This window comes from Homarus americanus, unplaced genomic scaffold, assembly GCF_018991925.1.
Source record: "Homarus americanus isolate GMGI-L3 unplaced genomic scaffold, GMGI_Hamer_2.0 scaffold46197, whole genome shotgun sequence".
Classification (NCBI taxonomy): Eukaryota; Metazoa; Arthropoda; class Malacostraca; order Decapoda; family Nephropidae; genus Homarus; species Homarus americanus.
The window spans coordinates 277,501-387,500 of record NW_024723050.1 but is presented as its reverse complement, the minus strand read 5'-3'; the positions used below and the strand labels follow the sequence as shown (position 1 = coordinate 387,500).

Here is a 110,000-nt window from a genome sequence, read left to right as displayed (position 1 = left end):
ATTCGTTGATAATAGGATTCACTTACTCACTCACACACAGATAAAGAGAGAGACAGACACACACACACACACACACACACACACACACACTCATAGATAAAGAGACGAACCCACCTACACACACACACACACACACACACACACACACTCATAGATAAAGAGACAGACACCTACACACACACACACACACACACACACACACACACACACACACACACACTCATAGATAAAGAGAGAGACAGACACTACACACACACACACACACACACACACACACACACACACTCATAGATAAAGAGAGACAGAACCACTACACACACACACACACACACACACACACACACACACACAGATAAAGAGAGAGACCAGACACCTACACACACACACACACACACACACACACACACACACACACACACACACACACACACACACAGATAAAGAGACAGACACCTACACACACACACACACACACACACACACACACACACACACACACACTCATAGATAAAGAGAGAACCAGACACCTACACACACACACACACACACACACACACACACACACACTCATAGATAAAGAGAAGAGAGAGACAGACACCTACACACACACACACACACACACACACACACACACACAGATAAAGAGAGAGAGACAGACACCTACACACACACACACACACACACACACACACACACACACACACACACACACAGATAAAAGAGAAGACAGACACACACACACACACACACACACACACACACTCACACACAGATAAAGAGAGAGACAGACACCTACACACACACACAAACACACAGAAATAAAATGAGAGACAAACACACACGCAGTAAAAGCAGTCAACTTACCTCTCACTCAAACTTAACTCCTTCTCCTCATCCTTCAAGTTGTCAACAAAATAGCCTCTCCTCTCGACCTTTCACCTTCGATCAACTCGGGGAACTTTCCTCACAAACATCCAAATGACGTGACAGTATTAGTTTTTTAATGACGTTAAGAGTCTACTGGAGAGATACTGGGCAGTCTCTGTTCATGACCGTGTGGCCTAATGGATAAGGCGTCGGACTTCGGATCCGAAGATTGCAGGTTCGAGTCCTGTCACGGTCGATCCTTATGTAAGTATTAAGCAGCTATCGAACAGGGAGGTACTACTGCCTGGGAACATATTGGAAGCATAATGTGTAGTCTAATAGTAGACCCTGCTGCTATATGGCATTACGAAAATTGTACCAGGTTGCTGATCTGACTTTCTGCCACATTTACACACAATTGCAGGGTCTCAATTGTTTCTCTTACTTTGACAACACAACATACATATATCGTTTTTCACTATTGATCTTTTTCCATTTTTTTATGGATTATTATTATTATTATTATTATTATTATTATTATTATTATTATTATTATTATTATTATTATTATTATTATTATTATTATTATTATTATTATTATTATTATTATTATTATTATTATTATTATTATTATTATTATTATTATTATTATTATTATTATTATTATTATTATTATTGACTATTATTATTATTATTATTATTATTATTATTATTATTATTATTATTATTAGTATTATTTTATTATTATTTTTATTTTTGATTTTGTATATTTTATTATAAATTTTATTTACATAAGACTAATTATTATTATTATTATTATTATTATTATTATTATTATTATTATTATTATTATTATTGTATGTATTATTATTATTATTATTATTATTATTATTATTATTATTATTATTATTATTATTATTATTATTATTATTATTATTATTATTACATTTTCGCCCCCCAGGCCCCGATGTGGGTCAGTGACCTGTGCCCGGGTGGGCACTAACCTAATCTAGCCTAACCTGATGGAATGTATACCTTGATTAGGGAATATATTTTAGAATGATACCCGTGACTAATGTACACGTATTAATAGATTCGTTTGACCCGGATTGTAACTTTAGTGAAGTGCTGTTAAGTTAGCATGACTGAAATATGGGTTAGTGGGACCCACGAACCCGCATTTCAGTATGTGTTGGACTCTCTCTCTCTCTCTCTCTCTCTCTCTCTCTCTCTCTCTCTCTCTCTCTCTCTCTCTCTCTCTCTCCCCCTCCACACCTACAGACAACCATACAGACCCTCTACACTACCCCTAAGAGCCGTGGGTGTATTAGAGTCCCTCGTTAGCACAACAGAAAATCCACCTTTATCGGACTTACTAACACAGATCCCCACCTTGTCTTGAAGCACTGTGAACATGAGTGCGTGTGTGTCTATGTGTGTGTGTGTGTAGTTGCTTGTTATTATTACCCATTATTAATTCAACAAACCAAAGACAAACGGAGAGAACGCTACGACAGGACATCTTACCTACAGCGGGGTAACAATAAACCCCACTAGACTGTCAAAGTCCCGTAACAATATTCCTTCCCTTAAGTGGACGATAAGAGGAGTATTGAATTATCGGAAGGAGAATTTCGAAGCAACAAACATATGTGCTTATAACTCGGGTAGATTCTCTTTATAACTCAGGTAGAATCTCTCTATAACTCAGGTAGAATCTCTCTATAACTCGGGTAGAATCTCTTTATAACTCAGGTAGAATATCTCTATAAATCAGGATGAATATCTCTATAACTCAGGTAGAATATCTCTATAACTCAGGTAGAATATCTCTATAACTCGGGTAAAATCTCTCTATAACTCGGGTGGAATCTCTCTATAACTCAGGTAGAATATCTCTATAACTCAGGTAGAATATCTCTATAAATCAGGATGAATATCTCTATAACTCAGGTAGAATATCTCTATAACTCAGGTAGAATCTCTCTATAACTCAGGTAGATTCTCTCTATAACTCAGGTAGAATCTCTCTATAACTCAGGTAGAATATCTCTATAACTCAGGTAGAATCTCTCTATAACTCAGGTAGAATCTCTCTATAACTCGGGTAGAATCTCTTTATAACTCAGGTAGAATCTCTCTATAACTCAGGTAGAATCTCTCTATAACTCGGGTAGAATCTCTTTATAACTCAGGTAGAATATCTCTATAACTCAGGTAGAATCTCTCTATAACTCAGGTAGAATATCTTTATAACTCAGGTAGAATATCTTTATAACTCAGGTAGAATATCTTCATAACTCGGGTAGAATCTCTCTATAACTCAGGTAGAATATATATATATAACTCAGCTTGACCACTCCCTCCTTTCCAGCCCAAGAAAAATATCCTTTGGGTTAAATTCATGGAAATAAACTTACGAGATGAATTTATTTCACTTTGCTATCCAGAATTCCTGAAGCTTCGTATATAATGAAGGCTAGAAATGGTTGCGGTGTGTGGAAGCGAATATATGTGTGGAGGTTTTACACACATGTTGATACTGAGGATATAGATGTGCGGACGGTGACCATATACTAAACACACAGCCATGCATAGGGTATGGTGGGTGAATGGCTCTCTCTCTCTCTCTCTCTCTCTCTCTCTCTCTCGACCATTTCTGGTAATTTTTCCTTTCCCTTAAAAAATAAAACAAAGTTACACACACACACACACACACACACACACACAAACAACAACATTAACATTAACAGTAACACACACACACACACACACACACACACACACACACTGGCTCAATAGTATCGTGTCTCGGGTTTATCGCTCTCCCCGATACTGAGGCGGAACTTGCAAGTGAGAGAAAAAACAGACAGAGTCCATTAAGGTAGGTAAAAATAAGAGAGACGGACAGTCATACAGACAAATACACAAGCAAAGAAAGGGAAAGAAATGCGACAAGAGACGTGTGTGAGAAAGAGAAACAGAAGGAAAGAAAGGGAGAGAAGGAAAGAGAGAGAGACAGAAAGAGAGAAAGAGAGAGGTTGTAAACACTGGTAAATTATTCCCTGCAGGTAGTCGTAAGTCCATCAAAGAGAAGTGATCGTCTTCTCGCTTACCTGAAGCCTCACCTGGTACAAATTTTTCTTCGTCAGACAGAATTCACTACGCAAAAATAAATAAACAGACGGAAGAACGAGAGGGAAATTAAATATTTATTTTTATTTTAATCAATCACTAAATATCTACCATTAGTTCTTCGTGTCGTCGGGATGTTACCGTTAAAGGGAAAATGATCGTACCGCACGCACGCCCCACACACACACACACACACACACACACACACTCGCATCTATCATTGTAATAATTCAGGAAAGGAATGTTTTGTAGGTATCAATTAGTGTATGGGAGAAACAGTCTAAACAACAATCGTGTCAGATTTTGGTGAATACATCGCGGAAAAGTTGAGGAAGGGAAAGAGGGAGGGAGAGAGGGAAGGGTGAGGCGTGGTTGAGCATTTCCGTATTTAACACACACACGTCTTACACATTAAGAGAGTAAACTTGAGGTGAAAACATTACTCTCAGCGCATGACTCCTACTCCACTCAGTACCCCTAACACCCACTTTTCCACCAGAGGAATTCACTGAGCAATAAAATTCTAGACTGATGTTGAGGAGCGTCTAGCATTCTCGTGAGGCGCCTAGACGGGCATACGCGGCGGAGGCTTGGAAGGGAAACTATGCCGTCTGAACACTTTCTCTTCAGGCGAGAGTTTGGGATCTTATACAAGGGCTATAGGTACACCTGGCCGCTGCGATGCCACGGTGCCACATGAACCTTCCTACCTCCTCAACCTACCTAATAGTGCAAGGAAATAAAATAACACATTTGTCTGGTTGTGTTTGGGAGACCCTCGCCTCACGAAAGAGAAGAAGAATCACTCACGGAAATTGGGAAGATTTTTCCTGAATCGAAAGTAGTTATTATACCTCTACCGCTCAAGTGTTTATCCAGTTTTCTTATTTTTGTTTATTTGATTATTTTTACGCTTATGCTTGTATTGTATGGTAAGAGTTACTCCCTCGATGTCTTTAGGTAAAAGACGAGAGCCTAGTGCAACAGATATTATCTCTTTAGATCACTATGCTGAAGCGCTGGAACAAGTAACCTGGTGCTCTTGAGTCTCCTGTGGCTTTAATTAACTCTGGAGCCTAACTCATTCAGGATCTCAGGAAAATAACTACTCCAGGCTCCCAGAATCATGGACCCTATTTAGAAAAAAGCGATATTCGTGGCTCAGGTCCTGTACTTTATCGTCTTCTGGTTTTCCCTCGAGCTTGTTGGCCCTTCCTCACCCCAGCTACACCTTGGGGGAGATAGCTAGGCACCTGTTACAAGTGCTCGTGTAAACCCACAATAGCTGTTCACCATCCTTACAGAACATTCAGAGTTACAATATATAAAGTATAAAATTAAGTGTGAGAATAGTGATATAGAATGATAATTTGTGACATGTTATTTCATGTCTCTATGTAGAAAGTAAATAAAATATGTATTAGTACCTCTCATAGGAAACATTAATTAGTGAAACAAATTTAATGAGGTGATATTGAATGTTAACTTATGCTAATTGCCTGAGCTACATTAAGGTGTTATCGTCAATCCTAAGAGAAAGGGACTAATTAATTATCGCAGGTGGAGGTGTGGGGCTGGCTGATAGACGAGGGGCTGTTTAGGATACCTACCTTGCCCCCTTGTGTACCTCTCTATCTTCTCTTCCTCTTGGATACCTCTCACTCTCTCCTCCTCTGGCTAACTTCACTCCTCCACAACTGATTATCCCTATTCCTCTTCCCCCTTAGGACATATTCAATCCCCTTCTCCCCACCCCTCCCATATATCCATCCTCCTCCTCCTCCCCTCAAAAAAAAGTACTCTCCCTCCCCCTGATACCACTAATCCCCTACACCCCTGGATATTTTCACGCGTTCCTTTCATTGGATGGATATATCGCTACCTTCACCTCCCCAGTTATCTTCATTTCCTTCTCGTCTCCCCCTTTATCACATCTCCTCCAAGTGTTGCTTTGGTCGTGGGAGAGTAACTCACCTACCCATCTCAGCACATGTTAATTAACTCAGGTGATTTGGCGTTATTCTTCAGCTGATTAAGGTGGCTCATTCACCAACCAAGGACACTGCCCCCTCCTTCCCTCCCTCCATCCCCTACCTTAACTACTGTCTCAACCCCTCTTCTCTCCCCTCTCTTCACTCTGTACCTCACCGTCTCAACTCTACTCTCTCCCTCCACTCCGAGACACACTTCTCCTCTCCTCTCCCCCTCCCCCTTTCCATCCCCTCTCCTACCCTCTTCTCTCCCCTCCCTTTCCTTCTCCTCCCCCTCCTTCCCCGCCCTTACCCTTCCTTCTCCTACCCCCTCCACTCCCCCTCCCCCCTCTCCCCTACACTCCTACCCGCCTCATCTTCCTCATTAGCTCTGCCATATAATCATGAATAGGTAAACTGAACAAGGAGAAGAGCGAGATAGGGAGGAGAGAGAGGGAGATAGGGAAGAGAAGAGGGGGTAGGGGAGAGGGTAAATGTGGAGGAGAAGGGGGATAAGGAAGAGGAGAAGATAAATATGAAGGAGGAGAGAGGAAATATAGAGAGGGGGAGATAAGGAGGAGAAAAGGGGGTGAAAGACGAGGAAGGAAAGATAACAAGGAAGAATAAAGGAAAGAGAAAAGAGGAAGAAGTAATATGAAAAAAGATAATTACAAGGTCACAAGAGTAAGAGGAGATGTATAGATGAATAGAAGGAGAAGGAGACGACAAAGAGAAAGGAGAAATGAGATAATCCGAGAATAGAGACTTTGGAAGATAAGTAGAAGAGGAGGGAGGGTATATAATACCTTGAGAGAAATTGATGAAAGTGGACATAAGAGATAATGATTTAATGAGATAGAAGTTTCTTTGATGGAGTGGTGGCGGCGGCGGCTGTAGTGAACGAAGAAAAAGCCGACAGTAAAATAACAATGATACGAATATGAAGATAAGAGAGAAAAATGAAGAAGGAAGGAAAGACAGAAGGAAGGAAAGAAGGAAGGAAGGAGGGAGTGGGTGACTTTAAAGGCGGTAGGATCAGACGAGAAAGGATCACAGGACCGTAGATGACGTTAGCGGATCACCAAGGACCAATTCAGATTACTGCCACCACGCAATACTGCTTTGGGAGGGACCTGAAAGCCACTAGAAACCACCCCACCCCCCCCCCATAAACCATCATCTCTGGAGGCCGTCGAGTTCATTGCTTCACTTCCCCCCCCCATAAATCACCATCTTTGGGAGTTGTGGAAGCCGCTAGTTTACCTCCCCCATAAACTACCATCTCTGGGGGTTCTGGACTCCACTTGTTTACCTTCCCCATAACTATTATCTCTCTGGGGTTCTGCAGTCGATTTATCTTACCACTAACAGGGTGCTATTTCTCTGGGGGGTTTCGAGTCGTCAAGATACACAATTTACATTTATAACAAACGAATGGAGGCAGACAGACAGACAGACAGAGAATAAAGAGAAACTAACAGCCAGGTATATAAACGGGAGGTTAAAACTCAAGACCTATTAACTTCACCAGGTTATCCCAAACACACACACACACACACACACACACACACACACACAAAACAACAAAATCCCTAGTGGAAAACATAAAACGTAGAGTTACTTGAAGCGTCCCAGAAATAAGACAACTCTAATACTCACATAAACTGACTGTAACCTAGCCCAGACAAGCACTCAGACAACACGTGGATAAATCATCTTGAACATGCAGTATTAAATTTCTACCGTGGCGTCGAGTTGTTACGTCACTCATATTAAAGGTGTGTGGATTCATGGTGGGCTCTCTTCATGGTTGTTTGTCTTCATGGTGGGCTGTTTTCATGGTGGACTGTCTTCATGGTGGGCTGTCTTCATGGTTGTTTGTCTTCATGGTGGGCTGTTTTCATGGTGGACTGTCCTCATGGTGGGCTGTCTTCATGGTTGTTTATTTTCATGGTGGGCTGTTTTCGTGGTGGACTGTCTTCATGGTGGGCTGTTTTTATGGTGGGCTGTTTTCATGGTGGGCTGTTTTCATGGTTGTTTGTCTTCATGGTGGGCTGTTTTCATGGTGGACTGTCTTCATGGTGGGCTGTTTTTATGGTGGGCTGTCTTCATGGTGGGCTGTTTTCATGATGGGCTGTCTTCATGGCATGGTGTGCTGTCTTCATACAAAATAGGTAGATCATCAGAAATAATAAGTGAACTCTTAGAGACAACGAGTTAGTTTATCACCTAGCAAGATAAGTTACCCATACCTATAACAGTAAGGTGTTTGTCTGTGTGTCTGTCTGTCTGTTTGTCTGTCTCATAAAATTTTTGGAGTAATGAGAAACGAAGAAGAGAGGAAGCAGACCACTCAATGCTGATTAGAACCTTCAGTCTTGTCAAGCATTAACATGTTACCAGTCCTTCTTTTGTATCCATATATCAATTAATATTATGAAACTCAGTATCATAATGACGTTCAACTTATATTTTCTTCCTCAGTTCCGTTTCTCAGTGTTAAAGCGTCACACAAGGGATTACGTAAGATTGCATTCTCCTTATTATATAGTTTCATCAGAAATCCGAAAACAATTTACGAATTTCTGGTGTAAAAGAAAATATTGTCTAGGTCTTCGTCAGTGGATGTGAACCATAATATTATTCTTTCCTTAAAACCTTAAAAATAGTGTCGAAAATAATGAGAACTGAGTAGTGCCACAATGTTTCGTCCTTATTATCTCCTGAAAACACTTAGTCTTGAGCAGCTAGCTATTGTGAAACGTCAGAAAAGACCAGGCAACGTGGCTCTTATACCTGTTGGTGGTGTCGTCGTCAGTCGCTGGTTGGGGGGAGGGGGGAGGGGAGGATTCTGTAAGAGGGTGATGACGTTGGAAAGAAAATAGTGTCTAGGTCTTCGTCAGTGGATGTGCCCCATAATATTATTCTTTCCTTAAAACCTTAAAGTTAAAAAAAAAAAAATGAGAACTGAGAAAAAGTGCCACAATGTTTCGTCCTTATTATCTCCTGAAAACACTTAGTCTTGAGCAGCTAGCTATTGTGAAACGTCAGAAAACACCAGGCAACGTGGCTTTTTACCTGTTGGTGGTGTCGTCATCAGTGCTATTAAAAGATTTCCAGTATACATTATTATCAACTCATTTCTATTACACAATATATAAAAGTATATCCACTTCACATATATGAATAAATATATATCAACGTTGTAACATCCCAAGTCTATAAAAAAATAAATCAATATAAAAAGAAACTTGAATTTACTTAATGAATGAGGAGAGGAGGGGGCACATCTGATATCTTGTACCAGTATACGTGTCACGAATCGAGAACCCGACAGAATCCTTGTCTCAGAACAGGATTCAAGGCTTCGAGGAACACGATCCCCTACTTTAACAGCATCACATCTGAAGGATCCTCAAGCTTCCCTTCTTTTTTTTTAGTTTTGTTAATTATTAAAAAAAGAATTATACTTATTACTTTGGAGATGGGAAGAGTGAAATATAATAAGTGAAACCTCCATGTAACGGACTTTCATATCTACAAAGTTCATTAGCTGGAGGTTTCACATTTAACGGAACTTCAATATAACGGATTTTCCTCTCCATATAGTCCGTTAAATAGAGGTTTCATTGTAGTAAATATTAAAACTAAATTGCAGGCCAATCATTGCTTAAATACAAGAAATACATTAAAAATAATATATAAATTCCTGTAAATTTGTTTATACAAATAAGTCGTAAAATTTGAATATATTATTGAGTAATGAAGACTAATAAAGGTAACTGTAACAGGTAAAGGTTATATAATAGAGTATATTACATTTATCTATATGGAGAGAAGCACCTGAGTCAGTCTCAATTACTGTAGGAGTGGTTTATATCTTAATGTATAAAGTGACTCTAGTGTCTTTAAGTCTTAAAGGTTATTGTAGTGGTTTAATGTAGGTTATTATAGAGAGCCACTCTTAATGCCGCTCAGAGTTTCGCTCAGAGCATCACTTGATGCCGCTGAGAGAGAACTGTAAGAAGAGCGAAGCAGTAATTATGGAGTGTTTACAGTAAAAATAGAACCAATTAGGACTGTAAAGACGAAGTGTGGAGGTTGCTGGGGCGTAGACACACACACACAGACAGTCGCTCTCTCTCTCTCTCTCTCTCTCTCTCTCTCTTAGAAGTATACAAATAAAACTAGGCATCAAGAAGCTGAGTTTTAAATATTACCGTTACAAATACTAATAAAAATATTAATCAGAACATAACAAAACAACAACAAAAACAACAAATAAGATTATTTCACAATAACAATATTATATTCTCTATTCACAGTAAACAGAACCTTTACGTAAAGAAATAATTTGTCAATTCCAGCACCTTTTCCACTTTCATAACTCACTAAACATCTAACTATTTTGCTGAGAGAACTTCATCAAAAAGACCAATAAAATTTGTTTTAAGGTTTTTCCTTAACACAAAACGAAATAATTTGATTATTGATGTGTGTGTGTGTGTGTGTGTAATAATAGACTAATAATTAAAGGTTTATTGAAAAAGTCGGCAGCCCGAAGGCTGAAAATATACATTAGACAAAAATGACTTATTACATACAGAGACATGGGGTGGATGGGTCGTTTAGCAAAAGGTTTCGTTAATGAAAGAAGGAGGAACAATGATTGAACATACAAATTATTATAGTTAGTGTTGTTGGCCCGGGCGTGGGCTGGTCATGGAGACACCAGGTGGTGTGGTGTTCACGTGGTGTAGTAACTCGTCTTCGGGTGTTGATATGAGGGACCTCACGTGGTCATGGAGACATCGGGTGGTGTGGTGTTCACGTGGTGTGGTAACTCGTTCTCGCGTGTGCGTGTGTTTGATTACAGGTGTTAGTGTTTTTTTTAACTACAGTACAGTGTTGGTATTTTTCATTACAGGTTAGTGTTTTTGTTTACAGGTGTTAGTGTTTTTATTACAGGTGTTGGTGTTTTTTTTATTAAAGGTGTTGGTTTTTTATTACAGGTGTTAGTGTTTTTGATTACAGGTATTAGTGTTTTTTTATTACAGGTGTTGACGTTTTTTCATTACAGGTGTTGGCGTTTTTTCTTTACAGGTGTCGTATTTTTCATTACAGGTGTTGGTGTTTTTCATTACAGGTGTTGGTGTTTTTCATTACAGGTGCTGTTTATGGTTACTTGTGTTGTTTTTTACTCTCCTCGAGGCCAAGTTTACTTTATTATGCTAATGGAGGACTGTCACAATCAGTTTGCCAAGTTTGGTATTTCCCAGATACAGGTTGGTCACGAAATTTTTTTAACGGCTATTGTCCAAACTAACCTATTCAGTGTGTGAGTGATTGACTTACTGACTGACTGATGAACATCTTATAGTTAGTATAAAAGGTATGCTGGAGGAAACAAATAAATGTTTATGGGTTAAGTTTTCAATCCCGAATTGTCTTTTCTCCATTTATTAAAAAAAATAAACTATTGCACAAATAGTTATGGTATCACCATAATTAACGCTATGAGCTGTGAGCGTTAATAAAGGATAAAGCTTATGTGTAGTGAGTTTCGTGAACACACTTTTAACGTGGTTGAGAGACTGAGTAGGACTGACCATATGAGCAGTAGGGAGTGACAGTTTGGCAAAAGTTTTCAAAATCTAATTGCTTGGGTTGGATTATTTGTCTATCGGCCACGCTAATTCCGAATATGTTTGAGTTTTTTACATCATTGCATTAGAAGGTTTGTGGATACTTTTGGGTTTGGCATGAAAAACGCGAAAAAACTGTAAATAATAAAGGGACTGGCAATGTGGCACAACCTGTTAAAATCAAGTTATTGAATTGGATTATTCGACTACTGTGTACACTGGTTCATAATATGCTATTGTTTTACAACTCAATGCCCTACAAATTATGCCGATATTTTTGCTGCAAGTCACCACATACGTATATTTCGAAAACCAGGGCCCAATATTACCAACGGCGTGGATAGATTCCGTGGAATGAATTCAGGACATTCCCGCTCATGGAACATTACCAAACTCCGTATATGTGCCAATGGCAGGCCAATGGCAATATTTACAGAGTTTGTTGAGGCTCCCTGGACGGGAATGCCCTGAATTTATTCCACGGAATCTATTCACGCCGTTGGTAATATTCGTCCCAGGACTGATCAACGAATTCAGCCCAAGTAGCTTGACTTGGACAGTTAAGGACAAAATCTCAGTCCGTACTTTTGAATAAAATATTGTTCAATAGGTGGTGATATTGAAGTGCTGAAAGTTGTTTTTTCTGTGTTGTTTTGCAGTTAGTTCAAAGGGCCGCCACCAAGATGGGTCGTCCTAAGATTAGCAACACTCAGCTGCGCCAGGGTAACGATAAGGTGTTCGGGGTTCGGATGCCTCTGCCATCTAACAAGTTGCCTCTGAACAAGGAAGTTGGAAGTGCCCTGGCTTATGAAGCAGAAAACGAGAGGTTAAGGAGAAGAACAAATGCTTTTGATTATATGGATGCCACCAACAAGGTGACTGAGAAGGTACTGGATGTGTATAGGAAGGCCACTGATTTCAGAGAGAATAAACTAAACACTTGCTTATAGTTGAATTGCCGTTGGTGATGTAATTATATAAACATAAAGTAGCCCACATTTATATAAGTATTACTGTTTGCTAGACGGGCTAATACATCTCTCGGCCCCACCTACCGAGTTCTACGAGGTGTAGTCTAACCACGTAGTTTATAATACCTATGGATGCCTGTCCATTTTATATAAGATAAAATGTACTGCAGCTAAACTGAGGAATCTACAACCGAGGGTTGAGTGTCTGAATTCCTAGCCTATGTGTGAGGGCCTTAAAACATACTTTCGAAGAAATATGTCTGTAATATCAAAACATACATAAAATTGTTAAAATGAGAATAAAAGTTGGTACCCAAAAATTGGAATTTACAAAACCCGAAGAAAAATAAAATGGCAAAATAACTTCAATTGAAGGAATTTGTGTTTCATTGATATAAACAAATATTATTAAACTGTCAGAAACTAGATTGGGTTTGCTGAGAGCAATATTAACATTAAAGAAAGTATCAGATCTGAAGTTACATTTAAATTCAAAACAAAAATGATGATGGGCTGACAAGGCTATGAAGGCACTACTGGTGAGTTCACAATACGCTGAAGCCAAATAAAAATATAATAACCTTGAACTATGAAGTGCTTATCACCATCCTGGCATAGTAAAATGACAATGGGATGGCCAGGAAAAAAATATCTCACGTTATGAAGATATACATGAATCACATTTTCGTGGAACTGCTGTAGGTGAATAAGTACACTGTGTCAGCACTGCGCGAGCGGTCGTTTGTATGAGTGTCAGATCGCATATTTCTTCTGCAGCTGGAATAAACGCGAATGTGTAGGCTGGGCATGCATACAAATGTAGATATGACGATTTACACTGTGACATCACCTTAGGATCATCCACTGTTAAAATAATGAGAAGTTATCAGGCACTACTAAAGATCAGTTTGTTTATCCTGGGTCACAAGTGTGTCATTAAATGTATTGGGGAAGGTTCCATATGCCATACGGTGAGAACGCATTGGAATGTGAATTAAAACAGAAGTATGCCGTAGCAGTGCTTCGAGTAAAAGGAAAACAATTCAGAATTGCAGCATGCGGCAGTATTGATTTTGGGACAAGAGAAAAACAAAAATACAACCTCCTGTGTTTTGAAAAGTAAGGGTTAAATGAAGAGTGTGTACAGGCAAGAGATGAACATCCAAGCATATTAAACCTGCGTTAATTGAAACAGCAATGAGCTTATCATTGGTTTCGTAACCATCTGTATCTAGTAAATACCAATCTTGGACACCTGGTTGTGAGTCATACATTAGCATAAAAGTTAATGTGGCTTCGAGTAGAACAGTGGTTCTCAACCTTGTTTGCCCCATGCACCCCTTTCACCATATGTCAGAATGTCATTCCCCCCCCCCTCCTTTCCAAGATTGTCTGCCTCAAAAAGTGCATTCCAAATAATATGCATATAATACTGAAAAACCTTTATTTTTTCCATATTAGTACATATACATTTACAATTTTACATGGATTATTTTTATAGTGGAGTTTTACAAATTAAATGCCAATTGAAAATGTTGATGGATTTATAAAACTTGAATAAAAGTAAAATAGTTTTTTATATTTATAAGGAATTACTTAACAGACCAAACTGAAGCATAATGCAATAAACAAAAGTTCAATAGAATACCAGGATATTGTAAATTTGTAATTAATTTTATTCAGATGAAGATTACAGTCAATGAGAAACCTGTGATTGTTTTTTCTTTGCCAATTCTGGGATACGCGGAGGAGTGCTTGAAAGGGCACAACGCAGGTCATTTTCTACCTCTAATCTACTACGTTGCTTCGTTTTAATTTGCAACAGAGTTGAAAAGCCTGACTCACAAAGATATGTCGACACAAACGGAAGCAATGCACGGATAGCTCTTTCTGCCACTTTTGGGTAGGAATCGCACATCAAGGGCCAAAATTCTGTGATTGATTTCTCATCGAACATATCTCTTGCTCCGAATCAGTTTCCCCTGAAAACCTGAATTCCCCCCCTGGGGAGAATTCCCCCCTGGTTGAGAACCACTGGCGTAGAATAAAAACCAGCACGCTTAATCCTAAACAACATCTGTATTAAAAAATACTAACATGTGTAATAAAAAACACCAACATCTGTAATCCAAACACCAACACCTGTAATAAAAATAACTAATAGCTGTAATAAAAAACACCAACACCTGTAATCAAACCACCAACACCTGCAATGAAAACCCAACACCTCTAATAAAACCCCAACACCTCTAATAAAAATCATCAACACCTGTAATAAAAATAAACGTCTGTAATAAAAATATAATATCTGTAATAAAAAGTACCAACATCTGCAATGAAAAGTACCAACACCTGTGATAAAAAAATCCAACATCTGTTATAAAAACACCAACACCTGCAATCAAAACTACCAACATCTGTAATAAAAATCACAAACACCTGTAATTAAAAAATTCCAACACCTGTAATGAAAACACCAACACCTGTAATCAAAAACACCAATACCAAGAGTCCCTTCTGGTCCCGCGAGGCATCCAGTTATCGTGTGTTGCCACGAGGAGGCACAGCAGGCTGTGTACTGGCAGGGGAAGACTTACGCAACGCTGGTTCCTTGTTCACCACGAGGGCGGGAGCTGAAAACTAGAGGAAGCAAGCGGTGCCTGCACTTTAACACATACATAATGCTGCCACACTAGACGCATTACACCACCCTGTGTGTCCAGAACACACACACATACACACTTCACTCACTGCCTCGGTTACCTTAGTAAAGATGCCAGCGAGAATGTGTTCTCTCTCTCTCTCTCTCTCTCTCTCTCTCTCTCTCTCTCTCTCTCTCTGGAGATAGACACAAAGAGCGAAAATCAGAGACGAGATTCCATTTCTGGCGAAGTATTAGTTGTTCGAGTCAACACCCCTTGTTTACCGACCACAAGAAAGACGTATCTGTGTGTGTGTGTGTGTGTGTGTGTAGGAGTAAAAATTAGGTACTTGACGTCAATAAAACATAACTATATATCTCTTCAGTACCAGCTGCCTCAAGCTATCTATAAAGGAATTCATGTATAATCTTCATCTTTCTTTCTTTCTTTCTTTCTTTCTCCCCCTTCTTTTCCTCCTCCTCCTCCTCCAAGGTCGGTTTCTCCGTCACCAACCACCTCCTCCACTCACAGCTCTCATCTTCACATCCCCATTACCCACCATCATTATCCTCTACCTTTGTCTCTCCCCTGATCTCTCCCTTCTGAGAACCTCCCCTCCTCTCGTTATACCACAGGATAAAACCATCTTAGTCTTGCCTCTCTCGCGTCCTATCCTAGGCTAACAGATGTCTGTCTTGTATGCTATTCTCAGATGGATGGTTTATGATTTAGTGAATGAATTGTATTTTTATTGATTCACAGGTTATTGATTTTTTAACTTTCAGGTGAATAATTTTCAGGTAATCTAATTCTTTACTGCTTCTTCTTCCCCCCTGTGTTCTCCTCGCTCTACGGTGTTAGTTGATGTTCCTCCTATTCCCCTTATTCCTTCTCCTCCTCCGCCTCATCTTACGCCTCCTATTCCTCCTTCCCCTCCTTGTCCCGTTCCTCCTCCTCCTGCCCTCCGTGCTCTGCCACTTTTCTTCTGCTGATAGGAAATCCAGCACCTCTTCACAGCTCTCCTTTGTCTTCCACCCCTGTAACAAACTTTAGATTTAGATTTTTTTTAGATTGCCCCTGAAGAGGCTAGTTTCTTGGGCACCCCCTTACATCCTGTGCAAGGTGAAGCGCAGGAGCGTTTACAGTGCCCATCTGGGAAGCATGCTAAGTTCATGCTTGCCTTTATGACTTATGCATTAAGGGCGTAAAAGCCTCTGACCTAACCTAACCTAACCTAACCTAAACTCAAGTTAAACCAAACTTGTGGAGGGGATAATCGCCATATAATTAATCCGGTATATGTCTCGTTTAAGCGTCTCATGTTGTCATTTAGGAGCCCTAAATCATTTCACTTATTTCCTATCATAAATCTCTACCTGAAGTTTCTGAGAGGTTAATTATGTTTATCTGTCTTTACATGTCTTTACCTGTCGTCACCTGTCTTTCATCTGTCTTCACCTGTTGTCACCTGTCTTTCATCTGTCTTCACCTGTTTTTCATCTTTCTTGATCTGTCTTAACCTGTCATCACCCGTTTTCACCTGTCGTCAGCTGTTTTTACCTGTCTTAACCTGTCTTCACTTGTCGCCACCTGTCTTCACCTGTCTTTACCTGTCGTCACCTGTCTTCACCTGTATCAATAAATAAAACTATACGACTTTTTAAAATATCATAATTCATTAGATGTGAACTGTAGGTAAGTCTGTTTGACCTTCAATTAAAGAGAAATTAATTATGCTCATTAATAATTACACAGAACTTTATTTTTATTTATTATTTATTTTATTGAACTTAATGTCTTGCTTGTGAACAAAAACACTGTAGACAACAACGAGGAATTAAATATGGTTTATGATGTTGTGTTAAGAGTGAGTTGAAATTTATCATAAGCTGCTTCAGTGTGGCTAACCAGTCAGTCAACCAGTCAGTCAGTCAACCAATCAGTCAGTCACCCAGTCAGTCAGTCACCCAATCAGTCAGCCAACCAATCAGTCAGTCACCCAATCAGTCAGCCAACCAATCAGTCAATCAACCATCAGTCAGTCAGTCAGTCAGCCAATCAGTCAGTTTACCAATCAGTCAATGGTCGGGTTCAATCGATCAAACGGGGGAAAATTATAATCTCTTGTGTCTGAAATAGTATCCTGACGAGAAAGGGTTCACTTAGTTGTGTAAGTTGATCCTTACTTCTCCATGTTTACTGTATGTATGGGGTGGGTGTGGGGATTTGTGGGTGTGGTGGGGTGGGATGGTGTGTGTATGTGTGTGAGGGAAGGGGGTGTAGGGTGAGGTGTGTGCGTGTACAATATCTACACATCTATGTTAGTTCGTCCAGTGTTTCTATTAGTTCGTTAGGATCATATCTATACAAAATGCCTTCTACGTTTTGGTCATATTATCATTAAACTTGATATATAAAGTGACAGTCAATTTGAGTGGTTTTAAGATGAGTGATAAATAAGAATAAGAACCATTTAAGGTGGTTATATAGTTAATCGTACGTCTGACAGTACTAACCAGCACACAAGGTCCTTACTGCTCGAGAGACCTTTGAGACCTGCCAGTCATACCTTCCTAAACTATCGTACTGCACTGAAACTCGTAATAGAATGGATAATAAAAAGTACCCAAGAGTCAAGCTTTACCATCCATATCTTCAGAATTCTTTATATTCTTCCCCTCCGCCTTGTAACTAGAGAAGTGAGACGGTACCTAGCTAGTTCAATTAAGTTACAACACAAAGATGAAGGACAAAAATCAAAGCGAAATTGCATTGAGACTGACGGTGCCTCGAACCATCTTCATATCTCCAAGTAAGAGGAAAATAAAGTGAGATACGAATCCTTTGAGATCGTGTTTCAGGTAAGGAAGGAGAAGCTTGGTAATTAGTGATTATATGTTACATACTCACCTGGCGTTTAGTTATACTCACCTTTAATTAAACCTTTGTATCTGTTGTAACTTAATTCCTTATTAAAGATAAAGAACGTTCAAGGCATCTATTTCCCTTTTCTTTTATTTAATTCTGCCTTTTCTGTTTTCTTTATATATATCTTTTTTTAACTGTGTGTGTGTGTGTGTTTGTGTGTGTGTGTGTGTGTGTGTGTGTGTGTGTGTGTGTGTGTGTAACAAAGGAGAACTTAACTTTTTTATGTGAAATATGTAGGTGTATTAATAGTGAGTGTAAAACAATAGAAACTGACAATTTCTCAATTTCGGGGTTTGAAAACTCTTCCTTCTTTTATTTCACTTCCTCAAGGATTAATTAACACCTGTGGCATGAAGCTGCTCACCCACCTGTAGTCTGACCTCTTTCTTTCTTTCTTTCTTTAATCACGTTCTGACGCTCACATATTAATTAATTTCTCTATGTTCTTCTTTCTTCTATTGTGCTGGCTTAACGACCCACTCACACTATTGATCACCAAGGGAAGATTACAAGGTCATTAGAGGTGGTAAGGGCAGACGAACGACGACATTGTTATGGTTTTGTGTCTAGAAGCGAGAAACAAATATGAAGTACTTTGTATTTGTATTTTTTCTGGCTAATTAAATTTTTTCAATATGAACATTTTTACCTAATTTTTTTAAGAGGATATTTGAATGACTACAATATAGTGGCGTTATATACCATAGCCTCACTATATTGATGGGATATTTACTATAGTCATCATACACGTTGTCGATGACTTCACTATACAGAGTCATCTCCCTACACACCACATATACTTTACACATGCTCACTATACCTTACATATATACTACATGTTCACTATACCTCTCTTATACACTATATATAATCCCTACACCACACATACACACTACATATGCTCACTACACCTAACGTACACTACTTATGCTCACTACACCTAACGTACTCTACTTATGCTCACTTCACCACACATACACACTACTTATGCTCACTACACCTAACGTACACTACATATGCTCACTACACCTAACGTACACTACATATGCTCACTACACATTACTCACACAGAAAGTTCACTGTACCTTTACTGTGCACTATATATTTTCACCATACCCTCAACTATCTGGCAGTTAACAGATAAAGTAGACAAATGGATATATTCCCCTGAAGAAAGTAGACAGATGGATATATTCCCCTGAAGAAAGTAGACAGATGGCTATATTCCCCTGAATAAAGTAGACAGATGGATACATTCCCCTGAAGAAAGTAGACAGATGGATATATTCCCCTGAATAAAGTAGACAAATGGATATATTCCCCTGAAGAAAGTAGACAGATGGCTATATTCCCCTGAAGAAAGTAGACAGATGGCTATATTCCCCTGAATAAAGTAGACAGATGGATACATTCCCCTGAAGAAAGTAGACAGATGGATATATTCCCCTGAATAAAGTAGACAAATGGATATATTCCCCTGAAGAAAGTAGACAGATGGCTATAGTAGACAGATGGATGGCCCTGAAGAAAGTAGACAGATGGATATATTCCCCTGAAGAGTAGACAGATGGCTATATTCCCTGAAGAAAGTAGACAGATGGCTATATTCCCTGAGAAAGTAGACAGATGGATATATTCCCCTGAAGAATAAAGTAGACAGATGGATGGATATATTCCCCTGAAGAAAGTAGACAGATGGCTATATTCCCCTGAATAAAGTAGACAGATGGATATATTCCCCTGAAGAAAGTAGACAGATGGCTATATTCCCCTGAAGAAAGTAGACAGATGGCTATATTCCCCTGAAGAAAGTAGACAGATGGCTATATTCCCCTGAAGAAAGTAGACAGATGGCTATATTCCCCTGAAGAAAGTAGACAGATGGCTATATTCCCCTGAAGAAAGTAGACAGATGGATATAGGTACAAAAATATACCCCAAACTCAAGACTATTCACCGTCCCAATTTACATGCTAAGATACAGTCACCCTTTAGTTTTACACTCCAGTTAAAGACAATTTTACAGTTAGTTACAGTCTGTTACAGTTAGTTACAGTTAGTTACAGTCTTAGTTACAGTGAGTTACATTTAGTTGCAGTTAATTACAGTCTTAGTTACAGTCTTAGTTACAGTCTTAGTTACAGTTAGTTACAGTCTTAGTTCCACACCCAAGTTAGAGTCTAATTTTATGCTTAGGATGTCTTAGTTGTATGTGTGTCTGTGTTGTATTATTGAGAGAGAGAGAGAGAGAGAGAGAGAGAGAGAGAGAGAGAGAGAGAGAGAGAGAGAGAGAGAGAGAGAGACCCCTGCCAATCTTCTCGTGGGATATTGCGCCTCTGAGCCTTAGCGGAAAGAGATATAATTCAAGGTCTTCTTTCTTCCTTTTAACTTCCTTCTTCCTCTTCACCTCTTTCGTCTTGCCTTTTGTTTATTTTCTTTTCTTGTCGTTTTTATATAATTGTTTGTTTGTTTGTTTTTTCTATTTATCCTTTACCCAAATTTCTTTATGTTCTTTCTTCTATTTTCGTCTGTATTTCTATTTCCCTTTTCTCTGTTTTATCATTACTTTCTTTGTTAATATTTTTTTGTATTTCTTCTAATCTTATTTTCTTTTATTTGGTTTTTCCATCTTTAATTATTTTTTCCTCTTCCTTTTCTCTCACTATTCCTCTCTTGATATTGAATTATTTCCTCTTTCATTTCCTCCGTCGCTCATTCTTTTTCTTCTAAAATTTAACCATTTCTCCCCCTTTCTCTTTCTCTATATATTTTCATTCTTCTTTTAAAATGTAGTTATCTCTCTCTCTCTCTCTCTTTCTCTCTCTCTTTCATTCTAATTTTAAAATGTAAATATTTCTCGCTCTCTCTCTCTCTGGAATGTTTATATATAACTAATGTTTATGATGTATATCGAAGTCCCCATTAAACGAAAGACTTATATATAAACGTTGCTTATAGAGACATTCATATATTAAGAACATTCGTATGTAGGTTAAGTAGTATGAACTGAGAGCTTATACCGTGTGTGTGTGTGTGTGTGTGTGTGTGTGTGTGTGTGTGTGTGTGTGTGTGTGTGTGACAAAGGAAGGCGTAATTCTAAAAAAATCCAGTATAGAATTTTACATGGGGAAAGTGTTGAATATTATGTTAACAACATAAAATAAGGTTCTTTCACTTCTTTTTTTAATCATACACAAGATTTCAACACGAATAAAAACAATAGTAAAAGTGTATGTACAAAAAATTTCATAGTTAACACAGATTAGAAAAAAAATCATTAGAATATTGAAATAAATTATCAAAATATCTCCAGTTTTCTGAAAAGAGGATTATTATTCTGTTTAATTTTGTTTAAGTTGGAAATTTTGTTTTGTGGAGGAGATTAACTAAAGAACGAGAGAATTATGAGAAAGATATGAGTTATGTGTTAAGTCTCATGTTCAGTGACTTATTCCAGGATTGAGAAATTGTCTATATTTTTACACTCGGGTCTTTTGTCTTCTGGAAAATAGCTACGATTTATTTTACTCTCTTCATTGCTTAAAAATAACTTACGAATAATTATACTCTTTCTAACACTTGGAGAGAGTCACCTAATGTGTAAATAATACAAATAGGAATTATCACCTGTGGCTAATTAAGCCCAGGTAAAGGTGGAATATATAACCTCGAGAGAAGATAATTATTTCTATTTTATGGATAATTGAGATAATTTATTTAACTACAGTACATAAGATGATTTTATACTTCTGTCAATATCTGATTATTTTTATTTATTTTTATTTTACGAGCATCGACTCACGAGGCTAAGTAAAGATAAGCAGCCCATCCCGAGTCACTGTGTTTACCCTAAGTTCCATAAGACGTCAAATAATAGTGTGACACGTTCTTCATTTCCTCTTCCTCCTTTTCTTCTCATTCTTCTCCTCGTCCTTCTCCCCCCCCCCCTCCTCCTCCTCCTCAAGAAACGTTCAACTCGACCTTAAGGTGAAGGACAAGAGCCAGAATGGAAGCATATTATCGGAAGAATATAATCACGGCGGCTGAGCTAAAGTTATTAAATAAGAAATATGTTTACGACCATGCAGTTCAGGGCGGTGAGGTAGATATTGAATTTCTGAACTATTAGCTGTGACTCTTTCTTTCTTTCTTTCTTTCTTTCTTTCTTTCTTAATTCCCTCATTCAGAAGCGGCAGTAGTATTAAACCCTATAAAACCTCGCTCACAGACCCCACACCAAGATAAGATAACGCTAACCCACACCAAACACTAAAGCCTCATTTTCCTCGAGCTTATCCCAACATAATGACCCCTATGTCTCTTTTACGTTGAATCCGTAGGTCTGTAATTTTGTTTGTTTTTAACCAGGTAATGGATATTTACACGGGGGAGGCGGATTAAAGGGTCAGGTAGGAGTGTGTTCCTCTTTCTCCTCTTGTTGTTAGTCTTGTTGCTTGTGCTTCTTTTCTCTTCTCCCTATCTTTTATCTCCGTTTTATTCTGTAGTCATTCTCTCCTCCTCTGTTTCTTCCTCCTTTCTCTTCTACTTTCTTCCTTCTCTCTCTCTCTCTCTCGTATGTTTCTTCTTATTCTTCCCCTCCCACCTACGTCCCCATCCTCTTTTCCATCTCCTTATTTGATCTCGTTTCTCATTCTTCTCTTCCCCATCTTCCCATTTTCTATCTCTCTCCTCCCAAACCTCTCCTTCACATCATCACCACCATTTACCTCCTTCTTAATTTCCCTCTCCCTCCCATCATCTTCTTTTCCTTTCTTCCACCTTCTCTTCCACCCTTTCACCCATTCATCTCTTCCCCCACTCCACCAAGACTCTCATCCCTCTCCTCTAACTCCTTCACTCTCTTCCTCACTCCCTCACTTCCCACTCCCCATCTCCTCTCCCCTCCTCTCCCTCCCCACCTTCCTGCAAGATTGAGTAGCTGGCAACGCATGGGAGGATACGTTAATTGGACTGGATTGCAAGTGAACGGCAGCACAGACGGAAACTATCAACTGCCTCTTGGAATAATTTCTTATATATTTAACGAAAGAGAGATCAGGTTAGGTTAGGTTAGGTCAGGTCAGGTCAGGTTAGGTCAGGTCAGGTCAGGTCAGGTCAGGTCAGGTCAGGTCAGGTCAGGTCAGGTTAGGTTATAATAAATGTTCGTGGTTGCAACAGAAACACAAAGAATAGAGTATCATTACGGAATAGATATCACTGTTAGTAGAATGTCATATTGATCTATTAATCCTTTGCCCATAATGCAGGGTCATATTATCATCAATATAGAGCATTTTTCCTCGTGTATCCGGAACAGTAACAAGAAGCCGTTATTGTTCCGGTAGATTAAAAGAGACAAATCAGGTATTGTTTTTGTCCTGTGCCGGTAACTAAGACCTTTCATACTGTATGAGTTACAGTAGAGAAGAAAAGTTAGCGGGATTTTGGTGTGTTTTGTGTATTTGGTGCCTGTAGAAACATTGGATTACGCGATAATTAGGCGCCTCTTATTTACCTGATGATTAAACACCCAAATGATTACCTGGGGGGGGGGTAAGGTTTTGTTTGGTTTGGTTAGGTTAGATTAGTTTGGGTTAGGTTAGTTTGGGTTAGATTTGGTTAGGTTAGGTTAGTTTGGGTTAGATATGGTTAGGCTAGCATTAGAGTATTTAATCATCCGGTAAAATAAAATAGGGTGTTTAATCTTCATCTGATTCCACTAAATATTCAAAAGAAGAAAAGTCAGCGAGTGTGTAGATGATGAACTGTGTGTCAACTATAAATAGGTAAACCAAACCATTTATGTCACAGTGTATCATAATAACTAATACCCTTCTCTGTGATGGCGGCTTTAATGACGGGTATTAGTTATATTCTACCTGTTTATATTACTAATTAATAACTTATTTGGGTTTTTAGTTGTTTTTTTTTGGAGGGGGGGGGTAATTATCTATTATCTATGTCCTGATGTTTAGTTCACAGTTTTGTCCTGACGTGTAGCGATGGATCATACAGAACACATCACAGACAAGCATAATAACCTAACTATTTATACAAAAGCTCGTTCCTACATACACAAGGACAAGCCATGCCAATAATCTAGGTTCGGGTACTTGATAATTAGTCTCAAGAAGTCCAAGAAAGTAAAATGAATTTCTACCCAAATTTTCTTTATATTGGAAAACAAAATTCTCCTAAGTGGTGCTAAGTGATTGTATCTAGTTAACCCGTTAAACCCCGGAGGAAGATGATTTAACCCCTTGAGGATGATTGAATCCGTCCGTTAATCCCCCAATTAACCGGGTTGTTCACATAAAATAAATATTGGGGTTTTAGTAATGAGACCCAATGAAGTTCCTTTGATTTATTATAGAAGGATTATGTCTATCATTCCTGAGTGTAGATCAACCGCAAGTTCCACTGTATATGAGTGAACGAGAAAGAGGACGGCGTTTATGTAAATATAAACATTGATCACTTCCGTTCGATATTAGATGATCTGAGTGCCTGATGAGTAGTGACCCACCGAGGGAGAACGGTATGGGTACATCGTCCCCCCTCGAGGGAAGATGGAGCCATCCACTGCGGCTCTCAAATAACGTCTTCCTCTAGTCAAGGATATCAAACTACTGCTCTCTTCAGGTGGCCAGAGAGCCGGCTACGTATGCCTTTACTCAGCATAGTATGACGCAGCTTCCCGTGGGCACACCTTATCACGTGCATTGAACATGTCACCTCATAGCCAGTGGAAAGTTACAGGGTGGTGAATCTGAATCTAATATCAGATGTATTGACCCATTTATATAATATGTTCTGTTGATGAGACAGGGGCCGTTACATGATAGTTTAACCCATTGTGGATGATAATTTAACCCTTTGTTGATGTTACTATAATTAGATGTTAGATTTGTGTTTTTGCTTTTATAAACACGTGAGGTATTTTCCTGTATAATTAAAGAAAATTAATTCTATACGAACTTTTCCGTCTTCACTATAGCTGGGGACAAAAGAACGTATTACATTATTTATAGTAAACTCCTATTGTACAGTCACTCAAAAAAATTATCTATACCAAATTGTGATGAAAAAATATGACACAATAGACGAAGGATTTTGACAACCCTACCGAGACAACAGGAGTCACAGTGTTCATTCTGAATTTCACCCATCACCCCCAAGTACAGATAGTTTTTGAGTGTCTACGTATCACATCATCAATAAGAGACAAAAAGTTACTTAGAGAATTTTCTGATTTTCATGACAAAGCATATCCATTGGCCTCAGGTGTCGAAAGGTAATCAGTAAAATGACAAGATATTAAAGTTGGTGAAGATAATGATACAATGACATACGATTGACTTGCTGTATGATAAAAAACAAAAGATGAAATGATGCTATATATAGTAACAAAAATATAAAAGGAAAACAAATGAAGCACAAATATCTACAAATAAAACAAAAGAAGGTGACAGATACTGAAAGGGTCACAGCTGTCAGAGTGGAAACATGGAAACATCTGGTATACGCGTTTTGATTGGTTGCCCTGAGGACCAATCAGAGTTTATTGTCTCTCCCCCCATAAAGTGTATTTTTGGCTTTCCGTTCTTTTTTTATTCTTTTTTTTCATCTCTCATCTCAACGATTCATACAATAGAACCTCGTGTGATATATATATATTTTTTTAATTCAATAGCGTCTTTTATAACATGCGATTCAATGGACGTTTTGTAGTTTGGATGAAAAAAAAAATTCTCAACGGTATAAATATTCTGTCCTCACAATAGCCTGGAAGAAATATTTACCTCAGGATATAGAAGAAGTATTGGTATTCAAGAACTGTTAACACGAGTATATGTAAACTTTAGATCGCCCCAAGAAGAGTAGATACCCTAGTTTATTTTACCTGAAGATTAACCACCGTAACGCGACCTATGTGGGAGAGGGAGTTAGGTTAGGGCAGGTTCGGTTAGGTTAGGTTAGGTTAGCGTTAAGGTAGTTAATATTCAGACGAAATAAACTTCAGTGATCATAAGCTTTATATAATTATCACATTTTACTTAAACTGATAACAAAAACAAACTATCCGGACCTAATTACCTCTTTATAAACAGTATTAGTATTCATAGAGTTGGTCCATGTATGATGATGCATATTCATGTATACAGACAAACACAGGTATACTGCAGGTAGAGGCGCCAGTCAAGTGTATATTACGAGCGAAATTATCCCAAGTCTGGTATTGACAAGCGGCCGAACCTGTCCCGTGCAAAATGAATAAGGAAGTTAGAGAGTGTGGGAGGAGAGGAGATGAGAGGGAGAGTGTGGGAGGAGAGGAGATGAGAGGGAGAGTGTGGGAGGAGAGGAGATGAGAGGAAGAGTGTGGGAGGAGAGGAGATGAGAGGAAGAGTGTGGGAGGAGAGGAGGTGAGAGGAAGAGTGTGGGAGGAGAGGAGATGAGAGGAAGAGTGTGGGAGGAGAGGAGATGAGAGGGAGAGTGTGGGAGGAGAGAGGAGGAGAGGGGAGAGTGTGGGAGGAGAGGAGATGAGAGGGAGAGTGTGGGAGGAAAGAACATAAGAGCATGAGAATGGAGGAAACTGCAGCGGGCTTATTGGCCTATACTGGGCAGTCCCGTTTACACCCAACCCCAATCGCTCATATATCCATCCAACCTATGTTTGAAGGTATCCAGTGTATTCAAGTTAATGATGATGTTTGGTAACTTGTTCCACTCGTCCACTACTCTATTTCCACACCAATGTTCACCTATCCCGCGCCTAAATCTGAATTTGTCTAATTCAAAACTATTGTTACGAGTTCGCTCCTGGTTGGATAGTTTGAGTACCTTTGTTATATCACCTTTGTTTAGCCCTGACTCCATTTACACACCTCGATCATATCGCCCCTCACCCTACGTCTCCCGAGAGAGTGCAGATTAAGATGCTTTAACCTGTCTCTGTACTCAAGGTTCCTAATGCCCGGGATTAGCCTTGTCATTCTCCCCTGAATTCTTTCCAGGGATTCTATATCCATTCTGTAGTACGGTGACCACAACTGGACTGCATAATCCAAGTGAGGTCTCACAAGTGCATGGTATAGTTTTAGGATGATCTCGCTAGTTTTGTAACTAACACTCCTTTGCATGAACCCAAGTACTTTGTTAGCTTTGTTTCGAGCAAATCACATTGTTTACTTGGTTTAAGATCTCTACTTATCATTCCTCCTAAATCTTTCTCACAGTCGGATTTCTCTATAACATCGACGTCGTTTGTGTATATAATAAATAATAATGGTCCAAGTACTGAGCCTTGGGGTACTCCACTTGTGACGTTATTCCACTGGTGGAGTACCCCAAGGCTCCGTACTTGGACCATTATTATTTATTATATACATAAACGACATAGATATAGGCGTAGACAGCAACATAAGTAAATTTGTTGATGACACTAAAATAGGACGTGTAATTAAATCTGACGAGGACTCCGCAAAACTACAGGAAGATCTAAAAAAAAAATTCGAATGGTCTGAAGAATGGCAAATGAAATTAAATGTGGACAAATGTAAAGTACTTAGTTTAGGAGATGTAAACAGAGAAAACAGATACCGGGTGAAGAGAGGGAGAGTGTGAAAGGAGAGGGAGAGTGTGCGAGGAGAGGGGGAGTGTGGAAGGAGAGGGAGAGTGTGCGAGGAGAGAGGGAGTGTGGAAGGAGAGGGAGAGTGTGGGAGGAGAGGGAGAGTGTGGGAGGAGAGGGAGAGGGGAGGAGAGGGGAGAGGGAAGGAGAGGGAGAGTGTGGGGAGGAGAGGGAGAGTGGGGAAGGAGAGGGAGAGTGTGGGTGAGGGAGAGGGGAGGTGGAAGGAGAGGGGAGAGTGGGAGGAGAGGGAGAGTGTGGAAGGAGAGGGAGAGGGGTGAGGGAGAGGGGGGAGGAAGGAGAGGGGAGAGGTGGGGAGGAGAGGGAGAGGGGGAGGAGAGGGAAGTGGGGGAGGAGAGGGAAGTGTGGGGAGGAGAGGGGAGGTGGGAGGAGAGGGAGGTGTGGGAGGAGAGGGGGAGGGGAGGAGAGGGGTGGGGAGGAGAGGGGAGGAGGGAGGAGAGGGAGAGTGTGGGAGGAGAGGGAGATTGGGGAGGAGAGGGAAGTGGGGAGGAGAGGGGAGAGGGGGAGGAGAGGGAGAGGGGAGGAGAGGGGAAGTGGGGAGAGAGAGAGTGGGAGGAGAGGGAGTGTGGGGAGGAGAGGGGAGGTGGGGTGAGGGGAGGGGGGAGGGGGGGGAGAGGGAGAGGGGGAGGAGAGGGGAGGGGGAAGGAGAGGGAGAGGGGAGGAGAGGGAGAGTGGGGAGGAGAGGGGAGGGGAGGAGAGAGAGGAGGAGAGGGGAAGTGGGGAGGAGAGGAGAGTAGTGGGAGAGAGGGAAGTGGGAGGAGAGGGGAAGGGGGAGGAGAGGGAGAGTGTGGGAGGAGAGGGAAGTGTGGGAGGAGAGGGAGTGTGGGAGGGGAGGGGAGTGGGGTGAGAGGGAGGCATGGGGGACAGGGAGGGGAGGTGGATAAGGAGTACAAAGTAGAGAGGGGAGGGGGAGAAAGGTAGAGAGGGAGGGAGAACATGGTAGAGAGGTGGGGGAGAAAGAGAGAGGTGGAGGGAGAACAAGGTAGAGAGGTGGAGGGGGAGAAAGGTAGAGAGTGTGAGGGAGAACAAGGTAGAGAGTGGAGGGAAACAAGGTAGAGAGTGGAGGGAGAAATGGGGTAGAGAGGTGAGGGGGGAGAAAGGAGAGGGGTGTGAGGGAGAACAAGGTAGAGGTGAGGGGGGAGAAAGGTAGAGAGTGAGGAGAACAAGGTAGAGGGGAGGAAACTTAGAGAGTGTGGGGGAGAAAGGTAGAGAGGGAGGTAGAGAGTGTGGGGAGAACAAGGTAGAGAGGTGTGAGGGGAGAAAGGAGAGAGGGAGGTAGAGAGTGTGAGGGGAGAACAAGGTAGAGAGGAGTAGAGAGTGTGAGGGAGAGACAAGGTGAGAGTGTGGGGAAAGGAGAGGTGAGGGAGAACAAGGAGAGGGAGGGGGAGAAAGAAAGAGTGTAGGGGAGAGGAGGGAGAACAAGGTAGAGAGTGAGGGGAGAAATGGGAGAGGTGGAGGGGAGGGGTGAGGGGAGAACAAGGTAGAGAGTGGAGGGGGAGAAATGTAGAGAGTGTGGGAGGTAGAGAGTGGAGGGGAGAACATGTAGAGAGGGGAGGGGGGAGAAATGTAGGGAGAGGGGAGGTAGGGGAGTGGGAGGGGGGGGAGAGGAGGAAGAACAAGGTAGAGAGGTGAGGGGGGAGGAGTGAGGGAGAACATGGTAGGGAGGTGGAGGGGGGAGAAATGTGGGAGAGGTGGGAGGTAGAGAGGGGAGGGGAGAGGTGTGAGGGGAGAACAAGGTAGAGAGGGAGGGGGGAGAAATGTAGAGAGTGTGAGGTAGAGAGTGGTGTGAGGGAGAAGGGCAGAGAGTGTGGGAGGGGGGAGGTGTGAGGGAGAACATAGAGAGTGTGAGGGGAGAAATGTAGAGAGTGTGAGGTAGAGAGTGTGAGGAGAAAGGTAGAGAGTGTGAGGGTAGATGAAAAGGACAGTGGGAGGGGAAGGAGGGAGGGAGAGTGGAAGGAGGGAGAGGTGGGGAAGGAGGAGAGGGAAAGTGAAACAAAGATATATTGGAGTGAAGGAGAGAGAGAGAGAGAGAGAGAGAGAGAGAGAGAGAGAGAGAGAGAGAGAGAGAGAGAGAGAGAGCTACTACACACACGCACACACACACACACACACACACACACACACACACACACACACACACACACACCTCAATACTTTTTCAGTAAAATTATAAACAAATATATAAGACGGGACGAACGAAATATAAAAAAGAACTGCGTAAGACAAATCGCTTCATTCATTTTACATCGTTTTCTTTTACAATCTACATCTATATTTTTACATAGGTTTTTTACATAGAAAATAGATTATAGAAATTAAGTCGAGAATATAATACAAAAGAACAAAAATTATAAAAGTGATAATAATCTAATCTCATATGACGGCAGAAATTGCCAAACAGACAGTCGTAAATCAACACAGACACATTAGGGAGGAGAGGCATTAAAAAAAAACGAGTCATTCATCAAGGGATAACTTTTGAATATTGAGCAAAATGTTATAATGTTGCAGGTGGGGTGATGGACGACTCCCTAAATTGAGTTGGACATCTATTGATTCCGTAACGTTGCTGTCTGACATCCCGCTGACAGCTTACATCAGACGTATTTCCAACCAACCACAATGCAGATAATAGGCTGGCTGTTGATTGGCCGTGGCTCGCGTACTATCAGGGTAAGAGGGGCTTGTTGGAAGGAGGTCTTGTCGCTAATAATGTTGCGGTAATCAAGGAAAATTGACGGTGATTGGCTGTGACTGACAGGCACCGACTCTGATAGAGGTAGTCGCGGCAAAGGAATTTCAGCAACTCATAATGTGATAATCAAAGGTAATTAATGAGCTTCCGGTGTCCAGCAGGGAGGTATATTAGCTAATCAGAAAGCGCCATTTTGAACATACCGGCTGAAAAGGATATTATAGGTTCGTTATTTTCGTCATAATATAGTTTCGTAATTTGTGTAATATTTCAGCCAAAGTTTCAAAATTTCAGTAATATTTCAGCTAAAGTTTCATAATTTGTGTAATATTTCAGCTAAGGTCTTATAATTTGTTTAATATTTCTGCTAAAGTTTCAAAATTTCAGTAATATTTCAGCTAAGTTTCAAAATTTCTGTAATATTTTAACTAAAGTTTCACAATTTGTGTAACATCTTTGCTTTATTATCGTTTTTGTGTAATATGCTAACTAAAATTCTATATTTGAATGTAATATTTAGTTTAGAATTTCATAATTTATATAATACTTCAGTGTCACAATTTCTATCCATAAAATCATCCTAAATATATATGATTTTTCAAGGATAAGAAAATAAATGATTAAAAATATAACTTTATTGGTAATTGTGTGTGTGTGTGTGTGTGTGTGTGTGTGTGTGTGTGTGTGTGTGTTATTCCTGTCACAGTTTTGTTGGGTGACTCTCGCTGAAGACATATGCCGGGCTCGTCCCCTCAGAGGTCAAATAATCCTCAACAAACTGAAATGTCAAACAGGTCATTACAGATAGTTAATATTTTTTATGTAGTTTGAAGGAGATAATTGCTATGGTTAATAGTTCAAACGAAGATCAATGTCAAGCTGGAAATCTAATTATGTGTCCATTATCTCCCCCCTGTCTCTCTCTCTCTCATGCCTGTGTTGAGGTGGATAAAAGAGAAGCTTAAATGAGAGGAGGGAAGAGAAGAGATGAAAGAAAACGTCGACAGGAATTAAAGAGAAAATAGGGACTAGAATATTTTACACAAAAGCGCTCACACAAACACACTTAGGACCTATACAAATATGCACGCACACAAAAACACTCAAAGATTCACACACACACACACACACACACACACACACACACACACACACACACACACACAGGGTAGATAGCAAGTCCCTACTGTACACTGTTCATTCATTCCATTAATTGGCTTGGTCGTTTATTGATCTTGAGAACATTGGCTGCTGATATGCTGCTGACGGCTGACGGGCTATTGACGGCTGACGGGCTATTGACGGCTGATGGGCTATTGACGGCTGACGGGCTATTGACGGCTGACGGGCTATTGACGGCTGACATTACGATATAGAGAAAGGAAAAAAATCAATATTTCACCAAAAATTATTACCACTTGAAAAGAAAAAAAAATTCATTAATTTTTCATATCATTCAGAAATATACTTAAGTCTCAGTAATTCATATTAACCAACAGAAGACGATAATTATGTTCATGTATTTACAAAGTTATTTACACTATCACAGCGTTGGCATTTACATTGACTCATTAATGTGCTCAATAACATGCAAAACAAAAAAATGCACTGAGTTTTATACTTTTTTTCTGTATTTTCATGTTTTTCTGTGAAGGGAAATATAACTACGGAAAGTAAACGGCAATATAATGTTTTAAGGTAGAGGATAATGATATCTTAACCACTTTATATGGTAGAGGATAACGCTACCACATCAAAACATTGGCCACTTGAAGGATACCTAAACCATGTTAACCTAATCTAACCTTATTCTCTCTCTGTTATTCTGTCTTTTTATTTCTGTTTTTCTCTTTATCGATTTATTTATTTATATTTTCTCTGTCCTTGTTTATTTCTTCTATTTCCCTCCCCTTATCTTTTTCTTTCTTTCTTTCTTTCTTTCTTTCTTTCTTTCTTTCTTTCTTTCTTTCTTCTTAAGCATTATACCACACACACCCAGGGTATCCAAACATTAACCCCAAGAGCAATATCAGTCACCACCAAAACCTAACTCATCGTGATAGTAATTTCCCTCAATAAGATCAAATATGCTAATCAGACTCGAATTACCCTCTCCGTGCTAATTACATTTCATCATTTAGCTAGCGGATGTTGTTAGTGTTTTGTGATGTTTTGAACTGGGTGACTAAACATTTTTGTTCCCTTGGTTAAACTGAGGCGCTGGTGTTGTCTCTTTTAAGTATGGTGTTGACCAAAAATTCTGTTCTGAGGAAGATTATCATGATTAAACCACAGGCATGATATCCACTCCTGGTTTAGTTTATTCATGGTATTATTGTGGGGATCTCTCTCACACACGCACACACCTTTGATGGAGGACTCAGCCTGAAACACGGGGTTAAACACATTCCAGGACCGACAGTCACACGTGTACGAGAAGGTTATGAGGATAAACAGGCGTGAAATTTGCGTAGAAAGGTATTTAAAGCACACTTGAAATAATTTGTTCTCAACTTATCTGACAAGAATGGTGTGGTTTCCTCCTGTCATAAATATCTGATCGGTTTTCTGACTGTCTGATACAGTCTCTTTCATTGGCATAGTTTCATGTATAGTTTCTATCTTTTTGTTAATTAAATTCTCTGGTGAGTCAGATATTTAATAACCTCTCCTCACAGTTCACTTCCCAGAGGCTGTAAGAATAGTTTCTTGGAAAAACTTTGTTGCAACTGAATTAAATTCTTTAAGTTAAATTCAAATTCGTTTACTCAGAATTGTCAATCGCGTCACTAAACTCACTCAATTTAATCATCAACTCGGGTTTAAAATGAAATAGTTCACAGGAATACTTAAGTAATTGATAGTTCTGCCTCTTATACGAGTAGTATATTTAGTCTCTTGATGGTTATGTATTGTTTACATCATTTATCACCAGTTTATTATGGTCACTGATGAAATGATTGACGCTGATAAAGGAAATATGTGTTTTCCACTTAATATTGTAATAAATACTTAATCTTCATTACTTCGCTGCTTACTGAGGTTTATTTCTAACTAATTTGTTCACCTTAACGAGTGAACACATGGTGAATAAACCTTATATTCATCAGGTACAATAAAGTCACCACCTGGATTGCATTATGATCAACGTTAAATTTTCCACTAAAGACATGTGGTCAAAATCATGTCTTCTAATTTTGGCGCAGGTCAGTGTACTGTAGTTCACCCCTAATAGTCTTGAATAATATTTTTTTTTACTTTTTTGGAGGTGAAAGTTTATTAAATTTTACTTGACTAATTTAAGGGTCAAACCGCCTGTTGGGTATTATAGTACAGTCAGCACCAGCCTCGTCATCTCAACCAAAAGGTGTCCTGAATTCTCTCATAGACAAAGCCCCACACTACCTGTATCCTGTATAATAATGCTTAGCCTCGTTGCGGATAAACGGATTCACTCCCTGACAGAAATATTTGTTACACTATTAAATACAAACATCTCTCTCTCATTACTTGGGTTTACTTCTCACCATTTCGTCCCCTCACTCAAAACCACAACCACCTTCTTCACCTTACCAAGATTTTTATCATAGGTTTTCAAAGTTCTATTGTTAGAAGTTGTTAAAGTGAAAGTTTATAAAAAGCTTAAATCAGTGTTCTGGGGATTTTTAGTACCACTTGGCCTCTATCATGTTCACCTGGCCTCTATCATGTTCACCTGGCCTCTATCATGTTCACATGGCCTCTATCATGTTCATCTGACCTCTATCATGGTGACCAGGCCTCTATCATAACTTAACCTCTATCATGTTCACTTGACCTCTATCATGTTCACCTGACATCTATCATGTTCACCTGACCTCTATCATGTTCACCTTGGGGGGAATAGGACTTAGGGACATATTCTAAGTCCTTGTCGAGTACCTCTCACACTTTAAGCCGTACGTACAACACAAGGATAGATTATATTGGTAGAAATACACAATAATAAGTTGATCAGGTGAGATACAACAGGTGCACGTGAATATCCAACACCGACTCACTGTTTCAAACACACCCCAGACAATAGGTAAAAAGTCCGTAGTGTGAAATGAGATTCTTGTGAAATGTGTGTGTGTGTGTGTGTGTGTGTGTGTGTGTGTGTGTGTGTGTGTGTGTGTGTGTTATTGAAAAACTTGAGCTCCGTGTTAATAAACGAGGAGGTGTGAACTGTAAATCACCGTTATTTATGACCGAGTATTAAATCACCCTTGATGACCTGTACTCTCAGTATATAAACTGTTTATTTCCATTTATATTTCACTTTTTATTTATTTATTTTACTTTGTTTGTTTTTAATTTATTTTTTTTATTTTTTATAAATTATATATTTCTTTATTAAAAAACACAGACTTTTATGATAAAGATAATTATATGTAGAACTAACCATATGACTGAGGGACCATGAGGAGCCACCTGCTGGGGGCGCCACTTCACACCACCTGCTGGGGGCGTCACTACACACCACCTGCTGGGGGCGTCACTACACACCACCTGCTGGGGGCGTCACTACACACCACCTGCTGGGGGCGTCACTACACACCACCTGCTGGGGCGTCACTCCTCCACACCACCTGCTGGGGCATCACTCCTCCACACCATCTGCTGGGGGCACCTCCACACCACCTGCTGGGGATTCATTCCTCCACACCACCTGCTGGGGGCGTAACTACACCATCTGCTGGGGTCACTCCTCCACACCACTGGGAGTCCTCCACACCACCTGCTGGGGCATCACTCCTCCACACCATCTGCTGGGGCGTCACCTCCACACCACCTGCTGGGAGTCATTCCTCCACACCACCTGCTGGGGCACTCTTCACACCACCTGCTGGGGGCGTCACTCCTCCACACACTTGCTGGGAGTCATTCCTCCACACCATCTGCTGGGGCTACTCCTCCACACCTGCTGGGGCGTCACCCTCCACACCATCTGCTGGGGGCGTCACTCCTCCACACCACCTGCTGGGAGTCACTCCTTCACACCACCTGCTAGGGGCGTCACTCAGTCACACCACCTGCTGGGGAGCTTCCCTCCACACCACCTGCTGGGGGGGCGTCACACCTCCACACCACCTGCTGGGGCGTCACTCCTCCACACAATCTGATGGGGGCGTCACTCCTCCACACCACCTGCTGGGGGCGTCACCTTCACACCAACTGCTGGGGCGTCCTCCACACCACCTGCTGGGGCGTCACTCCACACCACCTGCTGGGGGCGTCATTCCTTCACACCACCTGCTGGGGAGTCACTCCTCCACGCCACCTGCTGGGAGTCACTCCTTCACACCACCTGCTGAGGTCACCCCCACACCACCTGCTGGGGCCACTCATCCACATCACCTGCTGGGAGTCACCTCCACACACCACCTGCTGGGGGCGTCACCCTCCACACCACCTGCTGGGGAGCCACTCATCCACATCACCTGCTGGGGAGTCACTCACCCACACCACCTGCTGGGGAGCCTCCTCCACACCACCTGCTGGGAGTCACTCCTCCACACTACCTGCTGGGGAGCCATTCATCCACACCACCTGCTGGGGAGCCACTCATCCATATCACCTGCTGGGGAGTCACTCCTCCACACCACCTGCTGGGGCGTCACCTCCACACCACCTGCTGGGGGCGTCACTCCTCACCACCTGCTGGGGAGCCCTCCACACCACCTGCTGGGACCATCCATCACCTGCTGGGGAGTCACTCATCCACACCACCTGCTGGGGAGTCACTCCTCCACACCACCTGCTGGGGAGCACCTCCACACCACCTGCTGGGGTAGTCATTCCTCCACACCACCTGCTGGGAGCCACTCATCCACATCACCTGCTGGGAGTCACTCCTCGACACCACCTGCTGGGGCGTCACTCCTCCACACCACCTGCTGGGGCGTCACTCCTCCACACCACCTGCTGGGGCGTCACCCTCCACACCACCTGCTGGGGTAGTCATTCCTTCCACACCACCGGCTGGGGAAGTCATTCCTCCACACCACCTGCTGGGGGAGTCATTCCTCCACACCACCTGCTGGGGAGCCACTCTTCCACATCACCTGCTGGGGGAGTAAAAATATTAAGTACAATGAAGGAAAGAAAGTTACACAAAAGGGGTTAATTATAAAAACAGACGATAATAAACACATCATAAATAGATATAAAAACTGACAAAACTTCCGATAAATGTATAGTAGAAGCGATAAAAAAACACACATGAAACTGATAAAAGCGGAAATAAAACACACAAGAAACGGTAAACAAGGAGATACAGAGGAATGGGGAGTGTAGTGACTGAAGACCTGGAAGAAGGAGAACTGGAATGAACGTGAGAGAGAGGGTTTGTTTACCTGAGGAAGCGGCCAGGTGTCAGACGATCCCAGAGAAGCTGTTGTCGTCTCTCGTATATACACAAGAGACAGCGAGAACGAGTATAGGAATTACAGAGGAAAATATAATGTCTTTGAAAACACTGACAAAGATTAAAATATAAATAGTAGAGATGATAATGGAATAAGAAACATCTGATGAAGGTTAAGTGACGAAGGAGAGGAGAGGCTATGTGAGGGAGATATGACCCAATGTTTACGTATGAATGTTGAAAATGAAATGGGAAAAATCTGGGATTATTTTTCCAGTGTTTGGAGGCTTGACATGGTAGGTATATGAACACAGTAGGTCGAAATTCCTTAGAAAGCCAAATGGATGAACGAGGTCAAGTATACATAGTGAATTAGTTAAGGTTAAGATAATACATTAGTGAGGTCAAGTATACATAGTGAATTAGTTAAGGTTAAGAATATATAATACATTAGTGAGGTCAAGTATACATAGTGAATTAGTTAAGGTTAAGATAATACATTAGTGAGGTCAAGTATACATAGTGAATTAGTTAAGGTTAAGAATATATAATACATTAGTGAGGTCAAGTATACATAGTGAATTAGTTTAGGTTAAGATAATACATTAGTGAGGTCAAGTATACTTAGTGAATTAGTTAAGGTTAAGAATATATAATACATTAGTGAGGTCAAGTATACATAGTGAATTAGTTAAGGTTAAGAATATATAATACATTAGTGAGGTCAAGTATACTTAGTGAATTAGTTAAGGTTAAGAATATATAATACATTAGTGAGGTCAAGTATACATAGTGAATTAGTTAAGGTTAAGAATATATAATACATTAGTGAGGTCAAGTATACATAGTGAATTAATTAGAGTCAAGGATATATAATACATTAATGAGGTCAAATATACATAGTGAATTAGTTAAGGTCGAGTATACATAGTGAATCAAACACGAATTCCTTCACTATAACTCATAACGAATCTTTATAACGTAAAATATTATATAATGAACTTATTAAAAAAATGGCAAATGACAATGAAGTCTGTTAATTAGGCTGAGACAGGTAGGTAATTACGACAATTTCCTCTTCACCAAAAAATGAAAAGGGAAAATTTTCGCCTAAGATTAAAATGTAATTATTCTTGTCATGTTATATTAATGAGTTAAGGATTTTGATGGGGAGAGAGAGAGAGAGAGAGAGAGAGAGAGAGAGAGAGCCAGTAGTATCTCTCTCTCTCTCTCTCTCTCTCTCTCTCTTTTGGCTTTTTGTACGTTTGCCTGACTTTCTGTCTGTTCGCCCACCTGTCTGTCTGTTTGTCCACCTGTCTGTCGGTCTGTCTGTCTGTCTGTCTGTCCACCTGTCTGTCCACGTGTCTGTCTGTCTGTCTGTCTGTCTGTCTGTCTGTCTGTTCGCCCACCTGTCTGTCTGTTTGTCCACACCTGTCTGTCAGTCTGTCTTCTGTCTGTCTGTCTGTCCACCTGTCTTTTGTCCACGTGTCTGTCTGTCTGTCTGTCTGTCTGTCTGCTTGTCTATCTGTGCAGTATGTCTGTCTGTCTTTCTGTCTCTGTCTGTCTGTCTGTCTGTCTGTCTGTCTGTCTGTTTGTCCACCTGTCTGTCTGTCTGTCTGTCTGTCTGTCTGTCTGCATGCCTGTCTGTCTGCCTGTCTGTCTGTCCACCTGTCTGTCTGTCTCCTAGGCACACGCAAGTATTATTAGATGCTAGGCCTAAAATAATTTACCCTGCATTAGTGTGTTAATATAGCTCTTACCTGCCGCCTGCCTCACGTCAACCTGCCAATCAATTTTTAACATAATTATTTAAAGTAAGCGACCTAAAGCCAGTCCGGGCAGTCAACATCGTCTGTCGTTCTTCTTCACTCCTTTGTGGCATACATGAAGTACGCCAGACGAACGTTCGCTCGTCTACTGCCTGAAATTGACTTTTTATGATACGGGAATAAAATCACCTGGTTGATGACGTCATTGAATTACTTCCTCTTGGTGTCATTGGCTACGTTGCTGATGACGTCATGGATTCAGTTGCCGATGACGTCACGGATTTACTTGCTGAAGACGTGATTGGCTCAGCTGCTGCTTCTTATTTCACTGGCTTATTGTGGTTGATGAGGGTTTGGTTGTGAGCTGACGTCCTCAATATAGGGGTGGTGCTGACCTCATGGGTGCAGCTGTTGATAACGTAAATGGTCCAGTTATCGATGACGTCACAGGTTATTAATAACGTTGGCTCAGTTTTGATGACGTCATCTGTCCACCTATTGATTACGTCGTCGTTCAACTGATCCTAATACCAGTTAACGTCACTGTCACTTGTTACTGACATCACTGTATAACATTTGATGACATCGTTAGTCCAACAGTTGATGACGTCAGTGCTCCAGGTGCTCAAGGAGTAACTGTTCTGTCATCCTTTTCTAGCTATTTTTAACGTTATAACCGGCTGTTCCTGACGTCACTGGACCTCCTGATGACGTCACTGATCCACGATTTGACGTCACTGCTTCGGTGGTATGAGAGGTGTTGTGACCCGACCTGGGAAAAAACATTGAAATTAGTTCAAATATTAAGATACACACACACACACACACGTACACACACACACACGTACACACACACACACGTACACACACCCACACACACACACACGTACACACCCACCCACACACACCCACACACACACGTACACACACACACACACACACCCACAGGTCGAGATATATTCACAGTCTATGCGGAAGTCTTTTCACTACATACGGATAATAAAACAGTAGAATAAGTAAACAGATAAGCAAGTAAACAAGATGTATCGGTAAACAGATGAATAAGTAAACATAAACTAGTAAAAACAAGAGTATAAGTAAGCAGGTTGAATAAATATCTCTCTCTCTCTCTCTCTCTCTCTCTCTCTTAATTCCCCCAAATAATCGAAAACTGTCACGTGAATGATTCCAATTGGTTGCCGCTCTGAAATTACCCATAAAAGAAATATTATAAGTGGAGGAGGCTGGTCTCGAGGAGGAGGAGGAGTGTTATTGATTCTTTGATATGATTGGTCAGCCGTACGGGGGATAAGTAATGGGGCGTGAAAGACAGTGATAAATGGCAGGAGGAGGAGGAGGAGAGGGGAGAAGGTTTGAGATGATGAGAGAGACAAAGACAGAGAGAGATAAGGAGAGACAGACACACGGAGAGACACACAGAGATACACCAAAGGAAGAAATAAGACCGAAAAAGAATAAAGAGAAAAGACAAGAAAATATGTCGACGGAGATGAGAGAGAGGAAATAAAGATGAAGATGTAATTATTAGACGAAAGAAAGATGGTGGAAGGTTAGTAGGGAGAGGAAGATGGAGGTGGATGGAAGAGGAAGAGTGGTAGACGGGAGAAGAGAGCGGGAGGATTGGAAGAGGGAGGAGGAGGGAAGGAGAAGATGATTCGAAGATGGAAGAGAAGGAGGAGGACCGAAGAAAAGTGGAAGACAAAGGGGGGGGAGGGGGGAGAAGAAGAGGAAGGAGAGAGAGATAGACGAAAAACAATGGGGATAGAAACAGTGGTGGAGGATAGTGAAGAATAGTGAAGAATAGTGAAGGTGAAGGGATTGTGGAGCTGGCAGAGGATAGTGTATGACGTTGACCACCACAAAGGAAAGAAGGAAGGAAGGAAGGAAGCAAGGAATCCCTATCATCATCCTAATTCATCATTCTCACCTTCCTAAATCATCCATCTCATCCTCCTCATCATCCTACTCATCATTATCATCTCAATCATAACAAAGCACTCGGTACACCTTGGGGTCGTATTACCTTCATAATGAGGACTAAAGGCATTAACCATTTGTGTAATTAACTCCTATTCGATACCTGGGTCTTATTAATTAACGAGTGTTATCGCCGGAGGAACAGTGGTCTAGTGGATACGGGACTCGCCTCGTTACTGGCTCCACCTTCTCCACCCAGCAGTTATGAGAGAGAGAGAGAGAGAGAGAGAGAGAGAGAGAGAGAGAGAGAGAGAGAGAGAGAGAGAGAGAGAGAGACTAACCTCCTGATGGTAGTCAGGGTGATGTTTGTGTGAGGGGTGAGATCCCCAGTGAGAGGCCCAAAGAAACCTTAATGTGTGTATTCTGATTAAGATTGAGTTGACAGCCAAGTACTTAAAGAGGTAAGAAGCTGGTCTTTGTTTTGCAGGACGAGGTGAGTCTGTTGATGGAGTCCTGAGTCAAAATGATGTCGAAGTGAGTGTTTAGTGAATGGTGAGTGACTGAAAGGAAGCAGACAAATGTTGGCGTGATAGAGGAGGGAAGATTTGGGTCACGAAGGATAAGATTTGGTTAATGATGAATGTGAGTGAGAGGAGGTCGTTAACGGGCAACAGTTATATAGGATGACAGAACCTTGGAGGGCATCAAAGGTTATCTGAAGGTTCCTCATTAACACGTAGATTAAGCAACCAGTGAAAACTCTTCCACCACAAGCAGCTTTGGCTACAAGTTCACGGCGCCTCACCTGATCAAAGGCCACACTGCTAATAAAGGGCAACTATATATATATATATATATATATATATATATATATATATATATATATATATATATATATATATATATATATATATATATATATATATATATATCTCGCATAATGATTTGAAAACTGGCTGCCCTGATCTGATGAAAACCTTACAGATGAATATAAAATAAGACTCGTGAGAGACGCGACAGGTGACAATGCTCTCTGTAACCCTGGATATCCTGGCTGGTGGATGCAGCAGTAGGTACAGTAGAGGGGCTTGTCATGTCATCCTCCTTTGGTGGTCCCTAGATGAAGGATATATCAGACAGATAGTAATTTTTTTTACTCCAGGGTGAATAAAACCCAGTTGTGGGACGCAATGTGTCGGCACAACTGCAGGAATTTCATCAGGTCCCCCTCACTTTGTTTGGTGTAAGGTATCACAAGGGTCTGGTGGTGGTGGCAGCAGTAGAGCGAGGGAGAGGAGTTTTACCAGCGTCCTCACGTACAAAGTCGAATGTGAACAATATGACAACTGTGTTGGCATCAAAGTTAGGTTACAGAGGACGAAACTACAGAGGACAAAACCACCGGTGTTGATGTTGAATGTAAAATAATAGTCCCAGGAGGACACAATATTAGTTTATGTTGCACATTCACCATTAAATTATTTGGAACAACTGCAGTATCAGATCGACGTAGGTAATGGACTCAGGAGTGAGTGAGTGAGGCAACACAAGGTGAAGTAGCCTGAGGTAGTCAGGGAATATCAGTAAATGCAAACTATATAAAATATTATTGTGTTACATTTTTAATTTTGATAACCAATTTAGCTCCTAACCTTTCTTATCCTTATTATAATTTTTTTAGTCAATACACACATACTTTCTGTATTAAATATCCACTTTTAATAATAATAATAATAATAATAATAATAATAATAATAATGATGGTTGATGATGATGATGATATGAAATTTGGCCATCTCAAGTTTGTATAGATACAATAAACTATTAACCTGCATTTGAACCATATCATTTATCTTGCAGTAAATACGTGATCAGGTTGATATTATTAACACTCCGTAGATAGAAAAAAATATATATATTTGAATAAGAACAAAGTAAAGAATTGGCACTTTTTTAATTACTTCTTTATTCTTATTACAAAACTAAACTCGCTCATATTTTTTTCTCGGATGAAATGAAATAGAAAAAATAAACCTAAAAACTAAAACCAAACGAAATTTTCTCCAGTGACACATGTGCCAGTTCTGAATCCTCCAGTGGGTCGACATTCACTATAACTAACCTGACTATATCTACGTTACTGACAATATACTGACAAGCAAAAATGTAAAGCTGAAGATATTGGTTACAGCTCTGACTCACCACGGCCCAGAGTCAGTCCGGGGCTGAATAATTTGTTTAGACTCTCTCTTCTCACTTCTCAGTTATCACTCCTCATTTCTCTCTTCTCTTTCAACACTTTCTCACTCATATCTTCTCATTTCTCACTCCTCAGTTATCACTCCTCACTTTTCTCTTCTATTTCATCATTTCTCACTCCTCACTCTTCTCTTCTCACTCCTCACTTCTCATTTCTCACTCCTCATTCTTCTCACTTCTCACTCCTTACTCCTTATTTCTCACTCCTCACTCCTCTCTTCTCACTCCTCACTTTTCACTCCTTACTCCTCACTTCTCACTCCGCACTTCTCACTCTTCATTTGTCCTCCTCACTTCTTACTCCTTACCCCTCACTCCTCACTTCTCACTCTTCACTTCTCACTCCTCACTCCTCACTCCTCACTTCTCGCTCCGCACTTCAGTATAACATTATTTCATATCAGCGATAGACATGGTAGATATATTTTAATCAATTCCCTACAGGTTGTAGTTCCCAGTCCCTTCAAAGTTCACGAAACCTGATCTGAATAAATGAAGGAAGTGACCAAACCTTTTGCCCAGTACAACTTGTCAGCCTCGTCTGCTCTCGCCTTTGTGAAAATCGGATGAGAATTGAAACTGTCCATCCCAGCTAACAGGGTATACTGAGACAGGGAAGGAGGATGGCTGATGGTGATGTGGAGTCATAGGGAAGCAAGTGTGTGTGTGTGTGTGTGTGTGTGTGTGATAACTTCAACACCTGTGTGGCCTGTGTTGATATATATTTCTGATATGGACTCTAATTTTATTGTTGTTATGTTGCCTGTTGTGTGCGTCATAATGCTAAGTGATTGATATTGAACACACACACACACACACACACACACACACACACACACACACACACACCACACACACCACACACACCACACACACCACACACACACACACACACACACACACACACACACACACACACACACACCACACACACCACACACACCACACACACCACACTGTGTGTGTGTGTGTGTGTTCAGTATCAATCACTTAGCATTATGACGCACACAACAGGCAGCAACTGCAATAAAATTAGAGTCCATATCAAATATATATCAACACTGGGCTTATGCTGATATTGCAGGAGTCGTAGACCCTCAGCAATTTGGCAATATGAAAACTTCCTCCACCACTCACTGTCTTGTCAGCTTTCTCGATTACATATACCGCCATCTCGAGAAACGAAAAACGTCTGTAGCTGTCGCCTTCATTGATTCTTACCAGCATTTGGACCTAGTCGACCACAATATAATCACCAACAAAGCTATTGACCTGGCTGGAGAAGTCTTATACCATGGCTTACAGACTTCCTCAGTGACCGACGCCAAGCTGTACGCTTCTGAGGGGCTGTCTCCACCTTTCAGTCACTCACCTGTGGCGTCCCCCAAGGCACCAAGATGGGACCACTCTGCTTCCTTATGCTCATCAATGATGCCCTAAGAGATACCCCTGCTCGCTGGAAATATGTCGACGACTCCACCATTGGGATCAGCGTCAACAATTCTGCTCCCGACTATACCGCCCTTCAGGATTTATTGAACAGTCTCCAAAACTGGGCCACCAACAACCATACCAAGACCATGGTTATGCACATCAACCTCTCTTCCGACATTGTCCCACCTCCTTCCATTACTTTAGGTCCGAACACACTCCAGGTTGTAGATTCCACGAAGCTCCTCGGCGTCACCATAGACAACAAACTAAATTGGAAACCACACGTCAGTGAAGTTGTCAAGTCCTCCAGTTTCCGTCTCCACCTCCTCTGCCGACTCAAGTCCCTCGTAGTTCCTGCACCTGAGCTCCTCAGTGTTTACTCAACATTCATACTTCCCAAGCTCACCTACGCCTCCCCCACCTGGTCTTCCTCCCTAAATGCCACACAACGTAAACACCTAGAAAAAAGTGCAAAAGAGGGCATGCAAGATTATTCTCTCCCCTTCCTACTCCACATATCAAGAAGCGCTCAACACACTGACCCTCTCGACTCTCACTGACCATCACCACGACCTCATCTGCAAATTTGGTAAGAAGCTTCTACACCATCCTCGACACCGGCCCTACTACCACCCAGAGATCCCTTAGCCCGAGAATTGCTGTTCGACACCACAACCGCATCCAGCCCATACGTGCACGAACTGATCGCTATAACAACAGCCCAGTCCCAACCATTGTAAAAATTATCAATAACTTGTAATAAACCAGTGTATTCACTCCCAGTAAATACTACTTCTTGCACTGTCACTATGTTGAAATGCACTGTAGTTTGAGCTTTTCCCCATCTAGTTATTATATATCTTATTTATATCACTTATGTACTTGTATATTATTTGTAATTCGAAACCTATTCCCCAAATATGTAACTGTATATTTTCAGCCTTCTGGCTGCCAAGCTCTTTCAATAAACCGTTAATTATTAATATTATTATTATTACCACACACACACACACACACCCACACACACACACACACACACACACACACCACACACACACACACACACACACACACACACACACACACACACACACACACACACACACACACACACACACACACACACACACCCACACACACCTTCCACTCTCTACCTTATGCCATCTTATAGTCGTAAACAAATTAATCTCTTCAATTTCTCCTCCAACTCTTTTCTCCAACTCTAACACCAAACTTTCCTTCCTCCTTCAACGTCTCAAGTTTTAGCTCGTTCTGGTCACTATGTACACACCACTTATATGAGACCCTGACCCTTTTGACGACATGAATTCTTTCTCTGACCTGACAGGCTTGTGTGTTGAAATGAACCTCCAGTCCAACTCTGATTAATTTCGCATCATTACGCTCGTCAAATCATTATTTTTTTTAAATTATCCTTCATGCAAGTAGAGAGAGGACATGGCTGTGTGTGTGTGTGTGTGTGTGTGTGTGTGTGTGTGTGTGTGTGTGTGTGTCTACCTGAAATAAAATGTTCTTACCGGATAATGTTGTCACTGCTGTCTATTTCTTGCATCTGTCTGTCTGTCTGTCTGTCATATACACAGCGCCAGGGGGAGAAGGAGGAGAAATCTGTTTAGGGAAGACATTTATATGACATTTAAAACTGACTTCTATTCATTCATACTTACTAGACATATAATTCATCATTCTTCTCCTTATTCTGTTTTCATTCTGTGTATATAATATGTATTTACAGATGATCTATGACTCTGTTTACGTTAATGGGATATGTCTTTTTACATGTACCGTGATGCCATGTACATTAAGTCACTCCATCCACCTTTAACCTAACCTACAAACTACAACTAGCATTCTAAGATTCACATTCACAGACAGATAAACATTCTTTCAAGCTATACTTATTTCATTAACATTCTCACTCACTCTATTTGTTTTGGTCATTTTATTATCGGCAGGTGAACGTGACCTCTTCAATATTCATCCCGTGTCATAATAAATCATTCTACCTCTCATTCTTATTTCGTGTTTTTTTTGGTTCATCTGATTACGTTCTTTATTCACACGTTTATTTTTTTCTGTTCTTCATTTACGCCTTTATGTTACGCTCGTCTTTCACTCCATTCACGTTCACTATCTTACATTCTCATTCACACCTCTCACGTTCATCCTATACGCTTTTCATTTATTTCTTCCACATTCATCCTATCACCTTCCTCATTCAGCTTTTCATTCACATCTCCTACATTCATCCTATCACCTTCCTCATTCACATCTCCCACGTTCAATTCCCTTCACCCAACACAAGGTCTTAGGGCCGTAATTACGAACATGAAACTCACGTCATGGGGCCTTGTTCGCTCTCTAATTGTCTTCCAAGATTCTCAAGACATACCTGGGAGGAAAGGAGCCATTCTCAGGTAAATTCTCAAACATACCTTGTAGGGTGCTGAGTAGAGTTTAGTTGTATAGTGAGGGGTTGGTTGTATAGTGAGGGGTTGGTTGTATGGTGAGGGGTTGGTTGTATGGTGGTGGTGAGAGATTGGTTGTATAGTGAGGGAGTTTGGTTGTATGGGAAGAAGACTACGAATACGACACCTCAGTCCTCAGGTAGAGTAGCGTCAGTGTCCGTGTAACTCGAGGTTATTAAATCCAGAACAACCCTGAAGCTCACAAACACCCCCCCACCTCTCCTCCTCCACCTCCCTCAACACTCCAACCCCCACAGCCACAACCTCCCCACCCCTTTCCCCACACCCCCACCCCCACCCACCTCTAATTAAAAAATTATATACACCCGAGATTATTTTCCCGGTGAGTGCAAGAAGAAACAGTGGAGTCTCGCTATTAACAAAACGTCTCTAGAGCGATGCTGACACCTCATGTCTCGCAAAAAAAGAGAGAGAGATGAAATATGTGCAGGAATTTTGACACACACTCTCTGTTTTAGCAGTTTCATCTTGAGTCGTAAACATATTATTTTTATTAAGCTAGATTATATTAGGTTTTGATAAGTTTGGTTAGGTTAGGTTAAGTTAGGTTAGGTTAGGTTAGGTTAAGTTAGGTTAGGTTAGGTTAAGTTAGGTTAGGTTTTGTTAGAAGAAGAAGAAGAAGAAGAAATTGACGAAAGAGAGTGGATGCATTAAATGAATAGAGTAAGGAAGTAATGAAAACGTGAAGGAGGGTAATATAAAGTAGATAGAAAAGATGGATGCAGGTAGAAAGGAATAGACATATATATGAATAAAGCAAGTGGATGAGGTAGCGTGTGATGGAGGAATGAATAAAAGAAGCAAATTTTAGAGAGGATGAGATAAAAGAAAAAGAAAAACAGAGAGAAATTACAATAAGTATACGAGAGAGAGAGAGAGAGAGAGAGAGAGAGAGAGAGAGAGCTAATAGCGGATAATAACGATGAGGAGAGAATAAGAAGAGGGAAGAGGGAAGGATAAAGAGGGAGATACTAAGGAAGAAGTGAAGCTAAACGAGGGGAATAAAAATAGACATGAGGGACGTGGAGGAGGAAAGAGAGAGAGAGAGAGAGAGAGAGAGAGAGAGAGAGAGAGAGAGTAATAAAGGAGAAAAATGAAAGAAAGCAGATAAAAGTGGAAGAAGAGAGAGAAGAGAAAGAAGGGAAGAGATTAGCGTTGAGAAGAGTTAAAGACAGGAGGAATAAGAGAGGAGGAGGATATAAAGGAGAAGAAAGAAGAGGGAACAGATGAAAGAGAATAAGCGAGAAAACGATGATTAACAAGGGGGGGAGACATAAAGGAGAATAATAAAACAGAGGATAAAATGAAAGAGGGGAAGAGAAAGGGATAAGAAGAATGAAGGAAGAAAGAATAACACCATAAATATATAAATACTCTATGAACGAATTAGGAACTAAATGGAAATGGAATAATATGAATAGAAAAAATTAAGCAAAGACAATTAACACCCTCTCTCATCAACATGACAGCGCACGTACACACACACACACAAAAATAATAATAGGCAAGTTTCAAAGGATCTGAACACTGATTAGCTATTCAGAGTGTCAAAAGATTAGACTCCTGACTGGCGAATCCAACTCGGTGTGATTAGAGGGGAGAAGTGTGTGTGTGTGTGTGTGTGTGTGTGTGTGTGTGTCCCTACAAGAGCTGTATAACACTATAAACTGCTTCTATATAAACCACAACACTATAAACCGGTCTAAATTAAACCACTATAATCAAACCGGCCAAAATAAACCCCGGCACACTAAGACCATCTAACTTGAACCTTACTGGGTGTGTAATGAGGTCGTATTTGAGTTAATTATCCTCTGCACTAAGAGGCTTTGTAATATTTTCATTCTTCTTTCTTCTTTTTATAATTTTTTTCTGTATTATCATGTTTCTTTCTTTTTTTATTTTTTACTTAATTTTTTCTCGCTTTTTCTTTCTCAAATTTGTCTCATCTTTCGATTTTCTCTCTTGTTAATTGTTCCCTTTTCGCCTTTCTTACTTTTCTCGTATTTCCTTTTCCTCTTTGCTTCCTTTTCTTTCATTTCATTCTTTCTTCTAAATAAAATAATAATAATAATAATAATAATAATAATAATAATAATAATAATAATAATAATAATAATAATAATAATAATAATAATAATAATAATAATAATAATAATAACAATAACAATAATAATGAAAATAATGATAATAATAATAATAATAATAATAATAATAATACCAATAATAATAGTAATAGTAACAATAACAATAATAACAATAACAACAGTAATAATAATAATAATAATAATAATAATAATAATAATAATAATAATAATAATAATAATAATAACAATAACAATAATACCAACAACAACAACAGCCACACTAAGTTATTCATCAATATAGGAAAAGCTTTACCACAACCTAACATAACCTAACGTAACCTAACCTAACCTAACATCATTCATTGTATATCTCAACTTGCCTCGATATACGGCCAACGTCACAGTATACGACAACAGGGAACGGTGAAGGAAGTGCTATTTGAATGAGGCAGACAGCTCATTAGGGGCGCCTTCAAAACGACCCTGACATAGTGACACACCCTTGATAATAGGGACAATGTAAAGCCTTCATTACACAGGGCTCAAGGAGACGTTGTGTGTGTGTGTGTGTGTGTGTGTGTGTGTGTGTGTGTGTGTGTGTGTGTGTGTGTGTGTGTGTGTGTGTGTGTGTGTGTGTGTGTGTAGTATAGTCTTAATTCCTTGAGTACAACAAAATAACCCACTAACTTTAAAAACAAACTTGGAACTTCTCAACCTAACCTAACCTAACCTAACCTAACCTGACCCCCCTTGAGTAAGATGACCTAAGGCTCAAAGGGTTTAAAAGAAGATGAATTTTGTTTAGAAAGACAATGAGAGATTGTTGATATATATTAAATAAACACCTGAGGAGAGACCCTTCACAACAAGAGCTACAGACAAAGGTTGAGAGAGAGAGATTCCGTGGATTAAGTCAAGTGATTCACGGACGGTAAAAAAAAAAACCTGGAGAAATGTGAAGAGTTGGACGAAGGCAAAGTGAATCTGTGAACCATGAGGAGGAGATTATGTGAAGGGAATTAGCGAGCAAACTTGGTGATGAGCCTTACCTGCACACACACACACACACACACACACACACACACACACACACACACACATCATTACGGACTTTTTTTTTAACAAGCTGTGTCATATCAGAAATACTAATTTTCACACACAGAAACATTACACACACACACACACACACACACACACACACACACACACACACACACACACACACACACACACACACACACACACACATCATTACGGACTTTTTTTTTAACAAGCTGTGTCATATCAGAAACACCACCTCTTTACACACACACACACACACACACATTATTAGACACACACACACACACACATCAATCAGACTATTTCCATGTCGGAAATAAAAGATCACTTGACTCAAACCACAGAAATGAAAGTGAGTGTGTGTGTGTGTGTGTGTAATAATAATAATAATAATAATAATTATTTATTGAAAGAGCTTGGCAGCCAGAAGGCTGGAAATATACAGTTACATATTTGGGGAATGGGTTACGAATTACAAATAATATACAAGTGACATAAGTGACACAAATAAGACATATAGTAACTTAGATGGGGATCAGCTCAAAATACAGTTCATTTCAACATAGTGACAGTGTAGGGAGCAGTGTTTACTGGGAGTGAATACACTGATTTATTACATGTTATTGATAATTTTTACAATGGTTGGGACTGGGCTGTTCTTATAGTTAGATCCAAGTTCGTGCACGTATGGGCTGATGCGGTTGTGGTGTTTGAACAGCAATTTTATCAGGATCTCAGGTAGTAGGGGCCGGTAAGGATGGTGTAGAAGCCACCAAATTTGCAGATGAGGCCGTGGTGGTCAGTGAGAGTCGAAAGGGTCAGTGTGTTGAGCGCTTCTTGATATGTGAGCAGGAAGGGAGAGAATAACTTGCATGCCCCTTGCACTCCTCTTTTCTAGGTGTTTACGTTGTGTGGCATTTAGGGAGGAAGACCAGGTGGGGAAGGCATAGGTGAGCTTGGGAAGTATGAATGTTGTGTAAACACTGAGGAGCTCGTGTGCAGGAACTCCGAGGGACTTGAGTCGGCGTAGGAGGTGGAGACGGAAACTGGAGGATTTGATAACTTCACTGACGTGTGGTTTCCAATTTAGTTTGTTGTCTATGGTGACGCCGAGGAGCTTCGTGGAATCTACAACCTGGCGTGTGTTCGGACCTAGGTAGAGTAGGGACAATGTCGGAGGAGAGGTTGATGCATAACCATGGTCTTGGTATGGTTGATGGGTGACATGAAGCTGTTGCGGCCCAGTTTTGGAGACTGTTCAATAAATCCTGAAGGGTTGGGTATAGTTGGGGAGCAGAATTGTTGACGCTGATCCCAATGGTGGAGTCGTCGACATTTCCAGCGAGCAGGGGTTTCTCTTAGGGCATCATTGATGAGCACAAGAAGCAGAGTGGTCCCATCTTGGTGCCTTTGGGGACGCCACAGGTGAGTGACTGAAAGGTGGAGACAGCCCCTCGGAAGCGTACAGCTTGGCGTCGGTCACTGAGGAAGTCTGTAAGCCATGGTATGAGACTTCTCCAAAGCCCGAGGTCAATAGCTTTGTTTATGATTATATTGTGGTCGACTAGGTCGAACGCTTTAGTGAAATCAATGAAGGCGACAGCTACAGACGTTTTTCGTTTCTCGAGATGGCGGTATATGTAATCGAGAAAGCTGACAAGACAGTGAGTGGTGGAGGAAGTTTTTATGTTGCCAAATTGCTGAGGGTCTACGACTCCTGTAATATCAGCATAAGCCCAGTCAAACACAAAACTTTCACAGATTAGGCTGGGTATTGGGGTGATTGCAATAGGTCGTAGCTGATTTAAGGATTGTGGGCTGGTTGACTTGGGCACTGGTGATACATAAGAGGTCTTCCAGTCAGCTGGGCATCTGGCTTGACTGAGAGAAGCATTGATGATGGAGCAGAGGGGTTTAGCAAGCTCCGGGGAGAACTCCTTGAATAGTTTCATTGGTAAGTCAAGGGGGGTGGTAGAGCGTTTTAATTTTAGTTTGTCCAGGCGTTTTGCTACGTCAAATTCTTCTACTAAGTCAGTGGGAAGGGGGGCTGGTAGGTAAGCAGGGAGAGTGGTTGTGTCGAGCCGTGGGAGCGTCTGGAATATAGTAGCGAAATGGTTATTTGTTTGCTCAGCTGCGTCAACATTAGTGAGATGGCTAAGGAAGGGGAGGGGGTGTGTCATATTGTTTAGTCCACAGAGTTCTTTAAGCTTACCATACCATTGACTGATGTTGGTCTGCTTCAGGTGTTGTAATTTGGTTGGGTAGTGGGACTTCTTTGCAGTGCGTATTTCGCGGATGACTCTGTTGCGAAGTGACAGAAGTCAGCTGGGTGAGATCTGACGGACTTCTCGGGGAAGAAGTGGTGGTGAGCTTCGGTGGTGGTGTTGGTATAATTTATCCATTTGGTTTCCACGTCATCCACGCTGAGTACTTCAGTCCAGGGATAGTGAACTATCCACTGTCCAAAGAGGCGTACTGCAGAGTCAGTAATCGGCCTGTAGGTCTTGATGTAGGGTCTCTGTACTTGAGTGGGAGTGGCAGCAGGGGACCAGAGCACTGATAAGTGTGTGCTACACCCTACAGGAGGCAGTGGTTGAGGAGGTTGGTACTGGTCCGCTAAGTCAGTTAAGATAAGGTCAAGGGTGTTTTGACCGTGTGTGGGGAAGCTCACAACTTGTGATAGTGATAGCTGGTCCTGGATATCAGTGGTGTCAATTTCATTTAAATCCCCACATAATACTAACTTGGCACATGGGTACCTAACTCTGAGGTGGTCTGAGGTGGTGATGAGATGATTGATAAGAGTGTCTCTGGTGGGTGATCGAGGCGGATGGTATGCCACACAGATAATGATGGAGGCAGTGTTGCGTGGGTGTGCCCGCAGCACGACACGTACCCATAATGCTTCCACATCTGCTGGGACTTGAACATCCAGGCGTGACGGGCGTAGGTCATCTTGACAGAAGAGGGCAACGCCCCCTCCGCGTCTTTGTGGACGAAGGTGATGAAAGAGTTGATATCCCTCAATGTGACACGTTTCAGGTACAATTTGCCAGGTCTCACATATGGCAACCACGCGCGCGGCGGTTGACCTGACTGTAGTTGCCAGCTCGTCGAACTTGTTAGCTAGGGAAGTGACGTTGGATAGCAGTAAAGACGGGAGATCATACCATATCCGTGGAACTTCAGTGTGGTGGTATGGTCTGTCAGGGGTGGGTTTCTCCGGTTTCCTAGTGGAGGTTACGGTTCTAATGGGCTTATGTGCATGACGGCCTTGTCTACGGCTCCGCGCGTGGAATATTTTCAGTGACTTGAGTAGCGCGATAACACTCCCATCAGGATAACCGTTCCCACGCTTTAGATGATACAGAGGGCGTCGGGAGTAAGTGATTGGTGGCCATCGGTTGAAATCTGTTGTGGGCGGACGGAAGTGTTTGTCACTGGCGGCACTTTGAGGGACACTGACACTGGTAGACATCTGTTAATGTTTGTCAGTTGTAAAGACCGTGGACTTTGTCCTCGGTGCTTGGGGTCGCCGACACAGTTTTCACGATATATGTAAACACCGCGGTGGTCCTTGTCACTGGCACTTTAAAGTTGACCGATAAAGTGCCCACTGTCTGACTTTTCCTTGGGGTGCACTATCGAGCACTGTATGGTAATCACTTATTGCACTGATGGCTAGAATGTTTTGCCGAGAAAGTTCCTTAAGTGCACTATAGGAACACTGCTCCGTAATCATTCGTTCACTAATCACTAGAATGTTTTGCTGAATCGATCCTGGTGTAGTAAGGCTGTGTGTGTGTGTGTGTGTGTGTGTGTGTGTGTGTGTGTGTGTGTGTGTGTGTGTGTGTGTGTGTGTGTGTGTGTGTGTGTGTGTGTGTGTGTGTGTGTGTGTGTGTGTGTGTGTGTGTGTGTGTGTGTGTGTGTGTGTGTGTGTGTGTGTGTGTGTGTGTGTGTGTGTGTGTGTGTGTGTGTGTGTGTGTGTGTGTGTGTGTGTGTGTGTGTGTGTGTGTGTGTGTGTGTGTGTGTGTGTGTGTGTGTGTGTGTGTGTGTGTGTGTGTGTGTGTGTGTGTGTGTGTGTGTGTGTGTGTGTGTGTGTGTGTGTGTGTGTGTGTGTGTGTGTGTGTGTGTGTGTGTGTGTGTGTGTGTGTGTGTGTGTGTGTTTGTTTTTGTCTCTCTTTCTCTCTATTTCTCTAACTGTCCATTCCTTGTATCTTTTATCTTTACCCTTCTCTCTATTTTTCCCTTTCCCCATTTCTCCCTTTCTCTCCGTTTTCCATCCGTCTCTTTCTCCTCTCTCTCTCTCTCTCTCTCTCTCTCTCTCTCTCTCTCTCTGTAAACAACGCCTCTAAGTATTGCCTAAACAGACAAAACAATACAAACACCCTAACTTTCTCTGTACCCAGGACCCATAATTCTTACCGCTCAAACAAATCAACACAGATACGTGAAAGCAACCCAACAACAACAACACTCACAACCAACCTCGTCTTCCCCAGTTTGACGAGTTGTGTTTGGGGTGAAGGTAGGTTGGGGGGGGGTCAGGAGTGTGTGTGGGTAGGGTCAGACGTGCGGGTAGAGGTGTAGGAAGTGGATGGGGTTAGAAGGCCAGGGTGGGGTTGGGGCAGTGGGTGTGGGTGGGGTTGGTGGTTGGGGGTCAGGAGTGTGGGTAGGGGTTGGGTGGTCAGGAGTGTAAGTAGGGAGGACGGGGGGAAGGGATGATGGGGAGGAGAGAGAAAAGAAGACAAGAAAAGCGGCTTTAAGTGAAACCTTTTAAGAGTCGACGGCTGGGTAGTCAACTTGAGCTCACATCACATGTTGACTTAGTATATCACAGGAATAGTAAATGACCTTAAGGAGAAGGTGTCTGAAGTAATTGTTATTTCTTCTGCCATTGTTGCTTTATTCTCGTCTTTCATCTAATCTTTATCACCATTATATTTTTCTCTCCTTCGTCACTGACTTGCACTTTTGTTAAATAAATAAATAAAATTTTCGCATACCTGATTTCGACTCATATTATTCATTACATTTATCAGCTCCAGTGATTAAAATAACCGGTAGAGTTAACTAGAAGAATCGAGCCTCTAATGGTTAAAATTGAAAGATCATTTGGTCATTTGGGTCAAGAGAACCAAATGACCCTTAGTGAGGTCATTCAATACACCACAGTGGAGTCAAAGAAATTACTCTAGTCATACCAAGTAGTTGCAATAAACGCAAGGTTAATTAGCCAGTTCAGGTGGCTATTAAAGTTTCTGCAACAAAAAGGCACCACTGGTTTGGAAGCCAATTAGGTTGTGTAGTGAATAGCTTTTGAGTTCGAGTCCATTTAGTGTACAGAGCTAAATGTGTGAGTAAAGGTGACCTGGTGATGTACAATGATAAGCCTTTACTCCACCCTCCAGGATATGTACAGTACAAAAAGAAATCCTGTGGAAGAATCTTAGTTCCCTTGAGTGACAGACAGCGAAGTTTAGAGGTAAGAGTCTGATTCACCCAAAGTTGTCTCTTTGTGTACACTTCCATTTTCGATGTTGGGAAAGTCAGTCACTTAGTAATATGTAAGGTAGGGGTTATATTTTCCTCATTGTGTGGTTGTTCTTGATCATTTTTCATTCACCCTTTACTAGAGATCATCAGCGTAACATCATTAGAGGTTATCAATAGTGACTGACGGATCCAGGTGGCAGAGGGGAGAGCTGGTGGGGGGGATGCCTTACTAGCTCACAATATTACTAATATATGTATACAAAAACCACAAGTGTGAATACCTGAGCAGAAATATAAACAGAGAATTTGATGGTTGTGAGGTGATAGGTAGAGAAAATCTAATAGACATAGAGAGTTAGTTAAGGTGATTGACTGAATGGTATAGTGGCTGTTAGGTGAGTGAAAAGTCGTGGTTAGGATGTGTCTATCTCCCAAGTTAAAGGTGAAGTTATCATGGCGTAAAAAACATGACAATTATTCATAGCGTTGAGTTTTCCCCTCTCTCTATCCCCCTCTGCTTCCTTCCTTTCATCCTTCCTTCCTTTCCTCTTCCATTCCCTTCCTCCCTCCTCATCTTCCTTTTTTTCCTATTTCCTTTTCCCCTTCCTCTTTTCCCCTTTTCCCTTTCCTCCTCCCTTTCTTATTTTTTGTCCTCTCCTCCCTCCTCTTCCCTTTCCACTCCATCCTCCCTCCTCCACTCCACCTTCCCTCCTCCACCCACCTTCCCTCCCTCCACCCACCTTCCTTCCTCCTCCACCCTCCTTCCTCCACCCACCTTCCTTCCCTCCCTCCACCTACCTTCCTTCCCTCCCTCCACCCACCTTCCTCCCCTCCACCCACCTTCCCTCCCTCCACCCACCTTCCTTCCCTCCACCTCTTCCTCCAACTTAAAAACACAAAATACCAAACCTTCAGATCAAATACCCAAAAAGTCTTCTCTGCCACAACACTAAACCTTTGAGGAGAAAGTGCACAAGATACTTCAAAAGTGGACAAGAAAAATAAAAAGTTGTGCCCTCGTCAAAAAAAAAAGACCTGCCCCAAGCCTTCCAACGCGAGTAAAATGATAATATGTTGTAAAGTTCACCTACAGTAATTGTATTTGAGACCATTTTACAATTTTTTTTATATAATACACAAAATATCATTATGGTTTTGGGTATGTGTGATGTTTATTTGTCTTATGAGCTTTAACACGGGAGACAGACAGACAGACAGACAGACAGACGGACGGACAGAGAGCGTGTGTGTAAGGATTGAGGCCCATACTCCCCACACACACACACACACACACACACACACATTACGTGGACACATATAAATAAGAGCTACAGGTGTCGAGTACATCCTTCAAGTCTTCTGAGTTTATTACCATCTGTCAGGTCACGAGTCTTCAGGTAAGGTTAGGTGGGGTGAGGTGGGGCAAGAGAGTGTGTTAGGGTAGGTTTAGTTAGCGCTAGTGTGTTGAACCTCTGTAGGTATGACATATCAAGTTCAGACCTCAAGGAAACTACCAACTCTTCTTATTTAAATTTTTTGACAGTGATGATAAATGTTTCTCAAAAGCCAAACAGCCCATTTAGGATAATACGGATAAAGGTCACTGAACTATAAGCTTTGTTACACAAGAAGACAATATTGTTGGTATTATACTTAACCTCTTTCATTTCCTCAACTAAAATCTGGTACCCATCCACAACTGGGTCGACTGAGGATGCCCCGGGCGTGAACCAGTGATCCCTTAAGACAGAAAGAGATTGTTTGCGTGAGGTTTCTAGTTTTTGCCACATTACAATCTCTAATATAATGTTTACACGATATTTACCACGTCAGGATTCACGCTGGTCTTATTAGTCCACAGAGAAATATTCAGTGTCACTTCCTCTTTAATTATGTGTTTTATGTAACACAGTGACGTTGTCTCTCTCTCTCTCTCTCTCTCTCTCTCTCTACACAGTGGTGAGGGACTTCCAGTACACACTCTCCTGACGTGATATTTATAGCCTCCTCCTCGATAAGCGGCGGCCAGGTCGTAAAAGGTCTTTAGTAAGATTTATTATGGAATTAGATACACTGGAGTAAATCAACACCAGCCGTTTATCTCTACTAGCATTCTGTCCTAAAGGTCACTGGTTCGATTCCCGGGACACCACGACCGCCCTGGGAATATTTACCCAAGTTTGCAGTTGAGGAAACGAAGGTGGTCGAGTGTAGTGCCGGCCAACATATTTTCTCGTGTACTAAAATAAAAAGTCTTAGTCTACAGTGTGTTCTATCCCTTAAGGCATTATAATATACGCTGTCACTCTTAGCCGTATAGGTTAACGTTGTAAACCCCTGGAAGCTCGACACAGGTAACAGGCCAGGTAGAGACAGGTTGGATGGATTGGATAGATAAATGGATTGTGGATAAAGATGGATAATAGGGGATAGATAGTGGATACGGATGTTTAAGATGGATAGAGGAGAGGATAGAAGTTATGAATAGAGAAAATTATAGATAAAAGACAACACAGGAAGAACAAAACTAGGAAAATGAAAATAAAATAGTGTAGGCGAACCATCAGATTTCAGCCATGGGGGATGATGGAGGGAGGGCCTAGGGTGGGTTAGGGTGGGCCGTAGGGTGGGTTAGGATGGGGTAGGAGGGATTAAAGGAAGTGTCAGATGGATCAGTGACGAATGGTTTTGAAAATGGACGGAATGAATAAAAAAAAAAAGATGGTTGGTGGCGGAAAAAATAATAGATATTGAACAGATAAAAAAAATATATAAAAGTAATGAAAATATATTGTTTTTTTTCAGGATTCTTCGCCTTTTTTGGTATTTTGTTAGGAAGGAATTGGTGAATGAAAGAGAGGAAGGAACAAAGGGAGGAGGGAGAATAGGGAAGGAATGAGCGAGGAAGAACAATGAGTATAAAACAAAAGAGAAGGAAGGCGTGGAGAAGAGTTAAGGAAAACAGCAAGGACGGAAGGAAGGAAGGAAGGGAAGAGAGAGGAGGAAACAGAGAAAAGATTAAATACAAAAAAAGAAGAAATACAGGAGAGAGATATAAACAAAAATCAAAATACAATTAAATAAGTTGAGAGACAAACAAAAACACACCAACCTATAGAGTATAGACAGCGGAGATCAACAAACAATTGATAAAAATAAAATAAATAAATGTATACAAACGTTCATTACGATCAAAAGAAAAGAATAACAAACACGACTTATGTTTACAAAGAAAAAAAAATCCTTACCTAAAAAAAATAGAAAACAGGAATAGATAGACACATATTTACGCATTTAAATTTTTGGGAGTTTATTTTCTATCCTATCTCCCTCCCCGTTCCTCCCTCCTTCCTCCCCCTTCTTCCCTCCCCCTCCCTTCCTCCTCCCCTTCCTCACGAGCCAAAAATAATTACTGCAGGTCCTCTCACACTTTACACTGAACGACACACACCCATTAAAAAATAACGAACTAAACTAAACTCAGCGCACTGTGGAAACGCCGTTGTATTTGTATTAAGATGTGATAACACTGAACAAGGAGGTTAATATTGTACAGTAAATAACGAGTAGAATTACACATCTCGTATCAGGGTATTGGTGGAGTGGTTGAGTTCACACACACACACACACACACACACACACACACACGACATATTTACCTAGCGCCAATATAAAGTATAGATAACCTTTGTAGGCAAATGAAGCTGCATTATCGAATTTACGACACGAATGAACCCATACAAAGGCTTTCACGGTGTATGCGTGCCATGTGGTTTAATATATAGTTATAATATATGTTATAAAATGGGGTGATTAATTATATTACTGAAACATGTGTTAATATGAACTAAAAATGGTGGACCAATAAGATTCATGAACCAACATAACGAACCAATAAGATCTATTTACTATTATAATGGATCACTAAGATCTATGGACCATCATAATGGACTAACACAATGGACCAATAAGATTTATGGACCATTATAATGGACCAGAACGATCAGTGGACCAACATAATGGACAAATAGGATCCATGTGCCAACATAATAGTCCAATAAGATGTATGGATCAACATAATGGGCCAACAAGATCTGTGGACCAACTTAATGGACCAATAAGATCTATGGACCAACATGATGGGCCAATTAGAACTATAGATTAATATAATGGACCACTAAGATCTATGGACCAACATTATACAAATTTCTATCTCTCTAAAAAGTGGGAACACATTAACTCTTGTTCACTCACCTCGGCAAAACATATCTGCAGCCTATATTCCATTAAATCATTTATATAATACCTGTAAGAGTTCATGAAATATGTTTATATAAAACTCATGGGCGAAGTTTGTTCAACGAGTGTAGTGTAGCAGAGCATCTATTATAGACACCCATCCAATTAAAAAAGAAAACGTCATAGTCGAGGGCCGTTTTTCTTTTCTTTTTGCAATAATATAAACAAACCCTTCTCAAGTGGCAGCAAAGACTAGATTGGAAATAAATGAGAAGTTGATTATATTTCTCATTCAACTAAAAAAATAAAAAATACAAAGTGACATATATATAATTACAGTGATATTACAGTTGTCTTAATATGACTTAACAATATTGAGTAGCAATATGCAACAATACCACCCGTTTGTAATTTGCGATTCAATCTGTTCCCTTCCTACCTCACTTGGGGATTTCTTTAACCTGGATATGTATCTAAATATTCAAAGGACTTCGACCATGGAATTGTATGTAAATTTGAATACAAAGAGCGGAATGAATTAATGTGAATAAATCAGTAAATTATGACTGTGGATAGAATTATGTATATGAATAATAATAATAATATTTCAATTTTAATTATGAATGAAAATACAAAGTTTACGTGACTTAACATGTATAAATGAATAATAATACGGTTATACATATAAGAAGAGGATACATTGAACCATGAAAACTAAGGTAGGGCCTGAGTTTGAATACGAGTATGAATATTGAAATGCATGTAAACTAGATGACACACAGTTAAGGTACCAAGACACGCTGGAGGGAGCCTCTCTCAACGGTGTGATCACTGATTGAACGAAACTTAACTTAACTCTGGCTAAAACTAACCTAACAGTCGTTCCTAACCTAACTTAACTTAACTCGGGCTAAGCCTAACATAACTTATCCTTCCCTAACTTAACCTATATTATCTTCAACCTAACCTAACCTAACTAATCTAAGCAAACCCTGACTAACCTAACCTAACTTTTCCCTGCCAAAGCTAATCTAAATTAACTTAACCAACCTTACCCAGTCTAACCTAACTCTGCCTAATGCAACCGAATGTAACTTTTAACCTTGACTTATGTAACATAATCTAACCTAACCCTTCTTCATGTAACCCAATCTAAAATCTAACCAACTCTAATCCAATCATCCCTAACACCTCACCTAAACCTAACCTAACCTCCCACCCTCCACACTTCACCCTTCACCCTGTCTCTCCACCCTTCCATTATTCCCCTCACCATTATAAGGACAGATTCACCCTTTATCCACTCCTACCATGTCACAAATTATTCACCTGTAGAACACCCATTTTTTCTACACTCATTTTTTCCACACCCTTTTCACACCCTCTTCACTCCCTCTTCACTCCCTAAAGCTTACGGAAACAAAAGAAAAAATCCTGACTTTTCTGTACTTTTTTCCTGTTTTATTTCCTCTGTTTTTTTGGGGGGAAGGATAATATAAACTAGGACTATTGTTTTGTTTTTCTTTAAATGAGATAGATTATAGTCTATTGTTTGTTATTATTAGGTATAATTAACATAGGGTTTTGTTTGAAGATGTTATTAATCAATGCCAAGGAAATTCACGTAAGGAATATTCACTCACTCGGAACACATGTACTGTAATTCTCACTTTTCCCTTTCTCATATTCCTTCGTCACACACATATTAATCTCTCTCTCTCTCTCTCTCTCTCTCTCTCTCTCTCTCTCTCCTGCCCACAGTATATCTCCTTTTCACTGAACGACAGATCCCCCCTCCTTCTACCTTGTCTCTTACTTCACCTGCGTACTTGGTGTTATTCTATTTTGTTTCAAATCTAGCCAAACCTGACCTAATCTAATCTAAGTTAAACTGACCTAACTTGATCCAGCCTAATTTAACCTAAAGTAATCTTACCGAATTAATCAAACCTACCCTACCCTACCCTACCCTACCCTGGTGAGGGTTCCACATCTAACGGACCTAAAAACATAAGAACATAAGAAAATAAGGAGTCTGCAATAGGCCGGTTGGCCTGTGCAACTCCTGTCGAGAGTTACCACTCTCTATCATCCATGAATCTATCTAGCCTCCTTTTGAAACTTTCGGGTTCGCACTTACTACAAAGTTGCTAAGCTTGTTCCACTCGTCCAACCTATTTGTGAACCAGTTTCTTCCTATCTCCCTCCTAAACCACTTATCCAACTTGAATCCGTTGCTCCGAGTCCTATCCTGCTCGGATATTATAAGAACTTTATCTATATCCCTTTATTGATTCCTTTCACTTAAATACTTTTCTATCATACCTCCCGCTCGTCTTTCTAGGGAATGCAAGTTAAGTTTCTTTAACCTTCCTGATATGGAAGGTTTCTCAGTCGGAATCATTTTTTTATTCTTCGCTGCACACTCTAGTGAATTTATATCCATTCTATAATAGGGGCACCAGAACTGGACCGCATAATCGAGGTGCGGCCTGACTAGCGCAAGATATAGTTGCAATAAGACCTCTGCACTCTTGTTACCACTTCTAGATATAAAACCCAATACTCTGTTTGCCTCATTTCGAACATTAACGCACTGTTTCTAGGCCGTAGGTCCGGGCTTAAATACCCTAGGTCTCTTTCACAATCGACTTCTCTAGGTTGATGTTGTTAAGGCTGTATACATTATAAGTATTTGTTCATCCAATATTAAGTACGCTGCACTTGCTGGTGTTGAATTTCATTTGCATTTTCAGACCACCCTGCAGTTTATTGGTCCTCCTGTAATGCATTTGCATCCTGCCCTGAATTAATTTGCCGCCCTATTTTGGTGTCATCCGCAAACTTGCTTATGTCACTGCTGATCCCAGTATCTAAATCGTTTATGTAGATTATGAACAAGAGTGGGCCTAGTACTGACTAGGGGCCCCACTGGTTACACGGCCACTCAGATTTAACACATCTACGCTGACCCTCTGCGTTCTATCGGTGAGCCATGATTTTACCAATTTAAAACTTTCCCTCGATACCATGAGGCCTTAATTTTCTCCAGAAGCCTCTGATGCGGTACTCTGTCAAATGCTTGCTAGTCTAAGTAAATAACATCGTAATTTTCGTCATTATCTACTACCTCGAAGACTTTCCTAAAAACGTTAGCAGATTTGTTAGACAAGATTTTCCTTTGTAAACCCATGTTGAGAGTCGTAGATTAATTTGCTTTTCTCTGATGCGATCGGATGCTATCTGCTATAATTGATTCAAGAAATTTCCCCACTACTGACGTCAAACTGATCGGCCGGTAATTTGACGCTGATGCTCTTTCCCTTTTTGAATATGGGTACTACATTTGCCTGTTTCCACAACTCTGGCACAACTCCAGTGTTGTAGTCCATTAAATAGAGGTTTCACTGTACATATAATTATTAAATAAATTATAAGTTAATATTTTTATCTAGGTTAAATAGTTAATTAAGTTAGTGTTACCTGTTGATGTGTTGTCTTCTGTTGTTTTCATTCGACGTCTTCCAGCAAGTTGTCGTCATTCTTGTTTTCTTCATTACGTATGCAACTATTGTCTTCTCTTATATATAACACGGTAATTAAATCGTCTTCTTCACCTTTGCACACAAGGCATTAATCCGGGCATTTTCTTGTCATTTAAGAAACAAAAAGTCTGTGGCTGATTTTCTCACTACAATGGTTTGGCAGAGTGGTAAGTCATGTGGTAGTGTATGTTTATTTATACCACAATAATGAATAGTCGACACACATCTTAGCGTTCAGTGATTCATAGTTCTGACTCGTTTCGTGAAGTTGGATGATTGATATTTTATAATTTTAATCCACCTGTGCACACACTTCAGTCACTTTCAACCGTACACTGATTTTGCCCAGGTAACACACTCCTGTTTTACCTGTCGGCCTAGGCATTGTCCCTCACACTTCAGCTCACTTCAGATTTCGATATATATTATTTACAGTTGTCTTCTTGACATACACTCACTAGACCTGAGCGAATCACACTGTCTATAATTTAATAATAAGTGTTACTTCCATTGCTCTCTTATTAACTCTTGACCTCTGCTGAAGTCATTATTGTTTGATGTTAATAGTTTATGGGTCACAGCTAAAAATATCTCCTGATTTTATGCCCTTCGTCAGGTGACCCAGGCTGACCTAGCGTCTCCCAGTAACTCTCACGTGATCTCTGGGTGGGCCACAGGCTGCCTCCCTCCACCTCTCCACATGGCCCTGATGGAGAAGAAGTAGCAGAGGCAGAGACCACCAATCACCACCACCGCCACCACCACCAGCAGGATCATTGAGAGTAACACCATCATCGGTGAATCCTTCCCTTCCAGGATTGATGATTCCCGGAGAGTGAACTACAGGAGAATCATCCTCAGCGTCGAGCAATTCTACGCTGATGGACAGGACCACATCCTTACATGAGTGAGAGACAGTACAGCCATCCTCAGTCTTGTGTAATAACATGGGATATCAGGCGAGACACGGCCATCAGGGGGAGTGAGTGAGCAGAGGTGTGAAGTTGCACAGGTGTTCGACTCAACAGTGTACTGACAGGTATGACAGCTGTACCCCCACACCTGCAGCACGTGATCATCAATTAACCTACTTCTCACATGTGGTTCATATATTAACCGAGGGGACACCCATGCCTTTGTGGAGGTAGTTTATGCCACGTCTGCTATATTGACATCACATAAACCGGGACATCAAACGTTGAGATTCTCGTTGAATATTTAGTAGCGAAAATCTGCCTGATGGTGTACATAAAGTTCACACCCTGGAGAACGTTCCTCTTGTGCTGTGTTCTTCATGCTACATCACCACAACATAACACATCGTACATCGCATCACCGTCAGCACTGTAACACCTGCGCCTACGAGATTTAATCTTCATTTTAACTCGTTAATTAACAAGTACAAGGTAAATGTTTCTTATACATTCAGTCTGACCAGAAAGTTTTTTTTTTTTGTTACGCGTCGTCTCAAAAGGTAGAGTTTATCTGTATGTTCAGGTTATCATTATAAAGGTGGCTATGTCATCTGCACTACCTCGGATACAGGACTCGAGCAGTGCATGAAACTGAACTGAACACGTGTTCAGTCCTTGTTGCGGATTTTTCTTTTCCATAACAGAAGGATTTATCACGCTTGGTTTTTAAAAGTTATTGTGTAATGCATGAAATGGGGTTTTAAACATGCATAAATACTTTGATTGTTGAAGTACTGAGATACATCACAGCAACGATTAAAAAACACTGGACATGTTCCGTCACTATCTACCTTCCAGCCTTGACAAAGATTATAAAATGCTGCCGATTTTTCTCTTAATAGATTCAAGTTGTCAAAGTGATTGGTTGCATTAATAAATTTCCATCTACCTTAGTGAATGTCAAACCATAAAATGTGTATCAAATTATTAGTATTTCAGAGAGAGTTTTAGAATTATGGCTGAATTATTGCAGTTTAAGCCATAATCTGTTGTTTGTACACTTTGGAAGATGATTAAGTAACTGTTTATATAGATACATATATTATCAGATGTTATTCCTGTTCAATCTTGACTGTTTTATTTTCCTTTCACAATGAATAACATCACACCTGAAGTAACCTCATTATCCAGGTATACCTTTAATTAATCATCATCATCACCAAACACATATCTTATCACGTTCATTTTCTACAAGTTCTTTTCATTCTAGTATGATTTTTTTTATTCCAGTCCACAGCAGTCAGAGTTTTTCAATGAATGCAGAAGTTAAAGGGAAAATCTCTGCATTTCTACTCGATTTGACTTTGTTTTCGTTGTCATTAGTAGTGATGTCCTGTGAAGTCACCTCGATGTCCAAGTTCTGTGCTATGTTCTCCTCAGCTGCTGGAAATAATAAAACAAGAGAAGGTAAGTTACTTGATGCTACTTTAGGTATAATGTACATAGATCTTTATTAATGATACGAAGGGTTAATTATGCACGAGAGTTTGAGGGATTTTGTTCTTTATGGTGGCTGTGGTATCGCTTACGACAAAGTGAACCTAACCTAACCTAACCTAATCTAATCTAACCTAATCTAACCTAACCTAACCTAACCTAACCTAATCTAACCTAACCTACAGACAGGGAAAAATAATACTTATCTACAAACATAATTAAGATATTATATAAAAAAACAAAACAGGTAAAATTAAAGTTAGAAACTATACTATATTTTACTGGAATATAAACAACTTACATAAATGTTAACAAAGAAAGTACAAAAACCAATAACATTAATGACGACATTTTCCTTAACTTTTTCAGATCAGTAAAAAACAACAGAGAAAACTATTAAGTGACGTCAACTTACTTTAAAAAAATAAGGAAGAATTGAACTACTGGTTGAGTGAAATAGAGCGGTTTTATCATCATAAGTTGAGTGGGATAGTACTTTCTTGCCTCAAAGGTCTGAAACAACAGGAATAATTGTTAAAGTTAGATTGTTTTGTTCTGACTGAGAATGACGACACATACATACATACATACATACATACACACACGCAGGTTCACAATTATGTATATGTGTAAAAACATATGCATATATGTATGTGATCTAATACGCTGCACACCTGAATAAATGTATACTTAAATCCACTCACAAACACACATACATATACAAACATACACACACACACATAGAAAAATATACACAAACACGCATATACCAACCTACACACATACTGACCCTCATAGACACATAGACACACACACACACACACACACACACACACACTCTCTCTCCAGCGTTCAAGGACACACACTAGACAACAACCTGTCACCGTTTACGACACTCCGTCAAACACCGGTGATGGAGACAACAGAATTAAGTCACCCGATAACTTTATTGTATGACAGGAGGACCGAAAGGGTTTATGGGGTCTCTCTCTCTCTCTCTCTCTCTCTCTCTCTCTCTCTCTTAATCAACGAACGTATAATCTAGCAACAAAGAAGAATATAGTAAAGCTAGACACGACCGTCCACCATAATAAAATGTATTAAATATTTTCCATTTTATTTAACTGGACAGGGGTCAGTGTTCAAAGGTCTCTGGCAATACTAATTTTTTACGCCTCAACTTCTTTTACATTTATGCACATTTGGGGACGACTCTTGTTTAAAGTTGCCCTCTGATAACACCAAAGGCGAATAGTGTTTGTTGCTGGTACAGAGGTCAAAGGTCACAGATTAAAACATACTTTTTTGCTTGTTACAGAAGATTGTTCTGGTTATTATGGCTTTTGGTGCGGTGGGGGGGGGAGGGGGGGGGCTGAGGACAGGTGGTAAGACAGGGGTAATGAGGGATTATGACGGTAGTGGGGGATAAGACGGATTAGGACAGAAGGAGAGACTAAGAGGGAGGAGGAAACAGGGAAGGAGGGTGAAATGACCAGGTGTCAGTGGGTGAGGGACAGACGTGTTGTTTACATATGGGACGTGCGACACTAAAGTGACTTATAATTCTGTACACCTCAGTTTAATTATCTGTATATTTCACGTTAGTTGTATTTGTGGAGGATATATGTCCATCACTTTATATATATAGCGGTCATATCTTATTTTGCTGTTGGTAATTGATAGTGTAAGAACCGAACTGCTTTTATGTGAGGTGTTGGAGTAGTTACCGTATGCCAGGTGTTGTGGTGGTGAGTTGAGTGCTAATCACATGACACACACACACGCTGGGTAGACCTCGGCAAGAACACACACACACACGCACACGCTGGGTAGACCTCGGCAAGAACACACACACACACGCACACGCTGGGTAGACCTCGGCAAGAACACACACACACGCTGGAGTAGACCTCGCTTAAGAACACACACACACACGCACACGCTGGGTAGACACTCGCTTGGGGTACACACACACACACACGCACCGCTGTGGAGCCTCAGCAGAACACACACACACACACACGCTGGGTAGAGAGCTCGGCAAGAACACACACACACACACGCACACACACGCTGGGTAGACCTCGGCAAGAACACACACACACACACACACATCATAATACACAAGACTTCTGTATTTCCTGAATCAATAGTTTTTTTTTTATACAACAAAGCCTTTCCCTATTTATTCAGGGATGAGCAAGTGACCAAGCTTCATATCCCTTCTGCAGCGCCGAGAGAGGAGATTCATGAATTTTCAGATTTCAGTTTAATAATAAAGCTGTGATGTAACAGTTCTCTCGTTTGTATTCTTTGTGTGTGTGTGTGTCTGTCTGTCTGTCTGTATATGTGTACGTCTGTATGTATATGTGTCTGTCTGTCTGTCTGCTTCATTTACACGTGTTTTATTCATGTCCTTTATTTGTTTTATGTCTGTTTTGTTTGTTTATTTGTTTTATTTCTGTTGTTTATGATCATTTATGTTTCTGTTCACCTATTTTATTCATATGTTAATTATTTGTTGTATTTATTACCTGCTTTATCTCTCTTTGTTCTATACAAATCTCTTGAACGAGACAATTTGCAACAGAAACAGGGATTGTCGCAAGAGACGCGAGTTCACTAAAACATAAAATAGAATCAAATATACATGCAAACATTTGACGCCAAATAGCCAATTACATTTGTGTCATTTAAAAAGGGAATTCAATTTATTTTTACCCCCTTGTCATGAAACCTTTGTTGTTATTCTTAGGATAAATTTTCCTTTTTTTTTTCTTCTTTTTCTTTACATTTAGAAGTATTTAATGGCGTGGGGAAAAATAAGTGCCGAAGTATTTTTGTCTATTTACGTTTTTTTTTCTTTACAAATCATTCTGCTAAAAAACATTTATCGTAGGTTTTATTTGGGTTTAGCTAATTATATGTACACTCTAATTTCTTGCCCACCCTGGTTAGAGTTGAAGCCAGCGGCCTCTCTGAACGACGGCTCACCGTGACAATACACAAATGAACACAACACAATAAATCATGGAAGTTGTATTTATGGTTAATTCACCTGTTATTTAGTGCTGTGTGTATATTTGACATCAACTGTGTATATACGAGATTATAGATGATAAGTGAAGGATAGAGCAAGATAACACAATTTAACTTAAATAAACACAGTTAAACTTAATTCTCCTGAAAATAAAAAGAATCAACTATTTCAGTGAACTGTGGCGACTCTTGGGTAAAATTCTGCAGGTGATGTTATTAATTACACCCTTGAAGCAACAACGTCACTTTACCACCAGTATTTCTCTTAAAACAACTAAAATAAGATTATACATTGATAATACAACAAACAAAACTCATCATTTTCACGTCAGGTCTTACCATGTGAAGCGTCAGCACCTACAGTAATGCTCCTCTTGAATGCTCTACTGTGATGGTTATGCTCCAGTAGCCACAGTATCAGTAAAATAGTATCTTACAATATCCATAATTATATGTTTGTTTTTTCACGTCTAATTATTTTCTTTTTTTTGGGGTCTGGTCTTAGCCCCTTGAGTACGATGTCCTAGGTACGATGACTTTACCCTTTGAGTACGATGACATGATCCCTAGAGTATGATGACTTTACCCCTTGAGTACGATGACATGATCCCTAGAGTACGATGACTTTATCCCTTGAGTATGATGACATGATCCCTAGAGTACGATGACTTTACCCCTTGAGTACGATTTTAATTCTTTAAATACAATGCCTTAATCACTTGATCTTGAGAATGATGTCTTAACCCATTGAATAGAATGACTCTGTATGGTATTGGCGTCAGGGGGATTAACGCATTGTACCTTGAGTCTTAATTCATTGTACTCAAGATCTTAAGTCATTATATTCAAATACTGTATTCCTCGTACTCAAGGGCTTAAGTTATCGTATTCAAAGGATTAATTCATCGTACTCAAGGGGGTTAAGTCACTGTACTCAAAATAAATTAAACTCTTTACCCTGTACCAGTTTCATGATACAATATCCTCAAAACTAAACTTATTTATTTCCCTTTCTTGTTTAACAATGGAAGAACGTATATACAAACAGACTGGTAATTTGAACCAGTAAAGTACTCAAGACAGATGCAGGTATACTAGACTACAGAGGACAATCAAAGGTACATAGACAGTATGGGTGTGACTTGTCTCTCTCTCTAACACAAATATACCCGGAGTGTGAGCAACAGAGACTGAAATACTCTGTCTATATTTCGGTTTTTTTTTCTCATTTTCTTCTCTCATTTTATATCCATTTCTCTCTCTCTCTCTCTCTCTCTCTCTCTCTCTCTCTCTCTCTCTCTCTCTCTCAGTCAACGGCATCATTTTCATTTTAGTGTAAACAATATTAAATACAGTCAGTGAGCAACAACTAATCAAAATGTCATATTTATCTCAACATATCTAAGAATTAATTTCATTTCAGTTGTATCAGTAAATGAATAAATGATAGTTTTTCTTAGCTCCGTTTGTTAGCTCTGTGAACTATTTTTTTTAGACTGACTAATTAGCTAAGTAACTCCAACACTGAGAGAGATGTTTTCCTTGTCCATTTCCGTGACGCTGCCAGGCATACGAGTATTTCAATCGCAACAGTGAATTAATTAATTTTTGGTTTCAACTTCAAACTACTCGTATCACAAAGGAATTACTGTACATAATTATAGATTAATGTAATATGTTTATTTTAGTTATAGGTGAGGACATTATTTTTTTTGAGCAGTACGATATGTTTTACAGTTTATATATAACCATCTACTGTACCTCAATCTCGGTAGGCTCGATAGTATCAGTGAAAATATAAGAGGAGGAGTGTGTGTCCATGTATGGGTCTGTGCCGCTCTCTATCACTCATACCAAACCCTTGTCCACTTATGCAGACCCAAAGAGAAACCTGTTGACAATCCCATTCTTATTAGTAACTTGTACACCTTGTATCCCCACCTTTTCCCAATACCTGTTGACAGCAAAGGCACTACTCTCTCTCTCTCTCTCTCTCTCTCTCTCTCTCTCTCTCTCTCTCTCTCTCTCTCTCTCTCTATGTCTCTCTCTCTCTCGCTCTTTCATCCCACTCGTCTAGATAAAACCCGCAGAGGAAAAAAAAAACTCATATCTCAATTAAATGTCTTTCAGTGTCCCCAGATCGAAAGAAAACAATAATGAACAAATCTTAAATCAAACTTTTGTTCCTTATTGACTCGTAAGTCTTGGCTGATTACTCTTTTATATCAGGAAATACGACACATTTTCTTTTTTTCACCTCATATTGAAATTCCGTGTTTTTTTTAAGATATATTTTTGGTGGTGGTTTAAGTTTATATCTTTGTTTCCTTTATTCGAAATACCTCCATCAGATTGTGGTTTAAGGTTATTGTATTCTAAGGGTTAAGCCATCGTACTCGAGGGATTAAGTCATTGTACTCAAGGGGTTTAAAAATGTCTTAATCAATGGGCTAATTCATTGTATTTAAGGGGGTTAACGTCTTATTAAAGTTCATAACGAGCTGGATATATAGACTTTAATTACTTCTTCATTATGGGTAAGGTGATATACTGTCATACAGGTGAAATTAGCAGGTAATGAAGACACTGCGACCATACGTAGGGAGGTTCATTATTCTTTTAGAGTGCCAAGCTTGTCAGTGTATAATGAGTGCAATGATGACTTTCGAACAGAGAATCCTCTATTTAACGGACTATACGAGGAGGAAAGTCCGTCATCTCAAGGGTCCGTTAGATGTAAAACCTTCATCTCACGAACTATATAGAGATGAATGTCCGTTATATCAAGGGTCCGTTAGATGTAAAATCTTCATCTCACGAACTATATAGAGATGAATGTCCGTTATATCAAGGGTCCGTTAGATGTAAAATCTCCTTCTTACGGACTATATGGAGAGAGAAGTCCGCTAAATAGTTTTAGTACTATACGCAATATGCATTAGACAATATCAATAACGGTCTTCTTTCACCACCTGTAATTACCTTGTTACCTTACCTGGTGGTCAGTAACCCTACCTGGCTGTTAGACTGTCACTGGGAAAGGACACACCTGTGTTGTATGTGAACAATTTATTCGAAAATGTCAAATCAAACAGAAAGAGAGAGTGTGTTTCTGTGTGTGTGTGTGTGTGTGTTTGTGTGTGTGTGTGTGTGCATAATATACAATTTTTCATCTGATTAAATATGAAAACCCAACGAACTGTTTTACAAAATAAGGATTTGTTTTTTCTTCTATCGCTGTAACTATATGGAAATTAGTTCATATAAGACAATATTAACTATATTTCATTTAAGATGGTTTTCGCCATCTTATTATAAACAAATTGAATAAAAATTAGTAGGCTAGGTTAGGTTAGGTTACGTTACGTTACATTGGATTAAACTAATACTGAAGCTACTTATTTAGAACTTGTATTTGTGTATCTAAATAAGCCTAATCGTCCCTGTGAGATAAAAAGCTACACGTAAATTAAAAAAAAACGCATTCCATTTATTTAATAATTTTCACTATAATTAATTACAGAATGAGCGTCGAGCTTTGTGTGTTCCGTGCTGATGTGTTTAAGAAAGTCAAAACTATTTACTCAGGTTGTACGTGAATCGTGTTCTCTTGTTGGTTAAAGGCAGGAAAATACATCGTAGATAAAACAATAAAAAATCAGATTAAAAATAACACGAAAAGTTGGTTGACTACAAGTAGATTTTCTGAGAAGGAATAAGTCTACGTCAGAGGGGGAGGCATCGGCTGGTCTCGGAGAAGGTTTTAATGTTCTCCTTCTTTACGTATAACAAGAGAGTAAACATCTACACAAGGTTCATTTTCCTCTAATAACTTTAAGGTTATAGTTAGAGACGTTTAGAGACGTGTTGACTACTATTATTAGGGAGAAAATCTTTACGGTGTGACTGAGACACGTGTGTGTGTGTGTGTGTGTGTGTGTGTGTGTGTGTGCGCTGCCCTCACCCTAGATCCCAAGTTAACATATTGATCAAGCGTTAATGATTCCGTCTAGCTGAAGATGTAAGGATGCATAATAACTGGCTGAGGTACGCTATTAGCTGCCCGGGGTATTATTGGTAGGGGGAGGGGGGTAAGATCGACCCCCCCCCCCCCAGTAAGGCCGTCCCTCTTGGAAGGATAGATATAGTACAGAACCATCCCCTAGGCCTCCCGCACCTCCCTACCAAATATCAGCTCTGTATCTTCAAAGCTGGCGAAGTGCACAAGGAACATACAACGATACAGACAGACAGAATGTATATAATTATGAAAAGCTGGCAGCCAAAATTGAGTCGAAATTATCGTGTAATTATATTGGTTTAGTTGACTTCACTTGTGGATTGGTTTTGGTGTGTGTGTGTGTGTGTGTCTGTGTGTGCATGCGTGCGTGAGTGTGCGTGGATGTGTGTGTGTGTTAGGAAAACGTCCGTAGTGTGTCTATAGACGGAAACAACTCAATCTCCTGGTGCTTCCTTTAAACATTCGGCCACAACCTCTTAATCACAGTTATGGGAGGAAGAGAAATTAACGTACGAGCTTTGGTGAATATTTTATTTTATTTATCTTCATTTATTTATTTATTTATTTATTCTCCTATTTATGTATATATTTTCTGTCTCTGTCTCTTTCTCACACACACACACACACACACACACACACACGTCGTTCGTACATCAGCAAGATCTCTACAAAAACGCACATGTTTTCGTCTCACTTGGAAAACACTTCTCGTTACCGCCTGAGCTGTGTGTGTTGAGGAACTTTGTGTGACGTCTTGTGGTCTCTCTCATGACTAATAAGCCTTTGAAGAGCCTTGACCTCCTTGGCAGCCAATATATCCGTAGAGACAGGAGAGGAAGTGTGTTAGGGTGGTGTTATAACATGGTGTGGTAAGGTGGTGTGTTAGGGTGGTGTTATAACATGGTGTGTCAAGGTGATGTGTTAGGGTGGTGTTAAAACATGGTGTGGTAAGGTGGTGTGTTAGGGTGGTGTTATAACATGGTGTGGTAAGGTGATGTGTTAGGGTGGTGTTAAAACATGGTGTGGTAAGGTGGTGTGTTAGGGTGGTGTTATAACATGGTGTGGTAAGGTGGTGTGTTAGGGTGGTGTTATAACATGGTGTGGTCATACACAACAGCACACTACAGTATACATTGCGTAAGAAAATACAAGAACGTATTTCTGAGATGTTTATTTTCATTAATAGCTCCTTTCATCTCTCCTCACCTTTCCTCACTTTCCTCACTTCACTCAACTGCCCTCGCCTCCTGTTATTGTTAAGTCAGCTATCAAGTCTCAGTAAATGGATTCACAAAGGTTCTCAAGATGAATATTCTAAGCAACAAGATGTAACAATGTATATTATTTCCTGACCCACATAAAAATCACAAACGTCTTCCAGTATTACTAACCAATTTACTCCGAGAGACAACTTTAAGTAGAGGTCACCAGAACCACTTAAGTGATAAAATTACATTACAGGAACCTTTGGGAGAGAACTTTTATCTACTCAAGAGTAATTATGGTGCTAATTTTAGACTACCCCTTATATTTTCGTGTTTTCGCTGGTCAGAAAATTAGATATGATACATCTTCAGTTTTTCTTACGAATCTTTGTGAATGAAGATGAGGTTTTCAGAAAATTTTATGTTATTTTCTCTCTTCCGTGGTGGTCGACTTGGTGTAAACATAAATAACTCACTTTCTGAATGACTGAAGAATTAAAAATCAAATGAGTCATCGTAATTCCTCTAAGACTCGACTTAATGAATTTGATAAACGCTACTTTAAGAATCTCAGCTCAGTAATCTTAACTGAAATTAGAGAGAGGAGTTAAGAGATTAAGCTCGAGAATAACACCAGACTATTCTCGGTTGTGTGGCAATAACTGAAGGTGTAACATGAAATAAATAACATAAAAAAAATCACAGCGAATTTCTCCGATCATTAAAATAAATTTTGAAATTCAAAGATATTCCTCGATAGATGAAATATTTCCAAGCAAATCTTAATGCGGATCCCAGCGGGTTTGTGTAACACCCACAAGGACCGCTCATGACACACCATTAAGCGCACTAAAAGCCCTCATTTGAAATTCAGGGATCAGTTCGTGAAGATTTTTTTCCATTTTCTTTCATCCTTTTGCAGAATAGAAAATTAGTTATGGGAAAAAGATGGAAAAAACAGTTTTATTTATGCACAAATTTATTCTAATCATTCATGTAAAATGTTGATAAGTGTATATATATATATATATATATATATATATATATATATATATATATATATATATATATATATATATATATATATATATATATATATATATATATATATATATATATATATAAATATATATATTAAAAACTCTAAATACCGGACTCTTAAATACCGATCATTCCAAATAAGGGACTAATTTTTATCTTGTTTTGCCCATTATCTGTAGAGTAGTAGTTCTTCATGGCCAGTACAGTATCCCACCATCTCAGTCACCCCTCGGTGTCCGGTCCAACTTAGTTAACGACACACAGATGTAGGTAGCTACCAAACAGGGAGGTACTACCGCCCGGGAAGATATTGGAAGCATAATGTGTTGTCTAATGGTAGACCCTGCTGCCATATGGCATCACGAAAATTGTGACCAAGTCCCAGGTTGCTGATCTGACTTTCTGCCTCATTTACACACAATTGCAGGGTCTCAATTGTTTCTCTTACCATTGGGAACACAACATACATACTGTATATTGTTTCTCATTATTGATCTTTTTTTCATTTTTTTATTTCTTTTATTAATATTATTATTATTATTATTATTATTATTATTATTATTATTATTACTATTATTATTATTATTATTATTATTATTATTATTATTATTATTATTATTATTATTATTATTATTATTATTATTATTATTATTATTATTATTATTATTATTATTATTATTATTACTACTATTACTATTATTTATTATTATTATTATTATTATTATTATTATTATTATTATTATTATTATTATTATTATTATTATTATTATTATTATTATTATTATTATTATTATTATTATTATTATTTTTATTATTATTATCATCATCATTACATTTTCGCCCCCCAGACCCCGATGTGGGTCAGTGACCTGTGCCCGGGTGGGGCTAATCCCCGTAAAAAAAAGAAAAAAGTTTTAACTTTAAAAAATATGAAATCATTTTTATTTACTCTACATACTCTCTCTCTCTCTCTCTCTCTCTCTCTCTCTCTCTCTCTCTCTCTCTCTCTCTCTCTCTCTCTCTCTCTCTCTCTCTCTCTCTCTCTCTCTCTCTCTCTCTCTCTCTCTTTCTCGTATCCTTTAACCATGACTGCCCATAAACTCTCTCCTTCACCATCCACCTGCCCATTAGTCTCCATTATAATCTACCTGGCTGTACCCTCTTCACACACACACACACACACACACACACACACACACACACACACACACACACGGGGGAAGACAGGAATATACTACCCACGGATTACATAACTGTGTAGCGAATATTACTGCCAACAGACCACATTTTTGGAGTACAGAAACAGAAGTTTTGAGAACTGGTGTAATAAACATATTATAGAATTTGCCAGAAGGGTTGATGAGACATGAACACTGCCCCAGAACTGACTGATGTGTAGCGCAGTGGAAATAGATTATCAGTAACTCGATATGGGTGGCGCGGATGGTTGTGTTGAATTTATGGGTGACAGCATAAGTGTAAGTGATGGAATAAAAAAAGAATATTAGTAGTAGTAGTAGTAGTAGTAGTAGTAGTAGTAGTAGTAGTAGTAGTAGTAGTAGTAGTGTGTGTGTGTGTGTGTGTGTGTGTGTGTGTCAGCCTACGTTACTCGCATATGCAACAGCTTCACATCAAAAGGTACAACGAAATGAAAAACAGAATACACTACCCCAGTTCTTCACCCCCCACTCCCTCCATCTCTCTACCTCCCTCCACTAACACACAACACTCCCTCCACCCCTCCACCTCCCTCCACTAACACACAACACTCCCTCCACCCCTCCACCTCCCTCCACTAACACACAACACTCCCTCCATTCCCTCCATGGAAACTATTCACCCAAGCATTAATATTAAGCGAATTTAATCCCCTATTCTCATAACCATTATACACATGATATAAAAATATAATCCTATATAACAATTATGCTTCAAATGACTTAAATTATAAGTTTATTCAATATACAAATCACTTCACCTGTATCTCATATGTAGATCTCTAGGGCTATACCTGTGTTCTACATTGTTCTTCTGATTGTTCATTGTTCTTGTTTTTTCTGATTGTTTATTGTTTTTCTTCTGATTGTTCACTCTTCGATCTTCCAAATATTCGCTGTTTCTGATTGTTCAACACTTCCTTTAATCTGATCTTCCAGGAGGTAAGGAGTGAAACTCTGAGCGGTGGCTGAGATAACAATATACTGATCAAGCACAGCAATGACGAAGGTTTGATGAGCTGAAGAATGAACCGAAATGAATCGATAAACCACTACGGTTCCGAAGCTTCGAAACTTGAGAAAAAATAAACCACGAGCCATCTTTTGGGGGACTTCGAGATCAGTTAAAACCAAAATTACTTTATTGGTCACAGTAAGAGGTCATCAGATAGGTATGTCAAAAGTCACAGTATACCGCATCGCTACGTCCAATCTTTCCGAATCATCGAATCTTGTTCAGCATCTCACCGTCGAAAACTTTCCCAAAAAGATTCCGTTTTAACGTCCACCGTCATATACTGTACCTAACCTAACTTCACTTGACCTAACCTAACTTCACTTGACCTAACCTAACTTCACTTGACCTAACCTAACTTCACTTGACCTAACCTAACTTCACTTAACCTAACCTAACTTCACTTGACCTAACCTAACTTCACTTAACCTAACCTAACTTCACTTGACCTAACCTAACTTCACTTGACCTAACCTAACTTCACTTGACCTAACCTAACTTCACTTGACCTAACCTAACTTCACTTAACCTAACCTAACTTCACTTAACCTAACCTAACCAAACCTAACCTAACCAGAAAAAACATGATCTTGTCTTATAGCAACCCAAAGACAAGAAAAAAAATGAATGAAAGAGAAACAAAAAGAGGAGGAAAGAAAGACAACTGATAGAATGAAAGATGAAAGAGGAGGAAGGGCAATTGGTGTACTTGTCAGTCACCTGTACAGCGCCGGCACAAGCAATAAACAGAGCCTGGCGTTCCTCTGCACATAAAAATAACAAACTTATGGATGCTGCGGTTAACGAACTTTCGCTCTCCTTCATCTCACCTGTGGCAGAAGTGTGGCACCGTGCCAGTAATGCCGAGAACTGTCACTGTCATGGTTGGCAGACGTATAAGGTAGGTGTATATATTTAGTTAAATATTTAATTCTGTTATCTCTATTTAATTTCGCATCTGTGTGTGTTTCTTCCTTTCAATATTTTATTAATTTTTCTATTATCCATCTGTCTATTTCTCATGTTCTCTCTCTCTCTCTCTCTCTCTCTCTCTCTCTCTCTCTCTCACTATTTTTCTATGTCCCTACACAGCTATAAATCTATTTACTTCTCTCTCTCTCTCTCTCTCTCTCTCTCTCTCTCTCTCTCTCTCTCTCTCTCTCTGGACGAACAAATACGATATAAGCTTAACGAAGTATTAACTCAATGTCTTCAAGCAGTGTGGGCGTGAGACAAGAAGTGAGACAAGCAATGTGGGCGTGATATAAGTAGTGTGGGCGTGAGGCAAGTAGTTCGGGCGTTACAAGTAGTGTGGGCGTGAGACAAGCAGTGCAGGCGTGAGACAAGTAGTGTGGGCGTGAGACAAGCAGTGCAGGCGTGAGACAAGTAGTGTGGGCGTGAGACAAGCAATGTGGGCGTGAGACAATCGGTGTGGGCGTGAGACAAGTAGTGTGGGCGTGAATCAAGTCGTGTGCGGGAGTGTAGGGTGAACCCACCAGTGTAGGCGTGAGACGGTATGGCGTGAGACAGTGTGGGCGTGGGCGTGAGACAGTGAGGGCGTGAGATGTGGGCGTGAGACAGTGTGGGCGTGAGACAGTGTGGGCGTGAGACAGTGTGGGCATGAGACAGCGAGGGCGTGAGACAGTGGGCGTGAGGGCAGTGGACGTGAGACGGTGTGGGCGTGAGACAGTGTGGGCGTGACAGTGAGGCGTGAGACAGTGTGGGCGTGAGACAGTGTGGGCGTGAGACAGCGAGGGCGTGAGGCAGTGTGGGCGTGAGACAGTGGGCGTGAGACAGTGAGGCGTGAGAGACAGTGGGCGTGTGAGACAGTGTGGGCGTGAGACAGTGGGCGTGAGACAGTGAGGGCGTGAGACAGTGAGGCGTGAGACAGTGAGGGCGTGAGACAGTGTGGGCGTGAGACATGGGCGTGAGACAGTGAGGGCGTGAGACAGTGAGGGCGTGAGACACTATAAATTACCATCTCCACATTTTCGTTTATTTTAACATCAAGACAATTATATTCATTTCTCTCAACATAGTCAAGATGGCCGACTGCCAGGTGAGTCAGGGCGTGGTCAGGTAATTCTTGGCGCCACTCTGACCGGCGTTTGTGTGTTGTAACAGGAAATAGTGTCTGTGTGTACCTAAGGCGTGTACCCTGGAGATGACTTTCTTTATTTCTTCACGTTTTTTGTTTATCGTTCTAGTCTCTCTCTCCCTCTCTCTCTCTCTCTCCCTCTCTCCAGCCACAGAGGTACTCAATAATCCCACGAGTTAGATAAGGTTGTCTTTTGACCTATTTATATATATATATATATATATATATATATATATATATATATATATATATATATATATATATATATATATATATATATATATATATATATATATATATATATATAATGTGTGTGTGTGTGAGTGGTTCCGGGTTCTATCCTCGACTAGGGTGAAACTATGGGCAAGTTTCTTTACATCATTTACCTCTGTCTACCAGGCAGTAATTAGGAAAAGAATGATAATCGATTTGTGGATCATGTTCCGGGGTAATGGTGAGTCAGTGCAGTTGGCGAGTCGTCCGGTTGTCATGGATTATATCATACACTGGGCCATACAGATCGTTCACTTAGTATTGTGGTGTTGTGGAGCATGTAACTGGACGCCTTGGACTCTGCGAAGTCATTTAGGAACTTGGGAGTTTGGATGACCAGAGTTCTTGAACCTTTTATTATAATGCGTTTATTCTTAGCTCAGGCCTTGTACTTCCTCTCCTTCTTTGAGCTTGCTGTCCTCTCTGCCCCATCTGCACTGAGGGGAAGATAAGAAGGTGCCAAGATGGAAGCTCGTATATAATCTCACACCAGTTGTTCTAAACCCTTGCAGGAGAGTAATATGATACCATGTAAGTATTTGTTGTCGGATCTGTTGCTCTAAGGTTTATCGTACATTGCGTTAGCCACCGTGGTCAGCTTCTCCTGGTGGTGTAATTTGCTTCATGAAACCTCGCACGTCACCCCCCCGGAGGCCGCTTTGTTGAAGGTCGTATCTGCCACATTGTCCTGCCCAGTCATGGCCACAGTGACATTTGTATACTCGGTTGATTTGGGCAGCAAGGAAATAGATAATAATGCCAAATTTGTTGAACATCTGGCTGAGAAAATTAATAAGGCCAACAGACTGGTTGTAGTGATACGAAGAACGTTTGTGACTCTAGATGAGGAAATGTTCAGATCACTTTATAGAGATCTTGGAAAATGTCCAAAGAAGAGCAACGAAATTGGTTCCATCTTTGAAGGACTTAACCTACCAGGAGAGGCTAAAAAAACCTAGAGCTACCAACGTTGGCATACAGAAGATCCTGAGGGGATATGATAGAAGTATTTAAAATTACGAGTGGAATATATGATGAGGAAGTTTGTGAAGTTATATTTAAAATCCAGGAAGAAACAACGAGAGGACACAGCAAGAAAATATACAAGAAGAAATCAAGATTAAATCTGATGAAATATACTTTTTGCAACAGAGTAACTAACATTTGGAATAATCTGCCTGACTAGGTAATGAATGCTGACTCAGTTTTGAGTTTTGAAAGAAGGCTGGGTAGAGTATGGGCCACCAGGCACAACAATTCGAGCATAAAGCACAAATTTAATATAATAGCCCCGACCACCACCAAACCAACCATACAAGTGTAAGTGAAAGTTTAGAGCTGGAGTCATAGGTTCAATAGCCTCTTCCAGAAGTCTTCTGTGAGTATTTATACTTTTTTTACAATAAATAAAGAAAAAATGTGTTGGCAGCACACACTTTGGTTAAAAAGTAATGTCAACATTATATAAAATAAATACCAGATTAAAAAGAAAATTAATATAATTTATGAATTTGATTTTGATATTCTTCATGAGCAAAGAGCAAATCATTAGGGGAACATTAACTCACGTCTACCAGCCTAATTAGTGTTAATAATAAAAATAAGAAGAAAGGAAGTATTACGTATTTGCTAACTGTGGAAACCTGTAATTGGCCTGAGTGTATTGTTATAAAAAGGGCCTGTAAGGACGAGCCAGACAATATCATGTGTACAAACTTCCGTCCTTATGAGCTGCTCTACTTCAACGAGCTTAACAACCCTTACGCTTGTTATACCTTGAGCTCCGCCCCCCCCCCCAGCCGGTGTTTGGCCCCAAAAACAAAGACAAACTACACCGGCAGTCTCTAATGAAGTTCGCGTCGGGTTGTTGTTAGGCGTGTGGAACCTTTACAGGAGTCGTGTGTTGTGGACCTGAGCAGTTAATGGAGTGTTACTTAGGACTCTTACGGAACCTTAAGTATTGTACAGTGTTAACATAAGAACATAACATAAGAATGGAGGAAACTGCAGCGGGCCTATTGGCCCATACTGGGCAGTCCCGTTTACACCCAACCCCTATTGCTCATATGAGCATCCAACCTATGTTTGAAGCAATTCAGCGTATTCGAGTTAATGATGATATTTGGTAACTTGTTCCATTCATCCACTACTCTGTTTCCAAACCAGTGTTTACCTATTTCACGCCTAAATCTAAATTTGTCTAATTTAAAACCATTGTTACGAGTTCGCTCCTGGTTGGATAATTTGAGTACCTTTGTAATGTCCCCTTTGTTTAGCCCTGCCTTCCACTTATACACCTCTATCAGGTCGCCCTCGCTCTACGCCTCTCGAGGGAGTGCAAATTAAGATGCTTTAACCTGTCTCTATACTCAAGGTTCCTAATGCCCGGGATTAGTCTTGTCATTCTCCTCTGAATTCTTTCCAAGGATTCTATATCCATTCTGTAATACGGTGACCAGAACTGAACTGCGTAATCCAGGTGTGGTCTCACAAGAGCAAGATAGTTTTAGGATGACCTCGCTAGTCTTGTAACTAACACTTTTGTACGAACCCAAGTACTTTATTAGCCTTGTTACGAGTAAAAACACATTGTTTACTTGGCTTAAGGTTCCTACTTATCATTACTCCTAAATCTCTCTCGCAGTCGGATTTCTCTATGGAATCGTTGTTCATCTGGTATCTGGTTTCCCTGTTTACATCTCCTATACTGAGTACTTTACATTTGTCGACATTGAATTTCATCTGCCATTTTTCAGACCATTGGAAAAATTTGTTTAGATCTTCCTGTAGTTTTGCCGAGTCCTCGTCAGATTTGATAACACGTCCTATTTTAGTGTCATCAGCAAATTTACTTATGTTGCTGTCTATGCCGATATCTATGTCGTTTATGTATATAATAAGCAATAATGGTCCAAGTACTGAGCCTTGGGGAACTCCACTTGTGACGTTGCTCCAATGGGACTTAGTGCCGTTAATGCTCACTCGCTGTTTCCTGTCCTGTAACCACGCCCTAATCCATTTAGGATGTCACCTTTGATGCCATGAGCTTCTACCTTTCTGAATTAGTCTTTCGTGGGGGACTCTGTCGAAAACTGCTAAAGTCGAGATATACCACATCATAATTGTGCCCCTCGTCACTGATTCGAAAAACTGATGAAAATTAATAGATTAGTTAGGCAAGAACGTCCGCTTGTGAAGCCATGCTGGGAATCATTGATCAATCGGTGCTTCTCCAGGTGATTTCGAATAGAGTTTGAAATGATTGCTTCCAGTAATTTGCCTACTATTGATGTTAGACTGATTGGGCGGTAGTTAGAGGATAGTGATCTATCCCCCTTCTTGAAAATCGGTATTACATTCGCTATCCTCCAGGATTCTGGTACATTATTACTAGTTTGGTATTACCTTAATTATGTCGGGCCTTACTCCTATGTGCGTCCAAGTATAGTAGCCACGTGAACTACAATATTATATCAGTAAAGTGGAGGAGCTAATTACTTTACCTCCTCATAATGTTATTACTGCACGCACATCAACACTTAAGGCCTTGAAGACCCATAAGATAGTCCCTACACTAGTCCGTCAACAATGAGAAGTTATAGGAGACAAAACTATCACTATGCTACTGAATGTTAGTATTATAGGAGTCTCAGTTTAACCAAACCTAACCCAACCCAACCTAATCTAAACGTATCTGCAAATAATGTGTGATGGGGATTTCCCGGGGATAATGCTCACTTAACTTTAATCCAACAAATTACAATAAATTTATTGCACATCGGGGAAAAATTACGGTAAATTATTCAACATTAAAAGTGAGAAAGCACTGACAGCCGTATAATAAAACACTTATAAACGTCATGAAACAGTCTACTGCAGGTCAATCTTCCTGATGATGAAATATTTTTTCCGGAATATTGGATTTTGTAATTTGACAATACAATTGTTTACACCCTAACAACACTCCTGCACCGCCCCACACCACTCTAACATTTTGCAATATGTTATTTTATTGAAACTTTCATATCCTTTTACAAACGTGGAATGCAGTGTTATGCACCAATATATTTAGAAAGTTGCACAGATATGTCATGTGTAATAGGAATATATGATTCATAGTGACCATTTTGTTCAGACCTCAATACAGGCAGAGTACAGTGCTCCTGAACATGCTGATTAAACGTATTTGCTCAGAAATTTTATATTTGGAGTAACTGTTGGAGGAGGTAGTGATGGGGAAATTAGGGGCATGAGAATGACTGTTGGAGGTGAGTGATGGGGGGGTGTAGGGGCAGGGAGTGGCACTGTTGGAGGAGAGTGAGCTGTGATGGGGGGTAGGGCATGAGGTAACTGGTGGAGGGAGAGGTGAAGTGATGGGGGGGCATGAGGGGTAACTGGTGGAGGGAGAGGTGAGTGATGGGGGGGCATGAGCACTGACACTGAATTAGAACAATACCATCTCTTAGCTACGATAAATGTCTGAATTTAATACTAATTATTTTTTGAAAGACATCACATAAAACTTTGTCAACAGGATAGGGAGGTCAGGGTGTATGATATATATATGCCTATATTCGTGTGTATGTCTGTATTTTTATACTGTTTGAACGTACCACAGTATGTATGTATGTATGTATGTATGTATGTATGTACTTGCCTGTGTATAAATCAATAAGTGTGTATGAATTTATGTACGAAGACACATATAAACACACAAATAATACAAATTAATGCAACTTCAGTATGACCTCTATACAGCCACTTAGTGACACAGCTGACACACTAAAAATAATTCCATTCCCACAAACTGAAGGTCGAACTGCAATTTATCTTTCCATTTAAAAATACGGCGGTCAACTACTTCCAGGCCTTTTATCATAGTCCTGTTCTATCTTGATTACCACAACAACACAAGGTCGACCAGTTTACATCATCACTAGAGAATCCCATATGCTTTGTAGTATGGTAAGAGTCGTGTGTGTGTGTGTGTGTGTGTGTGTGTGTGTGTGTGTGTGTGTGTAATGGGCCCCTTTAAATATCACAACAGTTCACCGTTCAGGACTTACCTGACACCTGTTGATGATAAATAATTACTGTCGCCACCACATTTGTTTAAGTGTTACCCCCATCCTCCCCAAGGCAGAGATCCTCTCAATCAGCATCACCCGATGCTGTTTTACGTTGTGAGGATCAGCGATACTTGTTTACGTTAGCGAGGATCAGCTGATGCTTTGTTTACGTTGTGAGATCAGCTGATGCTGTTTACGTTGTATGAGATCAGCTGATGCTTTGTTTACGTTGTGAGAGGATCAGCTGATGCTGTTTACATTGTGAGATCAGCTGATGCTTTGTTTACGTTGTGAAGATCAGCGATGCTGTTTGTTGTGAGGATCAGCTGATGCTTTGTTTACGTTGTGAGGATCAGCTGATGCTTTGTTTACGTTGTGAGGATCAGCTGATGCTTTGTTTACGTTGTGAGGATCAGCTGATGCTTTGTTTACGTTGTGAGGATCAGCTGATGCTTTGTTTACGTTGTGAGGATCAGCTGATGCTTTGTTTACGTTGTGAGGATCAGCTGATGCTTTGTTTACGTTGTGAGGATCAGCTGATGCTTTGTTTACGTTGTGAGGATCAGCTGATGCTTTGTTTACGTTGTGAGGATCAGCTGATGCTTTGTTTATGTTGTGAGGATCAGCTGATGCTTTGTTTACGTTGTGAGGATCAGCTGATGCTTTGTTTACGTTGTGAGGATCAGCTGATGCTTTGTTTACGTTGTGAGGATCAGCTGATGCTTTGTTTACGTTGTGAGGATCAGCTGATGCTTTGTTTACGTTGTGAGGAGCAGCTTCTTTATGTTTTGTCTCATCTCTTTGATGGATTTAGCCCGAATTTTTTTCTTCCGTTTCAGTGATGTTTCTTTTCTTCCTTTCCTTTCATCCTATTCCATTCTTTGTGCCTTGTTCTTGCAGTTTCTATCATTTTTATTTTTTCTGTCTGTTTCTTTCTCTTCCTTTATCTCTATGTACATTATGTATCTTGCATATTTACAATAATTTCTTTCTCTTTGTCTCTCTCTCTCTCTCCGCTTTGTTCTCTTTCCCTTCTCTCCTATAGCTTTTCTCACCTCCCCTTCCATCTTCCTCCTTTGTTTCCTTTTACCCTCTTCCAACCTATTCCTCGCCTCCTTTCTCTTTACGTTCTTCTCCTCTCTACATTTACCTCTTACCGCCCTTCTCCCCTTCTCTGGTTGTAATCATGTCAGTTTTCCTTCATTATCTTCTCTCCTCTTTCACTCCTTCAACCCACTCTTCTCAATTCTCTCCATCCTCTTGTATTTCCCCAACTTCGTTTTTTCTTCCCTCCTCCACTTCTCTCTCCCTCCTTCATTTCCCTCTTTAGCTATCTGCTTACTTATCTTCCTCTTCCTCCTCCTTCATTTTCTCTCTTTCCTCCCTCCCTCCATCTATTCCTTCCATCCTCCCCTCCTTCTTTTCCTTCCCCATTTCCTCTCTGTCTTCCCTTCCTCCTTTCTTCCTTCCCTCCCTGTCTTCCCCTTCCCCTTCCGGTTGTTCCCTCGTAATATGAATGCTTGTTTTCTTTTTTCGTACCTAAGAATGTAGTTAAGTTACTGTAGTTACGGTAGACTCTCAGGTTAGGTGAGGTTAGGGGAAATATTTCGTGTGTGGAGCTTTGAGAATCTACAGTATGTTACAGTGTCCTCTGCTCTCTGACTGAACGTGTATATGACAGGTCCCCGACGTGTTTGATGGCTCCCACGAGGCGTGTCTCTGTCACTGGGCGGAGATGTCAATAATGGTTCTATTAATGATCTTTTTGATGGGAAAAAAATCCTCATCGGGTTTTTCAGTTCGTCATTTGTTCTACTTTTCATTAATTATTCTCTCTCTCTCTCTCTCTCTCTCTCTCTCTCTCTCTCTCTCTCTCTCTCTCTCTCTCTCTCTCTCTCCCTTTTTATTTTATCTGTCTCCATGTCTCTCTCTCTCCCCTTTCTCCTCCCACCACTCTCTGTCTCTCTCTCTCTCTCTGTATCACTGCTGAAAATCCACCGTCTAACCCCTTCCCTCTACACACACACACACACACACACACACACACACACACACACACACACACACACACACACACACACACACACACACACAACTCGTCCAACATTTTTGCAGAATTTCCTCCTCTCACACCAGATCAAACGAGACTAACTATATACCTATTCACAGCTCCAATAGAATCTAACGCAATGGATTAAAAAATAAATAAAAAAATTCACGAACCAATTGATATATTCACTGTATTTTTTTATTATTTTTTTTCGTGCCGTGTATCATATAATCTTTCAGTCTTCTTAAAAAATTCCTTACGTTTATGATATTTTTTTTGGCGAGATTAAAGAAAGAATGGAGAATATGTGGGGAATGTGGCAGCTGTTGGTGTGGTTGGAATGGTTTACTAAGTGCGTGGTAAAAGCTTAGTGCCGGAAGAGCTTCACCATGGTCCCTGTACACGAGACATAAAACGTTATAGTGAGTGAGTGTGTGTGTGTGTGTGTGTGAGTGTGAGTTTTCTAGAGGGGGGTAGAATTAGTCAGTGTAAGCAACAGAAATGTTTACTTGGATTATTTATTTATATTACTGAATATCTTCTGTTTATAAGGGGTTACACTGAAACTTTAAAATTTTGAAAGAGTTTTTTTGCACACTCCAGATATCCTCAGACACACAGGAGACCACAAACGACTGTCACACTGTAGGTAACAAAGGGGTGGGTGGGTGGCCTCTCTCTTCTACCACCTCACACCTGACGCCACACACAGGGGGGGGGGAGACTATACTTATATATATACAGACTTTATCTCTATTCATATATGTTTATGTTTATATGTTATTGAAATAAGAAATAGATCTAAAAAAATAACACTAAATATATTTCAAAGGTTGAGAAGAAATAGAAAACAAATTACAAGTACAATTTACGACGCAATTCCATTCACCTGTAATATCTAGCCCTGCGGTTTAAAGGTCGCATGCGGCACCCGAACCGATTTTATGCGGCTTTTGAGCCTTTCAGTAAAATTCTAGCTACTTGTAGGAAGGTTTTTAGAATTTTAGTGAAAAGATCTACTGACTGTAGCTGGGGATTATGGAGATGTTCCTTACCTTTACCTGACGTAAGGTCAAGGGAGAGGAATCATTCAACACATCTTCAAAGACTAAGATATTTTTGGTTTCTTTGATAACTGAAAAATGTTTAGTCACGCCCATACACCTGTCACATCTCACAAAAACACACATTCTACTAATTATAATGAAATTCCATTAATAATCTTATAAATTAGGTGTTGTAGTGGAGCTTTTACCTACGAATTATTAAAGAAGAAATTAATATACTCTTTTCTTATAAGATTTTTGTTATTGGTGAGACTAATTGACCACTGATCTTGTTTCTGGATCTACTGGTTAATTGGTGTTAATAAATTGCCCTTGAAATAATTAATTACAATGATTTTTAAACTCCAATTAGACGATACAATGAAACCTCTACTTAACGGACTGTATAAGGAGAGGAAAGTCCGCTATATCGAGGGTTCCATATCAGTGACCTATTTCCTCTCTCTTTATCTCTTCTTGATCTTTCTTCTCTTACATACCTTTCCTCCTCTTCTTCCTCTTTACCCTTCTCAGTGACCTATTTCCTCTTCCTCTTTCTTCCCTTGCTTCTCTTACTTCTCCAATTAAGAAAGAAACAACAATCCCCAAAGTTAAGTACCACGACGCAAATTCCTTAAGACAGTTCATCGTAAGTTAATTCCTCTCTTCTAACTGGATTAACGAGAAAGCGTATAACGTAACGTAACAAAGATTGTATCAAGTTAGGAAAAAAAAAATATAGTTAACTTCTGGGAAATTCTGGGGCTTAGACTTGAGATTGATGGTGCTAGGGGAGTCACGGGGGGTCAGAGAGGGGTCACGGGGGGGTCAGAGAAGGGTCACGGGGGGTCAGAAGGAGGTCAGAGGGGGGTCGTATTCTCAGTTTTCTTCTCAGATACTAACAGCTTCTACAAGTTTTCTTTCCTCACCATCTGTGTCTGTTAGCTGGTGAGGATCCTATTTTATTTTATTTTTATATATATATTTTTTTTTTACTTTTACAATTTAATCGTTTTAATAAGTGAGATAAAAAAATTGTACTTGAGAATTTAGTTTCATTTTCTATTCACGATTAAGATATTCAGTAATGTTTCAATAGACACGAGTAGAAAGATGTGTTTACTGATGCAATTAACCTTGTCGGCCAGGTAATATTGTCTACTTGAAGGCTGACGATGTGAGATACATGACTGAAGGTAAAAGAGAATGATAGAAAAATTTGTGACTGGAATAGCTCACCTGATTCACTGCATCGTGGGAGGGAGGGAGAGAAGTAGTGAAGGAAGGAGGGATAGTAAATGAGAGATGGAGGAAGAGAATGAAGGAGAAATAGAATAAGAGAATGAAGGAAAGAAGGAGGGATGAAGGGGGTGAAAGAGATAGAGGGAAGGGAATGAAGAAAAGCCTGAGGGAAGGAGGGAAGGAGGGAAGGAGACTGGAAGGTAAGGAGGCTTGAAGTAAGGCAGTAAGGGCTATCAGAATACACTCTCCCAGGATAGTATTCCAGGTCACTCAAAGCCCCTAAGAGGAAGATGGGAGTCATGTTAAGAGGATAGAGGTGTAGGAGGTCAGAGAGGTCAGAGAGGGAGAGGTCACACACACACACACGCTAAAGCGACAGGGATATTACCGTCACTTTATCTTGAGACGGAAGGGCGGTAGTGAGAGGATTAGGAGCAGAAATTCGTCCGGAATTTTGTCCTGGATAATGGATCCGGAAATGAGTCCAGGATGGTTCTGGACTTGACCCGGACAGACAGAGAGAGAGAGAGAGAGAGAGAGAGAGAGAGAGAGAGAGAGAGAGAGAGAGACGTAACACTGGTAGTAAAACTTTTAGGAGATCGTAAACGCGTTCATGAAGACTACATTTAACAGCCCCCGAGACCACCACCAACAACATCCAACAAAAACAACAGCAACAAAGACCAACAACAACATACAATAACAAACCAAAACAATAAAAACAAAACAAAAAATAATCATAACAACAAAGACACCAACAAACAACCAACCAATGAACAAACAAACAAACAAACAAACAAACAAACAAACAAAAACACCAAATTACAAACAAATAAACAACATCTGGCCAAGGGTTCATGTTAAAAATCCTCAGGTTAAATTTTCCTCCTAAGTGAAGATGTAAGAAAGAACATCACCTCAGTGTCTTACCTGAACCTCGGCACAAATATCACGTCTTAAGTTTTACCGAGACTCTCATTGGGTGCAAATTTCTCATCACTGGACTGGAGGAGGAGGAGGAGGAGAAGAAGAAGAAGAAGAAGAAGAAGAAGAAGAAGAAGAAGAAGGAGGGGAAGAAGAAGAAGAAGAAGAAGAAGAAGAGGAAGAGGAAGAGGAGGAGGAGGAGGGAGGAGGCAGAGGAGGAGGAGGAGGGAGAGGAGGGAGGAGAGGGAGGGAGGAGGAGGAGGAGGAGGGAGGAGGAGGGAGGAGGAGGAGGAGGAGGAGGAGGAGGAGGAGGAGGAGGAGGAGGAGGAGGAGGAGGAGGAGGGAGGAGAGAGGAGGAGGAGGAGGAGGAGGAGGAGGAGGGAGGAGGAGGAGGAGGAGGAGGAGGAGGAGGAGGAGGAGGAGGAGGAGGAGGAGGAGGAGGAGGAGGAGGCGAGAAAGCGAGAAGGAGAAGGAGTAAGTAAAGGCAAGGCAAGGCAAGGGGCTAAAGGGGCAAAGGGGCAAGAAGAAGGTAAAAGGCAAAGGCAACAGGCAAGAAGAAGAAGAAGAAGAAGCAAGGCAAGGCAACAACAAAGGAAGAAGAAAGGGCAAGGAAGAAGCAAGAAGAAGCAAGGCTAAGAAGCAAGATCTTTATTTAAAAAAAATGCTTGAGAAGTCTGGATTTATTCTGATGGATGTTGCCCTTTAGGTTTATTTTTATATATATAATTTTTTTTTTTGGGGGGTGGGAGTTAATTATATATCAAGCACGTTTTATTTTGTTTTATTTCCTTTGATAATTTGTCTCTATTAAGCTCTCATGGTTTATATATTTAAGAGATGAGGAAAATAAATGTATTTTTTTTATGTTACAGGAATGATTATATTTTGTTTAACACCCGTTCTAAATTTATCTTTAATCCATTGAGTGTACAGTTCAAGGTGACATTCATTTATTTTTATGACGTAATGCAGCGAGTCTCCGCCCCTGTCCTGGATACTAACCAATGAGATTCCTGCTTTTTAATTTCAAGACGTGCAGGTCCCTCTCCTGACCAATAGGAAGCGGAGAGAGAGAGAGAGAGAGAGAGAGAGAGAGAGAGAGAGAGAGAGAGAGAGTTTTAAATGGTGCTACGCCCGAAATGAAAAAAAAAAATAAATGTGCACGAGATATTGGCCTGCAACGTCTATTCAAGCAGTAACATTTGGACTTTATGACCAGTTACACCTGTCTGGTCCCTATGAGCAGCAGTCCACCATCTACAGTCAACAAAGACCCATGTTTGGTATTAGAACGGGAGAGGGGGGGAGGAAAGAGAGAAAGGAATGAGGGGAGAGGGCAAGGGGAAGAGGGGAGTGGGAAGGAATGAGGGGAGGGGGAAAGGGAAGAGGCCAGAGGGGAGGGAAAGGGAGGAGAAGGAAAGTAAGGAAGGAAAGGGGAAAAGGGAAGACGAGGAAAGGGAGGAGGGAAGGGGGAGGTACACCTGAGGCAGAAATAATTACCGTAAAAGGTGAGGCTGAAGGGAGTGAGTACCAGTATTATTTTAAAAGCTTTTGTATTTTCGTCTGTCTGTCTGTCTGTCTGTGTCTGTCTGTGTCTGTCTGTCTGTCTGTTTCGTCGGCTCCGTTCACAAAAGCCATTTGTTCGTATCTCTCTCTCTCTTGCTCGCTCACCCTTTTTACTTTCTCCCCGTCTTTCTCCCCCCCTCTTTCTCCCCCTCTTTCTCCCACCCCCCCTCTCTCTCTCCCCCCTTCTCGCTCTCTCTACCCACAAAGACTAGCCACGCGCCTCTGCCACCCTTGACACGTAATGACACCTAGGTGCCATTTCCTGCCCTCAAAATAACCGGGTTGTGGCACTATTGATGTCGGGAGAAGTGGCACTCCCCTGGCATTCTCTGATTAACATTTGTCACTCATACAAAGTGCCAGATTAATCCTGGTTGGTTATGAAGCACAGGGAGAGGGGAATGTTCAAAACACCAGCTTAATGTTTTCAGCAATGGTTAGGTTAGGTTTCGGTTAGGTTAGGTTAGGTTAGGTAAGGCTGGGTTAGATTAGGTTGGGTTAAATTGCGTCATAACAAGAATCTTTATCGCCAGGAAGAACCGGAGACAAGGAAGACATTAAACTCTCCTTACCATAACCAGGACGACAGTTAAGGGCCGCCTGAAGCACCATTAAGAGCTGAACTACCCAGGAATTTTGTTTGGTAATAATCCTAGTATAATAATGCTCACAAAAAAGTCGGATAACAATCGGCTCTCTCTCTCTCTCTCTCTCTCTCTCTCTCTCGTCTCTCTCTCTCTCTCTCTCTCTCTCTCTCTTCTCTCTCTTATCGTTTACGAAATCAGTCGACTCAATGTGAAATTAGATGGAATCCGAGACGAGAACTGACGACCAACAGGTGTGAGTGACTGTCAACAGGTGTGAGTGAAATTAGATGGAATCCGAGACGAGAACTGACGACCAACAGGTGTGAGTGACTGTCAACAGGTGTGAGTGACTGGGAGGGACTGTCAACAGGTGTGAGTGACTGTCAACAGGTGTGAGTATATATAACTGGTGTGAGTGACTATCAACAGGTGTGAGTGAATAATAACTGGTGTGAGGAACTATCAACAGGTGTGAGTGACTATCAACAGGTGTGAGGAAGTATCAACAGGTGTGAGTGACTAATAACAGGTGTGAGGAACTGTCAACAAGTGTGAGTGAATAATAACAGGTGTGAGAACTGTCAACAGGTGTGAGTGAATAATAACAGGTGTGAGGAAGTATCAACAGGTGTGAGTGAATAATAACAGGTGTGAGGAAGTATCAACAGGTGTGAGTGAATAATAACAGGTGTGAGGAACTATCAACAGGTGTGAGTATCAACAGAGTGAATAATAACAGGTGTGAGGGTGTGAGGAAGTATCAACAGGTGTGAGTGAATAATAACAGGTGTGAGGAAGTATCAACAGGTGTGAGTGAATAATAACAGGTGTGAGGAAGTATCAACAGGTGTGAGTGAATAATAACAGGTGTGAGGAAGTATCAACAGGTGTGAGTGAATAATAACAGGTGTGAGGAAGTATCAACAGGTGTGAGTGAATAATAACAGGTGTGAGGAACTATCAACAGGTGTGAGTGAATAATAACAGGTGTGAGGAACTATCAACAGGTGTGAGTGAATAATAACAGGTGTGAGGAAGTATCAGCATGTGTGAGTGAATAATAACAGGTGTGAGGAACTATCAACAGGTGTGAGTGAATAATAACAGGTGTGAGGAAGTATCAACAGGTGTGAGTGAATAATAACAGGTGTGAGGAACTATCAACAGGTGTGAGTGAATAATAACAGGTGTGAGGAAGTATCAACAGGTGTGAGTGAATAATAACAGGTGTGAGGAAGTATCAACAGGTGTGAGTGAATAATAACAGGTGTGTGAATCAATCCTAAATTACTTTACCTCCCTACAACAATAACAAGTAACACAATAACAGACATGAGTGGTAGCTAGGTGTGTCAGATGGTGTCACTGTATCTCACTATATAGGTGGTGAATTGTAGTCATGTATGGTAATCTTGATGTAAATTAATGACACTGTATTGTAAATTTATTGAGGTGAAGGTGATAGTAATAAGTGACACTGTAACGGTAGCAACATGTGACACTATAGACACAATTATAATACAGACATATGACACTTCACCAGAGATGACACCATTGTGATAGTGGCAACAGGTGTCATATGGTCATGAAAGGTACACATGGCGTTCTATCATTCAATTTAGTAAAGGTGTTAGGTATTATGGCACTGTCAGCCGGTCATAAATTCCTAATATATATTCATAGATTTTTGTGAAAGCAGAAGCACTACAAATACCTCTCGCTCAATCCTCATGTTGTTTGAGCCGTGAAAAACTTGTTTGAAGCACCATATATATTACTCGATTTAATATATAATAAACTTGCCTTACTAATAATGCTGTTTAACCCACCCAGATAATTCTTTACACTCTAAATACTGTTTGTGCCATTAAAAGAAAGTTTGCCTCACTGTAAATATGTTTGGATCACTGAAAGACGAAAACCAACACCATAACATTTGTAGCTGAACAGAAAAACGAGAAAAAAAAATCTAGTTTGTACATTTAAGGTCAAGGTACACAAATACTAACCTCTTCTACCTGTGCTAATTATTATATCTTGCTATAGTATACTGAGACATAGATAAATATACATTATAATCTTTCTTTCTTGAACGTTCAGGATAACACACTGATCTTAGACATAATTTTAGGGAGTTTAGAAATAATATTGAATCATCTTAGTTATTAAAAAAATAAAAATAAATCTGGATTCACATAACACTGAAATAAATTTAATTATGTAGACTAGAAGATAACTATGAGTAAGAAAGTAAATGTAAACAGACTTTCAATAAACAACAAACAAGACCCCAAGACTCTCCCCACCTCCATTCCACTCCTCCCCTCCCTGGTCCAAACACACACTTAAAACACCACATAACAGGAGAGGGTGAGTTACATTCTTCCTCCCTTTCTCTATATCGTGGAGAGAAAAAAAAAGCAAAGCAATGATTGACAATTACCTCCTGAAGCCCATGTAGGTAAAGACCCTCTGAGGCCGAAAGAGATGCATGATAACAGGCAGATGAGAAGCAGAATAAACAAATGAACACAAATCAAATTCACACGGCACACTAGATGTAAACATTAATTCATAAGGCACACTAGATGTAAACATAAATTCACAAGGCACACTAGATGTAAACATAAATTCACATGGCACACTAGATGTAAACATAAATTCACACGGCACACTAGATGTAAACATAAATTCACACGGCACACTAGATGTAAACATAAATTCACAAGATGTAAACATAAATTCACTAGATGTAAACATAAATTCACACGGCACACTAGATGTAAACATAAATTCACACGGTACACTAGATGTAAACATAAATTCACAAGGCACACTAGATGTAAACATAAATTCACACGGCACACTTGATGTAAACATAAATTCACACAGCACACTAGATGTAAACATAAATTCAAAAGGCACACCAGATGTAAACATAAATTCACGCGGCACACTTCATGTAAACATAAATTCACACGGCACACTAGATGTAAACATAAATTCACACGGCACACTAGATGTAAACATAAATTCACACGGCACACTAGATGTAAACATGAATTCACACGGCATACTAGATGTAAACATAAATTCATACGGCACACTAGATGTAAACATGAATTCACACGGCACACTAGATGTAAACATAAATTCAGGACCATCAAAGAGGAAGGAGAGAGAGAGAGAACTACCAACCCCCTCTTAAACCACCGGAATAAGTTACCCTTTCAGTTTCTAGTTACAGGAAATGCGACAAGAATAACCCCTTCTCTTTTTTTGTAGGGCGAGGGTGTTAACCAGGGCAGCAATAACTCATTTTACACTCATGAATCACAGGAGGAGAGAACAAGACACCCTTATGTTTAAATCGTCTTGTATAACCATTAAGAGACCTATGTAATGTAGTGTTATTAGTTGTGGTTAGTATTTCATCATCGTACAAGGTAGAGGGTGGGAAGAGGGTATATGGTCGACATCATGGCTGGGAAATGTGTTTTTAGTGCTCAGGTCGGAATCAGAAATGCACAACCTGTATTTGTGTGAGAAGTAACACACGATGTGTGGGTTGCAGGAAAGGGACCAACTGTCAACATCCCTACGGCAGAGATCCATCACCTGATGACGACATGTCAGACGATAGTGGTGAACCTACTCAGCCGGGAAACACTGTTCATGAGGTGAATGATATAGTCAACAAATTGGAAAGGCTTGTCGGGAGACGATGTGGAGAAGTGGCTCAATGAAGCCTACTCAGAAATGGTCAGGTGATCGCCAGCTAACCTCTTTGAACCACCCAAGTGCGCAACCACCAAACAAATGATCCGTGATGCCATGTGGCAGCAAGATCTACCATAGACAACACATTATGCTTCCAATATCTTCCCAGGCGGTAGTACCTCCCTGTTTGGTAGCTGCCTAATACCTACTACCTAGTAAAGCCATTTGTTCGTATCTCTCTCTCTTGCTCACTCACCCGTTTTTTCTTTCTCTCCCCTCTCTCTCTCTCCCCTCTCTCCCCCCTCTCTCTCCCCCTCTCTCTCCCCTCTCTCTCTCCCTCTCTCTCCCCCCTCTCTCTCCCCCCTCTCTCTCTCCCCCTCTCTCCCCCTCTCTCTCTCCCTCCTCTCTCTCCCCCTCTCTCTCCCCTCTATCCCCCCCTCCCCCTCTCTCCTTCTCTCCCCTCTCTCTCTCCTCCCTCCCTCTCTCTCCCCCCTCTCCCCCCTTTCTCTCCTCTCTCTCTCCATCTCTCTCCCCTCTCTCTCTCTCTCTCCTCTCCCTCTCTCTCCCCCCCTCTCTCTCTTCCCTCTCTCTCTTCCCCCCCTCTCTCTCTCTCTCCCCCTCTCTCTCTTCCCCTCTCTCTACCCTCTCTCTCTCTCTCCCTCTCTCTCTCCCCCCCTCTCTCTGCCTCATAATCAATTACACTCACGACTCCCCCCCTGGCCCCATTAACTCTTCAAATACTGGCCATAATACCCTATATATTCTGTCAGAGGACACACGCAAGGTCTAAGTGCAAAGAAAATGTGGCAGCAATGAATAGAAGACTGACAATGTGGCAGAAAGGGGACCTTGATGATCTTCTATGCAAAGCAAGAACACTGCAGGAGAGTCTAAAATTCATAGGAGACGGAAAGCGAAACACCGGGGAGGTTGCCAGAAAGTTTGGTAACAAGATGCGTGAGGGAAAAGTGTCCTCGGCGGTAAGATCTCTCAGAGGAATCTTCCGGTGGTGTTCTGCCAATAAACAAAGAAACATTACAACAACTGAAGGAAAAACTTCCCCCTGCAAGTGCAGAGGAAGGCATCAGGTTCCAGGGTGCCTATATCCCTTCAAACACTGTCATGTTCGAGAAAATAACAGGAGGGATGGTGTGGAAAAAACAAAGAAAACACAGGGAGGGGCAGGCCCTTCAAGCCTGGATGCAGACGGTTGGAGAGTCATCCTCAGCACTAACAATTTTGGTGCCGCAGCAAGTGATCTCTGCAATGCCTACGCCGCCCTCCCAAGAAAGCTAGCAACCTCGTACTGCCACCACCTCCATGCTCTGACGGCCTGCCGCCTCATTCCCCTGGATAAAAATCCAGGATATAGGCCTGTAGGAGTGGGGTAAGTGCTGAGACGGATCATTGGAAAATGCATACTGGAGGAGGTAAATAATGATGTCAGGACAGCTGCAGGAAACCTGCAAGTATGTGCTGGTCACCAGGCTGGCGGTGAAGCTGCCATTCACGCCATGAGAAAGGTATTTGAGCAGAGTGATTGTGAGGCAGTACTTCTGGTCGACGCTTCCAACGCATTCAACATAATCAACCGCAAGGCTACACTGCACAACATCAAGATCAAGTGTCCAAGCTTTGCAATGTACGTTGAAAACACCTATAGGAACCCATCAGACCTCTATATAACAAGCTTCAAGGCCCTAAGAGGAGATACCACCATACAGTCAACTGAGGGAAAAACGCAGGGGGACCCTGTCGCTATGGCAATGTACGCACTAGGCCTGTCTGTGCTCCAACATACAATAAAATATGAAACAACCGAGGTCAAGCAAGTGGCTTACGCTGATGATCGGATAGGAGCAGAAAAAGTGGAGGACATCAAAAAGTGGTGGGACCTGGTAACATCACGAGGTCCACAAATAGGGTACCATCCAAACGCCAGCAAGTCCTTCCTCATTGTGAGGCCAGAACACTATGAACGGGCAATGGAGGTATTCGGCAGAAGTGAGGTAAAAATAACAAAGAACGGCAAAAGACATCTAGGTGCGGTAATTGACACTAATGACTTCAAGACCAAGTACGTAACGGGAAAGGTAAATGAGTGGATGAAGGAAATCCACGCCCTGTCTGATATTGCTAAAACAGAGCCACATGCGGCTTTTGCGGCATTCACCTTTGGAGTCAAGCATCGCTGGAATTACCTAATGCGTATCTATCCCTGATATCGGACTCCTCCTCCACTCTCTGGAAGAAGCCATCAAGGTCGCTTTTATCCCACCAGAACTCCGTCAATCTCACGGCAGCCCTCGCTGAGCACACAATAGCTCAGAATGCAGCAAGTCAGGTGGATACCAACGAATTAAACAAGATTCGAATGTCCATTACGACAGAACGGCAGCACACCCGAAGTGATAAACTGTAACAACTGCTGCAGCAATTGCCGGAGAACTTGAAAAAAAGTAGCTATAGCGCAGGAGGTGGACGCCTCGAACTGGCTGACAACGTTACCGATAAGAGCAAAAAGCTTCATCCTTAATAAACAAGAATTCACAGAAGCCATTGTCCTAAAGTATGGTAGGCCAGTAGAAGGTTTGCCCTCCCAATGCCTGTGTTGCTCATCTTATGACATCGACCACGCCATGATGTGTAAGAAAGGGGGCTTCGTATGCATGAGGCATGACGAATTAAGGGACCTAACAGCAAATTTACGGAAAGAAATCTGCCACGACGTCACGGTGGAACCGCCTTTCCTTCCATTGGACGGCGAGAACCTCCGTCACAGGATTCCAAACACATCCAAAGAAGCCCGTGTAGACGTCAGTGGTCGAGGATTCTGGACGCGGGGACAGCGAGCCTTCTTTGACATAAGGATTTTCGATCCAATGGCTGCATGTCACCGTAACCTAGCTCTCGATGCTGCACACAGGAGGAACAAGAATGACAAAATCAGGGCATATGGGGAGAGAATTCTGAATGTTGATCAGGGCAGCTTCACTCCTCTGGTGTTCACAGCCTCTGGTGAGATGGGACCAAATGCAAGATGTTTCTACATTATGCCAGACTCACGGAGGTGTTATCTGAGCGGAAGCAGCAGCCAAGAAGTTAAGTTACAGCCTGGTTGAGGTGTCGACTGTTCTTCTCTCTGCTTAGGTTTGCATTTCTTTGCCTCAGGGGAACGAGATCGTCGGCCCCCAAAGCCGACAAAGGTCGCAGATATTGACTATGAGGCAACAGTCACGGAATGTCGCATAGATCTGCGGCTCAACTAACTCAACACAGCTAGGGTAGCTACTTATGTATTAGGATGGTTGATTTTTAGGTAATAAAATGGCGGCGAAGGTGTGACTATTAGGGTAAGCTGGAAGCCAGGTTTTTTAATGAAGTGAGTGGTTACTGTAAAACATATAGTGTCTCTTGTCTAGGTCCAGTGTTGTTTATCAGGGTGTGAGGAGGAGGAGGGGTGTAGCGGCCATCTTCACCTTCTTGTCCTTTTCTCATTTCCCAGGAAACGAGACAAACAAGATGAGAGAAAGAGAGGTTATGAGAGGAAGAGAGAAGAGGAGATAGATGATGAGGAAGAGAAGAGGAGGAAGAGGATGAGGAGGAAGAAATGAGAAAAAACACAGGAGGAAGAGAGGAGCGAAAGAGAAGTAGGAAGGGAAGAGAAAAAGAAGACAGGAGAAAAGAATGAAGAGACGATAACGGGAAGAAGAGGAGGAAGAAGAAATGAGAAGAGGAGAAAGAGAGGAAAAAAGAATGAAGGACAGAGAATAAACACTTCCTCAACACAATGACGCTCTGGGTAGTAACACAGGGCTGATAATGTGATACCCAATTTAAAATAGAAAAGGTATTCAGTGCGGCATCAGGTGAATCTCATTTGTCATTGTGTTATGTATGCTTCTATCAGGTAATATTGTGGTGCTCTCTCTCTCTCTCTCTCTCTCTCTCTCTCTCTCTCTCTCTCTCTCTCTCTCTCTCTCTCTTGCTCTCGCTCTCTCTCTCCTTATTTCTGTTTATCTCTTTCTTTATCCATACATAGCTCCAGTGGCCAGTTTGCATAACGCGTCACTAACACACTACAACACCTTGAAGTTTATATATATATAATCCTTGTCTCAGAGCCGCCTACCTACGAGTACTATTTCAAGGCGAACTTTTCCGGATTTACTTTGTGATGTTTGTATTAATTGTATGTAGTGACTTGAAATAACACATTAGAATGAAAAATGGTATTCTGAAATAATTAATTAATACATATATACAGCAGAATATATTTCTCAACAAACAGAATAATTAAAAGAATGCAGTTTTCCGGATACACTTTGACAATTTGATAACTAATACACCATGTTTCTTAATTAACGTCTACGGTTTTTTCTCAATATTTTTTACTAGTTATAATAGTTCTTCGTCTGTTTCTTGTGTTTCGTTTGATGTTAAAAAGAAAATACGGATTTAAGACGAGTCATTCCGTGCACTGTGTAAACAAACATTAGCATACCGTCAATTAATTCAATAGTTAGTATGACACCTGTGCTCTCTCTCTCTCTCTCTCTCTCTCTCTCTCTCGCTCTCTCTCTCTCTGAGATTCTCTGGTAAGGCAAACTACTATTTTCCTTAATAAATCCTCCTTTTTAGTTAAAATGGGACTGTAACTGCATGACATGGTTGAAGGATAGAGCTACTGTAATGGCCCTTGTTTCATAAACAGAAGAATTATAGAAATGGGTTAATTACATTTGATTTATATACTGATTCATCCCCTGTAACTTTCCACTAGCTATGAGGTGACATGTTCAATGCACGTGATAAGGTGTGCCCACGGGAAGCCGCGTCATATTATGCTGAGTTAAGGCATTTAGTGACAGGCTTTCTGGCCACCCAAAGCGAGCAGTAGTTTGATATCCTTGACTAGAGGAAGACGTTATTTGAGAGTCGTCGTGGATGGCTCCGTCTTCCCTCGAGGGAGGACGACGAGCCTATTCCGTTCTCCCTCGATGGGCCATTACTCATAGCAGTCACACTCATAATCTTTCATCGAACAGACGTGATTAAACGGTCTATTTACATAGCCGCCGTCCTCTCCCTTCACTCTCATGAATAGTGGAAGTTAAGGTTGATTTACACTCAGGAATTATATAAACAATATTTTTTCAATAAAAGAAGAAACAACAATTGGGTTTCTCTACTCTTACCCAATATAATATATGTCTAGTCCCATATACTTTATGGCTAGTTAACTACGCCTATTGGCGTTCACGCCGACTATTTTGTTAATGTTGTTGGACTATAAAGTGTTCCACTAACCTTGTTACGAGCTTAAAGATTTCCTTGTTGAAGCGCAGTAATAACATTATAACAACCCCCTACCTCTCTCTCTATCTCTCACGAACAAGAGTGAGATAGTGGACTGTAGGATACGCCGGAGAGAGAAAGAGACAGACAGACAGGTAGAGAGAGAGAGAGAGAGAGAGAGAGAGAGAGAGAGAGAGAGAGAGAGAGAGAGTCTTGAGGTGAAGGAGGAATTTCCCTTCTTTTGTAACTAAACATTTGTGTCACGGCGTTCTCGTGGTGTCTAGGAACATGAGCAACAGATGTAGGTGTTCACAAAGGCCTTAAATATATTATGTGAACAGTGCAATCCCGCAAATGTTACGACAAACATTTTACACACGTTGTAATACACTGTGAACAACACCATCTGCTTGCTGCTCGGGACCCCAGACACTTCGGCATAAACGTCTTACAACATAAAATAAATTAGGTACCCGGAGTATTCTTCCCAGACAGATTTACTCAGTAGTTACGACACATTTGGGAAGGTCTATTTTTTTCACGTTGATTTCTGAGTCGTCCAAATTTGTATTCTTAAAGATTCACACGTGACATTTAAACCCCTCCCTCCTCCCCCCCCACACCTTACTACTTCTAAATGACTCGCTTCAACAACTACATAAAGTTTGGTGATACTAAATGGAGCCGAAGATATTTACTGATACTCTACCATAATCAAATATATTCATCATTAATTTTCTAGTTAGGGATGAAGAAATGAGCTAGTATTGTAGACTGAAAATAAAATAACGTGGGGCAAATCTTCCTCATGGTCGTATATAGTATACTTGAAGAGCCGAAGACACAGTCGAGGGGAAACTCCTTGTATACAAAAAAAATCCTCTTTCTATGCATTAATTTCCTTCACTATGGGAAGAGGAAACAAGAACAATTCACTTCATTAGAACACCCAAACCACCCTATCCTAACCATGACTTTCCCGCTGTGACTCCTCTTTCGTTAATGTATACAAACAATTACACTGTCATCAAGGTCATTTAACATGGTAATACCGCCCACTGCACCAGCCTGGACGATATCATTCTCCAGGACCGACAACCAGAGGGACTTATAATGACATTGTGCCAGACATCGTAAAATTACAAAACTGGATATAATGCTATGTAACAGTGAGTATAATGTTACAACAGTGACTAAACTGCTGCGTAACTGGATATAATGCCACGTACCAGTGGATATAATGCTACGTAACAGTGACTATAATGCTACGTAAGTGACTATAATGCTACGTAAGTGACTATAGTGCTACGTAACAGTGACTATAATGCTACGTCACAGTGACTATAATGCTACGTCACAGTGAATACAGTGCTATGTAACAATGAATATAATGCTACATAACAGTGAACATAATGCTACGTAAGTAACTATAATGCTACGTAAGTGACTATAATGCTACGTAACAGTGACTATAATGCTACGTCACAGTGACTATAATGCTACGTCACAGTGAATACAGTGCTATGTAACAGTGAATATAATGCTACATAACAATGAATATAATACTTTCATATCGGGTGAAGGCTACACTGTAACAGTCCTTACTTTTTATACATTTTTGATGCTTTAATAACAAACAACTTTCAGCTAATAAAAAATGTAACTAGAAAAAATGAGAAATGGTAAGATTTATTGAAAAAGAATTATAGTGTTTCTCATCACAAGGTCGGAAATAACTCTAACTGACATCACTCCTTCCCTCCCCTTTACCACCGCACCTTTATGTAATCAAGATCTATTTCCTCCCCATATACCCGTGTAGGTTTCCCTCAGCGTGGCAACTTGACAATTACGGAAAAAACTATCGTAAACATACTCAGACATAACAGAAAAAACCCGCTATATATCATGAACGCAACGCGATGAGGGAAACTCATATTTTTTTATATTTTTTATAGCGAAATTTGGTTAATTTTTGGGTGGAACCTTTCTCTTTTCTTTATAAAGAACTTATCAAATCATCAAAGTGAAAATGAAACGAATTTCGTTTGTCATTAAGAGGGCCAACATGACGAGTGGTACATGCCAAACTTTCTACAGTTTTAGCACACCTGTTACACCTTATATAAAGTTCTCTAAAGTTTCATTTTGCTTTTCCTTCAGAGTATATCACCGTCTAGGAAAGAAAACTTACCAACATAACTTAAATATAGACAAAACAAAAGGAGATAATAATAAAATTTTGAGCAAAGAGACGAGTTGTCAGGTTACGTACGGGAGTGAGGGAGGCGGAGAGGGTATGTGGGGAGGGAGCGTGGTGCTGTCGGTATCCCGCGCGCACCTTACTCACTGTATCGGGCCGCGGCTGGCACCACACTGAACCACTCATCCAGTCAACCCCACCCACCCACCCAGCTACAGTAGTGCCTGGCAATCGCCCATGTGTCACGCTGGGCCACCTGTGTCATAATAATCGCCCCTCTGGTTTGCTGCGGTAACATCACGTCCTTCAAGACAAAAACACACGCGTTTGTAATGAAGGAAATACTGTTTTGTGTGAACAAGATATTCTCTTATTCGGAAAAAATCTTACTCCTCACTCATTAGGAAGCATTTTAGTAGTAAGTTTAGTCCATCAGCATTACTGAATCATTGATATAAAAATGCAGCATATTTTTTTTCAGAAAATTTTTAGGGAACTTACCGAAAGAACATTTTTGAAGAAAATGCTTCAAAAGTGTTCTAAAAAAGTTCTTAACAATTTTCTTCAATAGATGTTCTAACCCAGGCATGGGCAACCCATAGCCCATGGGCCGCGGTTCAGGTAGATGCAGCCAGTTTTACTGGGAATATTCCACCAGGGCACAGGTCATCGACTGTAAAGGCCTGGGACTTAGGGATAGAAATCCCTTACCAGGCTAATCAGGATCTTAATATAGGAAAGTCAAGGACCATGGTTTTCCGAGGAATAACAAACAACCGTTAGAGATTGGCATCTCTTTACTATAAAAACAACACAAAACTCTGACACCACTCAACAATCATCAAATAATTACGGGAGTCAAACAATTAATGGAAGCAACAATTAAAGGAATCAAACAAATAAAGGGGAGTCAGCAATTAATGGAATCAATCAATTAAATGGATTCAACAATTGATAGTATCGAACAATAAAAGGGGAGTCAGCAATTAATGGAATCAAACAATGAACAAATATTTCCTACGGCAGTGGCCCTGGGGAAGGTTCTGGAACACGGTGATGCACACTCAGGGCAGGGAAGCGTCCATTCACTCCACACTCAGCAACGTCTTGAAAAGGCAGGAGAACACCGGGGCACCGACGGAATGTGATGAATTGATGGTCGTGGTATGCGGTAGTGGTAGATGACCAGAGAGTTGGCAGTTGATAGGTGAAGGTCTGGGAACACAGCCCACGAGTCCAGGACCTATGATGAGATCACAGCCAGAATTTGACGGACATCAGGGTAGCTAGATACTGACGGTATGGCGGCTGGGTTGAATCTCCGGCGGCGGAGAGGGTTGCTGCCGTTATCACCTCCGTCCAACCACCCCAAGTGTCGTCTGCACCAGCAAACGAGCGAGTTAGCAGCGGTAACTAGCCGGAGGATCGTTTCTGCCCTTACATCGACCCACACCGGGAGCTTGGGGGCAAAAAAATAGGAGTAAAAAGAAATTAAAAATAGGAGAGAAAAAGACTACTATATTAATCTACACCACGAAGATGCCAGAAAACCAGATTTTTGAAGTGAGACAGATTGTAAGAGTATGAAAACACAGAAGAAGACAAAGCATTTCAGTTTGGTTGTGAGGAAAGAAGGATGTACAGTCTCATTCAAGATTCTTCGAACACTGCTGGAGACAGCTGGCAACTCAAGGCAGTTTGTTTACTATAGTGTGTAACCATTAATTAAGCATCAGGGAACTAAGTAACCAATCACCGAAAACCTTCTACATTCATTCATAATTTTTACTACGTACTATAGTAAACAAACGGCCTTGAGTTGCCAGCTGTTTCCAGCAGTGTTTGAAGAATCTTGAACTAGACTGTACTATGGTATCGAGGGGAAAGTTTTAAATTGGATAAAATCATGGCTCACCGATAGAACGCCGAGGGTCAGCGTAGATGGTGTTAAATCTGAGTGGGGCCGTGTAACCAGTGGGGTTCCCCAGGGGTCAGTACTAGGCCCACTCTTGTTCATAATCTACATAAACGATCTAGATCAGTGGTTCCCAAACTTTCTCTGATCATTACCCACTTTTCATATATGATCCTTATCCATGGCCCCCCTCTCCCAATCCATATCTCTGGCTGGCTCAGCTGCTGGCTGTTCCCAGTTTGGGAACCAGTGATCTAGATACTGGGATCAGCAGTGACATAAACAAGTTTGCGGATGACACCAAAATAGGGCGGCAAATTAATTCAGGGCAGGATGCAAATGCATTACAGGAGGATCTAAATAAACTGCAGGGGTGGTCTGAAAAATGGCAAATGAAATTCAACACCAGCAAGTGCAGCGTACTTAATATTGGAAGAACAAATATTTATAATGTATACAGCCTTAACAACATCAACCTAGAGAAGTCGACTTGTGAAAGAGACCTAGGGGTACTTGTAAGCCCGGACCTACGGCCTAGAAAACAGTGCGTTAATGTTCGAAATAAGGCAAACAGAGTATTGGGTTTTATATCTAGAAGTGTAAGTAACAAGAGTGCAAAGGTCTTATTGCAACTATATCTTGCGCTAGTCAGGCCACACCTCGATTATGCGGTTCAGTTCTGGTCCCCGTATTATAGAATGGATATAAATTCACTAGAGTCGGTGCAGCGAAGAATGACAAATGATTCCGGGACTTAGAAACCTTCCATATCAGGATAGGCTAAAGAAACTTAACTTGCATTCCCTAGAAAGACGAAGAGTGCGGGGAGATATTGTGGGGTATGGGTTGGTTGCAAGCGTTGAGTAGAGAGAGCTGGTTGGTGAGGGTGCTCAGAGGAGGACAGCTTATGGGTCGCCATGCTCGCCGGCGGGAGCGAGGACCGCCAGGCAGGCGGAGGAGGAGGAGGTGTTGCTGGCTGGTTGGTGTAGGTAGAAAGAGGAGAGATCACTACGAGGTCAGGTCTTAAATAGCGGGGGTTGGCGTGGCTTAGTAGTTGACCCCCGCTCCGTGGGCGGCGCTGGTTGACCTAGACCACGAGGCACACACTGTGGAATTCGCGGGGTCGGCTATGCAGCGACAAACAGCGTTTGTAGGGGAGAAATCCACTACAATACTCCCTCCTTCCCTCCAGGCGGTGTAGGAGACTTGTTGTCTGCAGGGTTGCATAGCACATGTGAGGCAGAATGGGCGGTGCATGCCTCATGTGAGACAACGGCGATGGCGTGGATGAGCTGGCCGCTAGAGACAACTGTCTAGATACACAATATCTGAGGGAGTAGAGAGGGAGAAAAAGGGTGTGTGGAGGCGATGAATGTTGTGCTTCCCTCACGGCAGGTACAGAGTCGTCAGATGCGCCTGCTAGGGTGTGTGGGCCTGGGTCAGGAGCAGGGGCTGCGTCAGCAGAAGCGGATGAGGGCTCGTGACAGCAGCTGGGTCCACGACAGCAGCAGGGTGCAGGACATTAGCAGGGAGTACCTGAGGGAGAAAAGAGGGGTGTGTGGGTCCGCACTCAGGAGCAGGGGCCGCGTCAGGAGAAGCGGCAGGGGGTACTGCTGGGCCGGGGCGGCGTCTGAGGCAGGACTGGTGTGTTGGGGTCGGTAGGACGTGGAGCTTGGGGCAGGAAGAGGAGCTGGTGTCTGCTTAGAGAAGCAGTGCTGCTCTAGGGTGTCTAACCTGCGGTGTAGAGACAGTAGTTGTAGAGCCGATGAGAGTTGCTTCTGTGTGAATAAGCCAGTCTTCCATGTTGCTTGAAGACTGGGAGCGTGATCAGTTTCTCCTCCATCCTGTGTGAGTGCGAATCTCCGGGGATCACCATTTGTGGGGTATGTGATGTTTTGGTTCGCACTCAGGATGGGATGGAGAAAGGAAGCTCACAATGTGCTCTCATGTATACATGTTGTATTGGATGTACAATGCAGCTTGGTGCTGGGAAGGCAGCATGGTTACAAGCGTGATGTAGAGAGAGCTGGTTGGTGAGGGTGCTCAGAGGAGGACAGCTTGTGGGTCGCCATGCTCGCCGGCGGGAGCGAGGACCGCCAGGCAGGCGGAGGAGGAGGAGATGTTGCTGGCTGGTTGGTGTAGGTAGAAAGAGGAGAGATCACCACGAGGTCAGGTCTTAAATAGCGGGGGTTGGCGTGGCTTAGTAGTTGACCCCCGCTCCGTGGGCGGCGCTGGTTGACCTAGACCACGAGGCACACACTGTGGAATTCGCGGGGTCGGCTATGCAGTGACAAACAGCATTTGTAGGGGAAAAATCCACTACAATATGATAGAAGTATTTAAGTGGGTGAAATGAATCAATAAAGGGGATATAGATAAAGTGCTTATAATATCCGAGCAGGATAGGACTCGGAGCAACGGATTCAAGTTGGATAAGTTTAGGTTTAGGAGGGAGATAGGAAGAAACTGGTTCACAAATAGGGTGGTGGACGAGTGGAACAAGCTTAGCAAATTTGTAGTAAGTGCGGGAACTCTGGAAAGTTTCAAAAGGAGGCTAGATAGATTCATGGATGATAGAGAGTGGTAGTAACTCTCGACAGGAGCTGCCATGCACAGGTCAACCGGCCTATTGCAGACTCCTTATTTTCTTATGTTCTTATGTTATAACGGGTTATTCTAGTGTGACCGACATCCACAGAGAAACGGTGGGCACCGCGGACAAGACGAGTGTTAAGAGCCTACGGCCTTGCCGGCTGTACACAGATGCCAAATCCACCGAACATTGCCCGTTAAAGTGTGGGGTACGAGATGTTTGTGTTCACACTCAGGATGGGATGGAGAAAGGAAACTCACAATGTGCTCTCTGTATACATGTTGTAAGGGATGTACAATGTAGCTTGGTGCTGGGAAGGCAGCATGGTTACAAGAGTGATGTAGAGAGAGCTGGTTGGTGAGGATGCTCAGAGGAGGACAGCTGGTGGGTCGCCATGCTCGCTGGCGGGAGAGAGGGCCGCCAGGCAGCGGCGGCGGAGGTGATGTAGTTTGCTGCGGCTGTAGCTAGAAGAGAGTGGTCACCACGAGGTCAGGTCTTAAATAGCGGAGGTAGGCGTGGCTTAGTAGTTGACCTCCGTCATGTAAGGCGGCGCTGGTTGACCTAGACCACGAGGCATACACTGGGGAATTCGCGGGATCAGCTACTCAGCGACAATCAGCGTTTGTAGGGGAGAAATCCACTACAAAAGTACCTGTAAAAGAGAGAGAGTGAAGCAATATTGCAGCGAAGAGAAGGAGAAGAGAGATTATCAACTAAAGGAGGAGAGTTAATAAGACGAAATGCCTTTGATTCCACCCTATCTAACAGTTGGATAGAAGAGGAGCCACCACAGATATGAAAGCAGTACTCCAAGTTAGGACGAATGAAACCCTTACAAACTTGAAGCAACTGCTCAGGAGTGAAGTAGCTACGGAATCTGTACAGCATTCCCAGCTTTCGGGAGGCAGCTTTAGCAATGTTATGAATGGAGTAAAGCAATACTTATTCAAAGAATAATCTTCACACACAATTCATTGCTGTTTCATCACTTAAGAGTAAGTAAACACAAACACGTGACAGCACAATGAGTATAAATAGTTAACAGTATAAACATTTTAACTTTGTGAATTTACTGGCCAAGTTCACCGTGTAAGGTCACTTGGGAATTAACCAAGATTGGGTAAATCCAAGTGGGGTCACGGTGGTGGTTACAGGGGTCAAAGGTAAAGTTCTCTTCCTTGTTGACAGACTCTCTCTCTCCATAGTACCCCATTCTTCATGCCTGACTGACTGTTCTATCTATTTATTTTCTTGTCTGACAATTAAGTTTGTGAACTCATGCTACAGGCACCGGTACGTACCCTACTGAGGATCGGCGCTGTGGTCCCCTTCAAAGTATTCCCCTTGCGATGCTATACATGAACGCCAGCATTTCTTCCACCACTGGAAAACATTTCTGGAACTCACTTTCTGGAATAGCTTTTATAGCTGCCGCCGCGCGACTCTGAATGTCATCCACGTGTTGAAAATGCGTCCCCTTGATGCGTTTCTTCAGCGAAGGAAATAAAAAAAAAGTCACACGGGGTCACGCCAGGTGAATAAGGAGGGTGTTCCAGTAAGGCAATTTGTTTCTTGACCAAAAAGTCCCACACAATCAACGCCGTGTGAGCTGGGCCATTGTCATAATGGGAGGTCCACTTGTTTCCAGTCAAAAGTTCTAGGCTTTTTTGTCTTTTAAGCACATCGAGTTAGTAAAACTGGTTCACACCTTGCCGAGGGAAGAAATTCTTTGTGAACTACACCCTTAGAATCGAAAAACAGTGATGAGCATTGTTTTCACATTAGTGGCACTTTTTGAGCGCAGCGAGTTTGCAATTTTCCACCGAGAGCTCTGGCGTTTCGTTTCATGGTCTTATTGGTAGACTCATGACTCATCACTAGTAATGACTCAGTGAAGAAGGTCATCTCCAGCTTCTCTTTCCAAAAGGTCTGAGCAAATTTCAACTCTTCTTTACCTTTGTTTGTCACAGAGTTCATTGGCATATTTTTCGCACAAACTTTTCTCATCTTCAAATCTTCAGTTAAGACCTACCTGTTTCCGTCAGTCTCCATTAGCTTACCAAAATCATTAAACAGGAGCCTTAAACATTTACAAATGAATGCTAACTGATAACAAATGATTGGAAATAAATGAAAGACTAATAAAGAGAAATATTTTATTCAAAGATAACAAGTGTAACGTTGTGTCAGTGATGTTTGTTATTATAGTCAACATTCATGGGCTAAACAAAGTTCTTACAA

The 110,000-nt window shown here is 41.0% G+C and overlaps 2 long non-coding RNA genes and 1 other non-coding gene across 6 annotated transcripts in view; 1 reads left to right on the top strand and 2 right to left on the bottom strand.

Annotated features, from left to right (window-relative positions):
• Window positions 1–1,050: 1,050 nt before the first annotated feature.
• Window positions 1,051–1,123, top strand: Trnar-ucg. The gene has a single exon. It is a non-coding gene; the product is annotated as a tRNA-Arg (tRNA).
• A 30,020-nt stretch (window positions 1,124–31,143) lies between these two features.
• Window positions 31,144–103,419, bottom strand: LOC121863224. 4 transcript variants are annotated; one of them, XR_006088358.1, is made up of 7 exons: window positions 103,324–103,412; window positions 66,053–66,150; window positions 63,165–65,583; window positions 38,846–39,428; window positions 36,387–36,588; window positions 34,923–35,081; window positions 31,144–31,277 (listed from the first exon to the last, which is right to left on the bottom strand). It is a non-coding gene; the product is annotated as an uncharacterized LOC121863224 (long non-coding RNA). The 4 variants fall into 4 exon arrangements; XR_006088359.1 differs by having other exon boundaries at window positions 63,165–65,580; XR_006088360.1 differs by lacking the exon at window positions 66,053–66,150 and having other exon boundaries at window positions 103,324–103,419.
• A 6,482-nt stretch (window positions 103,420–109,901) lies between these two features.
• Window positions 109,902–110,000, bottom strand: part of LOC121863223 — a 2,599-nt gene continuing 2,500 nt past the window's right edge. Inside the window, exon 2 of the long non-coding RNA XR_006088357.1 lies at window positions 109,902–110,000. This exon is cut by the window's right edge and continues 2,210 nt beyond it. This is a non-coding gene — a long non-coding RNA (uncharacterized LOC121863223).